This window comes from Canis lupus, chromosome 1, assembly GCF_048164855.1.
Source record: "Canis lupus baileyi chromosome 1, mCanLup2.hap1, whole genome shotgun sequence".
NCBI classification, from domain to species: domain Eukaryota; kingdom Metazoa; phylum Chordata; class Mammalia; order Carnivora; family Canidae; genus Canis; species Canis lupus.
Window position 1 is genome coordinate 96,900,682 of NC_132838.1, and position 143,528 is coordinate 97,044,209.

The 143,528-nt window shown below is 49.3% G+C and overlaps 1 protein-coding gene and 1 long non-coding RNA gene across 5 annotated transcripts; one reads left to right on the plus strand and one right to left on the minus strand.

Annotated features, from left to right (window-relative positions):
* Positions 1-24,022: 24,022 nt before the first annotated feature.
* Positions 24,023-105,819, minus strand: SYK (spleen associated tyrosine kinase). 4 transcript variants are annotated; one of them, XM_072841150.1, is made up of 14 exons: positions 105,686-105,819; positions 73,915-74,374; positions 71,799-71,959; positions 58,892-59,030; positions 55,245-55,326; positions 54,868-54,917; positions 53,079-53,147; positions 47,207-47,288; positions 45,693-45,870; positions 42,851-43,060; positions 41,680-41,869; positions 30,891-31,031; positions 30,115-30,227; positions 24,023-24,582 (listed from the first exon to the last, which is right to left on the minus strand). In XM_072841150.1, the coding sequence occupies exons 2-14, from the start codon at positions 74,326-74,328 to the stop codon at positions 24,510-24,512; spliced, it is 1,902 nt and encodes a 633-aa protein (XP_072697251.1). In that variant the 5' UTR covers positions 74,329-74,374; positions 105,686-105,819; the 3' UTR covers positions 24,023-24,509. The 4 variants fall into 4 exon arrangements, with proteins under 4 accessions (XP_072697251.1, XP_072697268.1, XP_072697261.1 ...); XM_072841167.1 differs by lacking the exon at positions 105,686-105,819 and adding an exon at positions 105,486-105,650 and having other exon boundaries at positions 73,915-74,370; XM_072841160.1 differs by lacking the exon at positions 105,686-105,819 and adding an exon at positions 105,486-105,650.
* LOC140641404 (uncharacterized) lies at positions 72,518-73,247 on the plus strand. The gene is made up of 2 exons (XR_012037915.1): positions 72,518-72,733; positions 72,823-73,247. It is a non-coding gene; the product is annotated as an uncharacterized lncRNA (long non-coding RNA).
* Positions 105,820-143,528: the final 37,709 nt, after the last annotated feature.

The following is a 143,528-nucleotide window of genomic DNA, read 5'->3' on the forward strand; positions in this document are numbered from 1 at the left end:
AATGGATGAAAGAAGCCTGATGGATGGTCTTTCTCATCACAAGCTTGGAACTGCCAAGCCCCTCAGGGTCCGGTGCTTTGATAACGAGCTGGTGGGCATGTTATTTGCTCACCATTTAATTTTACTGGTGGTATCTCGCCAATGCCTGACATCACTGTATTGCTTATCTGGAAATAAAGAGGCTTAGATGTGTATTAATGATGTATTGCTGTGCCAATGTTACCCCAAAACTTAGTGGAATAAAATGTAAATGGTATAAATAGTTGGTGGCTCGGTTGGGCTCCCTGCTCAGTGGAGAGTCTGCTTCTCTCTCCCTCTGCTCCTCCCCCTGCTCGTGCTCTCTCTCACTCTTATTCTCTCCCTCAAATAAATAAATAAAATCTTTATAAATAAATGAATAAAATGCAAATGTCATTTATGATCTCATACAGTGTCTGCAGGTCAGGAATTTGGGAGCAGTGTGGCTGGTTCTAATTTCCCTCTTGTCATTGTGGTCAGGTGTTGGCTGGGACTGCAGTCATCTGAAGGATCAAGCAGGGCCAGAGGCTGCCCTCCTGAAGTGGCGGGATCCCCGGTTCCTCCCCCATGGACCTCTCCACATGGCTGCTTGAGGGTCTTCTTGACACGGTGGCCAGCAGCCCAGAGCAGGAGGTTTGAGAGACCGGGGAGGAAGCTGGTACATCCTTCCTGAGTGGCCTTGCATGTCACACACCATATACACACCAGCCATGATTCATCACAGGACTAGTGGATGACAGGAGGACAGGGTCTTGGGGATTGGCTACCAGAGTAAAGTCTCATTTCTCTAAAAAAGCAAATGACATCGGTTACTGCTGGGGGCAGGTGGATGTAAGTCAGATCACTCATGTCTCATGCAGTTCCTCTCGTCAGAGGAGGTGTGCAACCTAAGTGTCTGGCTCCTTGTCTGTATATGGGTGACATGAGAATCAGGTCCACAGCTTGATAAGGGCCCCTTTCTCTCCCTCCTCTTAGCTGTCTCCTAGCTGCTTGGTGGCATGCACTGGGGCAGTTGTTAAAGAGGGTACTTGGATTATCAGAGACTTTGCCTGCTACCCTTTGAGTAAGTACACGCTGGAGACAACTCTGCTCAGGATGACACCACGTCCAGTGCAGAGGCAAGCAGACCTGCTGACCTGGCGTCCACCTGTGCCCCACTCCTGGTGTTTGCTGTTTAAAAGTTAATGCCCACTGCAAAGTGGGTGCTTCTTGCGGTTCATCTTTGGCGAACCCCCTCACCCCACAATCCTCTGTGTGTGGCCCAAACCATGTACTGATAAGCCTCCAGACAGGTGTATAGAAGATGCACATCCTCGTGGGCAGCCCCCTGAAAATGCACTTGGGACTCTAATCCACATGGGGCAGCTAGCTCTGATTTTTGGCAAGTTTCAGATATGTTTACAAGTTAGATGTCAGCAACATAATTTGGTTTAAATTATTTTCATTTTTTTCTGAAAATCAGCTTTATGTTTCAGAAGTAGGGAGCCACTGAGGCTGCTGGTCTTCTGTGTTCTGCAAACAGGAAACAGTTCAGGGTAATGTGATGAGTTGATGCATCCTTGGATGGGGTGCTCACTGGATATGCTTCTCTATAGCAGTTTGTCAGTCAAGCTCCCCATACCAGAGGCTGGATTTCAAATACCTGGCCTTGGCCCATGTAAACGAGGTGGAAAAATGCATCCTTTTCTCCAAGTCAGCAATACCAGAATGGGCCAATTTCAGTGGAATGGGACTCTGGGGTGGATAACTAAACTTTAGGGGTGTCAGCTGCCCTCTGGCAAGCTCCCCCACCCCTCAGCCCCAACAGCTTTCCTCCCCATGGCCTCATGAAGCTACAGCAGGGGACCTACAAGGTCTCGCTGGCACTTTGGGTTTCCTAATGAATTGGTTGTGGTGACATGGCTTCCAACAAAAGTTCGGATTATGCATCCCTATCACATTTTAATGTTCTCAGCAAATATATTCATGAATCTAAGGATAAGCTATCTGATCTGGGGGCCATGCCTTCTTAATTTATTTAATTATACAGTTGAACTCATTGTCCAAAGTGGGCGCAATTATGCCTAAGTTGTCCCTCAGCTCACGGGTTGGGTAACAGGTGCTTCTATGCCATAGGTGTGGGACCTGTAGGCTCATTACAGCGGGCAGGAATCCTCATCATATGTGGTGGTCAGGGACACTCTGCTCCCTCTTTTCTTCAGATATTATTTAACTTGGAAGCTCCCTCTTGTGGAGTATTTTGCACATGGGAGTTCCCTGTTACAAGGCCAGTGGGTGTTTGCTGTGTGGCATGTTGCCAGGGCTCCTGTGACAAAGGACTGTAGAAGGGCAGCTAAAACAAGAGGAACTCATTTTCGGGCCCTTCTGGAGGCTGCAAGTCTGAGATTGAGGGGTTGGCAGGGTCAGTATCTTCTAAGGGTTGGAGAGAAGCATCTGAGCCAGGCTCTCTCACTGGCTTGCAGAAGGCTGTCTTCTCCTGGTGTCTTCACATGCCTGTTTCTCTGTGTCCACATCTCTTCTTCTTAAAGGACACCAGTCATAATGGATTAGAGCCTATTTTATTGAGCCTCATTTAATTTTAATTATCCCATTAAATGTCCTGTGTCCAAATACAGTTACAGTCTGAAATTCTGGGGGTGAGGACTTCAACATGTATATTTCTGGAGGACACAATTCAGCCCATAACACGCTGCACATTGTGGTCCAGCACTGTTTTGGGAACCATAGAGGGTGTCTTCCAGGATGCAGATAGTAGGACCATTGCACCTGTGTGATGTGGCTTCTGATGGGGTCTGTAGCTAGGTTATTGTAGCACGAGGAAGAGAGGGACTTGTGTAGATCTCGGGAATATGAACAGAGGATGCTGTGGAGGTGAAACCTTTGCAGCCATGAGAATTGCCCCAACACTTGTTAAAGCCCAGACTTCTAGGCTCACCCCCAAAGTTTCTGCCTCAGGAGGTTTGGGAGAGGCCCGAGAATTTTAATTTCTTTCTAGTTCTCGACATTGCTGCTAATCGTACTGGTGATACTGGTGCCTTGGCTTGAGAAGCCTGGGACCATCCTTCCCAGGGACCCTGGGAGGCCCCAGTAGAGTAGTCATGGCAAGAGGGGGGGTCTTACACAGGGGAAAGCAGTGGATTTTCTTCCCCTTGGGGTATTTACTTCACAGTTAAAAATCTTGTTAGCATTGTTGGGCAGGAAAGATGCAATGAGATAGGTCCAGGAGGTGGGTGTCCCTGAGCTGAGCATGTTTCAGGCACAGCCCATTGAGACCTACAGTGGCATCTGTGGCTCAGTCCTAGTGGGTTGTAAGCTTCACTTTCATTGTTAAGGGCCCTTGGCCTGAGCTGGGAGATTTATGGGTTCCAGATCCCTGGTGGAAGGAGTACAAGGTGAACCCCACTTGGTACTTCCCCTCAGGTTCCACCTAGCTCCACAACTGCTGGATGCAAAGATTTTGGGAAAATATCATCCCCACTGAACTTAGGGTTTCTCTCCAAGTGTAGCTAATAATACTGACAGAATTATTCATAATTTCTTTCTACTGTCTGCTAGCCCTTGAGGGGGTCAGTCCAGAGAAGTGGCTAATGAACTTTCTGCCTGATTTTGCCAGAATGTTGTCAAGCAGGTGCACTGTTCCTATCAGTGCCAGACCTAGCAGTGCCCATGCAAAGTGTCACCACCATTGAGCTTCACTTGTGGGGTGCAGGTCCTGGTCTGAGGCAAGAGAAGACAGTGTCCACCCAGGACCCTCAGGCACTAAGCACTGGCCCTTCCTCTGCTTTTTTGTTGTTGTTATTTTCCAGGCATTCAACTGATTAGATGTGGCCCACCCACACTGGGGAGGACGATCTGCTCTACAGAGCCCACTAATTCAAATGCTAATCTCTTCCTGAAACACCCTGGCAGATGCACCTGGAATCACATTTCATCCTGGCATCCTGTACGAGGTCAAGGTGACACATAAAATGAATATCACCAGGACTTTTCTTTCCTTCCATAGCTCAATCTCGGGGCCCCACCCATGTTCTGGGGGCTCGGAAACATTTCAGACTGCACGGGATTATTGAAAAATGCGGACCATGTTTTGGGCACCCCCGAGAGCATCTCCCATGGGGTAAGCAGTGTGAGGGCAGCTTAAGTGTCTTCATGAACCCTTGAATGTCAGGCTCTTTCAAGTGATTATTATTATTTAAAAAATATTTTATTTATTTCTTCATGAGAGACATGCAGAGAGAGGCAAAGACACAGGCAGAGGGAAAAGCAAGCTCCTGCAGGGAGCCAGATGTGGGACTTGATCCCAGGACCCCAGGATCATGGCCTGAGCCGAAGGCAGACGTTCAACCACTGAGCCACCCAGGCGTCCCTCAGGTGTTTATTTCTTCAGGTTAACATGCTCTTGTCTTGCAGAGGAAAGCTTTGGCTGTGGATGCTGTTGTCTGAAAGTGGGCTTCCCAGTGGGAAGTCAGAGTCTGCCTGTGGCTCTTCCTTCTTTGGTAAGTTCCTTCTGCAGTCACCATCGTCCTGGAGAACCTGTCTGGCAGGCGGAGGCAGGGACAGGAGATGCGGGGAAGGAAAGGCCACCTAGTAATACAAGCACGTGCTCTCCCTGCAGGAGGCTGGGGCTGGGGACGCTTCTGCCACCTGGAAGGGGAGCACCTTCGAATGTACAGCCAGCACTCTGCCCCCCTCATTCCCCTTATGTATTTCGTGTTTTTATGAAGCTCCAATCCTGTGCACTATCTAATTGATAAAGTGCAACCTGGCTGGTTTTCTCCTCTCTGATGGGTCTACACGTCACAATGCATGTCACTCTAGAAAGGATTTCTGCACTGCCCCCCCCCAATCCTTGTGTTTCCGCTTTCACCCCATTTACTTCCTCTTCTGATAATGCTTTTAATGATGGGAGCTTGAATGGTTTCTCCAGATTCTTCCGTTCTTACGTGGTGGGTGGTCTGACGCTGCTTCAGTTGCTAGACTAAAGCCGGTATCCTTCTGCTGCTTTTCCTCGGAGGCCTTCCATCCGCTAGGTTTAGAAGGAAAGAGGCTTTCCAATCCTCCTGCAGCACCACCACCCTGCCCCTTAGCTCTCACTGTTGGCTTGGAAGTCAGAAACATACTCCAAACATGTTATTTTTCAGTCTGAAAACATAGCTCTCTAGAGTTGATCATTTTGTACTCTGGCTTGGGGTCAGCGGAGAAAAACAGTGGTGTCGCAGAGACAGGAGCCACGGTGGTTGTGAGTGACGGGAGGAGGCTTGGACAAGACGGGCACTGACCCGAGGACAGCAAGCCCACGCCCGCAAGAGGACAGCGGGACTCCTGCGTGAGAATGGGGCACATCCTGGGAATAGATCAGACCTGGCCGTGCCCCTGAGACTGCATGGCCCTTGGAGTCGGGAGTGAATCACGTCCTGAAATTCAACCAGATTTCCAGCTGGAGGCCAGGTGAACCCGCGAACATGAACTCCCTCCCTCGTTAAACACATCCATTGACTTTTGGGTTTGCTGGGTGAATTGACAAAATGGTGCTCTCTCGGGCTGGGGTGGGGGGGGAATAACCTGCCCTGGAGCCTGCGAATACCACATAATAGCATGTGGCTAATGTGCGTTCGACAGCAGTAGTAATAGAGGGTTCTGTTAGCACCAGACCAAGAATACACCGGCTCGGAATGGGAGTTCTCCCCCGTGAAAGCCTCCTGGGACTGCCTGCCTCTGAGCGCGCCGCCCGGGCTTTATCCTCCTCCTGCACTGACAACCGGTCACTTGTGGGACTGGATTGGCTGGTTCCTTCCGTTCTGGAGACAATATTAGCCATTTCAATGTGAAAGTACCCTTGAAACTGCCAGCCGTCGCCCGGCGGAGGAGTCCACACACGAGCGCCACCATCAGAGGAATGCACCGCCCACCGGAGCGAGCCCCAGGGACAGCGAGGACACGGTGCCCTACAAGTGCCTGGCAACAACAGATGGGGATCCTGCGGGCGCCATCCGAACCCGAGGAGCTGGGAGACGAGAGTGAGGTGCAAGCTGCATGATTCCACTCACAGAAAGTCAGGGGAGACCGTGTCCCGCTGTTAGAAGTCAGGGTGAGGGTGACCCGGGCGCGGTCATGTGGCCAGGCAGTGGCCTTCTGCGGGGCTGCAGCGTGGGATAAGCAGCACCGAGCGAGCCCCAACCACCTGAGCGCTTGGGAAATGTGTCTTAGATTTAAAAATAGGAAAAAGCGAGGGCTGGCTCTGTCGGGGTGGGGGGGGGGTGGTAAGCAAAGCAGAGCCGGAGAGGCCTTGGCCAGACACCACCTTCCTCCGCGCAGCCCTGCTTCTCTCCGGCCTGGGCTCTGGGCGGTGCCTCCTTCCCGTGGCTGCACGCGATGCGCTTGTGATACAGGAGAGCTCGGTTCTCGTCCCACGGAGGCGAAGACTGAGTCTCACGGGCGACAGCGAGCGATCAGAGCCGTAGAGGTTTACGGAGCAGAGATACGGAGAAAGCTCTCAGAAGTGAGAGGGGCCGGACAGGGCTGCCACTGGGGGCTTTTAGGGTCTGTCTTTTATAGGAAACTGACCAGGGAACTTGGTGAATTTCTTGTCCATATCAGGGTGGATTGTAAATATCATGTCTACATTTAGAACAAACATGGTGACCTTGGAACCATCATAATAACAAACAGGATGTTCTGGTAAATATCAAGGGCCAGGACCAGGTGTTCCCTTCACTCTGGTTAGTCTCTCCCCATATGCTATTTCGCTATAGCCAGGGTTTCCCTGAGCCTAGTCAGGGAGCCCATGGCCTTGAGATTCTTGGGCCATCTGGGTGTGAGCCGGGACTGCTGATAACCCCTTAATGACATATTTCTGTGATTACTTAGTAACCATTAAAGGGGGAGACTCCCTCACATTTTGGAGCTAGGGAGCCAGGTTTGTTTTTTTCTGTTTTTACTGACTTATCTTTGTCTTCTTGGGATGGGTAGCCCTTCTCTTTCCCTGCCTAGCCCTGTCTGCCCCTAACTCATTCCTATATCACTTGGGGACAGGCAGGGATGGCCGGCGTACACTGAGGTGGTGTCTCTGATTGCCCCCAAGGTGGGGTCATGGCTTTGAGGTCCCCAACACAAGGGGTATTTCCAACAGGATGACCCCAGATTGTCCAGAGCAATGAGCACCCCCAAGAGCATCTTGGCACTTAAAGCGGAAGATCCAGGGTTCTTCTAGAATGTATGTTACCGTACAAAGAGAGCAGCATGTGAGAGGAAACAGAGGCATGAGGGGCAGCCCTGATCCCACGGCTCAGGGAGGAGAGACCTGGGGGTGGGAAATAAAGCTGGAAGCCAACCAGAGCCCAGGAAACAGGTTTCCTGCTGCAAACTCTTTGAGGTTTATATTCCAGTATTTGCTATTATTAGTAGTGGTGGTAGTAATAGTAAGTAGTAGTAGTTTGGTTCATGCAAAACTGATCCTCTTAAGAGGAAGCAATTCAATTTCCCTCTCAGAAACCCTTAAAAAAAGAACCATGCTCCCCCGATAAAAGAAGACAAACCAATTCAAAACTCTCACTTCCTCATCCCTCTGCCGAATCTCAAGTAGCTTAAAGGAAAGGAAAAGAAAAAAAAAACCCACCAAGACACACAGACCTATTTTAAGAATAGCAGGTATTTGCACATTGGTGCTTTGACTTATTTCTAGATCAGAAACGGGACGGCAGGTCCATGATCCCACCCCACCTGGTGCTCGCTCTGCACGGTGGCTGAGAAAAAACAGCTGTGGGTCCAGCAGAAAGGGCTGTTTCATCCTTCTCATGAATAAAATGCCAAGAATTGACTAATTTATAACATCTACGTTGATGCTATATCCAGAGGCCAAGACTGGAGCTTAGCCCAGTCTTTTCTGGAAACGATCCCTTTGCAATCAGGAGGTCCACTTAAGGAAAATAAATGTGTGACTCGGCCCCCGGTGACATGCATCACCACTGCTATGTGTGACCTCCTTTGCTGAGACTTTATCTGGGAACCATGGACGGGAGTTCTGTTCCCATCCAGAGTGCGAGGGTGTATGAGTCCCTTTCTAGAATCAGAATGCCAGAATGAGTGTGTAGGATGGGATTTCATGGACGCTCAAGTCTGGGGATTCCCCACAAGGAATCGAACAGTATTGGATCTGTTGATCTGTTAGCTGCACAGGGACAGGGTCACGGGCCCAGCAACCGTGCCACCAGGGTTGGCACCGGCCCTGCCCTCCTACACATTGACTTACAGTGCTTCCACAGATATGCTTCCCCTCGACAACATTTACCAAAGCTAAAAAGAGTGGAGAACCGCTGACCTCCCCGAGGTCTGTATTTCACAAACGAGAAAACCAGGGGACATGCCAATCACGGATTCCCAAACCAACAGGTGAGTGGAGCACCAAGGGCCGCCAAGCATTGGAGCAAAAACGGTTGCCGTGAGAAAGCAGCAGCCAGATTCAACCCATGGAAAAGGCAGTATGGCAGGTTGAAGTCTAACAGGTAGTTATACTTAGTATCTCAAAGGGATTGGCGACTGCGCACTATGCACAAACCAAGAAGAGGTTGGTATGAAAAGGAACCAAAGAACTTTGCACTTGAGGGAATAAACCATTAACGGAACCTCAGTTCTTAGGCTCGCCAGCTGGATAATGCGTTCCAGAGCTGGCTGAGGACTTCTCGCTGCATGAACAAGGAACGACATAGGACATAGACATAAAGACATAGGATGTAGACATGGGACAAGGACACAGGACGTAGACATAAGGACATAGGATGTAGACATAGAACAAGACCGAGGACATAGAAATAGGGACCTAAGGACAAAGAAACAAACATCAGAGAGAAGAGCTGCCATGGGAGGAGAGCTGGAAGTCTCATCGTGTATTTGCCAGGATTCGAGAAGAAGAAGAGTCTGGATGGAAAGGATCGAGTAAGGAAGAAAGGAGCGCTCGTGAGAACGTCGTCTGTCCTCGGCAGGGCCGGCCTCCCGCTGTGTGGCCTGCGGGCACGTGGGCCCTACGCTCTCAGGCGGGACCCGCTTGGTTAGATACGCTGAGGTCAGCATCTCGGGATCCTTAGTAATGTGATCGTTGAGTGTGTGTTCACGAGTGAGGTTCCTGGGATACTGGAGCACGCGCAAGAACAGAAGAATGTGCAGAACTGGTGTCCCCGGGTGTCACATGGCCTTGCAAACACAGCGCTCTGTGGACCCAGCGTGTGGGGCGCTCCGAGGGACTCAAGGCAGGTACAGGGGCGCGTGGCACCCGGACAGTTGCGCAGGTGGACTGCTGGCAGCTCTTAGGAGCCACACTCTGTCCTTGAACCGGACATAGACAACGAGACACACACCATCCTGTCCTTCCTCACCCTGGAGGTCCCTGCGTCAGTGACTGCTTCCTCTGAAGTCATCAGAGCAGGAAGGGCGAAGAGACCCATCGCACTTTCTTCTTTAGTCCTTCTTCCCTCTCGGCAAGCTGAAGGCCGCACGCTGGTGGGATGTGCCCGGCTTGGGGCGCTCATGAATGGGGTGGGGGGGGAGCGTCTCTGCTGCCTTGGGAAGGGTGCACGGACCAGCTGCGAAATGCAGACCACGCCTTCAGTGGCTCTTTGTACGTGCCGTGGAGGCTGGCCCTGCACACTATAAGGGTGAGAGCTGAGATTCACGCTAGGCCTTTAAAATGTTCGTCTTTCTGCGTCGGGGCTGGCATTCCATGACAAATGCACTGTGACAGGTCGGGGAAGCCTGGTGGGGAAAGGCAAGTTTTCTACTTTGGAAGCTTTAAATACACAGTTGTCCTGCTTTTTTGAACGAGGGTCTCACGTCGAATTTTGCACGGAGTCCTGCAAATGAGGTGCGTGGCCCTGTTGTGAAGGCCTGGCAAATTCACACACAGCAGAACCAATCTTACAAATACCTGTTTTGGAATTCCAGAGGTAAAGAGGAGCTTTTGAGGTTTCCAGAGACAGAAGAGTCCGTTTACAAGAAATGGAAGGGACTGCGGCGAGGGTGGGCCGAGCGAGGGCGTCCTGTCACTGACAGCACCGAGCCACGTTGGGTGTGGGAGCTGGGGGGCCCCTCCCCAGGGCTCCCCAGGGGAAGCAGAGATGGTGGAGGAGTCAGCAGCCTGAGGGGGGAGTGGGCAGGCTGGTTGTGTCCCCCCTTCTGCCCCCCCAGGGGCATCGCCTAGGAGAACCGGCAGGGCAGGCTCTGGAGGGAGGCCAGGCTCTGGGACAGGTGGAGACGAAGCTCCTCTGCTGGGCTGTCCCGCTGGTGGGCCCAGCCTGATGACTTGTTGGGACACAGCACCCCAGTCTTCGGGCGCCTGGGCCCCACGGCTCAGGCCAGAGTGGAAGGGGCATGGGGAGGCCGTGACAGGCCTGGCCAGGACTGAGGGACACGCAGGCCGCCTGGGGGCACCAGGTTTCCCGTGTCTGAGGCAAGGCCAGGACTGTGTCTGTGTGCCCCGGATTCAAGAGCAGGTGGGCACCACATGCAGATTCACACGCATTCACACTTACGTCTGTAGATATGAGGACAGACACACGCACACGTGCAGACACCCATAGGAATGGAAATGTCTCCTCTGGCTCTTCAAATGCCGACATGCATGATTTGCATGCAACCAACCAGCCAACCAACATCAGGGGTTGGCAAAGGACGCAGGGAGCCTGGGTCCTGCCACTCATCCCTCCCTCGGGTCCCCTGGCAGGGGTACTGATGAGCAAAGCCACCCTCGCCATCCAGAAGGAGGAACACCCGGCAACCGAGTGGGGGGTGCCTGAGCCTGGCCCTCACTCAGCGCCCGCTCACTGCCTGCGTCCAGCGACTCTACCCTCACAAGATGTGCAGCCCGATGTCCACCAAACATGCAGATGGGAGGGGACACTGCAGTCTAGGACCTGCGGAGCCAAGGGAGTGTCAGGGAGTGGACGGCAGCCGTGGAAGGAGGGGAGGGCGCAGGGCCACACAGGAGAGAGCAGCCAGGGCGGGCACATGGGGCACCCTCATGGGCAGGCTTGCAGGACAACTCCCGGCCAGACACCCCGGGACACTCAGGGTAACAGGACCTTGCATGGGTTTCCACGCTGCAGGAACGTTGGCTGCTTTCTGGATCTTCTGGGGGCGGGGCAGGGGGGCGGGGACCACGACCTACAGAGGTTTCCGAGTATTGAGCTGCAGGACGTTCGCTTGTCCGCTCAGCAGAACATGGTCCGGAAATGCTGATGCGAGCATGTGACACAGGCTGTGAAGTTAGGGCGCAGGTGTGTCTGGACCACCCCCTCCGTGGGGGAGCAGGTGAATCGGGTCTGCCCCCGGCCTCAGCCCGGTGCACGAGCCCTAACCGCAGACTCTCGTGCCACGCCGAACACGAGCGGAGGTTCCGAACCGCGTTTCCCTGCCTGTGGCCGGGAATGTTGCTGGGAAGTGAAATGGTTGGAACTCAGTTCTCGTTGGGGGTCGCTTGGAATGCGGCACAGAGGGGCGCCGGAGGGTAGGCGGGGCTGGAGACAAGGCACATTTGGGGGCTCTGTCCCTGCTGTGTGTCTCAGTGGTGCACCCCTGACTGCCGCTACTTAGCTGCAAGGAGGCGAGCAGATATGCAGAAATACATAGCTTTTCAACAGCCACTCTTCTCGACCTTTCTCAAATCTTTTCCTGGGGGTTCAGGGTGGATCGGCCGTGGCCTTGCTTTCTGTCTGGGAATCCAGAGAAGGCAGGAGCTGGCCTGGCACTGGGATTCGGGGCAGGTGCAGAGGGCCCGGGCAGCCGCTGCTCGTGAGGCCCACTGTGACCATCCATCCATCCATCCATTCCCCTGTTGTAGGGTGCCTCAGGTTTGGGGAACATAGTTGCCTCCCCTGGAAAGCAGGGTGTATCGGACCTGGAGCCCCTCATGCTCCTGCTTGAGGCCCCACGTTCAGAAAGGGCTGGTCCTCCATATGGTGTTGACCGCGGGGTCACAGTCTGTGCTTCCAGATGTGCCCTTCGTCAGGGCCTGGACTGCTCAAGTCCCATTAGGTGCCCCAGTATTTCTGAGGTCCTGGTGGCTTTCTCCAGGCACATGGAATGTGTCTTTCGGTTTCTTTGGGGCTCCAGGCAGGAAACAACCAGGCCTGGACGAGGGGCTCTTCCGGCTCAAACATGCAGCATCCGCACTCACAGTGAGCACATGGCCAGGACCGGCTGGCAGGAGTGAACATGTGCCGGGCCGCTCTTTAACAAGAGGGGATAAAGAAACCTTTCAAATCCCCTTTACTGGCCAACATCTAATGGCAAAGATTAGCAATTGCTTCCCCGAATCCAGTAGCCAGCTGCCAGCTGCTTACTTTGAAAATAAATCACTGACTACGGTCTCTTCACCCCTGTCGCCATGTGATTTCCAGGAGGGGATCCAGTTGGCGGCTTTCACACGTGTGTGCAAGTAAGGCCTAGTCTGGATGCATGGCCAGGACTGGAGGGCTGCTGCCCGGGTGTCGGCTGCCCCCCAGTGGGCGCTCGGGGAGGGACACCACAAGCCATGGTCAGACAAGCCAGCCTTCCCCTTCCCCTTGTCTCCCTCGCCTTCCGCCTCCTGGAAGAGGCTCAGCCCCTGAAATGAAGCCCTGCAGAGGCAGCTCCCATTGCAGGGACCAAGGTTTCTCATTGCAGGGGGGCTGCTGCCCACTCTCGGGCACCACCCTGGGGAATGGCCTGGCACAGGGGGACTCAGCTCCAGGACTCAGGGTCACTCTGCTCCATCCCAGAAGGCAAGCCCCCTCCCCGCCAGGATCTCGGGAATAAGGCTCACCTGGAGGCTGTGACTTTTCCCTGCTCCTTCCTCCAGCCCATTAGGTCCCAATAGCAAGGCCCCAGCCCTTGGCCTAACCAAGTTGTCCCCTGGTGGCTTCAGAGGGACCCACCTGCCAGGCGGGTGCCATCGCTGAGCGTGGTCACTGTGCAGAGCCGCCACCTGAACCTGGATGGACAGGCTGGCTGGGGGGGGGGGGGCAGGGATGGGCGGGCTCTGGGTGGAGGGACTGAGGGTCCCACTCGGGCTCCCTTCCTGCCTTGTGCCCCCATCGGTCTTTGCAGACAGCATCCCATCCCGCCGCCCCCCCACCGGGTGCCCACAGGCGCAGGTGCAGGGATTCCAATTGGTTTACCTGCCAGGGCAGGGAGAGCATGGTGTCCTACAATGAGGTGGGAACGCCATTCTACAAGCCACAGATGGGACCCTGAGATCATGACCTGAGCTGAAGGCAGATGCTTCACTGACTGAGCCACCCGGACACCCCGTCTTCTGTAGTTCTCTGTCTCTGTCTCACACACGCAGAGGGTCTTTGACCTCCAGTGCCTTCAGGTCGTATCACGTAGGAGGGGCTGGCTGCAGGGCGGGGGCTGCACCCCAGGGCCTGCAGGTGGGGTGAGAATGAACAATCTCCGGTTTCTGGGGCCCTGCGGGTCAGAGGGCAAAGGTGGAGCACACTGACCAGGCCGGGCACAATTGCTCCACGGACCTGGCTGGACACACCCACGCAGAGACCATGACGACACCAGGGGACATGGCCGTGGGAGGAGTTGGCTGTCCATCTGGTCATTACTCTTTTGTCCAGGCCTCCACCTGGATAATTAGTCCTGTCTTTAAATGGGCCCTTGTGTGTGGGCCAGACCCAAGGAAGCAGGAGGAAGCATCCTGGATTCCAGCAGACCCCCCTCCTCATCCAGGTCACTGTGGCACCTGCCTCCACTCTGTTGGCTGCACCTGCACCGCTGTCCCCTGCTGGCTGAAGGTGGATTGTGCCCGCCGGGGTCCAGTCAGGGCCATCTGGCTGTGAAAGGGTGTCTGTAGCTTGTGAAACACAAGTGTTGAAAGATCAAAGCCTTCAAGGGCCTCCAGTTCTCTGGCCATGAGCACCCGGGACCCACCCGGGGTGTCCTGGAGGGCAGGGCCAACCAGTCCTGCCAGAACTTTCTAGCTGACAGTCATAAGCAACAACCCCTGGTGAAAATGCATTTATTCACACAAGTGGAATCATGTCAGAGGTGGGCTGGATCACAGACTTTCTGAGCAGAGATCAGCCCCCGTGGAGGGGGAACAGAACATGCAGGATATGGTGACTGTACTGGGACCACCCGGGACCCCCATAGGGAGCACTTACAGTGGCCAGCAGCCCTGGTCTGCAGAGGTGGGGATGCCTCTGCCAGTTCTGAGGGCAAGTGAGGAGACAGGAGTGGGACGGGGTGGCAGGGTAGGGACAGGCGTCCTGGCCTGCCTGGCCCCCGACACACGCCCCAGCACGCAGCACGGTGCCTTGAGGCTGCCTGGCACTGGGCATTGGGATGCAGAGGTGGGCAGGATCCTTGCAGCTTGGTGCTCCACCCCCACCCCCCTGACCCAGACCCTGACCCAGACCCTGACCCTGACCCCAACCCTGACGCCCTCCAGGCTCGGGGGCTCTATAGGAACAAGGTCATTTCTTCAGTTTGCTCAGGCTGCTGGAAGCCCCCACGTGTGGGAGACAGTCAGGGGGACAGACCAGACCCCCTCAGTGTCCAACTGTTGGGCAACAGCTCTCAGTATCTAAATGCATGTGCCTCTGAGCGCCCGGCACTGTGCATATTCGCCGCCACGCGGGGCGCATGTGAGTGAAGTGCCGTGGGTACTGGGGTCTTCAGAAGGAACCTCCAGGCAGGTGGTTCTCTGGGAGGCTGACCCTGAGAGGGAGGGTAGGAGCGGGCGCTGACGGCGAGGGCCGTGGGCCCACTTGCATGGGGAGCACGCACAAGAAGGTGTGCAGCAGAGCTGTCCCCGGTGGGCCGACGCAGTCAGGCCCGCACAGCCCCATCTCCGTGAGGGGCCCTCACGCACCAGACGAGTCCAGGGCCCTGGGAACCTGCGATCCAGCCTCTAGGCCCTGGGATAACCACAGGGGGTGGTGGTGGGGGAGCTGGAGAGGCGGTGTGTGGGTGGAGGGGCCTTCTGAGACCCTGATGAGGACTACGGACCAGGGCTCAGCCTTGGGGAATGGACAGGACGGGGTAGGGACACAGACAGAACTCACACTAGCGCGTGGGCATGGCCCTGCAGGTGACTTCTGTTCCTTGTTTTGGGCATTTCCCATCTGCCTCCGTGCCCGCCACCGACACTCAATTCCACCCTTGCCCTGCCCCCCTGTCCTGTCTTCCTCCCTCCTCACCACCTCTCTTTCTCCCTGTCCGTCTGTCTGTCTCTCTAATAATACTCAGGTTCTCACTCTTCTGTTGGCCGTTGGCAGAGACGATTCACCAGGAAGCTAATACAAAGATCTCAGTGCTCAGGGTTGGAAAGGGCTGCTCCGAGGTCCTGGGAGAGGACCTAATAATGCAGGCGTGTTGTGTAAATAAGATTTCCTGGAGGACGTTGCTGCTATAAACAAACCGCGGAAGGAGCCATGACGTCTTCCGACAATGGATGGATAAAGAAGACGTGGCCTGTATGTACGACGGAATATGACTCAGGCAGCAGAAAGGATGAATACCCCGCATTTACATCTACGCGGATGGAACTGGAGGGTGTGATGCTGAGTGAAATAAGTCAATTGGAGAAGGACAATTATCATATGGTTTCACTCATAAGCTGAATATAAGAAATAGTGAAAGGGATTATAGGGGAAAGGAGAGAAAATGAGTGGGAAAAATTAGAGAGGGAGACAAAGCATGAGAGACTCCTAACTCTGGGAAATGAGCAAGGGGTAGTGGAAGTGGAGGGGGGTGGGGAGTTGGGGTGACTGGGTGACGGGCACTGAGAGGGGCACTTGACGGCCTGAGCACTGGGTGTTATACTATGTGTTGGCAAATTTAACGCCAATAAAAAAAAATATAAAAAAGAAAAAAAAAAAGATTTCCCAGAGGAAGATACTATATCTTCCACCTCTCAAGATGGCTGTCTCCTTCCCCTCCATGGTTCCCGGGGCAGCACTGCTAAGATTCTGAAAAGGAAAGATGTGCTGGGGGTGTGGACCCCTAGGCCCTGGGGTACAGACTGCCCGGCCCTGGATGCAGAGCACCTGATCCCTGAGGTGCAGAGCACCTGAGCTCTAAGGTGTAGACCACCCGGCCCTGGGGTGCAGAGTGCCTGAGCCCTGAGGTGCAGAGTGCCTGGCCCTGGGGTGCGGATCACCTGGCCATGGGGTGCAGACCGCCCGGCCCTGGGGTGCAGACTGCCCAGCCCTGGGGTGCTGAGTGCCTGAGTCCTGGGGTGCAGAGCACCTGGCCCTGGGGTGCAGAGTGCCTGGTCCTGGGGTGCAGACCACTGGGCCTTGGGGAGGAGACTGCCTGAGCCCTGGGGCCGCGTCTACCTGGCCTCCTGCATCTCCAGCTTCTGCCAGCTGCTGGGTGCAGCCAGACCACCGCCCACTTTCCTGAGCACCTGGCTCAGGATGGGCAGGTGGCACGCGTCCTTGTGGACGTGCGGGAGGAATGCGGTGGCCACGTGCAGAGCCGCCCTCGTGACTGTGGACGTTCCCTCAGGGTGTGAGCAGGGACGTTCTCACCTGGCATCGAGAGCCCCCTGGCGGCCACACACCTGGCCCGACACAAGTTACACAATCATAGGTGCACCGTGTTCCTGCTTTTCTTTTCCCGTGGAAATTGCAAAGAATGGAATCTACCAGAATTCCCATTCTCATGAGCCAAACCTGCAGCCGTGCCGCACTCAGGGCCGTCTGTCGGGGAGGCGCACACTGTCTGTCTCCGCAGGGGCCGGGCCCTGCCTTAGCTCCGCGCGTACCTGCAGCCGGCTCTGGTGGCTCCTGTGGAAGGGGCTTTCTCAGAGCTGGCTCTGCCATCCTGTGCGCGCTTCAGACTCCGCGGCCTGCCCCTGCCCCGGCCTCTGGGGAAGCCGTCGGAGATCCTCAGTCCCTGCTCAGGGGAGTCTTTCACATGAGGCTCCCAGGACTGGTGGAGGGCTCCGGGAGATGTTTGTGAGAGCATGGCTTCAGGTACAAATTACCGTGGCCTTTGTTCCCTGCCGGGCATCCCCACACCATCCAGGGGCACGGGTGCTGGTTGTGGCATTCGAGGCTGGTGTCTCCTGGATTCTTCTCCCGAGCAAGGCCCAGGTCCCAGAGGTTCCTTGATGTCATCTTGGGCTGACGGTAGTTCCGATGCCTTCTCCCCTGAGGGTTTACCTCTCTTTGTCAGACTTTGAGCTTTCCATGCTATACCTTTCCCTGTTCTTCCACAAAATGTTGGAACCTAAGTCACCGACAGTGATGAGGTTTAACAGTGAAAACTAGCGATTTCTAGTCCAATTTCTATCAGTCAAGAGAACCCAAGACCCTTATTCATTGCTGACCTGTGGTGGAACTGCTGCGGGCCTCACTCGAGGACCCAGCATAAAAATGCTGGGTCAGCACCACTTGGCTTCCAACAGAGAAGCCAACCTGCTGGAACTCAGGTCTGGCTGTGACCCTCACCATCCTGCCCCATATCCCTGGTGGCTCTGTGTGCCCCAGGTCAGAGCCCCAAGAAGCAGGGTGGGGAGTCACCTACCTCTTGGTGCCTCTGTGTAGACCGTCAAGGCCTATGGCCTGGGCCCCACCTGGACCAGCAAGGCCATGCTCTAGGAATAGAGCCTGGGTGCCTGCACTCTTAAGATTCCATTTAAGATTCTACGGGGCGGTCAGGCCTAAGAGCCAGGGCTGTGAGATAAAAGATCTGGGTCAGCCTCTTTTCTGAATCATGGCCTCTTATTTGTAAAATGAGGAATTAATAATGACAGCTGTCTCAAAACTTGGTTGTTTTCAGACCTCAAATAAACCTGAAAACACTCTGCCAGCTGTGGAATGCACAAAGGAAAGATCTGTGACAGAGTCCACCACACGGCATCCATGGGTCCAGGGTCTCAAACCAGCTCACGGTTGGCATGTGTGGGCAACGCTCGGGCCTTCACACCCTGTGTGCTGTTTTGAGCACAAAGCCCCCTGCTTGCAGGTGTGCCGGTGGTCAGAACCTGGCCCACCTGCTGAAGGGCATCAGGTAGGCATCCCTGCTTCTGACCCCCGAGCGCTCCGCTGGGTGCTTTCCGGAAGCTGAGAGTGGAGAGAGTGTAGACTGTGGCATCCACAGATTCTAAGGCCACTCTCAAGTGCCGTGGACGAGGAGGGGGTGGCTGCTTTCTCTCCCGGTGAAGCTTCCAGGATCCACTGGAGGCCTAGGGCTCAGGTCCAGCCCTGGGAGGCATCCCTGCCTGTCAGCCAGCAGTGCAGGGAGTGCCTCTGGGACCCGGTGGCCTCAGGGGAGCATGTGGGGGATGCAGTATTTGTCGTAAAGCCTGCTCTTCCAGTTAAGCTGGTTTCTCTGGGCCAGGAGGGCTGGTCCTTGTAGGGAAAGTCCAATTCCTGCAGGTGTGCAGAGAACGGCCCCCTGTCTGGGCCTCTGCGTCCCACACCCACACCGTCCCTGGAGCCAGAGCGGGCGGTCAGTGTCTGAGCGGCACAGGGGAGGCAGCCCTTTCATAGGAAGACCTGCCTGGGGGAGGGTTACCTCTGCAGGGTGGGGTGCATGCCCCGTTCTGCATGTGCTGGACTGACCTGGGGGCACAGGGACAAAGGGGGTTCACAGCAGAAAGTGATGGTCACGTTGAAAGGGGTCCTAATATGGACCACCATAGGCTTAGGAAGAGAAAGACAGTGCTTAACACAGTCTCATACACGCACGCACACACACACTCGTTTGTGTGCATGTACTCGCCCACACACATGAGCACACACATGCTCGTACACACACGTCCACATACACACAGTCCTGAGGGAGCAGTGCAGAAGGACGGGGGCCCCACTGGCCAACTGGGGTTTGCAGACAGCGACCAGCAGAAGCAGGGAGTCTGAAGGGAAGGAGGCGGGAGGCAGGTGCCCATCACAACAGCCACCTCCAGGGAGGACCTCACTGCAGAATGTGAAGGGATGGGTTGTGTTACCCCTTTTAATGGGAGACCGTCCCCGAGTGGACAAATGTGTAAATGCTTAGGAGGCAGACATAAGTCCATCGAAATGGCTACATGTTCACTGCTGCTGTTACCAGCAAGGCTTCCCTTTGGGGGAATCTTCCTAGTCTGAGTCGGTGTGGATGCTGTGTGTGTGTGTGTGTGTGTGTGTGAGTGTGTGTGTGAGTGTGTGTGCGTGTGTGGCTTTCTGCCTGGACTCTCCTGCCCTGTGTGTGCTCCACATGGTACCAACTTGAAGAGCGAGCATCTGGCTTCTTCTTTCTGCAGGGAGAAAGGTGGGGAGCCTGCTTATGGGGCGGTGCGGGTCCCGTGGCTGTGACGGCGGCCCGGATGACAGCGTGCAGCTTGGAGGCCTGCGCAGGTGGCAGCTGTGGGAGCACGGCCAGCATCCAGAAGTCTGCCCCACCAGACCCTCCCGTACGTGGACGCTGTCTGTGGATTTCCAGGGGTGCCATGTGATGGGAAATCAGGGCCTGGGTGCAGGTGGCTCGCCTCCTCTATGAAAATCACTGTCTTTCTGGCACAGCCACGTGGTAAAGGCCCCAACTTAGCAAAACGGTCCCCCACCCTGTCCCCTGTGTGCGAGGCTGCGGCCTCCTCCCCTCTGCCCTGTGTCCGGGAGGGAAGGTCCCCCTCCCCTGCAGCCAGGCCCGAGCGGGGAAGGTTTGCAGCCCTGGGTCGCCGGGTCCCAGCGTGCTCAGCGGCATCCTCAGCGGCTTACAGAAATATGTGATGTTGCCTGGAACCAGTACCACACACTAGCTCTTTATTTTTATGAACGAGGAAGAGCTGCTTATGAACAATATGCATTTTCCATTCATTGTTCCACAGTTTAATGACATGGAAAACTGAGTCATCTCGAGACCTCAAAGACTGCCAGGCATAGCATCTTGTGACTCATGGCTTTGGTCAAATAACGCCTAGCTAAACAAATAGCTCCTGGAACCGTCCCCGGCTGAGCGGCATGTGGGCAGAGAGCGTCACCTAGTCATCCGACGCCCTGCAAGGGGGCAGGGACCAGCAGCCTTCCCCACCCCCACCTGCCAGAGAGACAGACGGTCGTCAGACAAGCACAGACCTGTGGAATCCGCTCGGGGTGTGCAGGGCATCCGGGCGGATGTTACTGGATTGGGAGGCGGCTGTTCCAGAAAAGTGGTTTTTATTTTTTCCTCCTTTAGGCTAATTCTGCAAAACTCTAAAATCATAAGTGGCCCACGAAAGAGCTCTTAAGCAGTGAAACACCAAGTTATGTGCCCTGGGCAGCCCAGGTGTCTCGACATGCTACCATTTCTTCTTCTTCTTTTTTTTATTTGAAGACATGATTGATTGTTATGTGTCCTGGGGGGTGTGCATGTGTGTAGATGTGAGAGAGAGAGAGAGAGAGAGAGAGTGAATACGGTGTGTAAACAACCAACATTTGAGATCAGGACGGGGCTGGTTCTTCAGCTCCTAGGACAGCTAACTGCCTCCCCCACTGACACCCGGGACAGAATTACCTCCGTACCCACGGCCTGTGTCCCCCGATCTGTGCGGGGCTGTGGTCAGAGAAGCCGGGGAAACATTGAGCTGGCGAGAATGCATGAGGTGGTGTCTGTTAGGTTACTCCTCCAGTCCGAGTGGGCTACGGGCTCCCGGGGCCCTTCCCGGGGCAGGAGTGACCCTGGCTGCCCAAACTGCTCCGTTGGGGCAAGTGCCGGCTGCACCACACAGACTCACGGGTGCGGGTCGGCCCCTCGGGGGCCACGCTAGGGGGAAGGGGCTGAAGTAGGGCTGGGGCGCCGCCTCTGTCTGGCTCACATCACCCGGGAAAATGCAGAGACTCCGGAGGGCCCGCTGTCCCTGGCCGCCCACGGCCACAAGCAGTGCCCAGGAGAAGCACAACGCAGGAGCCGCCAGCACCGTCCATCCCTACTAGGACAGCACACGCACAGCAGGACCCATTCCTACTTTTGAAAAGGCGTCTGCCTTCCCTGAACCGAGGGCGCGTTTACGGACCTGGGCATGACAGGTGCGAGCCCCAAGGCCCCCCTGGCCCGAGCTCACTCAGCCACACAGCTGCCTCGCATCCCGGCTGTGGCTCCTGCCCCTTCCCTGGTGTCGAAGGCTCAAGGTCAAGGTCCCTGGCTTCCTGAGCTCCCACCCCGCTGGCCCGCGGGTCCCCATGAGGTGAGGCCTCCCCCGACATTTTCAGAGCTGGGCCCCTGGTCTCTGCGTCTGCACTCACGAGTGTCGGCACAAGGTGGTGGGTGAGCCTCCCCCGCGTGCAGGGGACCCACCCCTGGCTGGTGCTGGGGACCAGCCGACTGTATTGCTCTGCACCCCTACGGCTTCCAGAGCAACAGGTGCGTTCTGTGTTGACCCCATCTCTTGCTGTCCTGGTGTCAGGGTTGCTGAGGGAGTATGAGGTCAGCCCACTCCAAACCTCTGCCTGTGTTGGCAGGAGGCCCATCAGTGGGACCCCAAGGGAGGCTGGGGGCCTAGAGAGGCACCGACCCTTGACCTGTGGTCCCAGGCCCAGCCCCAAGGCGACCCGCACCTGTACTCCCTGTGAACTGGCCCGCTTAGAAATCCTGCTGGTCCAGCCTGAATTTTTTTTTTTCTTTTTCTTTTTTAAAACCTCAAAGCACTTTCATCGCCAGGAAAGCTGTCGTGGCAGGACTCCATCTTCAGACCTGCTGGAGCCACGTTCTGGAGGCAGCCGAGCCCCCATCTGCTCCCCTCCTGTCCACTGCAGGCGGCATGGGCGCCCGGGACACCTCCAGGCAGCGGGACTTCGGGAGAAGTGAGAACAGCCAGCAGCGCATCCCCTGTCCCCCCCCCAGCAGGACTCCTGCCTCACGCTGGCACTTAGGAGGTCCCTGGGGGTGAGGCCCAGCACGTGTGGTGTGTGGGCTCCTGTGCTATGCGTGTCGGTGGCATGTGCGAGTGCACCTGTGACATGCAGGAACGTGTGTCGTGTGTATATTTCCATGCTGTGTGTCCGTGGTATGTGAGTGAGCCTGGGTGACCCCCTTAAAACAGCTGGAGAGGGGGGTGTGATCTAGAACTCCTCCACTCCCCACAGAGCCCTGTAAGCTGTCCTCACACAGAACGGGAAAGCCCACAACCCCCAGCCGGGCTTTGGCACTTGCCAGGATCTGTGGGATCATCATGCCCCCCCTTCCCTGGGGGTATGAGGCAGGTTGTGAGGCCCTCCTCGGGCAGACCCTCCCACCCCGCCCAGGAACAGGGGTGACGGCCAGCCAGGGCCCTCCTCGGCACGACTTTGCACAACAGAAGCTCACGGACCTGCTCCCAGGGATCTGTGTGCATCCAGCTTTTTAGGACTCACCTGGGCACCCAACACTAAAAATAAACAAAAAAAAAAAACCACACCTCGCATTTAATGATGCTGTTTAACACTGTTTATTTGACGGTGAGACCTACAGCATTCTAGTAACACCCATGAAAATCATCACAAAGCTACTTTAAAAACTTTTATTTAAAAAAAATCATAGTTAAAAAAAATGTGGTTCTTCGAAACGGTGGTGCGTGCTCTGTGGGAGGGAGTGGGGGAGCCCCAAGGACGCAGCGGTCACCCCCGTGCACGGACACCGAGGCAGAGCCGCGGTCGCTGGGCTGGGGTCAGTGGGAAGCCGCCGTCCAACAGGAAAGCCAAGGCCCGTGACAGCCCCTGAAACAGTCCCTGTGACTGTCACCACAGCAGGGATCACCGCTGTGTTCCGGGAGCCTCCAGGCCCACGGTGGGGACATGGTGTCTGTGGCATCGGCACTGATTGGTTCTGGCCTGAGTGGCGCATCCGTTGGCTGAACGAGGAGTGGGCAGTGGCCCGGGCGCCGGGGGGCGTGGGGGGCAGAGAACCGTCGGGTGGGCGGTGAGCGTGGGAGGTCCAGCCCTGGCCAGCGCCCCGTGAGGATCCTGACCTCGCAGACGTCGCCCGTTCACACCGCGGAGCCTCCCGTGGGCGGCCTCGGCCAGAGACATGGCCCGGCGGCAGCAGGAAGCCATTCAGAACACGGCCTCTTGCTCGGCTGTCACCGGTGCTTTGTCCCAACCCTTCCGCGGGGCACGACTCCAGCAAATCTACATACAGCCTGGCCGCAGAGATCCGGTCACTCACCTTTTTAGCTTCAGGGACTCCGAGTGTATGTTGCCACTGTTTTGAGTACGTGCTCGGCAGCCAGGGCTTCCTATTCAGCAAAACGATTAAACTGCCAGGGAGCATGACCCCGAAAGGTCTGGGTGGGTTCTAAACGCTTCTTCCCACCAGTTTGATGAGTGGCTCAGGTCCCCTTCTGGCTCAGCAAGGGTGCCAGCTTCTGCCTCTCCCCCCCCCGGTCCCCGGGGTGCGAGGAGGGACCAGGTGTCTCCCCACAGCATGGACGTGCACATTACGATGTCCAAGGACCGCCCAAGTTTGTGGGGTCAGGGACCTCAGGACGACGGCTGATTCTTTCAAACTGGCGTTCGTGGGCCAAGGGCACGTATGAGCTCACTCGTTACTCGAGGGCTCACGCCCCCTAGAAGACCAGCACAGGACTCCCAGGCATGTGGCTTTGCCCCAAAGTCCACTCGGGCATGCTCGTGGTGAGGCGCCGGGTCTGTGGCTCTATGATGGATAGAAACAAGCTTAGGAAACTCATCCATGGTGGCCGTGGCCACTGGGCTGTCCCCTTCACCCCCACACCATGAACACAGAGAGAGTCGGGGGGTTGGCGGCACTGTCTCTCCAGGACACGGAGCCGGGGCCTCCCCAAGGAGAGGACAGCCCGCTGCACGGTGCCATCTGTCCTTGCTCAGGCCTGAGGGGACAGACGGCCCCTCTCCACCACCTCCATGCGAGCCCCGACCGGGGAGGGTGGGCTGGGCAGAGGCCCTCAGCGGGGAGGCACACCAGGTCAGCTCACGCCGACGGCCCCATCTTCCACGTGGAGGGGCGTCTTGAGTCTCTGGAGGCACAGAGCGAAGGCGCGACCCGCACCTGTACTCCCCGTGAACTGGCCCCACGCTTAGAAATCCTGCTGGTCCAGCCTGAATTTTCTTTTTCTTTTTCTTTTTCTTTTTTAAAACCTCAAAGCACTTTCATCGCCAGGAAAGCTGTCCTGTGGCAGGACTCCATCTTCAGACCTGCTGGAGCCACGTTCTGGAGGCAGCCGAGCCCCCGTCTGCTCCCGTCCCGTCCACTGCAGGCGGCGTGGGTGCCCGGGACACCTCCAGGCAGCGGGACGTCAGGAGGCAGACACACAGCCCGAAGGGAACCAACCTGCCAGGGCAACCACACACACAGGGGACACAGAGCCGTCCACGGGTCCCTGGGGCCTGGGGTCTGTCTGTCTGCCCAGGCTGTCGGGGGAGGGCGAGTTCCAGGACAGGCTCTGGGGGCAACAGTCAAGGGGCATGCTGTGCACAAGGCTGGCTCTCCTGTCGGCACAGAGAGGGGGCCGCTCTCAAAATCTGTATGCTGGGCGGGCTGTGCTGTGACGGCTCCCCTCACCCCTGGCAGCCACGGAGGGTGTGGGGCCGTTAGTTCACCACGTCGTAGTAATAATTGCGCAGCCGCAGCTCCACGGCTTCGAACCCCGGCCTGCGATCCACCCTGCAAAGGGAAGAGGTGCATTAGCGCTGGTGTTTGCGCTGCTCTGGGATCCAGCCCCCCAGCCCCTAAGAGGGCAGCAGGTGCCAACGGCCATGCTCCCTGCAGGCACCTGCTGGCCCTGCTCCCCACACCGGGCGACCAGAAGCCCCCGCAGAACAGAGTCAGGCCCACCCGATCTGCAGGGCCCAACCTGCACACAACGGGATCGCCACGTGATGCACTTCGGTCTTCACCTTGGGAGATGTTTTGCTCTCAAAGCTAGGAGCTCTGATCCGCCCAGTTTGGAGACTTTCTCCTGCTGATCCAGCAAAATAGAAAGCACCTAAACATACCTACTGGGTCAGTGGGCCCCAGGCCCGTATTTCAAGTTGGACTCCGACTCTTGTTAAAAATGGATGGGCACAATTTGAACTCCCCCCTCACCTTGACAGGATAGCTCCGTATCTTCTGAAAACGTGCTGTTGATATGGGATTGTATTAAACTCAAAACCTGGGATGCCTGGGGGCTCAGTGGGTGAGCATCTGCCTTTGGCTCAGGTCATCATCCCGGGGTCCTGGGATTGAGTCCCACTTCGAGCTCCCCACAGGGAGCCTGCTTCTCCCTCTGCCTGTGTCTCTGCCTCTCTTTGTGAGTCTCTCATGAATAAATAAATAAAATCTTAAAAAAAAAACCCACAAATCTCAAAACTTGCCACGGCAGATGCAGAGGTGGGCCCCCTATTACAACACTCAGCACTGCAAGGCGGTACTTTATGTCACTGTTGGGGGCAGGTCACGACCTAAGCAATGATGTGCAAACATTTCTAACAATTCGTAACTTCTGAATGAGCTTGTATGGACTTCTCCGCTTGCTCCCCCATGACGGGACCGGCTGGAAGCAAGTATGTCTTAAAATTGTGAGAACCTACTCAGGCATGGAAGCTATTTTGCTGACATTATGGGATTTGGGGCTTTCCTGCTAGTGGGTAGAGTTGCCCAGTAAGTGAAACAGAACTTGGGGTTCCACGAGGTGCCGCATGCACATTCAGACTGTGATTTCCAGAGGTGGAAGGCCCAGCACGGGTCTGGTAGGGCAGCCCAGGGGGCCAGGCTCACGGGGACCCAGAATCACTTACCACTGGGAGGAAGCTCTGTTTCTACAGAACCAAACTGGGTTTTGTCAAATGGCATCAAAATAAATGGTTTCACCTACAGCTTTCAGGAGCTCCCGAAATCCAGGATGAACTGCAGGACTTTGTCAGGGGTCTGTGGTCATGGCGGGGGACGCGGGCCACCCCAGGCTTCAGGGTGGGGGCTGTGACTCTGGCCACCAAGCTGTGATCAGGGAGGGTGGGGTGGTGGCCATGCCCTGTGCAGGAGCCTGGGTGGGACCCATGTCGACCCAGACGGACAGCCTCCCTCCTTTTACACAGAACACACCCCATCATCTTTGCAAAACCCAGGGTCCCTCTCCCACTCTGGGGACCAGATGTACAGAGCTCCCAAGTCTCTGGCCACTCAGCAACCAGGCACTGAGCACACAAACCAGTATAGGGATACAGGCCAGCCCTCAGCAGAGACACCCTGTGAGGCTTCCTGAGGGTGGGGAGGACCCTCCTCGATGCCCCTGGGATGATACTGAGCATCAGTCAGTGTGGCCAAGTGCCCTGTATGTGTGCCCGCTTCCTGCCCGTCCCCACTTGTCTGTGTCACCTCCGCAGGCCTTGGGGGGCTTTCTTTGCTCGGGCCCTCGTGCCAGTGGCCCCTCTTTCCTCATTGCCTGCACCCCCGCCCCCAATCCTGGGGTCCTCAGGTGGAACACTGCTCCCTAACACAGGCCCATGTGGACCTCTAACGACAGTCCCCGTGATTCCTGACAGTGGCTCTATGGCCATCAAATATGTAATCATGGGCTTAAGTGGGGCTGAAGTGGGGTAATGTGTGGTATGTTTGCCCCACACACCCAATCCTCCAGCACAGCCAGCCTAGGGCTGTAACCTTCACCCAGAAAGTGTCAACGGGTGGGCTGGGTGGGTACGTGGAGGGTGGTCAATGGGACGTGTCAGTGATAAATCTCAAAGTGTGCACGTATATGTCTGTCTAAACAGCTCCCAATCTGCCCATCCATCATCTGTCTATGCAGCTATCATATGTTAACCAACTCATCTATCTAGTTGAATGTTTAGAACAAAAAAAAGCCTCAAAAAGCATGAAGAATACATAGGGTTTGTTTGTATTCATGTTGGTGACCCACCAGGTTCTGGAAGCTCACTGTGCTTCTGTGAGCCAGGCGGGTGCTGCATCTCTTTGTGTGAGAAAGTGCTTCCCCGCAGGAGGTGTCCTGGGACACCCCCACCCCCAGCCCATGTGAACCACACCCTCCAGGGCCCTGTCCTCACCGCTGATATGCCATTGGACCCATCACCTTCTTAGAGCGCATGGATTCTTTAGCTCACTTATTGCCTGGCCGCCCCCCCCCCCAACTGCAGGCTCTAGCGGGGCAGTTCCGTGAGGCTTGCTGACCCCCGCCCCAGGTGCAGGGATGGTGGCTTGCATGCATGAATGCTGGGCGCTCAGGGGAGGGGCTCTCAGGGATAGTGAATTCAAGACTGGGGCTCTTAGGGGAGGGGGCACTCGGGATGGGGCATTCAGGGATGGGGTGCTCAGAGGACAGGGTGCTCAGAGGACAGGATGCTCAGGGATGGGGTGCTCAGGGATGGGGATGCTCAGAGGATGGGGATGCTCAGGGATGGGGTGCTCAGGGATGAGGTACTCCGAGGATGAGGTGCTCAGAGGGAATGGACTTGGCACTGAGCAGAGCAGGGACGCAGGAGCAGGCCTCATGATGGTCCAGGCAATGTCACCCCGTTGCTCATGTTTACTGATCTTGAAGCAGCATGTTGGGCCCCATCTAGATCATTCCTGACCTCAGAGACACTCAGTGTCCATGCTTTTCTCCATTGGGCAGAAGTCCATTTTTCAGGGTAAAGAGACCCAACTTCTCCTGATTCACAGGGGCTTTCCCCCCCTGGCATCCCTAATTACAGGGCAGGCGCTGACTCTGTAGAACATGACTGAAGCCCCCAGCCCTGCCACTCCCTGTTTTCGTGGGGGCCCCTCTTCCCTGCCTGGCTCTGTCCGTGCACCTTGCCCTCCGTGTGACCTCTGCAGGTGCTGCCTCGAGTGCCTTATTCTCCTCTGGAAGGGAGATGCCCAGAGGTGGGTTCTGTCCCCCACCCCGTCGCTCCAGGACACACCATAGAACCAAAGGGCAGGCTGGCTGGAACAGAGCTGCAGGCTGCCCGGGACGGGACGGGCATCCCCCCGAGATCCCCAGGGAGGGCCCTGCTGCCAGGCCATCTCCTGGGGTCTGAGGCTCCCTGGGGGCCGTGCCCAAGGAAGTGGAGCTTTGTCATCCAGGAGCACATCTAACTACGTACACTTAGACCCAGGCTCTGAGCACCCCATCCCCCCGCCATGTCGGGTCACGACCAGAAGAACCCGAACCTTCACAAGTACAGAGGTGCTGGAAACCAATCAAACCCTGCCAAGGAGCCGTGGTGTCTAGTCCTGGGCACGGGCTGTCCTCTTGCCCTCCACCTGCCCACACTCGAATCCCACGGCTGGTTCAGTGAGCAGGCCTGGGTGGAAGCCACCGGAAAGGCACCCCGGCCTGCAGCCTCGCTGATGTGACTGAGACCTCTTGGTGGGCACCTACCCCGGGAAAGAAAGACTTCTGAGGGCTCAGAGGCCTGCTGAGGACCCAGGAGACCTGTGTCGCTGGTGTGTCCACTCTCTGTGGACCATGCTGGGGTGACAGCGCAAGGGGCCGCATGTGTCCAGCAGGGATGGGCGGGCAGAGCGGGGCCTGGTCCCGATGCCCCAAGTCATAGCAGAGCGTGCAGAGCACTGAGGGTCTGGGGCAGGTCAGGGCCCCCCACCCCGGAGCCGAGCAGAGGTGCCCCCACTCCTGGCCGCCCCACCCCGTGGGGCCCGTCCCCTCCTCACTGGCAGACACAAAGGACGCCAGACAAACCGTGTCGGTATTAGCATTAAATGCCGAAGTGCTGATTTTAACCATCTCCCTGACAGTCCACTTTAATTTCGGGTTTTAAAAAATGTGTTTCAGGATGATTTCAAGCATCTTCTTCCCCAGGAAGTGAAACTTTCCATGGGAAGGCCCCAGGCAGGCAGGAGAACACATCCGTGAACGCTCACTTCTAGCAAGCGCCCTCCCTGGCTTACACCTGCCCCGCGGCCTTGCGCTGCTGTCGGGGGTCACTTGACCCCATGTCCTTGGGAAAGAGGGGTCGCTGAGGTCAGAGGCCGGCCTGCGCCCATGGAGGGAAGGCTCGTGAGCGTGTTCCCGACCTGGGGCTCGGCCCCCAGGGAATCTTCACAGCCCTGGGAGCATGTAGGGGGGTCTTTCCAAAGCCAAGCAGGGCACAGGGTGCCTGCTGGAGGCCTGGGTGAGCCTGCGCTGTCTCCGGTGGCTCTGACGGGGCCCCCTTTCCCTGGACAGTGTCTGCAGCAGATGGAGGGACATGTGCCCTCTCCCTCTGGGGCTGACCTGGGGTCATCTCTAGATCATGATGGCATTCATGACCTCCACTCCCAACTGCGGAGGAGGGTGCTCCTTGGGGAGTCACAGAATCAATCCCAGGCCGCATCTGAAAGCACTTGGAACATTCTGGAACCTTCAGATGCTCCTGCTGCACCGGCCTGTGTATCTGACAGCACAGCTGACCCCGCGGCACTGAAGCCAGGACACAGCATGCACACAGGCTCCTCTAGATCACACTCCTGCCACATTTCAGAGTTATGGGTGGGTGGGGGGGTGCTCACTGGCATACACCGGGGTCAGACACACAAGGACCGGGGCCCAGGATTCCCTACGGTCTACTCGCAGGCTGCCCGTTAGGCAAGGTCAAGGCCACTTCCCTGATTGGCAGCCGGGACGAATCCCCGACTCTTGTGTGTGACGTGTTTCTCTGGCCTGCTGAGGTGCCCTGCACAACACCTGCCCACCCCAGGCCATGGGCGCCCCCCCCCACCCCCCTGGCAGGATGTGTGACGGCACCCGGCAGACTGTGAGGACCACTTCCAAGGGCTGAGTCACCGCTGGGGCAGCGCTCCCTGGGCCGATCCCCCGTGACTTGGAAGACACCCAGGGTCTCTCCTCGACAGCTGGTCAGGAATAGGGCAAGTATGACATCCCCTTGCTGAGGACCCCTGCCGTTCACGACCACCACAAGTGGGTCATGGACTGGCCCAGACTCCCATGGACACCTTTTGAGCTGACCACCCTCACCCCCCGGTGATAAAAATCCACATTTAAATGTTGATACACTGGATTAGAGTTAATTGTCTAAACATATTTTTTGGACCAAAGAATACGAGTGCATGGTCCAGGGAGCAGGCCCCCCCACCCCTCTTTGGTTAGAAGAGAGCACATCCCTGGTTCATGAAAAGGCAGAGGCGGAGCTGCTTTTCCATGCCTTCCCATCTGCCCCAGGGCCTTGGCGTGAACTGCAGGGCATGCTGGGTACTCACTCATATGTCCAGCACAGCTTCATCAGCTCGTACATCTCCCTTGGACACCCCGCGGGGCACCCCATCCTCTCTCCTTTCTCCAGCATAGCTGAAACTTCACTTCCTTTCATGCCCTAAAATGCAGAACACACCCGAGCTTGTTAAAGGCAGCGTTCAGCAACACAACATAACAACCACAACACAACACAACAGAGCAAAAGAACAGAGGGCATGATTTCACGTATAAAAAATACAAAAGCGGGAGCACCTAACCCATGACCTAGAGGTCAGATGGGGTTACCCTTGGGGGACAGGCCATAGGTGCCTGGGGTGCTGTTGTGTTTCATCACCTGGGGGCAGGTTTCATGGGGACACCTCGTTTGTGAAAATTCATCAAGCTGTATTCTAGCACATGTGCACTTTTTGGCATGCATGTTTTGATTTTTAAAAATCTAAAATATTTAACTAAACTATAAATTTAATCCTGGAACTAGCCAGGATGAAATATCTCTATTTCTACCCTAATGAATGTTGAGTTAGATCTATTTTATGCATATTTACAGGTGTAATGGACAATGAAAAGAAATACACTGTGCAATTAATATCAAATATATACATTTTTCCAGTCTATATTAAACTGAGGTCATATTAACCGCTCAGGGTCACCAGACAGAGAAAGGCTCCGACAGGGAGCCCAGATTTGACAATTTTATGATTTTTCAGCACCTCGTAACAACAATCGGGTGCTTCTCTGTCCCGATGGCCACACGGCTGGAAGTGAAAGAGCAGGGGCTCACCCGATAGGGCTTCTGCCCATAGGAGAACGCCTCCCACATCAACACCCCGAAGCTCCAGACGTCACTCTTGCTGGAGAACTTGTAGTAGTTGATGCACTCCGGGGCGTACCACTTCACGGGCCACTTCCCGTGGGTCTGGGCCTGAAAGCAAAGCAGACAGAGGCTCTCCATGACACCAGAATTGCGGACACCCATGCTCAAAGCAGCAACAGGTGTGTGCCACCGAGTGTCCATCGCCCGAGGAACCGATGAACAAAGTGTCAATATCCATGCGATAGGGTATCATTGGGCCTTAAACAGGAAGGGGATGCTGTGCCTGACCCTGGAGGTCGCTCTGGGAGGACAGACACCAAGGCAGGTCTCTAAACGACACACACATTGTGCCGTGGATGGAGCTTGAGGACATCACGCTCAGTGAAACAAGCTGGTCAAGTCCCTACAGCACAAATAGTGCATGAAAGCAGGCACCTGAGGCCCCGACATGGGTCTGGTTCACAGAGACGACTGCCAAGGACCGGGATGAGGGGGCTCACAGGGGGAACGGGGAGTAGCTGTCTAATGAGGACACAGTGTCAGAGAATTCTGGAGACTGGTCGTACACACAGGGAATAACACTTAATCCAACTTAACTTACCACGAAGTTAACATTAGCCAACTGCACCCTTAAAAATAGTTAAGACGGTGTAATTGAGGTTAGCAAATGAAATTAATGTATATTAACCACAATTAAAAAAAAAACAGGAATAAAATGACTCACAGAATGCCCTGTGCACGTGTGCATGTATGTATTTGTTCTGAAGCTTAAAAATATGTATTTAAATCTTAAAAAAATTAAATTTTAAGTTTCAATTGTATTTTTAAAGATTCAGACTGTATTTCTTGTACTTTTTTGTCTTTTTCTCTTACCTCTTCTTTTGGCTACTCATAGCTTCGTGGAGCCTGTTGTAACTACTGAAGAGTCAAGCCCGAATATTACCTTCATGGTTGTGCTCCGAGAAATACTAGACTATTCCTAAGTATATTTAACTATTACTATGTATTTGTCTATGATTTTAAGCTAATGTTAATTATTTTGTCACAGGCTGTTAGTATCGCTGGAAAAAATGTTTTAAACTTTTCTTTTTCTAAAAAGATTTTTAGAGATTTTATTTTTAAGTCATCTCTACACCCAATGTGGGGCTCAAACTCACCACCCTGAGATCAAGAGTGACACGCTCCACCAATTGAGATAGCCAAGCACTCCAAGAATGTTTTAAACTTTCTACTTTAAAAAAGTAAGTGGTAGTAAAGACATTGAGGCTATGCCCAGCAAAAACCCTTTCCTCCGGGGTTTGGAGTTCGGTGCACGAAAGTCCTGCTCCGTCCTATGGACGACATTCTAACCAGCACCCTTTGGGCTGAGGAGAGATGGCCTGCCCTATGGTAAGTAAGTCAGTGGGGTGCAGCCCTGGGACGTTGCTCTGGGAGGACAGGCACCAAGGCAAGTCTCTAAATGACACACTGATTACACTTCTATCTCAATGATGTAATGCATCATTTTTAGATTCTGATTTTTCAAAAGTTATGAACAATATAGTCATGCGTGCTATTTCCATTTTAATTTGAATTTTGAGGTGATACACATCTTCAGCCATTGGGATGGCCGCATTTGATCATCTTTTCTGAATCCCTCCAGAAAAATCTATATCCAAGTATGGGGGGTAATATGTACCTTTTGGGATGTAGAAAAGCTAGGGATATACGTTGCCAACTTTTAGAAGCATTGATTGCATGCTTCCTATAAATCTACTACAACTTAACCAGCCTCCTACTGAGAGCACATTACGTAGTTTCCTGATTTTTGCTGGGATGAGTGTGACTGACAGTGTGTGTCTGTGCCGCATGCAGGGCAAAGACCTGTGGGATCAGAGGGCCTTTGTGTTTACGGTCATGGTGTGGTGCAAGGTCATGGGGCCACATACAGATCTGCTTCGATCAGTATCAGTATCCTTTCTCTTTAACACTCTTTACTCTGGATTCTGTGCCACTTCATGTTGTTTTCTTCAAGAAATCCCCCAAGTCCCCATCTTTTCAGTGATGTGCATTCTCTCTGCTCCTAACATATACGGTATGATGACTGAGACACATACCTATAGCAAAATGTTAGGATTACACACAATAAGGTTAGGTAGCACATCCTTCATCTGACAAAATGACCGTTGTTTGTCGTCATTCTGGTGAGAACATTTAAGATGTATTCTCTTAGCAGCTTCCACGTATATAACACAGTCCGTAGACTATGGTCACCATAGGACACAGAGACCTCCAGAATTTATTCCTCTGATAACTAGACGTTTATGTTCTGAGACCAACATCTTCTCATGTCTGTACCCCTTGGACCCCGACAACATAAATCTACTGTTTATAAGAGTTTGGCTTTTTAGTTTGCACATATAAGTGAGGTCATGCAGAAGTGATCCTTCTGTCTGACTTTTCACGGAGCCTAATGCCCTTGAGGTCCATCCATGTTGTCGCAAATGGCAGCATCTCCTTCCTTTTTTATGATTGGTATCCCATATATTTGCCTACATTTAAAAAAATTCTTTATTTAAATTCTATTCAGTTAACATATAATGTATTATTAGTTTCAGAGGTAGACTTAGTGATTCATCAGTTGCGTATAACACCCCATGCTCATCACATCACATGTACTCCTTAATGCCCATCACCCATTACCCCATCCCCCCCAACCATCTCCCTGCCAGCAACCCTCAGTTTGTTTCCTAGAGCTCAGTCTCTTATGGTTTGTCTCCCTCTGTTTTCATCTGACTTTATTTTTCCCCTCCCTCCCCCTATGATCCTCTGTTTTGTTTCTTAAATTCCACATATGAGTGAGATAATATGGTATTTGTCTTTCTCTGACTTATTTCACTTAACATAATACCCTCTAGTTCCATCCATGTTGTTGTAAAAGAAAAGATTTCATCCTTTTTGATGGCTGTATATGTGTACACACACATCTTCCTTATCCATTCATCTCTCGATGAAACATCTGGGCTCTTTCCATATGTGCACTATTGTGGACATTGCAGCTATAAACATTGGGGTGCAGGTGCCCCTTCAGATCACTGTGTATGTATCCTTTGGGTAAATACCTACAAGTGCCATTGCTGGGTCACAGGGTAGCCGTATTTTTAACTTCTTGAGGACCCTCCATACTGTTTTCCAGAGAGGCTGCACCAGCTTGCATTCCCCTCAACATGTAAAAGGCTCCCCTTTCTCTACATCCTCACCAACACCTGTTGTTTCCTGAGTTGTTTATTTTAGCCATTCTGACCAGTGTGAGGTGGTATCTAATTGTGGTTTTTGATTTGTATTTCCCTGGTGTCGGTGATATTGAGCATTTTTCCATGCCTACATTTTAAGCCAATATACATACACATACACTACCCCCCCATCCCATCTTTATCCATTCATCTGTTGCTTGGTATTTAGGTTGTTTCTATATCTTGGCTACTGTGCATAATGTTGCAATAAACATGAGAATGCAGATAGCTCTACCAGATAGCGATTTCATTTCCTTCAGATAAATATGCAGAAGTGACACTGCTGGATCATATGGTAGTTCTATTCTTAATTTTTTGAGGAACCTCCATACTGTTTTCCACAGTGGCTGCACCAGTTTACATTCCCACCAACAGTTCATGAGGATTCTCTTTCCTCCACATCCTCATCAACACTTGTTATTTCTGGTCTTTTTGATACTAGCCATTCTGACAGGTGTGGTTCTGATTTGCATTTCCTGATGATTGGTGATGATTGCATTTCCTTTATATTGGCCTTTGGATATCCTGTTTGGTTACAGAAATATAGAAAGAGAATAGAAAATGTCTAGTCAAGTCCTTTATGACTTTTAAAATATGATGTTTTCTTTTTTGCCATTGTTTTACAAAATATATTTTGGATATTTATCCCTTATTTGCTGGTTTGCAATTTTTTTTCTCATTTCATAGGTTGCCTTTCCACTTCTGTTTCTTTTGCTGTACAAAAGCTCTTTAGTGTGACATAATCCCACTTACTGATTTTTGTTTTTGCTGCTTTTGCTTTTGGTGTCAAATTAAAAAAAAATCATTGCCAAGATCAATGTCGAGGAGGCTTTTTTGTATGTTTTCTTCTCAGAGTTTCACGGCTTCAGGTCCTATGTTTAAGTCCTTAATCCATTTTGAGTTGATTTTTATGAGTGGAACAATATAGAGGTCCAATTTCATTCTTTTGCATGTGGACATCCAGTTTTACCAGCACCGTTTATTACTGAAGTGAGTGTCTTTTCTTCACTGAATATTCTTGGCTCTCCTATCAAATATTAGTTGGCCATGTATGCATAGGGTTATTTCTGGGCTCTTGGTTCTGTTCCATCAGCCCACATTTCTTTCTTTCTTTTTTTCTTATTTTTAATTTTTTATTATTATTTTTCATTTCTTTCTTTACATTGGTACCATATTGCTTCGATCCCTATAGCTTTGTGGTGTAGTTTGAAGTTAGAAGGCATGATGCCTCCAGTTTTGTTCTTTCTCAAGAATGCTTTGGTTACTTGGGGGTCTTTTATGGTTTCATATGCATTTCAGAATTTTTTTTCTATTTATGAGAAAAATGCCATTGGAATTCTGATAGGAATTTGCATTGAATGTACAGGTGGCTTTGAGTAGTATGGACACTTTAACAATATTAACTCTTTTGCTCTATGAACACAGGATATCTTTCCATTTTATTTGTCTTCTTCAATTTCTTTCACCAATGTCTTAAAGTTTTTGGTGCGTAGATCTTTCACTTCCTCATTTAAATTTATTCCTGAGTATTTTGTTGCTTTGATGCAATCATAAATGAGTTTTTCTTTATTTCTTTTCAGACAGTTCATTGTGGATACAAAGAAATGTGGCAAATTTTTGCAAGTTGGTTTTGTATCTTGCTACTATACCGAATTTCTTGATGAGTTGTAATATTTTTTGGGTAGCGTCTTTAGTATTTTCTATACGTAAGATTATATCAACTGCAAATAGAGACAATGTTATTTTATTTAAGCCATGGATGCCTTTTATTTATTTTTCTTGCCTAAATGCTCTGGCTAGAACTTCCAGTGAATACCATGTTGAATAGGAGTAGTAGGAGTGGACATCCTTGTCTTGCTCCTGATCTTAGAGCATGTTCCTTCTATACCCACTTTATTGAAAGTATTCATCATGAAAAGATACTGAATTTTGTCTAACGCTTTCCCTGCGTCTATTGAGATGATCATATGATTTTCATCTTTCATTCTTTTAATGCAGAGTACCATATTTGTTGTTTTGCAGATGTTGAACCATCCTCCTTTTTCCATTTTTTGGAAGAGTTTGTGAAGGACTGGCATTGATTCTCCTTTAAATGTTAGATAGAATTCACCTGTGAATTTTGTTAAGGTCCATTTGACCTAAAGTATAGTTCAAGTCTAATGTTTCCTTATTGATTTTCTGTCTGGATGACTTTTTTATAGTTAAAAAGTGGGGTCCTGAAAATCCCTACTATTCTTACATTATTGTCTATTTCTCTCTCATATATGTTAGTATTTGTTTATTCAGGTTATACTAAGAAAGTTCTCCAACGTTGGGCGCATATATATTTAAAATTGTTATATCCTCTTAATGAATTGACTCCATCATTATTATATAGTGAGTTTCTTTGTTTCTTGTTACAGTTTTTTACTTAAGTCTGTTTTGTCTATAAATACATCTACTTCTGTTACTTTTTGGTTTTCATTTTCATGGACTATCTTTCTTTATCCCTTTACCTAGAGTTTATGTGTGTCCTTAAAACTGAAGTGAGTCTCTTACAGGCAGCATGTAGTTTAGGTCTTTTTTTTTTTTTTAATTTATTCTGACACTCACTATTTTTGGTTGGAGAATTTAATCCATGTACAATTAAAGTAACTATTAATAGATAAAAACTTATAAATGTGTTTTCCAGCTGTTTTGTAGCTCCTTAGCTCTTCTATTCCTCTCTTGCGGTCTTCCTTTGTGGTCTGATGGTTTTCCATAGCAGTGTGCTTAGATTCTCTTCTATCTTGTGTGTATCTACTGCAGGTTTTTTGCTTTGTGATTACCCTGAGGCTTACATAAAACATCTTACGTATGTAACAGTCTGTTTTCAGGTGATAACAACTTCACTTTGATTGTATAAAAAACTCTACCTTTTCATTCCTTCCCACCATATTTTATATTTTTGATGTCACAATTTTTATCTTTTTATACTATGTATCAGTTACAAATTATTGTAGCTATAGTGATTTTTAATACTTCTGTCCTTTAATCTTTACACTAGTTAAGTGATTAACACAAAACTATATTACAGTATTGGGGTATTTTGAATTTGATTATATACTTACTTTTACCAGTGTGTTGTATATTTTCATATGTTTTCATGTTACTAATTAGCATTCTTTTATTTCAGCTTGAAATACTTCCAGCATTTCTTCTAAGGCAGGTCTAGTGGTGATGAACTCCTTCTGCTTTTGTCTAGGAAAGTCTTTATTTGGGTATCTCTGGGTGGCTCAGTGGTTTAGCGCCTGCCTTTGGCCCAGGGTGTGATCCTGGAGTCCCGGGATCGAGTCCCGCATCAGGCTCCTTGCATGGAGCCTGCTTTTCCCTCTGCCACCGCCCCCCATCTCTCCCTCCGTGTCTCTCATGAATAAATAAATAAAATCCTAAAAAAAAATATATATCCTTTAAAAAAGAAGTCTTTATTTTACTCATTGCTAAAGGAGAGCTTTGGTGCATAAAAGTATTCTTGGTTGGCAATTCTTTCTTTTCAGCACTTGGAATACATCATCCCAATCCCTCCTGGCCTGTAAGGTTTCTGCATAATATTTGGAGAAGATCTATTTGAACTGAGTTTATTTGAGGACCAATGAACTTCATGAACTTGGATGTCCAAATTTCTCTCCAGATTTGGGAATTCTCAGCCACAGTTTTTTTCAAAATAAGCTTTTGGCCCCCTTCTCCCTCTCCTCTCCTCCAAGGACTCTAATAATATGTGACTTTTTTCTCTTAATGGTGTCCTGTAAGTCCTGTAGACTTTCTTTCTCCCTTTCATTTTTTCTTGCTTTGTGTTCCTCTGACTGGATGATTTCAAATGACCTGTCTGTGAATTCACTGATGCTTTCTTTTGTTTGGTCCAGTCTGAAGTTGAAACTCTGCATTGAATTCTTCAGTTCAATCACTGTATTTTCTAGCTCCAAATTTTCATTTGGTTCTTTTTTATGCTATCTCTTTATTGAACTTCTCATTTTGTTCTTGTATCATTTTCCCAATTTTTGCTTTAAATTTTTAAACCTATGTTCTTTGCAGCACTCTGAATATTTTTAGGACTATTATGAATAATTTTTCAGACAATTTAGGCATCTCAATTTCTTTGGAGTCAGTTGGGGGTCAGTTACTGGAAGTTTACTGTGTTGCTTTCATGGTGTTGTGTTTCCCTGATTCTTCATGATTCTTGTAGTCTTGAGTAGGTATCTGCACATTTGAAGAAGCAGTCACCTCTTCCAGACTTTATGGGCTGACTTTAATAAAGACTTTCACCTAAAGGTGGGAACATACTAAAGTATGCTCTGACTCTGGGTCTCGTGGCGCAGGGGTGGCAAGTGCAGGTTGAGTGATAGGTCCAGTTGTGGTCCGTGTGAGATCTTATTGACTTAGGTCTCTGAGGTCCACAAAAATAATAATTGCATGATCCTTAATGATAGCTGTGGTTCTGCAGTGCCTGTTGTTGGGGTCCCCAGCACCACCTTGAGACCGAGCAGGTAGGGACCAGGCTAGGTGGTGATGGTGGCCAGAGTCAGTTCTATGCACAAACTCACCTGTGGAGGCCACCTGCAGGTGCCCATGAAGTGATGGCAGCCAGCTGTGGACACATATGTAGTGGGGCTGGGCCAGCAGTATGGGCTGGGGCCAAATGTAGATGTACTAGCAGCTATGGGGTCTCTGGCTATTGGAAAGCTCTTACACAGCTGCAGGGGCTTGCCATTAGTACATGCATGGCTGTAGAGGTTGGTGATGGGAGCTGGGCTGCAGCATGCAGGTGCTAACTGCAGGTGAGCCCAGCACTGCAGCCCAGTGACAGGGAACAAGGCCAGATCTGAGCCCACAAAAGCCTTAAGGGTGTTGGCTGTCCATGTGCACTCCTGCAGCTGCACGGGTTCATTCCAAACACAAGCACAGCAGGGAGGCCAGTGAGTGGACGTGGGCTTGCAGCATGCATGTGCACAGATGCAGGTGATAGCAATGAATGTGTGCATGGAGGTGGAGGTCAGCTGTGGGGGTCTGGGTTGGTGTTTTGCACCCATGCAGCTGCAGCAGACAGAGCTGGCTGCTGATGTGGATTCCTTGATGGGCTGGGGAGCAGGGAGGGGATCAGGCATCTGCTCTCTGTGAATGTGAAAATATGTGGGGTAAAACTCTAAAAAAAGAAAAAGAAAAAAGAAATCTGCCAGGAGTCTGCAAAGGCTGTGCTTGCTGTTAGTTTCTTTAGCACGGAAAGCATCTGGGGTCCTCTGTGGAACAGTCTGTTGGGGCCCATAATGGGATCCCATTATGGGATACAAAAGCTGGGGACATCCATGACAGCCACAAGTCCTCAGCAGTGAAGGCTGCCGGGGGCCCCTGCAGAGTAGGTTGCCAGGAATCATGGTTGTTCCCACTGTGTGGCCGACAGGGGTAGCCCGGGCATTCCTCTTGGCTCCCAGCTGTCTCCAAAAGGCCTCAGCCTTGTTGGTGTCTGGGTGGGATGACAGGAAGCAAGTCCTTCAGGCCATGCCCCCAAAGGCTGGGGAGGCTGGTAGCTCACCCCACTCTCCCTTTCCCCATGGGAGGAACTCCTTCTAGCTGGCTGTTCTCACATGATACTGAGCGATGCCAGCCTGGAGATGGTGTCGTGCAGGTAAAATGACACTCTTCTCCTTTCTCTTTGTGCAGCTATTCTGAGGTCTGTTGTTGCCCCGTGTTGCTGAAGCTTCTGAAGTGGATTCCCACACTCTCCTAGAGCTGTCTCCTTCAAGAATGGCTGTCTAATTGTTGATCTTTCGGTGGGATGGAGGCCAAGGTCTCCTACCTCACTATCTTGATCCAGATCTTTTGGCTTGTTATTTTTTAGTGTCTTCAATATTCTCTTTCTCTTCTTCATTAGTTTTCAGAGATTTACTGGTTTAGTTTTCAACAGTGTGCTGCTGAATATCTATGGCAGTTTGAAATACTGGCCCTCATGTTAACCTTTGTCCTTACCAGGGGTGGGCCTGTCCTTTCCCCTCCCTTGCATCTTGGCTGGGCTGTGGATGCTCTGACCTGTGTAGCATGAGGTGGGTGTGACTCTGAACCAATTCATGGGTCCAGCCTTAGGAGCCTGGTGGCCTCACTTCCTGTCTCTTGAGTAACTGACTCTCAGGACCACCCACGGTCGCTGCCATGCTGGGAGGAAGCCAAGGCAGCATGGACAGGCCATGTGCTGGTGAGCTAGTAATGGATGGGTCCACCCCAGCGGAGGTCCCAGGCCTCAGCCCAGGTGAGATCAGGCTCTAGCTGTGTGAGTGAGCAGAGCGGGTATGAATCTTTCCACCCTCCTGGGACGGCCCCTGAGACACTGTGTGCAGCAGAGATGCGCCCTCCCACCAAGCCACACCCAAACTGCAGAACTATGGATAAATTAACACTTGGTATTGTGTTCAGGCACTAAGTTTGGGGATGATTTGTTATCTCCACTTCTCTATGTCCTCTGTGAGTCTTTGTTTCAGTGCCTAGATTTTCTTCTCTCTTTAATTATCATGATGAAAGTTTCCAAAGTGCCCCCTGATGGAAAACCTACTTCTCTCTGGCATGTGCTTGTGGCTGTCACTGTGCTGGTTCCTTTGTTCCAGTTCCCAGCCGTCTCTGCAAATGGCTCACTCGGTGCTTTTTCTAACCCTGGCTCATCACTGAAGGGGCTGTGCTCTGGGACCAGCTTCTTTATGGACAATGGAGTACTTCCAGACAGCTCTGCTCCTGTCTGACCTTCATGCTGACCCCAAGCTGAGGTCTGCTGTCCTCATCTGCCGTATGCATGGTGGCCCTCTCAGAGAGAAGCCAGTAGTTGGGGAGTGGGGGTACCAGGAACTCCACAATGTGGAGCTCAGGTCAATCCCACCCCCCATCCTGCCATTCACAAGTGAGACTTCAAGGTGTGCCATCAATTCCTGAGGATGCTGGACATTCCCAGGGACCTAGAGAGCTGGAAATCTGTCCTTGGCTCCCTCTTCCACTTTCTAGGTTCCATTCCCATTACATTTTCCAGTTGATCCACATAGACTCACATACACTGTAACTGAGTTCATATGGGGCTTTCTTAAGTTTTTGCCTTCCTTTAGTTACTATCAGTTCATTTATGGGGTCAGGCAGGAGCTCTGAGATATCCTACAAGAATCAACTTGTTCAACCCATTTTTCCAAAGTAATTTAAGGAAGGAATTCTATTTTTGTTTTTTTTTTTAATGAATTATCAATTAATACCTTGATTTTTTTTGTTCCCAGAAATATAGTTTGAAAGCTAATATTCTGAGTGAACTCAGTTCATGATATTTTAGAGTATTACCATTTTTAAAAACAATATAATCAAAGCTTAACAAGAATATTTTTTACATATTTTTCATAGATAAATTGCTTCTTGAGACCCTTTCCATAATCAAATAAAGAACACAAACACTTGCATTTCAGATTCTCACCACCTGCTGCTTGGCATACTGGCTAAGTTATTCCTACCTTGTAGTAGTTTTCATCAGCACGGAGTGCTTTGGAAAGTCCGAAATCACTAATCTTGGCATAATGTTGAGTAACCAGCAATACATTTCTTGCAGCCAGATCTCTGTGCACAAAATTGCTCTCCTCCAGATATTTCATTCCCATAGAAACCTGATGAACCAGCTCTATAATGTTCTTATCCTTGACGTGCCTGAAAGTTACAGATGTGTCATTAGTGGTGGTGAACAGTACTCCATTTGGGACCAACCAATCATGCTCCTTGTGTAGGCAGAGGGATCCACTCATTTCCTATTCTTCTTAAGAGTAACAAGTGGTGACAAACAACCTTGTTGACTTACAGCTGCTCAAAACCAAGCACCATTAACCTGGTATTCAACTGGTACGATTTTCGAGGTGTGCTTTGAGTTACATGAAAAGTAGTGTAATGGAACGGACAGACCTGACTCACAGACAGCTAGGCTTTGGCTGGAATCCTCGTTTCAATATCGGACTGATAACAAAACCAGCTCTGAGTCTCAGTTTCTTATGTGTGAAGTGGGACTAATGGCACCTCTCTTCTGTGCAGATTAGACACACAATCTAAGTAGAGTACACACGTGATGTATCAAATTGGACAAAGTAACCAGTGGTTATTATTGTGACTTATTCCATGTGAGTTCCTTCATCTCAACAGTGGCCATAGATGAGCACAGCGTGAATATCCTACCAATGGTTGTAATCCATTAATAGTATCAGATTATTTTTGGAATTACTCATGGGAATGTAGAGGTAGAGGTCAGCCAGATGAGTAAGACGTCACTAGTTACCCCTTTCAAAATGTTTATTTTAATATTTCTCTCACTAAGGTGGGCATGATCTGCCTAGTGAGGGGAGACTGATTACCGAGATATTCTAAGGCTGATTCTATCACCAGGCAATACAGAGTGAGCAAGGGAGAATGAAGACTAAATTGTGGGATTAGAGTCTTCCTTAGCACAATAAGGGTTAAAAGAGTATCTGATCCAAAGACTACGACTCTCTTCCATCCACCCTTAAGGTCACTGAGTTTGGGCCAACACAAGGAAGGCATGGGGGGAGAGAGAGCCTCCCACAGAAATTAAAGCTATTACGTACACTGGGCAGGAGGGCTCTGCCCTATCACAGTATCAGATTCTGGGGGACTTAAAGATACCTGTTCTGCTGTAAATATTTATTGAGTGGACCCAGTTCTGCCATTTCCATGACCAGCATCCAGGACTCGGCTTCACAGATCCCAATCATGCGCACGATGTAAGGGTTGTCAAGCTGCTGCATGACGTTCGCTTCTGCTAACAACTCATCTTTAAGAGCAGGGTCATTAGCCTCATTCTTCAGAATCTTCACAGCTACTGTTTTCACGACTCTGCATAAGAAATCATAACCCTCATAAGAAACTTTTCAAAGCAGCTAAGTTCCAGGTAATTACGAAGCATAAATGCTGTGGTAGAAATGATGTAATGGAGATACCTGCAACTGTGTTCTCTCTTCTTATAGACAAAGAGAGAATCCTGCATTGATTTACAAATAATGAGGGGGTGCTGAAGAATGTCCCAACCAAGCAGAGCCTCAATATTGCAAGATATGTAAATGACTTTCAAATAAACCTCACAAACTGTGACATGCATGGATTCCTGCAGCATCTTCAGATGTACCATCTCAGATTAACTGTAATGCAAGTGAATATAACATTCCTTTGATATATGTTAAAAATTAATTTCCAGATGCAGAGTTTAAAAAGCATATGTTGTTAGAGCTCAAAATTTACAAAACACTTTTTAAAACTGAGCATTGATAGATTTAAGGAAGCTTCAACAAGCGTGCAAAAAATTATCACTTTCTCATAAAAACATCACATAGGTCATGATGACCTCCTAAAAATATTCTGATATAGTGGGACTTAAATAAATGAATGGAACTTAACTGTGTGTCATTTGAAAAAAAAATGCATTTCTCTATGATAGAATTCCCACACATGCAGGAAGTACATCTCATTTGTTGAACTCTGAAATGGGAGAATAAAAACAGAACTGTCAAAAAAAGAAAAACAGGTAAAATAAGAGAACAATGGAGAAGTCTAACATACATTCACAAAAACACAGACCACTTTAGTGTAGAGTTTAACCAGTGTTTCCACACTGAGTGCAAGCTGTAACTCCTACATGAGCACCTCCGTCACCCTCCTTCAGTCATGGAACCACCTCCCTATGCTCCCTCTAGGCAGTGTTTCATTTTACCTTTCCATATTTCTGTCTATCATTCCACCTGGAACTGGTTCTGTATACCATGTGAGGTAGGAGTCAAAATGAATGAGAGAAACCTTTCAATTCTTCCCAATAGTAAAGGAAGAAGAAAACACCCATAATCTCTTCCAGAAAAGGAAAGAGGAAGGAAACCTCCCAAATCATTTTGAGGCCAGCATTATTACCCTGACACCAAGACCAAACAAAGAAACTTCCAAGAGAATAATTTACTGATGTCTCTTGTGAATATAAATGGAAATATTTAAAGAGAAATATTAGTAAATTCAATTCAGTAATTTATGAAAAAGAAAGAGTGTCTAATTCACAAACTAGATGAGTTTATTCCAGGAATGCAAGGTGGCTTGAACATCTAAAAATCATTGACTTCACATAAACACAATAAAGGAGAAAAACCATAAGGTCATCTCAGCAGAGGAAAACGAGTACTCAATAAACTATAATACATATTCATGATTAAAAACATCTCCTTGGGGCACCTGGGTGGCTCAGTTGGTGAAACATCTGCCTTTGGCTCAGGTCATGATCCCAGGGTCCTGGGATCAAGCCCCGCATTGGGCTCCCTGCTCAATGGAGGGTCCGCTTCTCTCTCTGTCCTTTCCCACAGCCCATTCTCTCTCTCTCAAATAAATAAATAAAATCTTTTTAAAAATAAAATTAAAAACATCTCCTCTCCTTTCCCCAAACACATAGTTGAAATTACATATCCATAGTTCTGTCTGTGTTAATATATGTATTTAATTAAGCAAGGAATTTAAGTGTCACAAGCTAATTGAAGAAATTTATGCCTTAATACAGAGTAATTTATATTCATTTCACAAATGACTGTGGGATGCATGCATAGATTTTCAAATGAGCATATCAGTCAATTACACGCACCCAGAAAAAATGGGATTGAAAGCAAGAGTTTCTGTGCATATTTTGCCTACATTCTTGACACTTGAGTAATGTATATTTACCTAATCAAGAAAAAAAAAAACTGTATGTCTTAAATTCAAAATAGTATCAAACAACTAAACCCAATTGTATTCATATCAATAACATATTAACTCAAACATACATATTCAGGGTTAGTGTCTGTTTCAGAGGACTGTATAGACCAGCACTTTTACTGAACGCTCTGTGCAGGACATCTTCTAAAGAGCAAATGAGGCACAGAGATTTCAGTGACACAGCAATTTTAATTATTGTGTGCTGTGTGTTATTTTCTGAAACCATAAGGAAAATCAAATAAATAATTACACTAATGATATCTGTGATCAGCAACTTTCTGGGTAAGAGAAATGAGACACAATTTAAAAAATAAAATAAAATAACCAAAAATGCCGTGTGGTCGTCACCGAGTAATTGCATTTTACTTAAATAATACATGTGTGTCTGTGTGTTGGTGAAAAGACCTAAATAATATATATACGCTACTCGTAGTTAATGGTAGCAATATCTGGGTGGGATGAATACGATGTTCTCATTTTATTTTGCTTGTTTACACTTTCTAATGCTCAAAAAGGTACACTTATTAGACACAAACTAATATATATCATTGATTTACACAAAGTTGATTCACACAATGGATGCTTTCATGGCAGTTGTACTGGACACGTCGACACAGAAGGACTCAGGCGTATTGGGTTGATCCTGTATCTCGGACTAAATGCATGGGAGGGGCACGTCATGTGCTGGTTTCTAGAACTGCAGCTGCAGGAGAATGTGCGGTGTGACAGCGCAGCCATGACTTACTTTTTCATCTGGTAGTAGCCCTTCTTCACGGTCCCGAAGTTCCCAGAGCCCAGTTCGTTGTCCTCCAGGGTCAGCAGTTTGCGGTCCAGGTAGACCTCCTTGGGCCTGATCTCCTCAGGGTCGGCATACGGGCTTTCATACACTTCTGTGTCCATGGGCAAGGCCTCTCTCTGGGCGTCTGCAGTGCGGTCAAGAAACACACGACCCTAGGGCTGGGTCCCTACTGAAAATCCCACCGTCTCCTGCTCCTGCCTCCTGCAGGCTACACCTCACCTTTGCAGACCTTGGTCGGCCCGGACGGTTCTGTGGTCAGTGAGCACTCAGGCACGGTCCCTCCCAGTTGTTAGGGGGGCAGCAAGAATCCCCGTCCCCACTGGATAGGACCCTGTTCTTGCACGAATGTGCATAGAGAAAGGGTCTTTCATGCCAGGGGCCAAGAGGGAGGAAGCCTCCCTAATGGACGGCTTTCAACGGTCTGAACATTCCGACATTCTTTCTATTGGGGATGAAGCCTACGTCTCCATCCCCACCCACACCCAGGGGCTTTTGTAACTGCATCAACCAATAGAATACATCGGAAGTGACACTCTTGACATACTCAGGCCAGGTTATAAAGGATCACGCCCCTCCCCACTGTCAGCTGGAAAGCTGGCTCTTGAGCTTCAGACACCATGCAAGGTGTCCAGCTGCCCCAACACTTCCTGTGCTGTGAGAAAGCCCACACCAGCCCTCCAGGGGAGACTGATGGAGACACCCCATCGAAGTGGAGTCGGGAATGTGGCTGGCCCTGTGCTCCGGCCTCACCATAGCCTCCTCTACCGCCCAGCCTGGCCCAAAGTCCTGACCTACAGAGACCACTGAATGGCTGCTGTCATTTTAAGCTACTGCATTTGGAGGTCATTTTTGTATCAATAGACAGACCAAGATCACCAAAAAAATGTAACCCGGAGTCACCCAGAGTCACTCAGAGAACCCAAGGAGGTCCTGCAGAGGCAAGTCGGCCTCTTCTAATGGCAAGCTCTATAGAGGGCGACAGGGTTCATGGAGGGTGGCTCTCCCTGAAATGCACCATCCCTGGCCCTAGAGTTGCTGAAATTCCCCCAGCCACCCAGACACTGCTCCAGTTCTGACCAGCCATGCACACCTGCCCATTTTGCTGGCATGTAGTGAACACACTCCCCCTCTGCAAGGACACAATCTTAGCGCTGTGCCTCCGGACACCATCGGCGGGATGAGATGAGCTACTGTGAAGCAGCAGCATGAAGCTCCCTTCCAGGGAGGCCGGTTCTCCAAGAGTGAGGCTCTGGAGAGCATGTTGGGCACCAGCAGGCCGCTGTGCACAGACGGGGGGCCTCCACTCCCTGCTGCCACACAGCAGCATCACCTTGGGGCTGCATCACCCCAGTGCAGCACCAATAAGTCATGGGGCCAGGGTGAGGTGGCCACCCACGTTGTGGCTCCTGGGACCGCTGGGGAGCTAGTGGCCAGGGACTCACTGACCGTGCATTTCTCACCTCTGTCCGTGGCCCAGGGCCCCCGGTCCGGCTCGTAAGGATTGAAGGAGCTCTCCGGCCGGCTCCCTGTAGACGAGGCAGCCTGCAGCACACAACGACACATCACAGTAATTCATCTGCACGATTACTCTCATTTTCAAATAACCACATTTCAACTTAGGTGCAGAAGACAAAGGAAAGAATCAGGAAAAAAGACAGAAAATAATGACCATGGCTTATCTCATTCTTCAGGCCACTGCCTGGACTCCATGGGGGTTATACGAGCCCCTGTTGTTCGAGGGGCTACAAGGTCTCAGAGTGTCCGTGCTCAGAGGTCCCTACCTACGAATGATTCCCTGGGATTCGTTTTCTTCCATCAACTCTTTGTGTTCAATTTTACGTCCTATGAAGTTACGTAAGGAGAAAACACTGAATATCTACCGGCTGCTTCCCCCGTCCACTCGCTGCCTCCAAAGCATCTATACAGTCCTGGTTTCAGCCTGAACTTTACGTCCCACAGAGACCTAGCTATGTGGGGAGGATGCCAGAGGGTGGCACCTGCTGTGAGCTAGGAGACCCCCACGGAAGTGGCTGCCACCAGCCCAAGCCCAGCGCTGCTCCTGCTGCTGCTGCTCATGATCCTAATCACAGACCCCGTGAAGGGGGAGAAAGTCTGTTTTGCTTCCCTGTGCCTTTATCTTCCCATTATGCTCACCCTGCCTCTGTTAGTCTACTCCTTACATCCCTATAAACGTTGCCCTTTGAAAGTCTCTATCTTGAGTCTTCTTGGGTGACCTTTTACCACCTCAACATAAAACAAGGGTAGTGCTGCTAAATTTGATTTGTGGAAAAAAAAATCATAACTCAAAAAAAAAGGTGGGTTTTTTTTTTTTTTTTTGGTATAATTGAGTAGAAGTTCCACAAACCCGATTACCTTATCTGGGCCCAAACACTGGCCATGAAGAAATGAGATACCACCAGGTTTTGGAGAAATTTAAAGAAACATAGACATCAAGCTTGATCTCACACTTCCACTCATCTTGAGGCACACTTGGAGTCCTCGTCTGCCTTCCTGACATCACAGGCCCAGGAACCAGAAGTACAGTGACGGAGTCATGGGGCGCCACTGCCACAACCTGTCTCCGAAACCCTGGCCCCCCTTCTTCAGGCCATCGGCCGAGCGCCGCAGAGCCGCTGTGTATGGAACTAAGGCCCAGGGGCCCGGCCTACAGGCATCTGCTCTCCTGAGTTAAGGGACGTTGGCGCTTCCCCATTTTCTGCCTCTCTCGGTGTTCCCACCTTGCTCCTTCCACCCTCTTAGGAGCGAAAACAGTGTAAATCCCAGGGGCACGGTCACGCACTTGAGCTTTGCCTTGTCTGCCGTTGGAGCTCCATAAAAGTGTTCCAAACACCCACCTCCATTCAATGAATGAATGAATGTGAATGAATGAATGGGTATAATGTCTTAAAACTGGGAGATGTGGATTATACGTCAGCATGATTTTAAAAAATGAGTCATCCCTCCAGGCTCCATCCTCCCGGAGGGAAACAGGCGTGAATGATCCCAAATGATGATCCGCCTCTTTTAAAAAACTGGCCTGTGATTATAGGGCAACTGTATGTCCTGTGAGTCTACTTTACATTTATAAGATCATTACCCCGTCTCGACAGGACCGTCCTCAGGGAGAATGGAGATCCCAAGGCTTCCCATCAACCCTCTGCTCAGCTGCAATCAAACTCCAAGAAGGTGGAAACAGTATTCATTTTTTTTTTTTAAATAGCCTCTGTTAGGTTCACATATACAATCATTTCAAGGTCTCTGATCTCTGTAGGGAGGAAACTCTGAGATCCAAAGACGAGACTTCAGGACCCCAGGACCGGCTGTCATAGACAAGGAGAGGCCACCAGCACCCCTCCTCCTGGCCTTGAGGTCCGCCCCCTGCCCACCCAGGACAGGGTATCTGGGGGCTGCTGCTGCCCTGCCCTGCGTGAGTGTTCTCCAGAGCAGCAGGACTGCACAGATCAAGCCAGAATGCAATGACCTGACATGGGAAACCTGTGGGGAAGGACCTCAGCACAGAGGTGGGAGTGTGCAAAAGAGTGACAAGGATACCAGGGCATTAAGAGTGTGTGAGAACTGGTAGCAGTAGACACACTGAACCTGGAGCCCTAGACAGGGTCAAGCACACGCCAATGGGCAGCGTGGCGCTCACCCCTCTTCACCCTTGGCTCTGGATCAGGAAACTGGGTGAGGTCTCCCTTGGAAGGTCAGGCAAGCCCGTTGCCAGCCAAGGTGCCCACGCAGACCCTGTGCCATTACGAGCCCCCGCAGCCTGGCTGAGTCCTACAAGTCCCTCACTAACCACATCCACTCTCTGCCTCGGGCCCCCTGGATCCCCTCCCTGGGCAGCACTCTCAGGAGAATGTTCTTTGCAAGACATGGAAGATTTTCTGTTGTGCCTAATTACAGGGTGGCGGTGACGTTAAGATGAAGGTAAAGGTGCAAAACACAAGTTCCGTCTGCCATAACGTGTTGGATGGATGTGCCGCATGGTCGGACGACACCAAACAGCCTCTGGGATCGAGTGCCCCGTTGAAAAGAATTCAAAGACTTGCAAAGAATGATGCTGAATTATAAGCGTACTGATGAGCGTTAACATTTAATGAAATTCTCGTTTAATGAAAAACACGTTGCTGGTCTATTATATCCTTTGTCGTTATTCTTTCTGCTTTATAGTTGATGATTTATTATGCCCCGGTCGATACCATGACCTTTTCCGTGGAGAGAATAAGGTGTGAATGTGATGGGAGCAGGTGCATTTTCCCATGTTCGCTGATGGTCAAACCCACAGGCCACCACTAGATGGCACTGGCTACCTTCGTGTTCTCCCTCCCAAAGAACAATTTATGATTTTTCTCAAGTTTTATAAATTGGGGTAAAATAAGTTATTACAGAGTAATAATAATAATAAAAGGACCAAGTTAGGTCCACAATTATGATCTCTGACCTCTTCCTGGCCAGGCTTAACTGCAAATGGAAATGTGTTCAACAAATATCCTTTGGGTGGCTATGTTTTGTTTTGTTTTTTTCTCCACCCTTCCCAGGTGCCTATGTTTTAAGTCGGGCTTCAGAAGTGAACCAGATGTTCCCCTGGAGCCAACAGGTAACTCAGCTTCCCGATCTTGGAGCATCGTGGTGTGTCCTAATATCCATCTCTAGACCTTCGCTCTTGGGCTTTTTGACAGACCTTTTGCAATCAGAGTAGCAGCAAAGATGACACATCCGACTCATAGCTGTAGCGACGGAGAGCCCGTGGGCTCAGAACACCGGTTGTCGTGCCATACACCACTCTGGTCTCTGCTGGAGTGGCCGTGGTCCCAAGGCAGGGGATGGGGGATGGGGACGAGGCCCCACAGTCCAGTGCAGACCCTCCTCGGCCAAGGGCACGGAATGATACCGAGTTTGCTTCAGGACCACAAAAACCACCACCCGACCTCCACCATCAATCTCCTAACCGGAGGAGCAGAGGGCAGCAGGTTATATATTCGCAAATTAATTAAGCGAATGATAATGACCTGGCGACACATTTTTCTCCAGGGTCTTCCCTACTGCTTGGGTGTTGACTTCACAACTCGGTTTTCCTCCTTTTGCTCTTCCAACTCGAACCCAGTGAACTGTGCATTTAAATACAAGCCTTAAAACAACCCAATCATCCATGTAGGTGTTGGACTAGAGCATGAAAATGGGCTTTAATTTGAAATTCTGGAACACATTTCCACCACTGAGCTATAGGTGAGTGCTGTGTTGCATCACAGGGAGCTCGCCTTCGAAATAGGAGGTTGATGTGTGGTCCATAAAGATGCTGTTATTCACACTCGGCCAATTTCCTTCACGAAGCAAGAAAGGACGCTCCCATCCTAGTATAGTATCGGGAAGGCCTTCACGCAGCTAAGGACGTCCAGTCTTTGGTGAGTGTTTGCAGGGAAGGGGAGCGGGTGAATCATACTTACATTCCTTAGTTAACTGCATTTATATTTTTTTAAGGACCAAAGTGTTCCTAATATCTAAGGAAAACTTTAAAATAGACCTGCCCTTAAGTTTTTATCATGAAGTCTCTAATATCTAATTAACAATCCTCTTCAAGTCAAAACATACTTTTCAGTAGCTATCCACACACTAGAATTAATTCAAGTCCTGGTGGGTCCTTTTTGGGCCTGAATTATTAAAAACAACTATGTATAGTGATCAAATTAACACACTCAAGAGAGTCATTTGCACCTTATCTGAACAGATGGGCTCTCGGACACAATTCCTGCAAGTCCTTTCTCGCGACTGCTTAATTAATTTGCGAAAACATAAACACCAGCTCCCCTAAAATATTTCTGATTGACAATTAAAATACATTAAATCCATCATGCAATCCTTCTTCGACCGATATTCTCAGCATCTATGAAAATTCAATGTATATTTCAAAGTTGTTATAAATTTAAAAATAGGCAACAACCTTTTTTTTTGGCCAGAAAAGTATTTTTGTGGTATTAACCAGATTATTACTCTCTAATATTTCATTCTTTTTTTAAAAAAAATTGATTAAATTCTAGAGGTACAAATTTAGAAAGGCACAGTGGGGTTTACAGGAATGTGAGTCTCCCTGACACCCCCGTTTTGTGCTCTCACAGCAACTACCGTTACCATGTGTTTCTGTATTTCTTGCAGAATATTTCATGTTATATCAGCACATATCTGTTGTAATTAGCACTGGATTTTGGAAATAATTCCCCCAAAGCCCTGCCACATCCTAGCTGACGCTCCCTGAAAGCTGTCCACATCACCTGGCCACGTGATGTTCAACTAGACAACTGTTCCGCTCTGGCTTATCAGAGACCTTGCCCTCCACTGTCAGGGTAAACCCTCTTGTCTGCTCTGTGGTCAAACTGGGAGGACCTTGAGTTTCGCCACGTGGAAAACTCTTCCTAAATAAAATCTCAGGGATGTTATTCTCAGCAAGTACTTTAGGCAACTGAGTTGATGCCAATTGTGCAATGGATATGTTTGGAAAAAATGCCAATTGGTATGAACATGCAAAGAATTATTAATAAGAGAATCGACTTTCTACCACCAATGATAAAAGCACAACAGGAAAGAAAGGCAATCCATGCATATTATCTATATATACACTCATATATGTGGAGATAATTCATTATAAATAAAAATAATCGAAAAAAAAAGCCTTCATTTTCCCCTTACTGTTCAATCACCTGGCCAAACACAAAAATGCATCACAGATTAACCTAACTGCCTCGTTAAGAAACGAGGTGCTTCCAATCCTCGAATTCCACATTTGTCTTTATACATGTTCTACAGAAAGCTCCATGTTCTAAATCTACAGGCACAACACAGGTGTCGTGGCCCCTGGTACCCACAAAATAAAATAAACAGCCTGCAGTGCCCCCCTGTGCAGCATCCACAAAACCCCAGCACCCCTCCCATTGTATGTAGTTTATGTAACCAGCTATATTGTGCACCGCAACTTGCGATGCTGGCAGCGAAAGTCACTTGGCCTGCTCTGGGGAGGATCTCCCACATGAAGCTCCCACCTCCCATGCAAACCCAAGTGACTTGCACGTGCACAGTTAGCAGAGAGAGCACACAGGCGGCGGCGGCGGATGGGCGGCAGGGACAAGGACCCACATGGAAAGCACAGCGAGTGCCTGGGCCAGGCTGCCTGGAGGGGCCACACATGGCAGATGCGGGAGCGTAGCAGCAGGACACACGGTCAGCGCAGCGCACATGGAGGGCAGCCGGGAGGGCAGCCAGGTTGGGGCGCAGGCGCCGTGCATGGGTCAGTCCTACCACTCAATCAGGGACAGCAAACAGGGGATGCTTTAGCACCTTTCTGTGGCCAGGCTTTGGGAAGGTGTAGGATTTGATCCTTGAGATTATTCCACCCGCCGACCATGTCTAGAAACCATAACGGCAAAGAGGAAGAGTAAGTGTTTCAGAAAAGCAAACAGGTGATACGCTACTTCATCTCGCTTTATGATCACATGGCCAACCCCCCTCTACACTCTGTTGGGGAGATTCACTGCCGGCCACACTTGATCCTTAGGGAAGCTTCAGGCAGGAGAAGCCTACCACCTGAGGAGAAGGATCTGGACACATAATTTGGTTTATGTTTTCCATAGAAAGCTATAAAATTAGGGCTGTCACATTGGACAGCCTGTTTCGTATAGATTACTAAGTCACAAACTCAAGCCTGAACATCATTTTGTGTCTGATGTTGTGACTCCTTATGGGTCCTGGTTCAATGGCATCTGGGGAAATTCATTGATTTGGACACACAGCGCATGCGCCTTTTTTTCCATATGTATTGATATACAGTCAATAACAAGATTTTCCAAAACATCTAACTTCTTGAAGCTACTGGGTGATGCATGGCTGCATATTGGGCTTGATACTCTGGTAAGAGTTCTCGACCCTGAGACGCCTGGGTGGCTCAGTGATTGAGCGTCTGCCTTTGGCTTAAGGCGTGATTCTGGAGTTCCAGGATCGAGTCTCACATAGGGCTCCTTGTATGGAGCCTGCTTCTCCTCCCTATGCCTCTCTCTCTGCCTTTCTCTGTATCTCTCATGAATAAATAAATAAAATCTTAAAAAAAAAAAAAGAGGTCCCGGCCCTAGGCCTTCAACCACCTTGGAGGAAAATAAATCTGTCTCATGGAGCTTATATGTGCCAGTAGACTTGCCCAGCCCAGAAGCCCCATAAAGGGTAAAATAAAATGATGACTCCACACAGGTGCTATAGTTTAGATGCTGGTGCCAAAGTTCACTGGTATTTTAGCAAATTCCAATTCCCCCCATCTGGGCATGGGTGCTGTCCCCCGGAGATCCTCTCTGCTTCCATGTGGGTGCAGCTTGTGCGCTGTCAATCGTCCTTCCTGAGGGCAGAATATATATCCCGCTTCTGCAGATTTTGTTTTTTAAGGGTTAGTTGGCAATTAGGGAGATGTGGAGCACACAGCTCACGGCAGGGATTTTCATGCTTTATAGATGGCATTCAGGGACACCAACCGTCTACACTGAGGTCCCCAGGAAGGAGCAGGACCCAATTCCTCCTCCGAGTATAAATCTGTGTGTCAGCTTGTGGAAGCAGAATTCTCTCCCTGGGGGCCTGTGTTGGGATAGGTCACATTCTGGCCTCCTACTGACACGGAGGGAGAGGTGAGTTTCAGCCTTCTCCAGAGGCTTCTCTCATCTGATGCTGCTCAGCATCCCAACCCCACCCCACACTTCTTACCCTAAACTACCATCAAACCCGTGCCACCCAAAAGATCAAGTCTCCTGCTGACAATGATTTAGCCAAGAGAGCCGGGCGGACAAGCTCAGTGGGACATCTGGCACAGCAGACTCACTCCAGCAACCAGGCGCACGGTCTCTTGGATCGTGCACATCATTTCCCAGACCCGCCAGGAGGCATAATACTGGGTAGTTGGGTCTAACCTACGAAGAAATGAACTTGGCTAGACTGGAATTGAGAGTAAGTTGATTCTAGCTGACGCTCCTCAGTCCCAGTTTATCAAGTGTGGCAGAAATAACGGTCACAGCTACCCTGTGCCCTAAACCGTGCTTTTCCTTGAGCTAGCATACAGCTGCACTGCGGGGCCAGCTCTAGTGACACTCACCGCAGGATGGGCACCAGGGAGGGGCGCACGGGCTCCGAAGTTGATGTTTCCTGGGTGGAAAGAACGTGGACAGTTATGGCTGAAGCCCCAAAACCCAGCAGCTCCCTCCCCGGCTGCAGATCACCTAGCCTGACCATCAGCTAGCCTCGCCCAAGAAGCCATTGCTCCTCATCCTCCTTCACTCCACGTCCTCACCTGCACCATGGAACTAAGTGCGATCAGCTCCAGCTTGATTAACTGGAGTGATCCAACATCATCTTTTATCAACCAATAAAAACCAGGTCTCATCCCACCTGGATCTGGGACAGGCTGAATGTAAAGCTAGGCTGGTTACTGTCAAGACCCCAGCGATTGAGGCACCAAGGTCAGGGACTCACCTGGCTGCCCGCCAATTTTCTGGCATGGAACTGTGAGAACTCTTAGAAGCCCATCTGGTTTATAAGAGTAATGCTCCACTAGCTGAAACAGAAGAGAGAAGAGCCATGTGCAGCAGAGGCAGAAGTGGGGAAATCCTACTTGGAGTAGCCAACTCTCCTTGAAGATCTTAAATGTGACTCAAGGACACCCTGAACAATACAACATGCTTCCTTGGGAGGTGGTCCTGGTCCCTCCTCATGCTTCTCCCTCCCTGGACTCACATCCTGGACCGGAGTCCTCATACCACCTCCCCTTTGGACTTTGCCCCACTCTCCCTACATCCCTCTTTCATCCACTCATCTCTCCATCCATCCCTCCATCCATCCATTCATCTCTCCATCCATCCCTCCATCCATCCATTCATCTCTCCATCTATGTCTCCATCCATCCCTCAATCCATGTCTCCATCCATCCTTCCATTCATTCCTCCATTCATCCATCCATCCATCTCTCTATCCATCCCTCCACCCATCCCTCCACCCATGTCTCCATCCATCTCTCCATCTATCTCTCCATCCCTCCATCCATGTCTTCATCCCTCCCTCTTTTCTTTTTTGGTAGCAAGTTCCATTTATTTGTTTATTTCTCTTATATCTGTGCGATGTTATCAAAACAAATTCTGCATGCTAACACTTACTCCTTTACATAGACATTCAACAAACATTCTAAGCCTCCAGACAGGACCGAAGGCAAAGGAAGGTGAATGAGACACATTGCCCACTCCTGAGGCACTCTGAGGGAGAAGACAGCAGAGCTGGGACCCAGGGGCAGAACGTGGCTGTTCTTGGCTGAAGGCTCCCAGAAAATTGACACATGATGTCCAACTGGTTCATTAAAAAATGAATGACTGGCAAGTAGGTATTTATACCTCTTCAAACTTACACAATAAAAACACAGTCTGGGTATTTCCCATTTTCTTAGACATTTCCTCTTCAGACAACCTGGAAGCTTCATATCTGGTATCTCTTCCTTATCTGCTTATTGGTTCCTTTTTCAGTTAAGGATCCTGCCCCTGAATCTTTTCTCCTCTTAAAACTTATGTGCTTGGGTGAATCTTTGTTGAATGAAAAGAAAAGTATGTATCTTTTTTTTTAAGGAGGTCCCATGCCCAAGGTGGGCTTGAACTCATGACCCCAAGACCAAGAGTCAGATGCTCTGTCGACTGAGCCAGCCAGGTTCCCCTGAGTGAATCTATCTCATCCTTCCAGGAAGCATTGTCTTTTTTTAAAGTTGTCTTTTAATGTGGTAGGATCTACTGTCTAAACAGCCACTGCAGTGTGACTGGCCCTAACACGCTTCTGAAGAAGACATGGAAGCCTTGCCTGCTCTGATGAGTGTAATCGCGTGTTCTCAGGCTGGAGGTATCAAGGTCCCTAGAGCCGTGAGGTGCCCCACCTGGCTCTCCAGTGTCATTCTAATATCTTCTGTTTTTGGGCACCTGGGTGGCTCCACGGTTGAGCGTTTGCCTGTGGCTCAGGTCATGATCCTGGGGTCCTGGGATTAAGTCCCACATCGGACTCCCCACAGGGAGCCTGCTTCTCCCTCTGCCTGTGTCTCTGCCTCTCTGTGTGTCTCTCAGGAATAAAGAAATAAAATATTTAAAAAGTATCTTCTGTTTTCTGACAATGTGCTGAATGGGGGTGCCTGGGAGGTGGGCATACATGTGAGGATTCCCTGCTCGGGCAGACATCAGTGGAAGGGGCCGAATGCCGCTATTTTGGGTTTCTCCAGGCCTCATACCTGGTCGCACAGTCCTTTACTTATTTATTTTTAAAAAACCCATGGTTTGAAATTAAAAAAAAAAAAAAAAAAAAAACCACTTCTTCAGGAATTACACCAAAACAGGCCAGGCAGCCAGACTGAGTTCCTGGTTTGCTGACTCCTTCTCCAAAGTAAGGAATTCCACCAAGGGCAGCCAGGAGCCACTCGCAGGGGAATAGCCCCGGGCCCCTGGGGCAGGGCCGGGGACAAGCTGCCTCATGGTGCTCTCTAGAAAAAACAAAACAAGGAAGTCACGCTTATAAAAACAGAAGGTAGTGCTGGCATCTGGAAGCTCTTCCTTAAACCCTGGGGCTGTAACATGTACAACAGGAAGGATTTAGTTTTATGGCTGGACAATCATGACAGGCCAGAGGAATCAGTAAGTCTGGGAGAGGCTTGGGCAGGAAGTTTCCAACAATGAGAGACAGGTAACGCCGCAGGGAGCGTGCAGACGTTGGCACCGCGTGTGAATTCACACCAAGACAGGGTCATTCAGGAGACGCCCAGTGGCTGTCCTGGTTGCTGCGCCGGAGCTTGTAAGCACACGTGTGGCAGGTGGACCAGGGCCCGTGCGCGCACACCATCCATGACTCTTGAACCTGACAGACTTCGGGAGGACATTCATACCATGCAACGTCCCCTCCTCGTCTCTGACCTGCACGGAGCACTCGTACCGACAGGTCGCATACTCGCTCAAATTGATGCCACTAAGGTAAAGCATGGCCTGCGGTCAGTAACGAGCCACACGCTAACGGGCCACACAGCACAAGTCAATGCCAGGGTTATGACTAACATGAACAAGTGTTATAATACCCAGTGTGCAGAAAAGAGGTATTTTTTTTTTTCTGACTATAGCATCAAGAACCAAAATGCAGCAGGTGGTGGTCACTGTGTTTCAAGCGAATGAGAATCCCTGCTCTCGATGCTTAAACAGATGGATTTTGAGTGGGGCCCTTTTCTACCATGAGCACATGTGAGGTGCTGGGTGTGAACCTATATACACAAGCCCGATCACGTTCCTCACCTGCAGAAGCTCTGTGTAGCTGTCGCTCAGGCCAGCTATTTATAGGGAGTGTGGCTGAGATGGTGCACACAGCACAGCCACGGCCAGCCACCACCATGGCCGTGGCCACGGCCACCGTCAATAATGGCTGTGATGTAAGTGAAGATGAGCTGCATGTGCTTGCCTTGGCCCACGGGAAAGTGGGACAGTGTCAGTCTTCCACTCCTCTGTCCCTCTGTGCCTCCCCCTATTAGGAGCTGTTTTGGAGTTTGTTAATAGTTGGTTCAAGAACAAACCCTTTTCAGACCGGAGCTGAAAAATCTCTCAACAAGAGCAGAAAGTGGGGACGCCTGGGCAGCTTAACAGTTAAGCATCTGCCTGCAGCCCAGGGGTGATCCTGGAGACCCGGGATTGAGTCCCACATCGGGCTCCCTCCATGGAGCCTGCTTCTCCCTCTGCCGGTGTCTCTGCCTCTCTCTCTGTGTTTCTCATGAATAAATAAAATTAAAAAAAAAAAAAAGAGCAGAAAGTGCTGAGCCACTTTCTAAGTTGCATTAATTTCGCAGAGGTTCCCTCTGCAGGTGGGTGAGGCTCCTGGACAGAGAGAGATGCTCCCAGCCCCCGAGCCAGGACCCCTGGCTCACCTGGGAGCATGGCCCTCCATGGGCTCCTCCAGGGCTCAGTGGCCCTGGACCTCCCATAGCCTCGTCCCCCTGACACCCCCGTCCCCTGGCCCGAGGCCTCTAGGCACCTGCGGGTTGAGAGGAGCTCAGCCTGGCTGGGTCCCTGCCTGGGACCCCCACCTCCCCGGTGGGCTTTCTCCTTTGTGAGGGTGGCTCCTACCTGCCAGAGTGTGTCGAACTTCTTCCCATCAGGGATGGACAGCTTCCCCGTTTTGTCCTTATCGATGCGGTAGTGCAACACCTTTCCCTCGTGCAGCAGGCACAGGGCATAAGACCCATTGTCATTTCTGTCCCTGATCCTGGAAGACAGGAGACCGTGCATCACAGCTGGACCTGCCCCGCCAGCCGCAGCCCCCCTTCCCACCTGTGCTCAGGGGCTCTCCCGACGGGTGGGTCATCGCTTGTCTGGGCGGCTCTCAACCAAGAGGTGCTGTGGAGGTGGATGGCCTTCACCCATGGGTGGGCAGCAGGGGAACCTGGGCTTGGCAGGTGAATCTCAGTTCCCCTGGAGCCACCAGCACAGGAGACCCACAGGACACCGACTGTCTGTGCATTCACCTCCCTTCCCTGACGGCCACGTTCCCAGAAGCCGCAGCTCCCCACTGCTGGCCCAGGGGTGGCGTGTGGGTGCTTGGTCAGCCCTGCACCGTGAAGCTTCCAGACCATGGATGGAGGGGGTGTGGGCCCCCCACCCCAAGGCCCTTCATTCCCTCCCATTGTCCCACTGCACGCAGGGTGGGGTGGGGTTGGAATTAGAACATTGTCCCACAGGATGCTGCCACATGATGTCACAGGGAGAAGGTGCCATACACCGTGGGTGGGGACGAGCGAGCCGAGTCAGGGCTTTGGTGACCCCGAGGCTCTGCTCTCAGGTCCCCGCAGGCTCTCTGGGGTGCCACCCCCTTCCCTGGGAACAGACCCGCCAGCCCGACCAGGAGCCCATGCTCGCCCGCTGCGGTGCATGGAGGGGACCTCCACGCCCACAGGGAGGAGATGGCCCAGGAGGAGGCCTGAGAGTTTGGGGGGCCAGATCCAGGTGGGGGCTACAAAGGCAGGACTTGGCCATCAGCCCCTCCCCGAGTTCAGCTTCTTGGTCTCCTCTCCCCCCACTCCCTGCAGCATCTCGAGCCCCCCAAGAATCATCAGCTCTGAGAGAGTGTGAGTCAGGACGCTTCCAGAAAGCCTTTCTGGCCCTGAGAACATGGAGACCCCAAAATGTGTAGCAGATGCTCCAATGCACTGCATTTTTAGGAAGGGTTCAACTCATCTGGGCTGCAAGAGGTCACAGCCCCGAGGCGGGCTTTGGAAACAGACGTGTTTGGACCGTCCTCGCCCATGGATTCATCTCCAAAGGTCACCTGAGCCAGAGGGCTGAGCCAGGCACTGTGGGGCTGGAGCTGTTTTAAGAATAACGGTCTCATAGAGTCATGCGTGGCTGTGCACCAGGGGACAGTTCTGTCCCCAGCTCACTGCTCGGGCAGCTGGAGCAGGTGGAGGGATGCTGCCCAGACTCTCCGTGTCCTCCGTGAGGCCACCTCTGAAACCTTCCGCACCTTGAGAAATGCTCCTTTCCTCCCAACCCAACCAGGCCACCAGCACCCCAGGTGTGAACCTGTCTTCACGAGTCCCACAGCTGGTGAGGCTGCTTGCTGTCAAAATAAAAAGCCACCACATAGAAAACGTAAGACCTGTTTTCATATGGGAGGAGAGCTAAGGCTATTCTGTAGGAAGCTATTTTATACTGGGAAGGGGGGATGACGGTTCATAGTTTGTGCATTTCATAAGCGTTAGTGCCCAATGCAGAGGACAGTTTGGAGGAACTACACAAAACAAACACTAAGCATTAAGAATTTCAGCCAACGTGTACGTCAGGTGACGGCGGGAAGATGATGCTCACGAAGATAACATTCTCCTTGATTTACAGACTTTCCCATCTTTGACCTCAGGGTCCTGGAAACAAGAAAAGGAAAGGAATCCAAACTCTGGTTTTCTGAATTCGTGCCCAATTTCCACCATTACACCTTGCCTTATGCCTTGATTGATCTTTTCAATCAAGAACTGAGACAGAGGATGGCAGGTTGTCAGGTGAGATCGTGCAATGACCTCATCAGAAATCTGGAAAAAAAAAAAAGGCCAAGGAAGACCACAATGGAAAATACCTGGGCACACCCTTCACCCTGGCAATAATTAAAAAGGATGCTAATACTGAGTGTTGCCGGAGAGCAGGGCAATGAGTGCCCTCTGTGCTGCCGTGGGAGTGTGAATCTGACCATTTCGGGAGACAGTTTGGGATTCTCCATGAACATCATGCCTGTCGATCCTCGTGAGGCAGAAATCCCCTCTATATCTACACCCTTTTCCATATCTGTTAAATATATAAAAATTTATGCCCCCCATGCCCAGAAAGTAGGCTGGTGTGTTTACCAGCAGCTCTAACTGTGATTGCCAAAAACAAAACAAAAAACTGCACACATCCTAAATGTCCACCGACTGCAGAATGAGTGTGTCAATCCTGGGGTGTTCATGTGATGGAATGTCACAGAACAGTAAGAACAAATAGCTGTGACACAAAACCCAGGTGACTCCCATGCACACAAAACACAGGCCACGATTCTATATGCACAAGTTCCCAAACAGGCAAGAGCAAATGGTCTGTCTAGAGATGTACACCTAAGTCCTAGGTGATAAAACCAAAAAAGAAGCATTGAAAAAGGAAGGGTACGCCGGACACGAGAATCCAGGAAGTGGTGGTGCCCTGGAGGTGTGAGTGGGGAGGGTGTCCTGTGATATTTGGTGCTTTATATCTCTTCTCTGCGGGTATTTGCTTTGTAAGTATTCATGAGCCTGCACCAAGGACTGATGCACTCCTTCGTGGTTTTTTTTTTTTTATTTTTTAGAAGATTTTATTTATTTATTTGGGAGAGAAATAGAACAAGCAGAGGGAGCGGCAGAGGGAGAAGGAGAAGCAGGCTCCCCACTGAGCAGAGAGCCAATGCGGGACTCAATCCTAGGACCCTGGGATCAGGGACCTGAGCCGAAAGCAGACTCCCAACCAACTGAGCTTCCCAAGTGCTCCCTTCGTGTGTTTTAGATTTCACGATAAAAACGGTATAAAAACAGATCTGCAGCAAGGCAGAAAGACAGCGTGTCCTGCTTCTGGACAAGTGGTGTTGGCAAAGGCCTCTTTCACGGCCCCCCAGGGCAGAGGTCCTGGAGGGGAGTCCGTCTCTCCGGGAGCTCCAGCCAGGCAGCCGTGTCAGCTCCCGTGTTGCCAGCAGTGACAGCTACCCGGTGAGCGCACTCCAGGGACAGCAGACCTGCTGCCTGGCAGCCCCGAGGCAGCTGACAGGAAACAGTCGCAGAGAAGGGAAACCCATAGGCCCTACCTCTGTAGGCGGCAAGGACCAGAGTCCTGGTGACAGTAACTGCCAGGAACTGTAAAGAGGCTGCTGGCTTCGGGCAGCTCCTGGGCTGGGCTATTTTCATCTAACACACTTGGAATACTCTGCTTTGGAAGCTGAAGTGGCCCCTCCTGCTGGCCGCCTCCTGCTCCTTGGAAAGCTCCCTCTGGCCCAGCATGCCCACCAGGTTTGTCACACAGACCCCCACAGAGGGAAGGGCAAAGGCTAATAATTTTCCAGCTCCTCTCTTCTTCCTCCTGCCCTTGGGGTCAGCTAACTTCAGGAAGGTTCACGGAGGCCCTAGTGTGTTTCCTCCCAGGGAGTTTCTTGGAAGAAGCAAGATCACAATGCATTTATGTTTTGCTATCACAGAATGTGGGGTTTCAGTGCTTTGAACCATAGCTATGCTTCGAAGTTGTCCTAACTGGTCTTAAGGCTGTCTCGATGTTGCATGGCTTGGTGACTGTCCTCAGTCAGGTGGGGCGGACACCCTGCTTTCTAGGGTGGATGTCTTAGGCTCTGTGATGAACCACCGTGCACCTCACAGATGGCAAAGCACAGGTGTGGTGTGGGGAGCAGCGTTAGTCGTGCTATCCACAGCCTGGAGGAGCAGAACCCCTTGTCCACCCTCCTATGGTCTCCTAGTTCAGAGAACGTGTACTGGTGATGCCCAGGCCCTGGCAGGGAGGTGAGGACTCTCAAGTCCCTCCCCCACTTCCAGGTCCTGGGTGCTGTGTCTGCTGCGGAGAGAACCCAACAGCAGGGCACAGCCCAGCCAACCCATCAGTCTCAATCTCCTGTGTGTTGTTAGCATGTGGCACAGAGCATGGCTGGCTGGAGGGGAAGGAGGGCTGGGATGACTCATGACAACCACTGTGGCTGGTGTGGGCTGTATGGATAGACCAGGAGGGTTCCCACAAGGCCTGTGCTCCTGTCCAGGGTGGACGCTGTCCTGGGTGGGGCCTCGGGCCAGTTCTCAGCCAACCATCCAGGGAACAGTGGCTTCTAGAGAACAGAGCAGGAGAGCAGGGAGGGAGTTCTATGAGTGGCCTTCTGAGCCCAACACAGGAGCCCTACTGATGCACAAAAGACCAAAGAATACACACCTTCTGGGCACCGCAGCCTTGCACCATAGCAAGAGGAGGCACGTGTATGTTCCATGCAAAGCAGGATTGGCACAGAACATGGGTCCCCACCTGAGGCCCTTGTCTCTCTTTCTACTCTAGTTCATGAGGCACAACTAGGTCACACTCCCCTCGTTCAGCTACACGGGGACCTCGGTCAGATCAACGAGCTGCTACTGCCGTCAATGCACAACCCCCCTGAACTTTTACTGCAGACAGGCATTGTCTCGACGCTGACCTAGACCCACGGAACCACACATGCCAAACAGCCCGCTGCCTTCTGACCAGTGATGGGGGCACTGGAGAGTGTAGACAGTCCTGGGTGTTCATTGTGGCACGTGGGGCTTGGGCCAGCCACACACAGCCTCACTCATCAACGAATGAAGGTTAGGGCTTTTCTCAACCCACACTTTGCTTTTGGAATTTAAGTATATCACAAAAAGGAAGGTGAGACTTGAGCAGGAGAAAGTGAGTGGTAAATAAGAACAACAATAAAAATGTGAGTTTGGCATAAGGGCAAACAGCAGCATCTGTGCTGTGGTGGGTGGGGCCAGCAGGTGGGCCCTAGAACTTCAGTCCCTGAGGAGAAGGAGAAGGAGAAGGGGGAGGAGGAGGAGGAGGAGGAGGAGGAGGAGGAGGAGGAGGAGGAGAGGGAGGGGAAGGGGAAGGAAAAGGGGAAGAAGAAGAAGAGGAAGAAGAAGAAGAAAAGGAGAAGGAGAAGGAGAAGGAGAAGAAGAAGAAGAAGAAGAAGAAGAAGAAGAAGAAGAAGAAGAAGAAAAAGAAAGAAGAAGAAGAAGAAAAAGAAAGAAGAAGAAGAAGAAGGAGGAGGAGGAGGAGGAGGGGAGGAGGAGGGGAGGAGGAGGAAGGGGAGGAAGAAGGGGAGGAAGAAGGGGAGAGGGGGGGAGAGAAGAACAGGAAGAAGAAGAGGAAGAAGAAGAAGGAGGAGGAGGAGGAGGAGAAGCAGCCACTGCTGCCACTGCTGCAGCCCTCTTCGACTCTGGAAGACTCCTTCCCAACACAGGACACTCAGGATTCCCACAGGTGCATATCAATCAAACATGAGCTCACAAAGATCATGAAGACCTAAGGAAGCATGAGTTATGAAAACGAGGGGAGGGAGGGAAGAGCGGAGGAGACAGGTTTATGCCCCCAAGGACTTTTTGTAGGGTAATCATCAATCGCTGGAATATCAGCTGATGATGTAGGAAATGTTCAAGGAAACAGAAGATGGCATCAAGCAGGCATGAAGATACTCTAATGTGCCCAGGAATATCTGAGAAACCACCACCACCACAGACTGAATGGCTAGAAATTAAAAAGAAAATGCCATTGGTGGGGGAAAAATGGTGGTTGAGTTGAAAAGCAGATGAGATACAGATGGAGTGACATTTAGTGAACTAGAAGACAAATCCAAGCTATCACACAGTCCAGCACGCGGAGAAAAGACGGCAGAGAATAAGGGACTATATATGGGTTGAATATATATAGGATGAATTAAGGTCTACTACGTGTTTAATAGGAGCCTCTAAAGGAATGAATGGAAGAAAGAGATTAATGTTTGAGGAAAAATGGCTGAATATTTTCCAGAACTGACAAAAGAAAATAATCACAGTCGAAGGGAGCACAGACACGAGTGCCACTGGCTTAGCTTGACGCATGTTATCTGCTCTGTCTCCATAACAACTCAGGTAAAACGTCAACTTCCTTCTCCATCCTATTATTGAGTGATCTCAGCTCAGGGAGGTAAATTGAATAGTCTGAGTCACATTTGTTCCTTGTTCTCAGGACACACGAACGTGTACCCTTACACGCTATCCCGGTGTCTGACAAATGTACCATACTGTGAATACGTGTTTCTCAAGTGGCAAAAGGTTGTCCTTGCGTTGAAAAACATTATTAATACCTACTTGCAAGGTGAGGTCTCCACCACCTGCCATGCAGGGTGGAGGCAGGGGAGGTGGGAGGGGGGCAGAGCACTGGTGAAAGGTACTAATATTCAAGGGTGACAGGTGCGCCGTCTGGTATCCCCAAGCTGGGTCTGGACGAGACAAAGGCCACAGGGCTCTGATCTGCACACCCTGCGTTCTGGCTGGATGCAGCTCTTTGCTCTAGACAGCCGCAGTCACTGAAACTTCTAGTCCCCAGAATGCTGTGCACCTTCACAGGGCCCTCCATGCATGTTGTTCACTGCTTCACTTGCAGCACCTCCCATGGAGCCATGAATGGGAGAGACATGAATGTGCATGTGTGCACATATGTGTAAGGGAGAGGGAGGCTGGGAAGGGTGTAGTATGATGGAGAAGGGCATGGGAGGGGAGGGAAGGGATAAGAGAAAGGGAGACATAATGGAAGCATCACGCTCTACCTGGAAACGGCTAAAGAGGTGGGGATGATTCTGATTAAAGTGTTTCTCCTTGGAAGGGACAGGGGAGGAACATCAGGGGGCACCTGGAATTCAGATGCAAGGCACGTAAAAGCATGCCACGTGGGGGGAAGCTGCTGTTCCAGGAGGGCTGGAAACGAGGTCCGGAGAGCAAGCTGCACTCCTACTTGGCACTTGCTCAGAGGCCGCCCTTCAGATGAGGAGGGGCTTCCTGTCCCGTGTGGCTGCCACACTCGGGTCATGCTGTTGGGCCCTGACTCTGCACGGACACCTCCTGCTGCCCCCCTCTGCACTTTTTTCCCTCCTGCACCAGCTCTCTTCTCCTCACTGCTCAGGGCACACGTAAATGTCCCTTTCCTCAGAACGAGGGCTTCCGGGGAGGCCCTGCAGTGAGCACTCGGGTTCCACCCGTGGAAATAGCAGCCACCATCCCTGCACTAGTGGCATTCAGAGGAAGTGGGGGCTGAAGAACAATGGACACGTGCACAGAAACACAAGAACGTACTGAGTGTCAACAGTGTGCGTAGGTTACACGGGGTGACCGTGGTGGATGGAGCACCACACACTCAGCAGTCTGTGTATCTTTCCGAGTCGGACATCAGCCCCCCGCCTGCAAGCATGGTGAGCTGGGGGCCGGCGTCCGTCCTGTCTCTCGCGGTCTCCACTGCCCCTCTACAGAGCCTGGCACCTATCTGGCGGAATGCACGATCATTTTGTTGAATGAATGAATGACAACCTTCACAGCTTCTCTCTTTCAATAGCGCACATCTAAAATCAGGAAAGAGATGCCATGGTGAACGTGGTGTTGGAGACTGACTGGTGTGACAAGTCCTTTGACAAATCTGAAATACTATCTTTTCTTTGTAACATTAATTCAGGGAGCCACCTTCTGCGTACCGTAAAGGTCATCTGAAGTGGCTCTTGACTCTGTTAAGAACCGCAAGGACTCTAAGCCACAAACAATCAAATACTTACCTGGGGACCAAACCTGAGGAAGTGACGGTTCTACCTTTTTTTCTTTTCCAGAATATGGAACTTTGGGATTGTTTGCATCCTCAGACACTTTACATGATGAAGGAAGGGCACATGCACGTGGGCTGACACTGCCCAGCCTGCACCACGTGCTGAGAAGCACCTCTGCACGCCCGTCCCACCCAGGAGGGGCTCAGCACTGTGACCACGCAGCCTTGGGTTCCTTATGATTTGTAAAAGACACTTAATCACAACCAGAGAAGACCACTCTTTCCTCCATTTCGACTTCCTACCCTGAGGTTGACAATGATCTTGCAGATGTGCCTGCATTGCTACTAATGAGTTGTCCACTCAGAGGAAGGACTATGTTTTCTGCATATGTAGGAAATAACATTATTGCATTTTTGTCCATGGAAGAGGCAGTCAAATGTTACGCTGTCGAAAAATGTAGAAAATAAAAGGTACTACGGAGACGTGTTGGGTGGTTAGATCAAAAATTACATTAGTGTTTTCTAAATTCTGTATGTTTGCTATATTTCCCAGCTTAAAAAGATTGTCATTTATTGCATTTTTTCTAATTCTAAAAAATATACTTTGTACCTAATTTTCTTTCTTATTTTTTTTTTAAAGCAGGTCTCCAAACTGTGTATGCTTTGGACCCCACCAATCCTGGGTCCTTCCTTTGGGAGTGGGGGATACGTCATTTTTGGAAAGTAAGTTGTTTACATTTTTTCACAAATTCATTTTTCAGTCATACTCTAGCTGTGACTAATTTCTCAAAGCGGCAAACCATGTTGTTGTGGGGGGTTTCAGAGAGCCGAGGGCCTGCAGCCTCCTGGTCCCTGGTGTCACCAGGAAGGCAGAGCCCTGACCCCTATCTGCAGGCCCATGATGGGGAATGTGGGGCATCTCTGTCCGCACGTCTGGCCAGGCAGACCCCAGACACGCACAGGTGTCTTAGTCAGAACACCAGCTTAAGCACTGGCATCTCACAGCTCTGGAGGCCAGAAGTCTAAGGTCAAGGTGTGGTCGATTCAGTGTCTGGTGAGAGCGTGCTCCCTGGCTGGTTGGTGCTACTGTCTGGCTGTGCACTCATAGGGCCATGCCCTGGCATGTGTACACATCAGGCCCTCTATCTTCCTCTTCCTAAGAGGACACTAACCCTTCATGAGCCACCTCATGACCTCCTCTAACCCCACCCACCTTCAAAAGCCCACCTCCAAGCGCTGCTACACTGGCTCAGGTTTACCATTTGAATTTGGGGAGAATGTTCAGCCTATAGCAGCAGGTGATGCATAATCATCTCTAGAAACACCACAGATGACTTCACGAGAGGGTCAGTAGACCCACATGGCCCATCTCTACAGTAAAGAGCCTTCAAGCCTACACCTTTTATTCTTCGAGTATGGTGCAAAGACCCCAACACCTATTTTCCCAAAGTAACCCCTGAGTGGTCCCAGCAGGCTGTGTGGACAGGAGACAGGACACAGGAAAGTTGACATTTCCTGTAGACATGCCCTGGTGCCATGCTTTTCATGGGGACTGGGGGTGGGGAGGGAGCTGCTGGTAGTTTGGGCATTTGTCTCAGTCCAGACCCATCTGTCAGAGCCCTTGGTTGGGCTCTCATCTCCTACTTCCCTGACAACCCTAGGCAAACTCCCTTGTGTCTAAGCTCCTCTTCAGAAAATCAAGGACTTATACCCATGAGCAGTAAGGTACCTTCCGACTCAAGTCTTCTGCCATTGCACCAATTCATGAGGAGAAAAGACTGGTCCTGAGGTGGCCAGCATCCCCCAGATATGCCCCAGCCTGGAGGTGAGGAGTTTCTGGGATTTATATCCTGTGTCTTGAGCTGTTCCCATGAAGATTCACTGCCTCATGCAGGCCTCACACTTTTTTAAAACATGCTAACTTTTCATCCGTGTCTTCTATGGGTCACAGGTATGTGTGTTTTCCCAAGAGAGGGGTCTTGTCACATTGAACCATAATGTAAAATAGAAGTTCTAGGACGAACTCTTGCACTCCCTCATTTGACTGTCCATGTTGTTATCTAAGTGGAAACTGCAAACATTCAGTGTTGCCCAAGGGTGTCCTTTGGCCTCAACAGTCTGTGTTCGTTCAAGACCCCAAACCAGCCTGTAAACACAGTCCCCAAATCAAGACGGTTCGATTTGTGATTCTTCAGCTTTATGGCGATGGAGAGAAAGTGATAGGAATTCAGGAGAAACCATACTTCGGATTTTGAACGTGGATCTTTTCCTGGGCTGGTGGTATGCGGTACGGTCCTCTGTGTGACCTTGGGGTGGATAGCCATAGCTGCCAGGCAACAACCAACACACTGATAACCATTCTGTGCATCATTTTCCACACAGCATTTCATAAATTGCATGAGACAGTCCACACTTGACTATCAGATTTGCTTTGTATGATGATTTAGCCCAACTCCATGCTCCTGTGAAGGGTTCTGAGCACATTTACGGCAGGCTCGGCTCAGCTGTGGTGTTTGTTCAGTAGGGTAGGAGTATTAAATGCATTTTGGACTTATGATATTTTCCACCTACAAAGGGTTTATCGGGACATAACCCCAACATATGTTGAGGAAGATCTGCATTTATTAGCATTCTGCAAAGAGCTAGACATGATACACCACATGCTGACATGCATTAAATCAAGTTTGTGGATGTCCAGTATTAAGAGTCACAAAAATTAGATTTTGTTTCTGGATCTGAGAGCCTCCTTGGTTCTTCTCATTTTGCCAGGTGCTCTGGGAGGCCCCAGGGAGGGCAGGCTGGCTGTGGCAAGTCTCAGACAGGGTCATGCTGGAAACAAGTGCCCTGAGCGAGGCAGTGGGGAGCATGCAGCAAGCCTCCAACTGCAGCCAGACTATGCCCTAGAAGGGCTGGGAATAGACCAGTGTAGGAAACCAACAATGCAGAGTGAGGTCAGCCTCATGTGGGGAAAATCAAGCCACAAGACGAGGTCAAAAAAGGAACCGTAAACATGGGGAAACAGGGTAGACGCGAGGCCCGTTCATCAAGTACAGCATCCCACATGGCCATCCCCACCTGAAATCTTGCCTTCCTTCTCACTGAAACTCATGCCAGGAACACCAGAGGACACAGGGGAGCCGTGCTCACACCAAGGGCACGTCTACAGGGAAGAGCTCTGGCCCTGACCACAGCCAGGTGCACAGAGCACAGTGCAGAGCCATGAAGCAGGGCCTCGCAGCCACAGCACCACTGTCTTCCAACAAGCCCTACACACAGTGCCTGTGCTCAGATATGAGGAGGCAGAGAGGCCCTGAAATCTGCAGAAAAACTCACATCGCACTTGGGTTCAAGCATGAACATGCACCATGTGGCCTCTAGGCGTGCTTACTCCTGCACGTCTGCACTGGCCAGCCAGACAGGTCCCACTGACTGGGTTCAGCTGACTGCCCTAACTCTTTCCCAAAGATGCACCGACTGATGCTTCTAGTGCCCACCGGCCCTCTGAGGCCCGGCCCCGCCCAGGGCACATGCTGCTTCCTTGACGGCAGCTCCCCACTGCCTTCAGGTCTCTGCTCGAAGCAAGGCCCCTTGTCTCAGCATAAAACAGAACCCTATATGCCCATCCCAGAGTGCTCTATCCCTCTACTTCTGTGCTCTAACCTACTATACGGTTTCTGTTCAATTGTTCAGTGTCCATTTCTCCCAAGATGCTGGGCTCAGGAGGTGGACGGTTGTGTGGCTCCATCTCTAACATGCAGAACGGTGCTGGCAGTCACCGCAATGTGGATTCTAGAGGATGCTGGATCACAGACGGGGAAGCCAGCTCCAATGACTGGAAAGTAGGCAGGAAAGACCTTCTGCAGGGAAGCATGGATGAGGCATGAGAACACTGCCGGGGAAGGAACCAGCAGCTGGCTGAGCCCTCGGCTGTCCTAGGGCCCCCCGTGTGAGTGGGGAGCGGGCAGGCATCTCTGAGCACAGCAGTTCCCCAGCAAGCCTGGGAGCAGGTGTCTGAACCAGCTCACTTTTTGGATTACACCGCTTGGGGCTGACGTCACACATCGGGATGCTAAGTGGACAGTTTCATGACATTTGTGCTGGAAATTATTCCTTAGAAGATGATAAAAGTCCGAACCTCAGGGGAAAATAAGCGAACAGGTGCCACACAAGGAAAAAAGCCTCCCCTGCAGGATTTCTGCTGGAGCCTGCCACTGCACCCACTAAATCGCCATCCCCGCTCCCACTGTGTGCCAACCCAGGCCACTCTGTTCTTGTTTTACTCTTAAAAGAAGAGTATTGTGTTTAAGATAATTTTTTTCGAATAAAAGATATTACAGTAGAGTCTGATAGACATTCTTTTCGTGGATGGTACTCAGCAAAAAACACTCCTGTTTTTAGAAGAGTTTACAGTCTACTTGGTGTGACTCCACATGCCTGACCATGGAGCTAAGTGTTGTTTATAAGTGTCCAAGACAAGAATGTGATGACCATCCCCTGGGGCACCCAGCTAGCACCTGTGGAATTCACCAGGTGAATGTGCCCCTGCCAGCCGTACCCCCGTGCTGGCTTACCACCGCACCTGCCTAAGACAGTCGCAAACCATCCTCCACTGCTGGCCCCGCCCCGAGGTGGCCTGTGTCCCCAGGACCTCGAGCACCGAGGTCCATCAGTCACTAGGGTAATAACGAACACAGCTAGGGATGCACACCTCATTTCTGAATTTGTAAGGCCGAAGTCCACAAACCTGCCTGTGATCAAAGCCATCACAGGAAACCACTCAAACCCTCAGCAAATTTTCTTTGGTATCCACCTGACTGGCATTTAGTTCCAAGTGACACCAGAGAAGTCAGGTCTGAGATCTCGGGGTGGGGGTCTGTGAGTGAATGAGCCACCGCAGTGCTTTTACTTCAGAGGGACAGCCACAGATATCATTACACATCCTCTATTTGCCACGAAAAGCAAAATATGTGGCGGAGTAACATTTCTTTCCATGTTATGTCCCTCAGGACCCAAGAAGAGTGTTTCCTTTGGGGTAGGATTGGGCAAAACGGATGCCAAGTTATAAGGGATGGCTTTGGGAATGTCTTTTCAGTGGGCCCGCGTCTTCCCCAGGCTCCAGCAATGGGGAAGCTGAGATGCCCCAGCTGTCCAAGCGGGCCCGGCCACAGGAGCTGAATGGAAAACACACCATACTTACAAAAATTTTCCATTTGTCTTGGAGCCTATCATGACAATTTGCTCAGATTCAACTCGTGAGATCTTCCCGTGGAACCAGGGCATTTTTTCGTGGGCCGTGGTGGCGATCAGCTTCTCCAGCTGAGGTTTCTGGCTGATAATGGCCTGCTCCAGAGCCTGACCCTGCCACGAGAAGGAAGCAGAGTGGTACTAGGTAAAAATGAAAAAAAGAAAGACACAGAAATCATTTCAAATCTGTCCCAAGTCCTGACAGTGGTAATTCATTCATTTTCTGAATAAAACCAGTAAGATTCTTAGATGTGATTTAAGTACCTTCGAGTGTATAAGTCACAATGTAGATTTTGGGAGGTTGGCCTTGTTTTTTTTTTTTTTTTTTTTAAGATTTTATTATTCATTCATGAGAGACACACACACACACACACACACACAGAGGCAGAGACACAAGCAGAGGGACAAGCAGGCTCCATGCAGGGAGCCTGACACGGGACTCAATCCCGGGACTCCAGGATCACGCCCTGGGCCAAAGGCAGGCGCTAAACTGCTGAGCCACCCAGGCATCCCTGGAGGTTGGCCTTTTTAAGCCAAACAGGGCTTTAGAAACCATCTGGCACCATCCCCGAGGTCCAGAGGGATGGCAGTCCTGCATGAATTGATGGCTTTGCATCAGAGTCCCACCCCTCTGACCACTCAGAAGCCCCGGGACATGTGCCACAAAGGACACATGGCTTTCCTGGCTGCCCGCCAAGGCCTCCTCCAACCCCTCACACTGCAGGAGATGTCGCCACAGGACACGGATGACGTGAAAAACACATGGGGAGGGGGCTGACAGCTGGCTGACAACCGTGCTTAGGGAGTGGAGAGAGTGAGGTACTCCCAGCAGCTGTGAATGAAGACCTCACGTTGGATCATTGGAAGTTACGATGAGGATAAGAGGAGGTAAACATTATAATGAACGCAATCTAGGGGTGGGAAGGGAGGAGGGAGGACAGGGAGGAGCTGGAGATGGAAAATCTGTCCTGCTACAGGTGGCTCGAGACACAGAAATCGTGACAGGTGCAACCGAGAGCGGCAGCCAGAACAAAGCCAGTCAAAGGGAAAGGAGCGGGATGCTACTTGGCTCTGAGTCGCAAATGCATCATCGTTCGGAGGGGAAGAAGGCAGCCCAAAATGCTACAGGCCTGTGAGTCCCTTCCTATAGAACGATCTGGAAAAGACAATCACTGTGGGATCAAAGGGAGGCTGCTGGGAGCTGGGCTGGGAGCAGCTCATCTTGATTGCGGTGGGACCTACATGGGGCCCTGTGTTGGTCAAAAATCATAGAACTGTACCCCTAAAAGCTTAACATCACTGTGTATAGATTACAACTCCATAAATCAGATCTGTCTGACTTCGAAAAACATAAAAAAGATGGTCTCAGGCATATCTAATAAATGCTAATGACAACTCCTGACCAGAGTCCTGCTAACCTGCCTGCAAGCATGAATTCGTGTCGACCCCACTCACGGAGGGAAAGCAGTCACTGTGTAGAACCCTCCAACCTATCCCATCTCACACCCGCGTGCATTAGCACCACCAACACAGGGAGGCGCAAGAGAAATATGTGCACACACAGGTCCAAGCGGTGAGCCGAGCTGCCTCACCATCCGGGGCCCATCCAGGGGACGACTTGTCAGTCTGTGCTAATTCAATACCTGTGCCTTCCCTGGGGCTGGCCGCCGTGCTGGGGGTCATCGTGCCCGGGGGCTGCAAATGACGGGCTGAGGGAAGTTCCTGGAGGCACTAAGTGCTAGTCACTGGGTGCCAGGGAGGTGCGCTCCAGGGCGTGGGAGGGAACACCAGGCGGTCAGCCAGCCACAGGCTGCTGCAGCCACGTGCACGCTCACCCAGAATGTTCTAACGGAGATGTGGTAGGAAGAAGCTACAGAATCAGGAGCCCATCAGCACGTACTGTGCGCCCCCCTTCAGGTACATAAAAGCAGCCGACACCTGGGATGCCTGTCAGGAGGTCCCCCCGTGTGAGCTGGGTGACTGGGTGACCCGCATCACCACGGGCCAGGCTGCCCTCTCTGAAGTGACCCCCCCGGAGGGGGGACCGTCTCTCGCAGCCCCAGGCGCACCTGCAGGTTCCAGGTCTGCTTCACGTACTCCCTGATGAGGCTCTCCTTCAGATCCTCGAACGGGCCGGTCTTGGGCTGCACCCCGGGCGGCCGGTGGAAGGGCTGCTTGAGGAGGCAGACGAGGCCGTCGGACTCCTGGGAGTGGTAGTGGCACAGCTCGGCCGGGCTGCCGTGCGTCCTGCCGCCCGCGATGGCGTAGGTGCCGTTCATCTCGCGCTCGATGGTGTAGTGGTGCGCCTTCCTCCCGTGCGCCACCGACAGCGCGAAGCCGCCCAGGTAGTTGCGGCTCTGGCGCAGCAGGTACAGACCATCGCTCATGCCGCCCTGGACCAGGTAGTCCTCCGCTTCCTCCCGGGTGATGTTGCCGAAGAAGAACGGCAGGTGGTTGGCGCTGTCGGCCGTGCTTCCCGCCATGCCTTCACCTCCCCGTCAGGGGCCGAGGGCACACGTGGAGGTCTTCCTGGCAAAAAAAAAAAAAAAAAAAAAAAAGAGAGAAAAGAAAAGAAAAGAAAAGAAAAGAAAAGAAAAGAAAAGAAAAGAAAAGAAAAGAAAAGAAAAGAAAAGAAAGGAAGAGGAAGAGGAAGAGGAAGAGAAGAGAAGAGAAGATGGGACATTGGTCAGGACCTGAGCAGCAAGGTCAGGTTGCTCAACTGCTGACCCGGGCCAGGTCCTCCCGACAGGAAGCTCTTCTCTCTTGGGACCTGGCGGTGGAACCAGGTCCTTCCCATCCTTCCATCTTTTGCACAGAATCAATTTCCAAACACGCCCTCTTAGTATCAAGCCCCAATACAGAGCAGTAGACAAATGTGACCAGGTTAACCTCTTTTTTTTTCTTGGTAGGGACAGAGAATTCTAAGAGACACATCACAAAGGGAAGTCCCATGGGAAGACGGCCTACTCACTGGCCCGCTGGCCGGCAGGTGCGTAGCGCAGACCCCAGGAGAGCCTGGCCCAGCGGCCTTGGGAGATGGAGACAGCCGTCACAGACACGCATGGCTGGTCATGGGCAGCGAAGATGTTCCCCAACTGTTGTACCTGGACGCTGGCCTTCGAGTGGGTCTCGTCTGGTAGGCCCTCGCCAGACAGCCCAGGCACTAGCCGTGTTCACATACTGTGTAAGACTGGGATGGCTGGCAGCGCAGCCCATGCATGTCCGTCTGGGCGGGTTGGGGGGTGGGGGGTTTCAGGGGCAGGACTGCAAGGCCCACACCCCGAGGATGAAGAGGCACAGCCTCTCCGCAGGTGCCTCTGGCCTTGGGCGACCGGCTGTCCCTTCCCTGTCCTTCTGCAGACCACTTCCTGGCACCCACCATGCACCATGTGTGTAGCTGATATTATAGAACCAGCGCGGGTTCTGCATCTCATGAGGACACCTGTCCCAGAGAAGCTACTCCTCGCACGACAAGGACGTGTGCTCTTCAGAAGAGTGGCATGGAGGAAGCGGCTGCATCTGTAACCGGGAGGGCATGTTCCCTCAGTTGTGCTTGTAGATGAGAACGGAATATGCCATTATCCAAAAAATATCCAAAGAAGCCTACATTTTAACCGAAAGGGGCTGGTCACCAATGGAATATTACCTGGGTAACCCCGTCTGTACACCTAGGGAGGAAAGCGCACACCCCTCTGTGTTACACTCGGACGTGCACAGAACACACACCACAGACATGCACACAGCCATGTGAAAACAGCGTCTCCACAACACGGATTTCCCGACAAGCAGTGATCAAACACGAGAATACCTGCCAGACACAGGTAATGACTTTCTCCAGCCAATACTGCAAATCCGTTCTCCTGAGTGAGCCCCACCCAAAAAAAATCAGGTTTATTATAATGTAATGATATAAACAATTTTCTGGTTTCCTTCCTTCCTTTCTTTCTTTCTTTCTTTCTTTCTTTCTTTCTTTCTTTCTTTCTTTCTTTCTTTCTTTCCATTTGACTAAAATCATAAGTTTTTTCTCGTCAGGGTTCTAGTAGTTCCTGTCTCAGCCAGGTTTGCTTTGCTATATCCTGTCTACACAGTCTACACTCGCATGTACGTCCGAGGGTGCCATTAACAACAAGACCTCTCTGGGAAGGAGCAGTATTTCTCTTCCAGTGTTTTTTCGCTCGAGGCACCCCCATCTATGGCACTGGTCTCCCCTCTTGGGCCACTGCCCCCTGTCAGAGAGGCCCCTGGGCACACCATCCCTGCACTTGGCTCCGCCCATGCCGTGGAGCTCTCAGGGCCCCACTCCCCGCATGCACATCCAGCTTATCTGCCTGCAGACCCGACCCGTGCTGCACGTCATGTGGGCTCGGTCAAAACGCAGAATGCATTGTGCTATCAGAATGTGGCCCCCAACAAGGGATCAACAAAGTGGCTGCCATGCCCCTTGCTGGACCTGCATCCAAGACCCCCCGCGCTGCCTGTTGACTCGCCTCACCTGGCTCGACCTCCGGAAGCTCTGGAAGGAGCCCAGCCCCTGCGCTTCCCTGGTACCGTCTCTCTCCTTTGCAGACCCCCCCTTCCGTGGCTCCTTCCTTCACTTACTCTGCACCCATTGGGTGCTGGGGCTGGGTCTCCGGCCTCATCTTCCCCCTGCACATGCCCCCCACCACCACCCCTGCTACTGGCAGGCCCAGCACTTGCACACTCACCTGCGCCCACTGAGCTCCTGACCTGAACACCACGCCCCTGATATTTCCACCTGCACGTCCAACACACAACTCAGCTTTCAAGGGCCCCTGAGGGGGCTTTGGTTGCTCAGGCCCATCTGTCCCTCGGCCGGCCCTAACCGGGGAAATGACAACCGACCTTAAATAGTAGCTGAGAACAAGACCCTGGAGTCTCCAGAGCCCTCCCTGTAACAGCGCACAGCTCCACGGAGGCGGGGGCCAGCCTGCTCACTCCCCGGGGTGTCCATTTCTTTAGGAAGCAGTGAGCTCTGTGCTGGAGGCTGGACCAGGGACCTCCGGGGATCTCTCCTCAGTTCTCCTCTAAATACGTCCCACAGCCACGGCTTCTCAGCATCTCCCATCATCACCCTGGTAGCACATGTTGCAGGGTCTTACCAGTTCCTCCTGCCACCTGCCCTCCAAATGGTCTGCTCCCTACACAGCAGGTGGGGGAATGTGGGCAGGTCACCTCCCTGTGCCATCCCAAACCCTATTTGGTTCGGCCCGAGCTGCTTCTCACCTTGCCCGTGTTGGCCATCCACCCTTCCTTCCTGTCCTCACGGGGAGAGACCTTCCCTGTTGCCGGCCACTGCTCATCCCTCCTCAGGCCTGTGGTCTCCGCTCAGGCCACCTCCCAGAGAGGTGTAAGCTGACGACATGCCCCCATTCATCTTTATCTCATAAAACAGTTTATTTCCATCATCGCCCTCCCCAGGAGCCAGCTCTTCCCACTCTAAGACGGGAGCTCCCCAGGTCCCCCAGCACTCCGGGGCTTCCTAGGTGCTCTCAGAATGCCTGTTAGAGGGAAGCATGCCCATCTCTCTTTCTTTTAGAGTTTCTGCAGTGAACGCATGACCCCCACCATGCAGCCACTTAACCAGGCAGACAGCACCGAGCCAGGGCCAGAGAACCCAGAGGACAGGCCAGCCTCCTCCTGGATCACTGCTCCCGCGTGGGGGGGACCTGTGTGCCCGACCTCCGGCCTCTCTTCCTCCTGCCCAGCCCCCCATCTGCTGACAGGACATGCAGGTCCTTCTGCCTCCCCAGATGATCTTCCCTCTGCTGGCACTCCAGTGTCCTCCCCCTGCCCCCCGATGTTGCTTCCAGAGCGTTCACCATTCTGGGCACTTCGCCCACACAGTTCCATGTCACTCTTCTGAGACCCTCTTCAAAGTGCAGCCAGAGTTGATGCCACCACCGCGGAGACCTCAACAAGCAGGGGCGCAGGCCACCCCTGGGTCTGCTCCTGGCGTCCACAGTCGTGACCGTGGGTGGCCTCGGCACCCCAGAATTCCCGCTGGGCTTCTAGCTAATGCATGATGCCCTTGCACAGCAGCCAAAGCATGTCCCCACACTCCTTCTGTTGGTTCCTTGCATCCGTCACCCGACATGACCTTGGCCCAGGGTTTCCCGATGTTCCGTCTAGGTCATTCTGATGTGGGAGCTGTCTTGTCCTGACAGCCTGGCCTCCACTGATTAATGCCAGTAGCACTCCCCCGAGTCCCCCACAGTGACAACCTCAAACTGTCTCCAGATGTCTCCAAATGTTCCCTGGGGCAATGCCCTCCTCCACCATGTGCCCTGATTGGAAACCACTGTGCTCTCGGTTTTGGCCTGACACATCCCTTCCACTGCATTAGCATCCTCAGCGGTGAATTGGAAGTTCCAATGTCCCCTGGTGTAATTCACTGCCATCATCACTGTGAACGAAGGACAGGGAAGGACCGGGAAGAGCAGAGTCCCATGGCGGTCAAGGTGCCAGAAGAGAAATCTGGAGTAATCCTTCAGTAATCCTCTTCCTCCTCCTCCTCCTCACAGTAGTAACATTTTTGAGAATTTATTATGTAGCAGGTCCTGGTCCCCATCTGAAACCTGAAGATGCAGGTGGTATCATGTCCATTTAATTAACAGAAAACAAAGCACTGGTTTCTTAACTGCATCATGTCTCCAGGCCAGGTGGCAAAAGCAGGGTTTGAATTTTGAATCCAGACACTCTGGTTCCATTATCTTTACTCTTGACCACTTGACTGCTCAATGTCATGGCTTACTTGACTCACCCAGAATGAAACTGACCCTTGGGTCACTTAGGAACACGGCATGGCGCACGGCACGAAGCCTGGGGCCATCCTCAACAAAATCACCAACCAAAAGCGCCAAGAAGTGCAAAAAAAAAAAAAAAAAAGAAAGAAAGAAAAATCAATCCATCAATCAATCAACCAATCATGGTAGTAAATCGACCACGAGGAGGACACTTGTGTACAGCCTGAGCCCGAACAAGGAGGCAGGGGCTTGCCTCGCCGGACCTCAGCTGGGAGCCGGTGTGTCAGGAGGCTTGCATTCCGCTGCTCGGCTCGTGTCCACAAACCACGCAGACGAGGGGAGTACTGGCTGGAAGTTGTGAAAACAGCTCAGCGAGAAGGCGAAGTCCTAACTGTGGAATCTGTGAATAATGAAGGGTAGTGGAAGGGGAGGTGGGCGGGGGGGTTGGGGTGACTGGGTGACGGGCACTGAGGGGGGCACTTGACGGGATGAGCACTGGGTGTTACACTATATGTTGGCAAATCAAACTCCAATTAAAAAATAATTAAAAAGAAAATAATGAGGCCTGACTGCCCGAGTTTGCTCGCTTGCCCCTGCAAGGACCCATCGCTGCGGAGGGAGATGCGCTCGCTGCTGGGCTGAGACCACGGTCCTACACCCGTTCCCCGAATCCGTGTTTGTTTCAGGGCCGTGAACCTTCGCACGGGTCTCCGTGCTTTCATTCCTCTTCAGCCCTATCCATCCGGGTTTTCAGGGGGCCCAGACCAGGGCTTCTTAAGACCCACTGAAGCGTGGCTCCTGCCCAAGCTGTGCTCTCTACCACACAGGCGCGGCTCCTTTTACTTCCTGCAGAGAACGTTTCCCACGGCGCTCAGCATGCTAACGTGGCCGATCCACATCCCCCAGCCCCACAGCCTCCTATAATGCGCAGAGGTGACCGTGGCAGAAGCGAATGGCAGTCTGGGGAAATATCTGGAGACAATTTCTGCCAGAGTCCTGCCGGGCAGGCGGGGGAACAGAATCAGGAAGGGGCGACGAGGTACCTCGGCTTAGGACACTCAGAGCCACACAGCCTGCCCTCCTCAATGCAAAGCAACCCCGATAAAAATTTGCCTGGGAATTCCCTCCACTGCTTGCAGCTGAGAAAATTAAGTGTGGGACGCATATAAAAATACCCTCATCTGAGGGTTTGATTCATTTACATAAAAAAGAGGAAAGAGCCCAGCCTGCAGGGGCAATAGGGCTGCCGAGCGGGCGGGGCAGGGGCTGGCTGATTACTGGACGCGTGAGCAGGCCCGAGCAGGCCCGGCAGGTGCAGTGTGGAACCCCGCCCCCCCCCCCCCCCCCCCGCCCCAGGAGGCCCCAGAGGAGGACCACCCTGGGCCGGTCCGCAGAGGGCGGGCGGTGGGCGCTGCCTCCTGCAGCAGGATCTCCGGGGGGCAGGGGGCGGGGGAGATAACACGTGGACACAGACGCTGTGGCCACACATGGAGAAACAGAACCCACGGCGCCCCGCCTGAGTCAGTCCCGTGTCCACCGGCTTCCTGAGCGATAGGGGCTCGCCCTCCCTCCGGGGGGCCGCGCCCCAGCGTCCCGAGGCCTGCCCGCTGGCCGCTGCTGCAGACGCCGCCTCCCAGGCCGAGCCCTGCAATGCCGTCTCCGCCCCGCGCCCCACTTCTGCATTGGTGGGAAAGCACGGCTTCCCAGAGTACAAAGACACACATTTCAGAAACAAAAGGTAAATCTAAGGCTGGAGAAAGTGCTTTTTTTGTTTTTGTTTGTGTGTGTGTGTGTATGTGTGTTTTACTAAATTTAAAAAGAGAGGGAGAAGTTTCAACACCTGAAAATACCGCCCAAACCTTCCAACCTGCGTTCTTTTTTGATGCTTCCAAACTTCAGTTCCTAATGACGCATGGAGGAAAGATTGACGCATCTTAGCCAACACCTAGATTTTCAGGCTCCACAGAGAACCTTGCTTCCAAGCCGAAGCGATGCTTCCTCCTCGACCCAGTAGCACAAATCACAGATACTATGTGCTGACGTCAACATAAATGTTAACTCTCAACATGTTTGGTTGCATGCAAGAGACCAGCCCACCCTAAGTGAATTTAACGTTAAAATATAAATCATTTATTCACTCTTTATGTTTGTTGAGCATCTACTATGTGCAAGTGATTTTTTTTCTGGGTGCCATGTGGGAAAGAGAGACTCTTTGCACCCCAGAAGTGGCTCCGGGGAGCAGGAGTCTGCTCCAGGGGCCCAGCGTTAACCCCAAGACTGTGAGAACCTCTATACCTCTCTTGCCTTCTGGTGTTACTGGAAGTCGCTGCAGGTTCAGCTTCTCAGTGGGAGCTCCTACTCACCTACACCCTGAACTGGCCATATGTGGTCCTGAGGCCTGGCCCAGACTCAACCCTGGAAGTGGGGGTCTCGCCCCAGCTCAGGCCCAGCAGGCTTAGCACGGAGAGGGTGGGGTTGCAGCCAGCAGGTCTCCGGACACCCAGCCACTGTGTCCCGAAAGCAGGAAAAATAAAAACAATGAAATAATAGGCAGGAGAGCACACTGATCACGACTGACAGCTGTCAGCGGCCTCTTCACGTGGCAAACCACACAGGGAAGCCAGACAGACAGTGAAACAGCCACACTCTCCTTGGTTCTGCTCCATGTGACCCTCCTGGTGACCCTCTGGGGAAGCCCCGGTCATCCCACAGAGACTTAGCTTCTCCTGTCCCATCCAGAGGTCCCTGGCTGAGGTTTTCAGCTTCTGGACACTACTTTTGGGGTTCCCATCCCTGCACCTCGTTCACATAAACACAGGGACCCTGAGGCAGCGGGAGAAACCCAATCACCCGATGTAAACACGCAAGGATGCACTAAACTGGGTTAACACCTCCACAGAAAGAGTCACTTGATATATATTAGAAGTCACTATCACCTTTTTCTAGTCTGTGGAAGGATATTTGTGGGGGACTCATGCTTGCCCCACATCACAGCAGCCTTGGCCGGTGCTCTTGGATGTCATAAACCCGTGACACCTTAAGTATACCCTGTGCTTGAGTAGGTGGCAAAGGTTATGTGATGGGAAGAAGCATGGTTTGGCCACCTGACAACTGCGGGAAAGGACTGGAATGGCACAGGCATGCACTCGGTGGGAGAGCTCAGGCTGCCTCGGGGAGCAACTCAGGTGCAGCTGTGGACCTGCTGAAACCTGCGAGTGGCCCCCTTCCTGCAGACACCCCAGGAGGGTGGGAGGCTGGGGCTCTGGGTGTGCTTGACTCCCACATGTGCCACCTACATTCCTTTGCTGGATTCAAACGCAGGTCTGGAATCAGATGTCCAGGCCAGTGGGGAGTGTATGTGTGTGGGAGGGTGTGTGGCAGGGGGAACCCACAAAAATGGAGAGGAGCATTCAAAGGGAAAAGAGCGGAAACGAGACAGAGCAGAAGACACGGCCTCTTACAAGCCAGAGGCCTTCACACCACTGCTGCACAGTGTCTGTAATTAGGGAAGTGGGCCTCCACCTCCAGCCTCGACACAAAACCAACCGGAAAACAGAAGTGCAGATCCCCCATGCCACAGGCTTCCTTTAACAGTGCATTCAGATGCAGCCAACCCCCAGGACCCGGGTCCCACTGGAACAGACTCACCTCTGAGGGTGCCAGTGGACACTGCTGGGCCTGTTGCACTGCGTGCCTGGGGACAAGCAGCGCCCCGGGAGTTCTTACTCAACGACCCCTGTGTTACTATAGGAACCTAAGTGCCAAGCAGGGTACACCAAAATTTTCGTGGGTACTTTAAATGTTTTTGAAAAAGCCCAAAGACATTATAAGTATCCAATTCCCCTGTAAGGCGGGATCAAATAGGAGAAGAATCCTAGAGAAATCTCATCAGGATGCCCATTCCTGGCAGGGGGCCGGCGAGGCTGAGCAGATGTGGTCTTCGAGTCAGGAGAGCCCATGTGTGGAGTCAGAGCTCTCTCAGGCCCCGTCGCAGATCCCCTGGGGGCAGCCGCTCACAGTACCAGTGGGAGACACAACTTTACAAGGGTCGCCGTTTGAGATGGGAGGTACTTTCCAAACATCTGTACACACATGCTCCGTGCAAAGAGCATGGCTTTAAATGTCACACTCCAGGCTGTGCCATCTCCCACACTTGGAACGAGAGCTGGGGGAGGCCGGACTCCACTCCGAAGCATCACCAGAGGTGCAACACTGAGAGACCCCCCCTGGTGGGGGTTTACTTTGGTGCGGCCAAGAGACGCACAAGGATGTGCTTGGAAAAGTAACAGAAGCCAACCTGCACCCCAGGCCTACGGAAGCCACAGCTCTACACAAGAAGCATTGCCATCTTACAGACGACAAACTCGAGCCACCGAAAGGCCAGGTATGCACCTTTAGTGCTGGCTTGGCCGGTGAGAGCCGTGAGAGTGACAGTGGATGATGACCCAGATGGCAGGATGGCAACAGGAAGCTCACCAGCACTGGGTCACAGGGCACCAGCTGGCTTGGCTGCATCCCTAAAGGCGGTGGTGCCCGGGTTCATCGGGCCTGGCATCAGGCTCAGGAGGCCTGTTACCTCACAGGTAACAGGACCATAGGAGTCGTGGTGGAGCCAGCGCTTGAGGCCAGCCCTTCCTTAGCCTCAGCCTTCCGAGGCCCTCAGGGGAGTGCGAGCAGGACCTCCGCGAGGCCTTCTGGCCAAACATGGAGTCCCTTTTCTGTCACCTCACAGCAGAGGTTCTCCACATGCAGGGAAGGTATGTTCCACCTTCTTGAGTATCTACATAAATTGTTCAGGATTCTTCTGCAGAGTAGATGTATCTATTCTTCCCTTCCTGTTTTATTTATTCAATCATTTATTTATGTAGGTGTGGACTCAAGGGTATTTATTTTATACTTTAGGTTTTAAGCCAATACTACTTTATTCTGTTGCGCTGACTGTCCCAGTACGCCCACTAGGAACCCTCCTAGCTGGTTCCTGGGCCCTTTTTTAAAATGGCTCTATCACTGTGGTTTTTGTTTTGGTTTGGTTTTGGGGGGCACTTCATTATTTCTGGCACTAAAGATACAGCAAGTGTCTCAAGTATGTTTCTTACTCCACTTCTACACTCTCTCATTTCTCTGTCCCTTGTGATTGACAGTGGTATCAGAGACCAAGATCTGGGCACAAGGTGTGCTCACTGCTCTGGGATGTCATTGCCTCCAGACGTTCTCAGATGACAGAGAAAGAAAGTCAACATACAAATACACTTAAGCCGTCCATGTGCACTATCTGAAGAATTTCTCTCTCTCTTTCTCCATCTGGATCTGTATCAACCTAAACATCAAGTCATATCGAGGTCTCTGTCCCTCTGCTTCTATTTTCTGGAAGAGAAAATTGTTGAAAATTGGTATAATTTCCTCCTTCAATGTATGGTATAATTCATCAAGGAAATCATATGAACACAGTTTTTTTTTTTTTTTCAGGCAGGGAGGAGGTAATTAAATTATTGACTTAAACTGAAAAGTCAGGACTCTTCAGGCTATTTTCCCTTCTATGAGTCCTGGTAGTTTCTGTCATTCAGGAATTAGTCACGTGTGTCATTACATTGATGAGGACAGACTCTTCCACACTAGTGGGTCATTATTTCTTTTTGATGTCCATGTAATCAATCTGTAGTGATATCTCCTATTTCTGATACTAGTGAATCTGTCTCTTCTCTTTTGTTTACCATCTTTAATTTTAAGGATTTCTGCTCTCATTTTAATTATTGCTTTTTTTTCCTTACTTTTAGTCTTTATTTGCACTTCTGTTTCACAGTTTTCTAAGATAGAAGTATAGGTTGTGGGTTATATATATTCCTCTTTATCTAATTTTTGCACTTCGTAAATTTCCTTCTAAGCACTATTTTTGCTAAATTTCACAAATTTTAGGTTGAATTTTTATTTTTATTCTGTTCAAAAATGCTTCCACATTTCTCATCACACTTCTTCTTTGACCCACAAAGTAATTAAAAGTCTGTTGTATAATTTAAAAATATTTGGAGATTTTACAGCTATCTTTCTATTACTGATTTCTAGGCTAATTCCACCATATTCTGAGAACATAATTTATATTATTTTTTATTCATTTAAGAATGTTTACATATGTTTTCCAAGCACATGCTCTGTGTTGATAAATGTTCCATGTCAGTTTGAGAAGAATGTGTATTTTTCTGCTGTTGGATTGAATACTTTATGAGTGTCAAGTCAATGTCAATGGGATTAAAGGTGCTACTCAGGTCATCTGTACCCTGTTGATTATCTACTTAGTCTATCAATTATTGATAGAAGGGGATGGAGATCTTCAATTACAATAGTAGATTGGCCCATTTTCCTTTGAGTTTTTTCAGTGTTTGCCTTCTGCATTTTGATATTCTTTGTTATGTGCATACATGTTGAAGATTGCTACATCTTCTTGGATAACTGATCCCTTTATGGTTATGTAACACTCCTCTTTATCCCTGATAGCCCTCCATTTTCTTAAGTCTGTTTTAGCTAAAATTAATACAGCTATTCTATCTTTATTTTGACTGGTGTTAGCAGGGACTATCTTTCTTTAGCACTAATCCATATGTGTCTTCACATTTAAGATAGGTTTTTTTTTTGCAGACAACATATGGTTGGGTCATGTTTTTTTTTTTTAAGTTTTTATTTATTAATTCATGAGAGACAGAGGGAGAGAGCGAGAGAGAGAGAGAGAGAGGCAGAGACACAGGCAGAAGGAGAAGCAGCCTCCATGCAGGGAGCCCAACGTGGGACTTGATCCTGGGACCCCAGGATCACAGTGAGCTGAAGATGGTGCTAAACCACTGAGCCACCCAGGCTGCCCTGGGTCATGTTTTTGGTTCGCTCCTATAAACTCTGTACTTTAAACTGGCGTAGTTAGACCATCTGTGTTGAAAGTGATTGTTGATTTAGTTGGATTGATATCTAACACATTTGTAACTTTTTTATCCATTGCATTTGTTGTCTCTTTGTTCTCCTCTTTTTCTCTTTTCTCTTATGTTAATCATTTTAGGAGATTCCACTGCAGATCTTCCCAGCATAAATTTTAAAAATTTTTAGTGGTTGCCCTGGAGTTAAAAGTTTACATTTAAAATCTGACTTTTAAACCTAACTTTCAAATAACACTATCCACTTCATATATGGTACAGTTACCTCCCATTCAGGATGCCTGGGTGGCTCAGTGGTTGAACATGTGCCTTCAGCTCAGGTCGTGATCCCGTGGTCCTGGGATTGAGTCCCATATTGGGCTCCCCACAGGGAGCCTGCTTCTCCCTCTGCCTGTGTCTCTGCCTGTCTCTCATGAATAAATAGATAAAAACTTTAAAAAAATGAAAATAAAAGCATTCCCATTCTTCCCTCCCAACAACTGTGACAATGCTTCCACTCCTTCCACTTATTCACCTGTGTGAATCACTAGTATACTGTTGGTTTTATTGCTTTAAATGAATGGTCTGACTTTTAGGTCAGTTTCAAATAAGAAAAGTAAAATATTTTAATTGACTTTTTCCTCCTTTGATGCTCCTCCTGTCTTCAGGCAGACCTAAATTTTGGATCTATATCCTCTCCCTTCTATCTGAAAAACTTCTTGTAATATTTTTCGTAGGACCAGTCAACTAGTGGGGAATCTTCTAAGTGTGTGTTTGTTCAAGAAAGTCTTGATTTCTCTTTCACATTTGAAGGATACTTGAGCTAGATATAAGATTCTAGGTTGGTGCTTGTGTTTTCTTCTCCCTCAACACTTAAAATATTTCACAGCACCAGTTCTGGTTTCCACAGTTTAAAATGAGAAGTCTTCCATAAATAACTCTGATCCTTGTTCCACTGTGCATAGGGTCTCCATCCCTCTCTGGATTTTTTCAAGATTTTCTCTTCTTTCTGTGAGTTTTCTGGATCCTTGTGATGACTGTATTTTCACTTCCCTTTTAGCATGCCTTGTAATGTTTTTTGAAACCTGGACGTGTTTGGCTTTTTGTTGTTGTTGTTGCTGTTGAAGCCCTGGCAGTGTTGAATCAGATAATAGGAAGTGGTGAACAGGCCCTTCATGTGAGGATTTACCTTACGATCCACTAGGATTTCATGTTTTCTCACGTTGCATTTGTGAGACTTCACATTCTTCGGTCTTATTTTTGTGTCTTCACTTGTCTTTGGGTTTCCCCAACTACTCCTTCTCAGAGGAGTGTATGCTCCATCCAGTGTTATGCCATGCCCTACTGGTGGGGAGGTGAGGCCTGCAGGACCCTGCCATTAACTCTCAGGCTCTCAGTGAGCCAGGCCAGGAGGCTGTGACCTGTCCAAGTGTTTCTCCGGTGGTGTAGCTGCTCCTCCTCCAAACCCCCTACTCCCTTTCCTGCCCGCTATGTTCCAATCAAATTACCTAAAGCCTTACCCTCATTAATTATAGGTGTGTGGGGTTTTGTCCTTCAGGTGACACAAGGTGGAGTACAAGGAATCCCTTTGCTTCAGCTGAACACAGTGGTGACAAGATCTTCTCCTTGGAGAGGAGCCTCTTGTGGAGAAGGCTCTGGGTGCATTTCACAATGATTCTTCTCCTCCCCCTACCAGTCACGAGGGGTGCTTTCTCCGTTGTCACCATGACAACCTCATGACCTCATGAGGCGTGTATATATCATTTTCTTCTCGTTTTCTTATTCTTTTTGTTATTTTCTGTATTTCTGATGTTTTGATGCCTGGGTCTTGCTGATCTCAGAGAGAGACTGCCCTTGCATGGTTGGACAATTTCTGCACACAGTAGTGGCCTCTCCTACAAATGAGGAGCCAACCCATCCCCCATCCCCTGCTTGACTGGGCCCTCACACCCTAGGGCCAGGTGCCAGGCCACAGTGGACAGCCCTCACACTTGAGAACCCAATGAAATTGTTCAGAGGAGCCTGTTTCAAGCCTGCTTGCCTCACCTCACCTTTCCTGCAGAAACCACAACAAGGGCTCTTGCCCACCTTCTCCCTTTCCCTCTGCCTCCCTACAACCCTGATATTTCCCCATGTGGCCATGCACACGGTACCTCCTGTTTCTACGGATCTGTGAGCATAAAAACGTCCTCCTCCAATCGTGTCGGTGTGTCTTACCATACCCGTGTAAAACATTTTCCAGGTATCTTTAAAATGAGACTTTTAGAGATAAAAACCAAGCAAGCGGAGGCCTTCCTAAGGCTGCAACCCGGAGGAGTTTCTCTCTCTCAAATTAGTCCACGTTCAGCCTCCAGAAAGTCACCAAAATGGCCATTTACGAGCTCCTGTCCTATCCCCTAGTTTATAAATTGCGCGTGCACTGGAGGAACTCAAAAGGAGCTCTGGGTCGTGGGTGGTGGGGACCTGGGCACGCTCTAGGTATGGACGTGTTTCCTCGCACCTGAGCTGTATGAGGCAGGACAGAGGCACTGAAGGAAAAAGCCCACTGCTGTCCTTATGTGCCCCCAAGATTTCTGCCTCGCACCTGAGTTAGCCTGTGACAAACATAACCTCCGATGACCTGCAGGTCTGAACAATATGAGCCACAGCCCCTCCCCACCCCCAGCCCCACCACAGGTGCAATTTACTATATCATCGCCAGTTGCCAGCTTGTGGAGTTGGAAGTAAACCAGCCATAAAATCACTCCCCGGTTATTAGAAAAATATTTACTTGGAAATACTGGCTATGAGGGCGCCTGGGTGGCTCAGTCTGTTAAGCATTTGCCTTCTGCTCAGGCCATGATCTCAGGGTCCTTGAATCGTCAGGGGCTCCTCTGCTCAGTGGGGAGCCTGCTTCTCGTTCTCCCTTCACTCCTCCCTATCCTGTTTGTACTCTGTCTCTCAAATAAATAAGTAAAATCCTTTTAAAAAATCCTGGCTATGAAAAACTATTCTTTCATAAGAAAAACATTTGTGTGAGAATTTGAATATTCTTGTTTGGGGAACTCATTGGGCTTGTTACAAATTTAAACAGAAATACCAAGTTGTCTACACTGCTTTTAATCCTGATGTTTGTGATCTGACCTCTGCACCTGTTCACTGATATCCTAGGTACGAGCCTGGTGCCAGGCATGTTGTGGGAGCTCAGGAGAAATCTGTCAATTAATGAACAAGAAATGCATGACTAAGGGATTTTCACTGTATTTGTAAAACAGTTCATTTGTTTCAAAATCATGTCTCTTATAAAACCCATCTAATCCAGCTTGGTTTTGAAAATTATTTCCCGGGGCACCTGGGTAGCTCAGTGGTTGAATATCTGCCTTTGGCTCAGGGCGTGATCCCAGGGTCCAGGGGTCTAGTCCCACATTGGGGACGCTGCAGGGAGCCTACTTCTCCCTCTGCCTGTGTCTCTGCCTCTCCCTGTGTGTCTCATGAATAAATTAATAAAATCTTTAAAAAATATATAAAAATTAAAATCATTTCCCTGCTGTATATAAAAAATAAAATAAAATACAGTCAATTCTCATTACGTGTGCTAATTATGTCCTAAAACGTTTCCCTGAACACTGAGTTAGTGAATAAGGAACCACTGCTTCTAGGGGAAACACAGGCTTGTTCCTGGGAGTCTGTGGTCACATATTGCCATCAGCCAATCAATGCACGGGTTTGTTCTAAGTGTGTTTCTGTTCAAAGACACGTGATTTAACATCTATCGTTGCTTAACTAACACTGAACCCATGACCAGCAACACCGCAACGCCTGCCCAGAGGAAGCCCATCTCACATGTATTTTCTCCAGAAGGCATATCGAAGCCCTATGCACCACACAGCACATTAGCACTATGGTTACGGGTGGTTTTAAACTGCAAAGTCACCAGCAAAAAGCAGAAAAGTTTTAAAAACGTGGGACGCGATGGACACAAAAATGACACATAGGCAGAGTGCGCCTCATCTACCTCAGGGGCGAATCAACGCTCTGACGCTCTGTGCGTTTCCACAAAGGGCCGCGGAAGTGCCCAGAGCTCTGGCTACGCAGTCGCAAGACCATTTCAGCAAGTAGGTGAATTTGCAAACGGTACCTGCGGATAATGAGGATCGAGTGTACACTACCTTATATCAGATGCTAAATGTGTTAGACTCATCCTTCACCCATTTTGAGTGATTTCTAGAATGTTCACAAGAGCATCCATGGTCACTTGTACACAAAAGAGATGTGAAAGTATAGTTATTGTAAAATTCATATGATGGTAAATAGATGCTATTATGTGCGAAACTTCTATCTTATTAGTGTTAGCTCTTGACAACCCCATCCCACTGTATTTGTTGGCTCTACACAATTTCCTGGCATCCTCAAAAACAGAGCTTTTATATGCATATACCAAAAAATAGTCATGAAGCACGTCTGTCTGGTCCTCTGTTACAGGTGTTGATATTTGCTGCAGGCGAGCCACACAGTGAACAGGGCATCACCAATGTGTATTTAAAAGGACACCTGTTAAAGTAAACAAGAGAATGCACAGCCTTTGTCCCCGGGGAGGACCTGAGCTTGAAACATCAGTCCTGCTGCTCACCAGCTCTCTGGCCTCGGGCAAATTACTCACCATAAAAAGGAAGTAGCCTTCACTTTATTTGTAATGTCCTTTTAGGAGAAATAAGGGCAAAAAAAAGGGGGAGGGGGGAAATGTCAATATTTGTTTACTGTGAGTGTGGTTGCACTTTTCTGTACTTTTAAAATTTCCCCCAAAAGATGGTTGCCATGAGGAACAAATGAGGTCATGTCTGCTCAAGGCCTGGGGCTGGGCTCCTGCTCTTTCTTTCAGTCTGACCAGAAACAGGATGAGAGCACAGGGAAGGATCTTGGCTACTGCCATGGTCCCAGCACCTAGCACTATTCCTGGCTGGCAGGAGGTGACCAATAAATCAACGTGCTGAATGGATCACACAGCCAGGCAAGGAAACAGCCCTGGCTGGCCACTCAGAGCAGAGAGGCTGACAGAGGCAGAGGGTGCCACATGAACGTCTGTGGTCATTCTGATCATGTCTTCTATTCATTCTTCCCTGTTCCTGCAGAAACTTAGTTGTTCAATGAAAATGACAAATGCTTTAAGGTGCTCTGTAACACAAAGACCAAAACATCAGATAACTTTGCCGTTGCAGAGTAGAGAGGCCATGGCTGCCTCCTCTCTGAAACAAACTCACAACAAGAACAGGAGAGAGAAATGCCAGAAAATTAGTGGACTCCTCTAACCCCAAACAACAGTGTGCAGGGAGCAGGACCCACTGCAGCCGAGGCTCACCCTGGGAGCATGAAGACCCTCAGGGAAGATGAGTACGGCTCAGGGCAGACCTCAGGCAAAGCCCACGGAGCGGTGGGGTACCAACCAGTTTTTGAGGGTGGAGAGGAGATTCTGAATGGCTGGCAGCCTCCTTGGGAAGAAGTAAATGTGAAGCCAATTGTCTCCCTCCTCCTCCTCCTCCCCCTTCCCCCCTTCCTCCTCCTCCTCTCTCTCTTTCTCTCCCTCCCTTTCTCTCTCTCAGCATTACTGAGAATGAGGAAAACACTCTGTGGGCCTGGCACACATCCTGGGCCACTTCCAAACATGACTCATTTTTCCAAGAGGAGGAACCTACCCCTGGTCGACATAGTGACACGGACAGAATCAAAGGAGAGAAGCCATAGGAGAGACACGTGGGAGGCCCATAAAGTCATGGCCGCACATACAGCCATGGAAGCCAAGGGCCTACTGGGATCATCGCTTGGTTAAAACAGTAGCTCAAACCAGAGACACAAAAGTGAGTGGTGGTGGTGGGGCGGGGAGGAGGCAAGAGTCAGAGAAGTCAGAGGTCGGGGCAGGCGGGAAAGGCGACAATTTCAAACAGTGGAGGGGGGACAGGTGCGCAGTCACAGAGAGCAAGGGGAATAGGGTGGCGTAGGCTGCGAAGGATGGAAAGGAAATCCACACGGAGCTCCGCACAGAAGTACTAGAGGGACAGAGGAGACGCCAAATATGCAAGATCAACATTCCTGAGGCAGAGAAGTTCCATGAAGGAGTGGAACAGATGTCTAGAGCTTTAATTAAAGCCACTTCAGGGACACCTGGGTGGCTCAGTGGTTGAGCGTCTGCCTTCAGCTCAGGGCATGACCCCGGGGCCCTGGAATCGAGTCCCACATGGGGCTCCCCACAGGGAGCCTGCTTCTCTCTCTCTCTCTCTGCCTGTGTCTCTGCCTCTTTCTCTGTGTCTCTCATGAATAAATACATAAAATCTTTAAAAGGAATAAAGTTACTTTTCAGAAACCAGAGGACTTTCCCCCTGGACTCTGTAGTTGGGGAGGAGCCTGTTAGGGAGCCTGTTAGTTGAGCAAACTCAACTTCTCCCTGGCCACCCCCGAGGCCGGAGGAGGATGGGAGCCTGTTCCAGATGGTCCAGGGGCCTCGGGGCTGGGGGGCTGGGGGTGATTCCAGCATCAGGATGACAGTGCTGTGGAAGGTGGGGAGGCTCCGATGGCCTACCGAGGGTCGGAAGGCTGGAGCAGGGCTGTCCCCCCCACCGAAGACACGGGCTTCAGACCCATTCCAGATGCATGTCAGCGGTGTAGACGTCCCAGGATTCCTCATCCAGAAATCCAAAGAGGTCTACTTTCCTGAGCTCCTAACAAAACCAAGAAAGTTCTAGATGGCAACACTGCTTCTCCACCCTGACTACAGCTCAGGATAGCGGGGTGAGTCACTGTGTAAGGTGCCTGGTGATGGAGCTTCAGCCCCAAATTGCTCAGAGCTTGGGGGGGGGTGCGGAAGGGAGAAGGGGGTTCTGGAAGCTCTCCAGGTGACCTACCTGGCCAGGTGGGGGCACTGCTGCTCTAGGTGGAAGGTTCTGGGGCTCCCGGCCAACCCAGACAGAACTGCCCTGGGGGGTGAGCAGTAACCAGGCTGGGGAAGCAGTGGCGATGATGTGCAGGCAGCTTTAAGGGACCCTCTGCCCACGCAATCGATCCTCGCCCACGTCCTCAGCCACAGTAGCCCAGCGAGTGCAGGCCCTCAGGTGAGGGCACCTGGCCCTGCAGGCCTCAGAGGCGGTGGCCCGGGCAGGTGCACAGGAGGCGGGGTGCGTGTGCTCCGCATCCTGACAACAGGCTGACGCATGAAAGAAAGTTCTAGAATTCCCAAGCTCTTCAGAGCTGCTGTTCCTCTGCTGCTTTATCTCCCTTCCCAATGAGCAGCACAGGAAATCCAGAAACAGGCAAGCTGCCCGGAGGGAGGCGGGGGCACAGGGGACAGGGACAAACTGGCCCAGAGGGTCGGGAGCACCTGGCGGAGGGTCATGCACCTGGTGGACGGTCACCTGTGCCCTCATGGGCTCCTGCAGGCCCCGTCCCCCAGGACGCCCGCCTCTCAGCTCACACGTGAGCACACTGTCCACACTCCCGGAGACAAAGACCCAGCTTTCTTGCATGGCAGGGTACAACGTGTCATGAGATCTACACGCATTTCCTTCATCCTGCCTCAGTACATGTTCCCTCTCCAGACAAGCATCCCTTGGATCCCAAATATTTTGAGAAAATTAAGTTGGATTTTTTTTTTTTAGAGAAATGAACAAGTACTAAGGTTTTCTCCATTACCTCAAAATCCTCTTGAATAAGAAACTAGGTTATTTTTCCAGAAACTACACTGAACCAAGTGTGTTTAACCCAAGGACGTGTTGGCTAGAACTGTCCTCCAAGGCTGTGTTCCCACTGGATGGCTCCAGGGCAACCACTGGAAACCAGTCTCTGTGTGACTCATTACTGACGCGTCGCTAAGCTAGACTAAATGGGTGTATGTGTCTGAGTGTGCGCCTGCATGTGTGACAGATGTGCTGTGTGTATGTAGACGTGTGTGTATGCACACGTGCATGTGTTCTGCTTGTGTGATGTGTGTATGTGTGTATGCCCCTGTGTGATGTGTGCATGCATGGTAATGTGCACACATACGGTGTGTGCACTATACATGTGTGTGATGTGTGTGTGCATGTGTGTGTCGGGTAATATTGAGTAGGAAATGTCACTACGGCAGATGAAAGGGCCAGGCCAGATCCTGTGGACGAGACTCGGGGTCTCATGTGAAGGATGTGGGCGCCTTGTGGTCAGAGCCCTTTAAGGAAATGGGAGGCGTCCAGGTCCAAATGTGAACAAGTGGCAAGAGTTACAATCCACTCTCCGCAGGCAGCCCTGGGGGGGGCTGGAGGTCGAACATGTGTCCCTGACCTGGGGAAGGAACAGTGTGGGGCTTGACCGTGCTGTCATGATGGAAAGACTGTTCTACTCTGTTCTGCATGGAGTGATGAGTCACGTGTGGCTACTGCCCTTGAATGTATGGCCTGAAGTGTGGCAAAGACTGATTTTAAAATTTTATTTCCAGGCACCTGGCTGGCTCAGTGGTTGAGAGTCTGCCTTCAGCTCAGGGCATGACCCCGGGGTCCTGGGATCCAGTCCCACATCGGGCTCCCCAACAGGGAGCCTGCTTCTCCCTCTGCCTGTGTCTCTGCCCCTCTCTCTAGGTCTCTCATGAATAAATAAAATATTTAAAAACATATAAATAAAAATAAAAATTTATTTCCCTTTAAGTACTTGAAATGTAAACGACCGCACGTGGCTGGTGACGATGTACAGAATTACAGGATTCTAGATCCTTGGTGGGGACACTGGAGAAAGGCCTCTGTCCCCACCGGGTCAGGTGTCAGCAGCGGAACAGTGCGCACACCCCTGGGACCAGTGTGATGGGACTGTTGGGATCATCTTACAATTTCATACCTGGAGGAATGGGCTGTGTGGCCCAGACACCTCTCCCCTCCAGACATCTCTTCTCCTTCTGAAGCCAAACGTGGGCTCTAGGTTTCTTTTTATGAAGGAGAGACACATTTTAGATCAAATACCTACTCCAAATATCAAATATTCACTGGATCAAAATCATACGTGATACACTGAAATATAAGGGGGGCAGTGAGAGCGCCAGGTGCCGGCCATGCTGGGAGCACAGAACACACAAAAATGTCTGTCTACAGTCTCCAAATGGACGCTTTAAAAGTGCATGACAAGGACCAAAATAATGTCACAAAGTGCTTTAGTGCTTCAGGGGAGGAGGGAGGCCATGAGCTGGTGAAGAGGGGGGGGTCCCTGTCCACTGACATTCCCTACATGCCGCCTGGTAAAACCCAGCAGGCTTTCCAAATGCATCCCCAGAGAACAGCTGGATTGCTTCAGAGTCAAAGTGAAACTGTTGGGTAAAGGCCACCCTGTTTCTGTGACCCTCCCACTGTCTTCAAAAATCATTTTGCCCCTAAAAGACCCCCCTTTTCTTTTACTCCCCAGGTGAACAGAGGCTATGTAGCTCCTGCATTTCCCGTTACACCGAGCCACCACCATTCTGCAGGCAGCTTCTTTGCAAGCCAGACCGCAGGTGCTCTGCACGGTGCATCTGCAAGTCCCAGAATTCTGCAGCCAGAGCAGGCGTTTCCAGCTTTGCTGTGGAGATGAGCTGCCAAGAGCTGAAGAAGAAGTTTCAGTGGATGATGGCATCCAGCCCCATGTGCCTGGTCTGCCTCTACCAAGTGTGCCGCCCCCAGAGAGGGGCTTTAGGACCACTTGTGGGAACTGGGCATTTATGGGTGAAAGTTGTATTACAAAGCATAAACTTGGACATGTGGGATGAGGCCTGGGGGCTCCCGGCGGGAGTCTAGTGCTGTGCCTCACAGGGGTACGTGGATGGGCAGAGTCAGGACCAGGTAGGCCACGGTCACAGACTGTCCCCAGATGGCCCACTGCGATAGCAGTCCCCTTGTCATCATCCGCTGCAGACGGTGAGGCCCTAAAGCCAAGCCACAGACACCAAGAAACCATGGCCCCAGCTCCCCCGGAGTGAAACTGCTTCTGTCCTCGTGAGAACAAAGCATCTCAAGTAAGTAAGGGGACCTGGAGTCGTGCTAAGGAGTCATCTTGGAGATGGAAATCATTCCATGCCCTGGTGTAGAAAATGCTACAGGCCAGTTTCTCTGTCAGCCCAGGGCGCACATTCTTTCTCAGGGAATCGTTCTGTCCGCTTGTACCTCCTACAAGTCTGATGGCTTATGCAGAGATCGCACTGACGGGGCTCACATCCCTTCTTCCCCAGGTCCCGACATCCAGGCCTTGTGATACAAGTGCAAAGGAAGGAAGTGTCCACGGGGTGAAGATGGGTGAGCTCTTTCTCTTCTTCACGCACACGCACACGCACACGCACACGCAGGGGTGGACCAGGGTCTTTGCTGTCCTAGGCGCACACGGCTACTGTTATACCCAGCACACCCCTAAATTCAAACTCGACGGCAATTCTGTTAGGCTTTAAGAGGTGCCTGTGTGCTCTAAAGTCCTGCTAACCTGGTCTCGACCTAGGCTGCTGCACCTGGCAGGGGAAGGGGCAGGAGCCCTCATGAATGTCCGAAGGCAGGCCACCTGCCTGACCATGTTCGAATGTGCAGGGTGGGCAGCCTGAGCAGCCGCGGGCAGGCCGAGCCTGGGCAGCACCTCCCGAAGCCGGCCAACCCCTGGAGGCTCACTTACATTGTGGGGAGACCCATGTCCAGTCACAGCTGATGCTCTGTTTTGCTCTAGCTCTCCTCCAGCCTCATCCCACTCAGACCTTCTTTTATCATGATCACCCTAAATAGCAAAGAGTAAAGAGTCTGCAGAGTAAAGAGGTGACTTGGACATCTTTATGTGTCGGTCTATGAAGATTGCACATTTTCAAGAAGACCACCACACAGGATCACAAAGCACGGACAGACCAGTTTATTCAGACAGTCCCCTTCTGATACGTATTGCTTTTTGCCTTTCCTTTCCTTTCCTGTTCTTTTTTTTTTTTTTTTTTTTTTTGCTATTACAAAATGAACTGTTGCAACGAATTACTGTACGCATATATATTGCTTCATTTTCGTGAATTTATATGTGTAAGAAGTTCCAAAAAGTAAACTGCATAGTCAAAGGACATGTGGGTTTTAAATTTCAGAAGACGATGCCTGACGGCCCTGCCAGTGCCTATGTGAGTGTCTCTCTTCCCCACACCTTGTCGCAGAGCAGACCCTTAAATCAACGCTCATTTTGGAGGGGAAGGGCACATCCACGCACTTTGGGCTCATTTGTCCTTTTTAACGGCTTGTGTGTATCCTTGGCGGAGGTTTCTATTGGGCTGTGCTCATTTTTCTCATTGATTTGAAAGAACTCACTACATGTCAAAGCTACTGGTCTTTCAGCACTGGCACTGAAAACAAATACCTTTCATATGGTTTTTGCCACTTGTGTACAAATTTTTTTTTCCATCTGTATAGAGATTTGCTAAAAATTTTAGGAAATAATACTCATCAATCCTTTTCTTGGTTTCACATTTTCTATCATATTTAGAAAGGCCTTCCTCACACCATAATTGTTTAAAAACCTGCCCCAGTTTTTCTTATAGCCCTTTTAGGCTCTTGTTGTTATATTTTAATTTTTATTTTTTGCTCAGCCTGAAACGTATTCTGGTATAAGAAGTAAAGCTTTTCCAAGACCCCTAATTAACGCCCCATACTCCCTTTCCTGACTAATGGCAGGTGCCCTGCCTGCCCTGCCTGCCTTGCACTAACATTCCACACTTGATTCTCCACAATCCACTACACCTATGTCTTAAGACCCTGGGGATCCTGTTTCCCCTTACCCACCCTTTGTTTCATTGTGTCCCTTGGTCTTCTCATGGTGAGGCCTGGAGAGTTCCCTTGTGCTCCTAATGGCAGCAGAGCAAGGCCACCGTGAGGAGGGGCCAGGCTTCATGTCACCACCTGTGATGGCCGACCCATCACGTCCCACAGATTCGTGTGCTGAAGTCCTAAGCCGCCAGGACCTCAGAATGCAATTATGTTTGAAAGCAGAGTTTTTACAGAGGTGATTAAGTTCACATGAGGCCATTACCGTAGGCCCTAATCTAATAGGACTGCTGTCTGCATAAAATGGGGGGAGTTAACACACAGAGGCAAGGTGTGAGGACACAGGGAGGAGACGTCATCCACAAGCCAAAGAGAAAGGCCTCGAGAAAACCAACCCCACTGACACCTGATCTCAGACCTTCTGCCTCCAAAACTGTTATTTAAACCCCCTGGTCTTGGTCCTTTGTCCAGCAACCCTAGCAAACTAATACCATTCCTCTATCAACAGGTACCCACACGGTTTCCAGAGTTCTCTCAGTAGAGACAAGCTGGAAGGATGCGCTGGCTTTTCAGCTAATGCGTCTTTGCAGACACCGGTGGTTCCTTGGCCATAGCTTTCTGTCTTCCTTCTAGAGCGCATCCTTTCCTGCCAGCTCTCAACCTGCCTTCCTCTGGCTGAATCCCAGAGTCCCGCCTGCATCACAAATGTTTCCACAATGGGACACAACACGACTGAGTTGGAATATTTTCCTTCTCCCCTGCTCTATTCCACGAGCAGCCCCTCCCAGCCCCAGCGACACTAACACGTGTGGGGAACAGGACTTACCCCTGACGGGGCAGCCTGCCCTGTGGACATGCAGACGGCAGCTCGGTGCATCCTTCCGAGCCTGCTTCCCCGGAGCTCCAGTTCACTCTGATGGAGACCTGGGAAGTAGGCTTAACGTGTGTGGAAAGGACATAAAATGTATAAAAGCATCTGATGTTCTCCTACTAGCCTCTCACCGATTCAAGACTTTTTGCCCAGTTCCTATTGAATGAACTTAATGTCCCAACACAAAGCTATGACAATAGTAAGGACACGGCACAAAGAGCTCCTGTCCTCGCTCTGCCTTCTTGGGCTTCCTTGTGTCCCCTTGCAGGACGCGCCACCTTCCACACGGCACGACGGCAGATCCATCTACACTCCTTATCAGGGCAGTAGGTAGGAATCACTGCTCTGGAGGAGCGGCACACAAGTCTGAGGCTCTGAAACCCAGCAACACCCCTTAGCATTTGGAAAAGTCACTTCACCTTCTCAACAGGTGAATTAGATGCTCTGCAAGGTCCCTTCCACCCTAACACCCTGGGCATCCTGAGAGGTGCCTCTGAGCAAGTCCTGCTTCGGGTCCGCCCCGCCCTAACCATCTGCGTGGACAGGATCCCGCGGCCCTCTCTGTGGACACACTTGCTGCTCAAGTGCCAGGGTGGCTGGCACAGTGCCCAGGGCAACAGGGGACGCCAAAGCCACCCCCAGCCTGCCACCCAGCCAGTTCTCGCGAGCTCCACCCACCCCCTCCCACCGTCCGCTGTCACATCCTCACGCAGCTATGACCATCAGCTGATTGGGGTTACTCAGAGAAGGAAGTGGTGGAGTTCCTCTCCCAGCCTGGGCAGCAGCCATAAACACAGAGGAAGGAAAGAGCGTGAAAACAGGAATGCAGGCTAAGAGTCCATGAGCATGATGGGAAGTGAAGAAGGCAGGGTGCCAGGGGACTGCACACTACTGCCCACGCCAGGGGATGAAGCAAGGTGGGCTCAGCGTGAAGAGGGAAATCACGGTCCATGTGCAGGCAGGTGGCAGGGGTGGGCTGCGAGGTGGAAGCGGGCCCTTAGGTGCGGTGCCCTGGGGGTGCCAGCGCCCTGGGAAGGGTAGCAGAGCAGCTGGGCAGCCCACAGCTCCCCAGCTCCTCGGCAGGCCCTGTGCAGGAAGGACATGTGTCTGGAGAGGCAGGGCATGGCCACATCTGCAAAGGGCAGACAGCCTCTGTGCCAGCCACCTGATTCCTGGATCCTGGCTCCCCCTGCCCGTGCACACCCCACCCCTCCAAGCTCATGGGGGACAGCTTAGGAGAGAGCCACAGAACAAATGCAGACTCAGGAAATGAACTCCTAGGGCTGCTTGAAAATAAAAAGACCAGGATTCACCCTAGAAACACCAAGCATAGCATGAAAGCTCACCCCATAAAGGAAAGGCAACCAGATGAGCTGATGCCAAGGGAAGACAGAGGCCATGGAGCAAGTGGGGGTCATGGTCCCCCCACTGGGACCAGTAAGAAAAACCACAAAAGCCCAAGGTATCACTAAAAAAAATAAAGGATTAACTACATTCCCTGTAAATGAAGCCCCTGCTTGCTGGAATATAACAGCCCTTGTAGATGGACTTGGTAACAGGATGGACAGGGCTAAGATCTTTCTGGAGATGAGGAGTAACATGCTGGTCTTGTGAAACGATGTAAAGGGCAAAAAGAGGGAAAAAAGTGAAAGAAAAAGTGCATTCACTGCAACTTTCTTTATAAAAATTAGGTAGCCAGTCAGCTTGCTTGGTTAGAGGCGTGGTATTAATATCAAAAATTTGGTGAGGGCGACCCTAAATGTCTGTCGGTAAATGATTGTATTTTCTAGTCTGTGGAATAAAACACAACGATCAGTGATAGGAAGACCTCCTCAGCCCCAGAGATGTGGTTGATTAGAAAAAGAAAGTTGCAAAACAATATTGGTGTTAAGAACATGCAAACACACACACACACACACATGCTCACGCACAGCAGCAAAGGCTAGAATAAAAGACACCTCCCCTCCCCCTACCCAGAGGGTGGGCTGGGGCAGAGAGAGCGGTCAAGGAGAGTGTTAGTGGTGTTCATCACATCTGAATTCTTCCCCAGTGGGGACGCCTGGGTGGCTCAGTGGTTGAGCACCTGCCTTCAGCTCAGGTTGTGACCCCGGGGTCCTGGGATCCAGCCCTGCATTGGACTCCCTGCATGGAGCCTGCTTCTCCCTCTGCCTGTGTCTTTGCCTCTCCCTCTGTGTCTCTCATGAATAAATAAATAAAATCTTTTAAAATGAATGAATGAATGAATGAATTCTTACCTGTACTGGTGCATTCACAGAGACCAAAGCTTAAAACAGAACAGGACTTGAACCCAAAGGAACTTCAGGCCCTTACTCTCAAACACCATTGATAAAGATACTCAGTAAGACATATTGCAATCAACCGATTCAAATATTCTTAGCATCAAGATGAAAATAACCACAGCATTGTGCCTCCACCCAGGCTTCACCCGAGGCTCTTGTACAGAGGCAGCAGGAGGCTGCCAACCACTTCACTAGAGTGGACTCCAGAAGCCCCGGTCCCCCAGATGCCCCAAGGACAATGCAACCCATGGCCATGGAGGTGTGAGTGTGCTGACAGGTGCTCTCCCCTGCAAGTCACCTGCAAGGGACTCCCTGCACCTCCACACCCACAGCCACTATCTGCTCATGAAACCTCATCTGGTCCAGCATTTTGTGACTGGGGCAAGGAAAGCTTCTCTGGGGATAGCATTTAAAATCAAACAGCACCTGCTCCAGGACCAAGGGATCCAGGCCAGAGCATCTGAAAAAAAAAGCACTGCGGGCTCCCTCCCCGTGCCCGGGGAAATTATACATTCCCATCGATTGGATAAGAAAACACCCATGTCAGAGCAAATACAGAAGCGGGGCTGAGATTGATTTAAAATTCCCACGCTGGAATTCCTATGTATGATCTAGAACATACAGATCATCCGTACATACACATCCTAGAAATATAAAGTTTTGAGGAAATATTTTCGACAATTATTACTGCGGATTTCTAATGGCTCAACTGCACGTGAATGCGGTTGGTGAGCGGTATGTGAAGACGCCACAGGGTGGAGCAGAGGTCTGACAGGCACTTTGCAAACAATGTGGACAGTCAGCCGTCTCCCCGGGACAGGACAGGTTTCCCTCATGAACGTGTGTGTAGTGAAGACCAGAGCAGTGATCAGACTCCAGTGGGGAGGTTAGTTTTGTGTCGCAGAGCTGGGGAGACCATTGTCGCAGGCAGAGAGTCACCAAGAAGACACAAAAGTAAGAGTTTACCCGGGAAAAGTGACAGAGGGCTCCAGGAAACGCACTGAAACTATATTGCACACGTTGCCTTCGCAGTGACTACGATCACCATAAACACCAAATGGGCTTCTCATCCCCGGGGGTTACAGCAGGACTGTGGTGGGTGGAGGCGGTGGCCTGGCACTGCCACCGGCTCCCTTCTCACAGCAGGAAGTTGACAGACACTGTCTAAAACCGATACATCAAAAACAAGAACAAATGAGCCTATCATCAGGAAATAAGGTGGAGAATTCTAGAAGAAATAGCTATAAGGGTCAAAAGATCACTTTGGGGAACAGCTGTAGAGGGTGGGAAGGTATTGGCATAAATTAGAATTTCGCAAAAGTAAAATTTAACTCTGGCCACAGCAAAACATCCCCATGACAAGTCAGCAGAAACAGTCTTTTTCTTTTTAAGATTTTATTTCTTTATTCATGAGACATACACAGAGAGAGAGGTGGAGACACAGGCAGAGGGAGAAGCAGGCTCCATGCGGGGAGCCCGATGTGGGACTCGATCCCAGGACCCTGGGATCATGACCTGAGCTGAAGGTGGGTGCTCAACCACTGAGCCACCCAGGCATCCCAGAAACAGCCCACCCTAAGAAATTATCAGACTGACCAAATTGGAATGATGATTTATCAATTAAGGCAAACAACTGTAGTGGGAAAGCAGATGGTCACATGCTGGAAATTCCAAAGCTTTCTGTAGCCACACAGAGCATAGATAAACAGGCCATATCTAAGTTGTGGCTTTTCCCAAAACTGGGCCCTCAGCCATCCTTCCTCACTCCCCCCGACTCATCGTCCTCACCGTCCCTGGGCCTGCGCCTCCATTACCCTGCCGCTGGCCTTGTGACCCTCCTGCCAGCTCAGCCTGCACTGGGATCAACGCCTCCCATACCGTGGGCCAATCGGGGAGAAGCCCAGAACCCTCTGGCCCTGGGCCCCCTACAGTGCTCCAGCACAGCCTTGGGAGGTGGTGACCCTTCCAGGGCCCCTCAGCTCCAGGGTCCAAGCACCCCCTGTGTCAGAGGGAGGCACCCCGGGACAGGGGATACTACTCACCAGATACCAGCCATCATAAAAGCTGTCAGGGCCCCCTCTCCTGAGTAATCAGGGTGTTAACTGATACTCCCTCAATACTCACTTCCTCCTCCTACCATCAGCCTCTGGCAGCCTCCAAAAAACATTTCTGGTGGTTTCCAGAAATGGACAGATGCAGAGCGAGCCACTTCTGATTCGTTAGCCCTAATACTCTTCCCTGGACTGGTCTCGTTGGCCTCAACTAGATGTGACTGCACTTACGATGCCAATTCAACTTTTCAAGATCCAAAGGGCAAAACTTAACATAATTCATTTATAAAGACAAACAGGTTTCAAAGAATGCAAGCTAATTTGTTTTTTGTCAGATGAAACTATAAGCTCATAGGAAACGTGCCTGCTAATGGAACACCAGAATGAATGAATGAACTTCTCCTTTCAAATCCGCTCTGTCTCCTTGTGTACTCATCTTTGCCTAGTCAAAAGCAAAACAAAAACCTGTTTTTTTTCCAAGTGAAAAAGAACCAACTTATTGAAACGCAAGGTGGAAGAGCAAGAGATGAGACACAGTTAATTCAGACAATTTAATTCCAGGCTCTTCTAAGGACTTTGCCTTTTGATTTCAGTTGCTTTAAAAGAAAAAAAAAAAAAAAGTTCAGTGCATGAACATTAAAAAAAAGTCCTCTCCCAAGGGCTAATTGTTTCTCTACTCATTTGCACCCAAAATGATCCAGCAATAGAAGATGTTAAAACTTTGCAAATGGGGAGCAAGGGGGCAGGGTGAGGATAAAGGAAGAATTAGCTCGGATTGTAAAAAAGTGCTCTTCCATTCCTTAGGAACAGATAACATAGAGACGGCGAGCCTGCCGTGGGGGGAACAGGAAATACTACTTCTTCCAAAAACATACTGTGGGCACAAAGGATGGCAGTAACCTCCCTGCATTCTTGCTCTAAAATCATCCATCTTGGGGCCCCTGGTGGCTCAGGGGTGGAGCGTCTGCCTTTGGCCCAGGGCATGACCCTGGGGTCCTGGGATGGAGTCCCACATGCCCCTCTCTCTGTCTCTGGTGAATAAATAAATAAAATCTTAAAAAATAACATCATTTATTCTCACTTGGATCTGTATTGTGATGGTTATCATTGAAATTTCAATGAGGTCTTGCTCCCTGAAAAGGGGCAATTTGCCCATTTAATCACAGAAGGTATAGTTACTGGACAGGAGAAATGCGATTTATTTCCAAAAGTAAACAAAAGGCCCTAGGAGTCTCATATGGTTCCAAACGTCCTGATGCGTAAAACCCCTGAGAAATAAGGTTTTGAGGTAAGTTTTAGGGAACTCACTCAGTGACATCTGCCCTAAACGGACACACAGCTATTTATAGTGTGTTTATTCCACTAAATGCGACAAGTCACAGTGTCCGTGCAGACATATGAACGGGTGGGAGTATGGGAGGCCGCCCAGCGTGTACCAGAGTCTCTAATACACGGCGACAGTGTGGACACGTACCTCTCTAAATTCTGAGAAATGTTTTTCTCAATGCTGAAATTTAGCTTCCCAATTTGAACTGTAAATTGTGAAAAATCCAGGATTCCAAAACATATCTTAGCACATGGGTTTTGGAAAATAATTGTGGATGTGCTATGTGCTGCATAAAGTAGATACTGTACTAGGGAGTCTTTGGTTTAAAAGCAGAGAAATTTTTTTAAAAAGGAAAATAAATAAAACTGAGAGGTCAGACTTGCGCTTAGGATATTAAATTAAATATGAGCCTAAAGAAGGTGAAAGTGAGTTATTTCTTAAATACAGATCTAACAATAAGATTATTTGTCAAGTTCTTCCCTTAGCAGAGGTTAAGACCTAAAGTATACGCCTCATTTTTTTATCCTAGCTTAAAACATTAAAAACATTCTAGTTACTAAGCCTATTTATAAAATCCTACCTATGAAAGCGCTCCACATACAGAGACTAGAAATCCATTTCTATTTTACTACAAAATCTCCTCTAAACGTAACAAAACAAAAGTATAATGGAGATGGAACAAAATGACTTGATAAAAAATTTTAATGGAGAAGATTTCTCGTTTAAAACCCCTAGTACTCTACACCTTTCTAAAGGTGTTAGCTCAAGGATAAATATATTCATGCACAATAGGGACTTTTTTTTGGGGGGGCGGGGGGGGGGGGAAGAGCAGATCAATGAATTTAGTTCCGTGAAATTAAAATGCTGCCTTCCTAGTGGCAATGAATTTCTTCTTACTGAAAAAAAAAAAAAAAAAAAAAAGGCTTCAGATGCTAGAATCATTTCCATTCCTTCCAAGAATTCCAAGTCATCACAAGATGAACTCTTTTTCAACTAGAAAATTCCGATGTGGCGCATCTCCAACCTTTAAACTACCCACTGACAGCGCTTCCAGGGCTTAAGGAAAGAACACCTGCTGCTCAAGGGTTGCTAGGGATCAACGGAATCTTTGGTCATTCAGTCAAACGGATAAAAATAACCTGCAACACTGTCTCCAACATCAAAAGCCTCAAACCGTGACTTCTCCAGACTAGGTCTTCCTAGTTCTGGAACATTCGAATAAACCCAAAGCTGAATCGCCTCTGTACAGCTAGGTAGGCGGGCTGATGCTTTGGGAGCTATGCTGCCCAACTCCAACTGACCCGGCATCGGCATCGCACCACACTGGGCTCTCGGCGGCACTTACTAAGTCACTGTACCGTGAAAACGTGTCTCAAGGAGCGATCCTGCTCCATTTTAGGGGTGGCCCGGGAAGTTTCTTGTTTCTACACAACTGCTCTTTCTGTAGGAAAAGGCGTGCACGCGCTGAACCCTCCGCAGGCCCAGGAGCACTGGCACCTGGAGTCACCCACATCAACAAGGTGGAATTTCCCAGGGCAGCGACAAAATGGCCAAAGGACAAGGTGAGCCTCCTGCGCCCCGGATCCGCGCCCGCCGCCGGCACCTGCGGCTTCCGCACCCCCCCCCCGCCCGCCCCACTGGCGCCCCGCCCCGCGTGCCCGGCAGGCCCGACCCCACCGACCCCGGGAGTGCTCGGTGGAGGACCTACCCGTCCTGATTCCAGAGACTCGATCAGCCTGTCCCTCCCGAGGCCCTGAGCGCACCTGCCCCGCCGAGGGCCCCGCACAGACCCGGACTCGGGGCGGGCAGGGGGGCGACAGGCGCGTCGCCCCGCCCGCCTTCCCCTGCTCCCGGCTGCCCGGGGCTCCGCGTCCCGGCTGCCCGGCCCAGGGCGCGCGCCACACCTACCTGTGCCAGGTGAGCCGAGGGCGGGGCGCGGGGCGCGGGGCGCGGGCCCGGACGGCTCGGGGCGCAGCACGGGACCGCCCGCTGCTCCTCGCTCCTCCCGCCGCTGGAGTCTTCTCAGCCGGCCAGCGCGAGGCGCTTCCTCATTTTGGGCAACTTCCTTAACGCGCCCGGGCAGGCCCCGCACTTCCTCCCGGCCGCCGCGCCCCAGCGCCGGGGGCCCGCCCCCCCCCGCCTCCCCCCGCCCGCCCGTGCGCCCCAGCGACCCCGCGCCCGACCCAGTGCCCCCAGCGCCCCCGCGCCCCGGACCCGCCTACCCCACCCGCCGGTGCGCCCCAGTGACCCCGCGCCCGCCCGAGTGCCCCCAGCGCCCCCGCGCCCGGGGCCTACCCACCCGCCCGCCAGCCTGCGGTGCGCCCCCGTGCCCCTGTGCTCCCAGCGCCCCGGGCCCACCCGGAGTGCCTGCAGGGACCCCACGCCGTGCCTGCTGCCCGTGCGCCCAGGACAGGCTCCGAGCGCCCCTAGCCCCCTGCGCCCTGCCTCCCAGGCCCAGAAGGCCCACCCCAGGGGTCTTCATCCACACACAAGGGGCCCTGACAGCAACAGGAACCTCTGGCCGCCTTGCCAACCTGCCACCTGGTCCTTTGAACCACTGGCAGCGCTAAAAGGGCGCGCCCATCGCGCAGGGCCCTGGCCTGGGAAGAGACTCTTGCTCACTGGGGGGAGGACTCCCTCCTGGTCACCAACCCAAGCCGCTCCTGCTGACCTGTGACCCCAAGGCCCTCTGCACCCTGCCTTTAGAGTTAGGCTCTAGGTGCACATCGGACTTCACTGCGCTCTGCTGGAAGGGCCCGGCTTGTCCCACGCCGTGTTTTCTGAGGGCTCTGGTGATTTCAAGGTTCTTGACAGTGAGCTCAACTTGCTCCCTTCAGCCCACAACCGGTTCTTATGCCTGGACCTAAATAAATTAAGTTTAGTATTTACCGTAGTATTGGGGCACCTGGGTGGCTCAGTATGGAATGTCTGCCTTTGGCTCAGGTCCTGATCCCGTATTCCTGGGATCATGTCCCCCGGGGAACCTGCTTCTCCCTCTCTTTGCCTGTGTCTCTGCCTCTCTCATGAATAAATAAATAACATCTTTAAAAAATATATTTACTGTAGTTTTTTTTTAAATTTATTGTAGTTTTAAAAAATATTTCTAAAATGCCCTATCCCCTCTCCTCGTTTTTCTATCAGGGAGCCCTCTTTAAAATTTTCCCATAAAACAGTGCCCAGATCCTCAGATTCTTGGTAACAGGTAGCAGTAAGTGTTTTAAAAGGCTGTGCCCTGAGCCCCAAAAATCAAAGTGAAATATATAGCGTGTTAGATTATAATTGCCATGGAGAAATACGAGGTGATAGGGAGTATGGACACTCATCGCGGCCCCTCAGTCTTTCCCACCTGGACATTCTCTTCTATTCATTTTTAAGTCAAGTGAGGGATTTTTATTATGGCTCTATTTGATAAGCATTGGACTTAAATTTTGCTTCAAACAGCCAATGAAATAGCCAGCATTCTCTAAACAGAAGCTGCAAAACATGTACACAGGATGTTTCCAGAGTGGGTAATATCATTGGAAATGAACAAATGGGATTTGTTTTGAATCTGCATGAGAAGAACAAACCTGGTGTTAATGAAGATGATGAAGATGACGTGTTTCCCTAGGGGCGGCCAATGGCGATGAGGTTCTAGATCAGTCCCTACACAATGCCTTCCTGCACTGCTGTGTGGTCCCTCTCACCTTTGGGGCATTTAAGTGACTGAACATGCTTATGATGATTTTGGAAAAAAAACATAATGTTAAAGTCATTACACAAATACCTAGAAAAAAAAAACTTTCAAAAAGACAACTTCAAAATAAAAATTAAAAAAAAAAAAAGTCAATACATTTCTGCCAGCGTTTCTTCCTTCTCCCAATGGTCTTCTCCCTCCAATGGCTTTGCTGTTCACCCTTCACTCAGTAAATCTTAGCTGTCATTATCGTCTGAGTCCTGGAGCCACCCCCCCCCCCCCCCCCCCCCGCCATGAAACCCTGTACTCTGATGGTCTCTGGGACTCCCCACACTGCTACTTTTTAAAGTCTCCTGTTCCTTGCAGATTCTTTTATTTTTTTTTTCTTTAAGAATAGTAACTCTAGGGGTGCCTGGGTGCCTCAGTGGTGAAGCGTCTGCCTTCGGCCCAGGGTGTGATCTTGGAGTCCCAGGATCAAGTCCCACATCGGGCTCCCCACAGGGAGCCTGCTTATCCCCCTGCCTGTGTCTCTGCCTCTCTCCCTGTGTCTCTCATGAATAATTAAAGAAAATCTTAAAAAAAAAAAAAAAAAGAACAGTAACTCTATTTCCTGGGGTTGCTGTGTTCATTGACATCTGAAACCTCCTGTCTGTTGGCCTTGTTTATTTCCACTGGTTCTGGCTCATGGTGTCAGACTTCCTTGTAAACTTGGCTGCACTCACTGTGAGCCTCTCGCCACTTCGGAAAAACCATTCATGGACCTTCATTGAGGTCTAGGAAGAGACGTTTTCTTTCGGAGACAATTTGCCTTTGCTTTGGTCAGAAGCCTAGGGTAAAACTAATGTTTGGACAATTAAAGGTAAATTCTCAGCTTATGGTTTCTTTGGACCACCTAGGTGATAGGAATTTGGGCTGGAAATTTGGGCACAATTTTGGTCAACTTGTGGTTGCATGGTTGCAGTCTTTCAAGGATTCATCTCTTCCATTCCCTCTCTGTGCTTCCTCTCATTTTCCTTGTATCTTGGAGTCTGTGTTTCTTGTGTTCCGTGTCTTCCTCTTCCTTGGGAGTTCACTGCAACACTTTGGAGGAACACGCTCTCCCTTTTCCTGAAACTTTGAAAAGTTTCATATCTATCCAGAAGGTTCTACCCTCAAGTTCAATGGTTTGGATGGTAAAGAATTCTAGCTCAGAAACCATTTCTCTTTACAACTTTTAAGTCAAGATTCTCTGGGTTTCTTGCTTTAAGTGTTGATGTCAAGAAATCCAAACCATTCTGATTCTTTGTCTTTTCATTCTGATTCTTCATCCTTGTGAGCATAGCGACTGCTTTGCTCCTTTCACCTGCCCTGGCTTGGCAGTTTTTCCAGAACTTCTTTTTGTTCTCCTCCTCTGAGGATGGTTCCTTGATCCTCATGGCAGATCCTTTCTCTTTCAGGACCACAGTTTGAAGGTTTCATATTCCTTTCATGCCTAATTTTCTGTAACTTTTGAGCATAGGGGGATGGGCTTAGCTGAAGGTGAGGTGCATCAGTGAGAGGTCCCCCTACCTCCCTACCCCCACCCACAGGACACTGGGTTGGATGCAGAAAGTCTGCTTCTCGCTGGCAGAAGGAAAGGGAAGAAGAGCCTAGTCCTTTGGAGGCACCATTGGGCATCAGGTCAGTTCCCCAATTCTGTGGGCCGTGGCATCTTCACACTTGTGACAAAGCTGGGCTGGAGCGCTAACACTTCTCTATCTCACCTCATCCGCACCACGGCCATTTTCGCTACCCTGTAGTCAACAACTCCAAAAACTAAGAATATGTAATGACTCCTTTCAATCCTATCAAGATTTGAGTGAGAGCTGTCAGGATTTTGTAGACTGATGAGATGTGGTTTCAGAGAGGTGGGAGTGTGACCTCACCATGATACTCTCCAACTTCCGTTTTTCATATGAGCCTAGTTCGTCTCACAGAGTGGTTCTCCTTTTCTTGTTTGGTGACTCTTGGTAACTTTTACACTTTTGTGTTCTACCCCTCCCTTTTTTCTTGGGGAGCCATGGGAGGGGGAGGGAGGGTTCTTTTTTCTTTTTTCTAGGTAGTTGGGCAGTGAAGATTTCAGTGCCTTTATCCAGAATTTAATGACACACACATAGTTTTTAAAGATTGTATTTCTTTATTTGACAGAGAAGGAGTATAAGCAGGGGGAGCTTGAGAGGGAGAAGTAGACTCCCTGTTGAGCAGGGATCCCAATGTGGGACTCAATCCCAGGACCCTGAGATCATGACCTGAGCCGAAGGCAGACATGTAACCGACTGAGCCCCCCAGGTGCCCTGACCCACATTTTTAAACCATAGATGTATAGAATGTGCAGGGTATACATCATACATTTTCATATTTAGAATGCAAGGTCCACATTTTTTCATCTCTTTCAAATTCAGAAACGCAAGTTGCGTGTGATCTGTTAAGATGGTTTAGGTTGCAAATAAAAGACTCTTCAGCTCTAGCTCTTGAAATCATAAAATTTTATTGGCTCACAAAAGAGTAAACTCCAGAGTTAGGATAGTATTAGGTGGATGGGTGAACTTTAATACAGATTATTTTAAATTAAAAGAAAAATACACAACACAGCATTTCACCATTTTAACTGTTTCAAGGAGGAAGGATACCTTTTTAAAATGAAATAATTCACTATCTTGTCTTATGAAGTAAGTTAATTTTGAGAAGTCAACGCTGCTGAATCTCAGCAATTTCCCACCAAGGGTCATATCTACCCATCAGCAGAACCGCTTTTACAGAACATGGCAGGAGAAACATCATTCCTCTGGATCTCCTTCACCAATTCAATTGGGATTTAAAAGTGACCTTTGAGCTGCAAATGGTGGGCTTCCTTCATTTTCTGCTGTCAGTGAGGTTTTGAGAAAAAAAAAGAAAAAGATAAAAAGTCACTTAATGACTAAGGATAGCACTTGAACACAGATCACATGGGTTTAAACCTAGTGCTGATGACACTGGCCAGGGCAAGAAAGCAGGGGCTCCTGTCCTGATATTTCCCTAGATGTGTGTGGCTCCTCTGTGTGCCTCTAATTTCTTGTTTTCAGTGAAATTCAAATCAGCAAACAGTTGCTGTGTGTCTATTCTTGCTAGGCATGATCTAAGCACTGGAGATCAACAAGGATCAACTATCCCGACAGGTGACCATGTATTTGCCTAAAAGATTACTCTTCAAAAATATAATTACTTAATTGGAATTCAACTGCAATTAAGTGTACTTAAATATAAAGCAATGAACTTGATATATTGATAAAGCAATGAACTTGATATGCTGATTCCTCAATATATCGCTGTTTTAGGGTAGTCTCCCAATGTAAAACATTAAGTGAATTGGTGTGTAGTCCTATTAAATAGTGCTACCCTGTGAGTCATAATCTGTTTTAAGTGTACCCAGAAAAAATATGCTTAGAGACAAAGAACAGAAATGATGTTTTCTGATTCACAATATGTTTCATTTCCACGAATGGACATTTCCCACTTGTCCATGCAACTACTCTATCGATAATGCTTGCAACTTGGTTGATTTTAATGTTCAGGTTTGATCCAAGGTTGAGGTTGCCACCTTGAAACTCAGTTAAGAATGAAAAATCTTCATTGTTTTCATTCGTACAGTTGGTTGACATGTACGTGAAAAGATGCCCCACATCATCATCGTGAGGGAATTGCAAACCAAAACCACAATGAGATGTCACTTCATTCCTGTTAGAATGGCCATCATCAAACGGACGAGGAACAACAAGTGTTGGTGAGGATATGGAGAAAAAGGAACCCTCATGCACTGCTGGTGGGAATGTACCCTGTGGGAAACAGTATGGAGGTTCCTCAAAAAGTTAAAAATAGAGCTGCCCTGGGAGTTTGCAATTGCCCTTTTGGGTATTTATCCAAAGAACATGGAAACGCTAACCTGAAAAGATTTATGGACCACTGTGTTTTTTGCAGCATTATTTACTGTACACAAGATAGAGATACAACCTATGTGTGCTTCGATGAATGATTGGATGAAGAACACGTGAGATCTATATACAATGGAGCATTATTAAGCCATAAAAAAGTCACAAAATCTTGCCATTTGTGACAACATGGATGCACCTCAGATGGAGAAAGACAAATACCATATTTATCAAATTCCAAATTGCATAAACACTTGGGTCTATTTCTAGCCTTTCTGTTCTGTTTCCATCATCTGTCTAATATGCTAGGACAGTACTGCTTTAATTGATTAGCTCTGTAATTTTGCTTCATGATACATAATGCGTCCTCAGGATTTGAAAAACTCTTCTTCAGTAGCCGCAGGCCTCCCTCAAGATGATGGGATTTTCACTCCTATTAGCAGTAGATTCTGAGCAAACACACATGTGTGTGGATTCTCCAAGCACAGATTCTCCAATTCTGTTGGAATCTGAGGAGATAGAGGAGGGAGATGAAGGGGCATTGTTGTCCAGTTCGTGGCTTTCAGGTAGTCTGGAGACACATCACAATTCTCTACTGGTGATCTACTTTGAGCATTAAATCTTCCCAATGTTTCTGTTTAGGATGAGCAGCTAAAAAAACAAGCAGAGACCACTCTATCCCTGTTGTCTTTGTACAGATCCAGCTGGACACGTGTATATTTATTATAAGTTTGTTACACTATAATTTGTGATAGAGAATGTGTTTATGTTAGTTGACTTTGTTATCCAGAGGCCAATGGTTGTCTTTTTGACTAACTTATTTTTTTTTAAGATTTTGTATTATTTATTTATTCATGAGAGACACACAGAGAGAGGCAGAGACACAGGCAGAGGGAGAAGCAGGCTCCCTGTGGGGAGCCAGATGCAGGACTCAATCCCAGGACCCCAGGATCACACCCTGAGCTGAAGGCAGAAGCTCAACCACTGAGTCACCCAGGCGTCCCTTCAAGTAACTTATTTAACTAACTTTCCCCCTCTCAGTGTTTGACATGATAGAGACTCCTTGATAGGAAGTGAGACCAAAGCAACCTTTCTGTTAAATAAAACAAACGTACCTGCCACATAGAACCCAAGCACTGAAAGTTCACTGCTGTGGATCTTCTTCAGTCAAGAGGACCACAGCCTGCAAGGTGACATGTAAACACGAGATCTACTCTTAGCTTCTGGGTTAGAGAAAGTGCATTTTGGAGTGAAGTTAGACCCTTGAGGACTTAGAAGGGATAGTGCCTGAAGTCACAGTCAGAAGACGGGCAGCTTGGAGCAGCAGGAGGCAGGGGGTGCGTCCCTGTCCTGCATCTTTGCCCCATTCCTGGGGAGGGCATCAGCTTTGGTGCCCTGTAAGGTGTGGGTTGGGACATCCCAAACACAGCCCTCACCCTGCCCTCTTCCTACTCATCCCAAGCACCCTGAGCTTTGGAATAACTCACCATCAGTGATCAGGGACAAGGGATGATGGTTCTGTTGGGAGGGGATGGTCCCCTGCTGTCAACCTGGTCTCAGCATCCCCCATGTTCAGGAGCTTCTCTGTGGAGAAGCAACAACAAGAGCTCTGAAGGTCTTTCCTAGTGTGCTGCTGCCCGAACAGGTCAGAGAGGGCATGGGGAGGACAGGGGAGAGCAGGGGAGGGCAGGCAGGGAGGCGGCTGGCTACTAGGCTCAGGTGAGTGCCAGCAGGTGAATACCTTCAGAATCATAGCACCACGTGTGATGGGAGATGGCAGGCCCTCCAACCTCAAAGCCTGGCGAGCCCCCGGGTCCCTCTAGGCCTGGATGAAGGTCTTTGACCAGTGGTGGTGTGAGCCTCTTGCTGTCTGCACAAACCCCACAAGCTCACAGCCTTCCTGCCCTGAAACTCAGAGGCCCAGGGTCAGAAGAAGCCTTGCCCCAAGAAAGGAGATTCCTGTAGATCTAGGGATCTTTTGTCAGCTCACTGAAAGGTGTTTTTTTTTTTTTTTTTTTTTTTTTAACAAGGTCTTGTCATTTTGTTTTTTCTTTGAGATATTTTTATAAATTGTAAAAATGAAAGATGTTGTCGGTAGCCATCAGGGAATTGGCAATCCACAGCTACAGGCCGAGTCTGGCCAGTGGCCTCCTGTGGCAAGAACAGCTCTCCCCATGGCAAGAATGGTTTTTACATTTTTAAATTGTTGTTAAAAATACACACAAAGCCTGAATGAAGGAGACCGTGGACCAGAGATTCTAAGCGGCCCTCAAAACCTCATATTTTTATTGTCTGGTTGCCTGCAGAGCTGGGGTGCTGACCTCTGAGGTATATTAAGATTTTTAAATGTTTCGAACCTTTTTTTTTTTTTTTCTCACGGACAACAATGAGAAAGACATTTGTTTGTTTAACCTTTGGAAATCTTGACTGAGGATACGGATTTACATATACACTCAAGGATGAAAAATGTGTTATTACTCAGTACAGACAACAAATTTGACTCAGAAATCTATAAATACATGGCAATCTGTCCTTTATTTTTTTTAAGGTTTTCTTTTTAAGTCATCTCTACCCCAATGTGGGGCTTGAACCCACAACCCCAAGATCAAGAGTCACATGTTCTACGGATTGAGCCAGCCAGATAGGCGACCCATCTGTCCTTTGTTTTTAGTAAATGTTTAGTTTGGGAATAATTTCTTTTTTCTTTTAAAGATTTTATTTATTTATTCATGAGAGACACACAGAGAGAGAGAGGCAGAGACACAGGCAGAGGGAGAAGCAGGCTCCCTGCGGGGGGGGCCCGATGCAGGACTCGATTCCAGGACCCCAGGATCTTGCCCTGAGCTGAAGGCAGAGCTGAAGGCTGAGCCACCCAGGCGTCCCAACTTTTGGAATAATTTCATTCATAGAGAAGTCGCACAGATGTGGCTCAGACCATGGTCAGGCCTCCCTCCGCAGGTTCCTTGACCTTCGCCAGCATCTCACGATCCTTCATCAACATTCACCCACCTTCATGGTCCTTGAAGGCCGTCACCAGCCCGGCGCCGGGACCTGCCCCGCGAGCTTGGCTGGATGTCACTGGCTTTTCCACACACCTTCTCCTGTCTCGTCGCCCGCGCAGGGGCCCATGCCCACTCGGCGTCCCTCCGTGTTCACCACCGACACTATCGCCTTCGTACTCGGGTTTTGAAGCAGGAAGGCTGACCTCCTGTGTTGGAAGCTCTCTTCCGGATCTGATTTTCTTTGATTCTAATACAGAAAAACCACATGAGAGAAAGAGATGAAACGTTGCCCTGCTTACGTTTAAGCGCGATTAAGCAACCCGGGATCCTTGCACAGGCGTCCTGCTCATTACGATAGAAGGAAACCCTTCCTTGTCTTTCTTTTTTTTTTAATTATTTATTTACGATAGTCACAGAGAGAGAGAGAGAGAGCGCGCGCGCGCGAGAGAGAGAGCGAGGCAGAGACACAGGCAGAGGGAGAAGCAGGCTCCATGCACCGGGAGCCCGACGTGGGACTCGATCCCAGGTCTCCAGGATCGCGCCCTGAGCCAAAGACAGGCGCCAAACAGCTGCGCCACCCAGGGATCCCTTTCCTTGTCTTTCTTAGAGACGCCAAAGCCCTGTAACTCGAGAGTTCTTCTGAATTCCAAATGAAATCCCTTCTGTGGGCATCTAATGGAGCAGCAACAGCACAGAGTTTATCTTTACAATACTTAAAAGTGTGTCGTGGGAGGATGAACCCTGGCTGATACCCAAGATGTTGGAAAATCAAATTTAAATAAAGTATTTTAAAAGATGGATCACAGGTTTTGTATGACCCTTCCTGAGGATCGGGGACCTGGTGGCGCGCTTGGTGGCCATCGGAGGGGAGAGCGAGGACCACAAGCAGGTGGTCCCCAGGCTGTGGCAGGAGGCAGACAGGCGCGGGCTCGCGGGGTTCTTCTCGCCCTGAGAGTAGGGGCGAGGCCCTGCAGCTGGTGGTGTCCCTGCCTCAGGTCAGCCTCAGGCAGTGACAGAAGCAGCCCAGCTTGTTTGGTTGCAGATGCCTGGAAATGGAAGCCAGACGTCTGCAACCTAAACACATGCTGAAAATCCCCCCCAAAAAGACTTCTTAGAAACGGCGGCCGTTACACCACACACCAGCTTCCTTGTGCCCGCTGAGCCTTCAGGGCGAGCACGTGCTCTTATATTTGAAATTGTTTCCCGTTTTTCTATCAGTGCAGGAAACTGGGCTTGAAGAAAGCAGATTCCGGGCAGCTGCCACTCTGTCCGTGACCTTGGGGACAGCCAGCAGGGATGCATTCACAGCCCATCACCGAATCGCCAGTGTGCCAGGCCTGGAGGGGGCGCCTGGAGCCCTGTCTCTGCCTTCAGAATGCTCCCCCTACCCCGGGGGAGGGGGGCGGGCCTGGGCTTAGCTGGGGACACCCCTTCCTGACTCTGCCCCAGGGGTTTGCTCCCTGCAGGGGGCACAGGTGCATCTAACACTTTCCTTCCAAGGGGCTGTGCCTAGAACCCAAGAAGCCCTAGGGTTTCTGTGCCACTTTTGGGGGGAACTCCAATTTTTGCAGAGTTCCTTCCTGTGCTGATTGACACTTCCACTTCCTGAGACTTCTGTCCGTAGTGTCCTCCTGGGGCTCAGACTTAACCCTCCACTGTCACGATGCCACAGTGTGGAGACTGCTGTCACCCTCTTCCAACCTTTTCATTCCTTTGACATCAGTTGTCACATCTCCTCTTTCAAATGAAAGACCTTATTTACTTGTTTTCTGTCTTTTGTTCTTAGTCCAGCTAGAGGTTGATCACTGGCTCTGATTTCCCCCACTTTCCATGCTGTCTGCCCTGCTGTTCCGTGTATCTGTTCTCTGCTAACTTTGGGCTTTGCTTGTTCTTTGTCCAGGGCTCATCAGGACCTCCACTGGGACGGGCACATGGAGGCCTGTAGCTCAGGTCCCGCCCAGATGCCTCCTCCACAGCGAGGGCCTCTCCTCTCCTCCTGTGGGGCTGTGCCCTCAAGGATGCAGCCACCCCCCCCCTCACCCCCTCATCCTGGCTCACAGAGATAGTGTGCCTGAAGTAGGGGGGAAGGGGGCTGGCAGATGGGAGGGAGGGAGAACACAGCTGGGAGAACCGGCGAGGAAGGGGTATCTAAGGGGTATCTCTCAGGGTATCTAACCTGGGGGGCTGACAGCTGTGTCAGAGCCTACCTACCTGCTGTTCCAGCTGTGGAAGCCACGGTCCTTCTTCCGCCCTCCCTCCCCCTCCCCCTTCCCTCTCCCTCTCCCCCTCTATCTCACCTTCCCTCCCCCCTGCTCCCTCCCTCACTTTCTGCGTACCCTGCTCTTCTTCTTCTTTTCATCTTAAGCCATTTTGAGTTACGGTCATTATCTATCAAAATTGAAAGTGTCCTGAACAATATACTGCTACATTTTACTGTTGTGGAAGCTGAATGAGACAACGTGGGTAAGGCTCCCTGACATCAATGAACACTGAGTTTGTTTCATTCACACCCCTCTAGACTTCAGTTTCTTATTCTCTGACAGATGTACCGACTTCTGCAGCTTCTTTGACTTGAGACAGGGCATTTCTCCCTTTTCATTCAACTTAGAGCACCTACCACAGCCCTCAGCTTTTAAGAGACACTAAACTGACATTTATAAAAGGTCTGGGTGCTTTGCTGGAGTCTTTACAGGTACTACGCACTGTTTCCTTCAGCCTGGCCTGTGAAGTGAGCATATCTGCTTCATAGATGAGGACACTGAGGAGGAAGAGGAGTCATGCCCAAGGTCATGCAGGCAGGAGGTCGCAGAACCAGGATTCAAACTCAGGTCTCTCTGCTCCTAGAGCCCTGCTCTCACTTTTGTTATTCGATGTCCTGGGGACCAGAAAGTGTGTCCATGGCAACCCAGAGAACAGTTTTCAGAAATAAGCAGACGATGCTTTCAGAACATCTGTAATATATTTTTACAGCTCAAAACAAAGCCTCATCACTATGAATTAATTCACCAAGTAATAGGGACAGCATGGGGCAAGCGTGTGCTGAGTGGAGGGGGGTGATGTGCAGGGACATTGAGCCAGGGTGTCTGGGATAGCGTGGGCATGAGGGTGAGTGGCTGGGGATGAGTGTGCACAGGCCAGATGCCAGATCAGGCCCATCGTGTAAATCACAGCAAATGCTTTGGTTTTGTCTTAAAGTCAAGGACAAACCATAGGAAGGTTTTGACAAGGAGGGGGGGCTTCATCTGATTATTTTTTAAACTATTGGACCCGGGAAACTGAGGCCTTATAAAATTCTAATCTCACTGGGTTGGCCTTGACCTGTTTATAAAATCAGTGTCTTAGAAGGAGAGGCAAGAGGACAGGGCAGGAGGACTGTGAGCTCACCTGTCCCACGGACACACAGTCTGAAGTCTGGCAGATCTGAGCTTCCGTAGCTAGGGCTAGAGAGGACGCCTCACCCGAAGGGTGGGAGGGCAGAGACCTGGCCAGGAACCAAAACCCCAGCCCAAGATGAATCCCAAGCAGGGAACATCATGAACACGGAATAACAGAAGGGTCCTGCCCCCTACCAGGCACCCCCAGCCCTGGGGACCTGCACTGGGAAGAACAATCCTCAGAATGTCTGGATTTGAAAACCCATGAAGTTTAACTCTGGGAGCTGTAAAAACCAGCTGGGCTTAGCTTTGAGGAGAGCCAGAGAGTGATGGGAAACTGAGTCCCTGCCCTTGGAAAGTGGGCATGCTACATACCTGGGCCTGAGACACAGCACAAGAGCAACAGTCTGAAAAGCACCCGGGGAACATGTGAAGCAGGTTCTTTGACCGATCTCCTCATGTGTGCTGGAGGGGCAAGGGTCTGCAGATTTCTCCAGGACAAAAGCGCTGGTGGGCGGCATGTTTCCTGCCCTCCCCCAGCCTGGAGAGCTGGACACTTGCAGGAGCCAGCACTGACACTCTCCATCTACCTCACCAGTATGATGTGCCCACCCCGGGTTCCCCTGCAGTCCCCCATGATCTCCCATCCAACCTGCCTGGTTCTCAGACTTCCTCCAAAGCATCTCCTGCCCCACCACACCCATCAGGCAGCTCCAGCCTGGACCACTGCGTTTCCAAAGGGAGTCTTGCCCTGGGGAGTGAGGGTGTGCCCCACACACCAGTACCTGTGCCTCTGTAGCCAGGCCTTTTAGATGGATGCACAAGGAGCAAGCCCTGCCCTTCAGTGTGCCTGCAGGGGTCACACAGGCTAGCTGATGCAGGCAGCTAGGTTGAGCTCACCCATCAGTGAGCCCATGATGGCTGCAACCAGGCCTTTCAACAGTGGAGGTGGCAAATCCTGCCCAGTGCACCCAAGCAAGTGAATCAGTTCATTGAAACCAGGCCAGCTGAAGGCCAGCCTTACCCAGCAGCATGCTCACATCAACGATAGCCTGAGGGTGCATGCATTTCCCATGGGGTAAGTTCTGGTGACCATGTGTGTGCGCACTACTGGGAACCACAGGATCCCTGCTCCACAAGACCATTACTTTTAGGATCGGGAGATGTAACTGACATATATCTAATACATAGAAACAAACACAGAGAGTGAGACAAAATGAAGAGACAGAAAAATATGTCCTCAATGAGAGAAAAAGACAAAAATCACAGAAAAAAAAGAGCTATTTTGAGGAATCAGCAAAGGCAGTTCTAAGACAAAAGTTCATAGTGATACAGGCCTGCCTCAAGGACGAAGAAAAATGTCCAATACATAACCTAACCTTATACCTAAAGGAGTCAGGAAAATATGAAAAAAGCCCAAAACTAGAAGGAGAAAGGAAATCATAAAGATTAGAACAGAAATAAATGAAATAGAGACTAAAAAAGCCAATGGAACACATCAATGAAGCCAAGAGTTCGTTCTTTAAAAAAAAATTGATGAGCCTTCATCTAGACTCACCAAGAAAGAAAGAGAATCCAAATAAATAAAATTTAAAAAATGAAAGGGAACAAATAACAATGAGCACCATGGAAATATGAAGGATTATATGAGAATACTAGGAAAAACTATATGCCAACAAGTTGGACAACATAGAAGAAATGGATAAATTCCTAGAAACATACAGTCTTCTAAAACTGAGTGAGAAAAAAATAAAAAATAAAATGGAATGAGGCAAAAGTAAAAATCTGAACAGATGGATTATTAGTAACAAAATTAAATTGGTAATCAACAAATTCCCAACACACAAAAGTCCAGGACCAGATGGCTTCACAAGTAAATTCTGCCAAATAGTTAAAGAAGAATTAATATTTATCCTTCTCAAACTATTCCAAAAAATAGTGGTAGAAGGAAAACCTCTGCTTCATTCTGCAAAGGCAGCATTACCCTGATACTAAAAACAGGCATAGAACTGCAAAGAAAACAAAAACCAAACTAAACAAACAAAAAAGTACAGGCCACTCTCCATGATGACTATTGATGCAAAAATCCTCAACAAAATATTAGCAAACTGAATTGAAAATTAAAAAGATTTTTCATCACAATCAAGTCAGATTTATTAGAGAGATGTTAAGGATGGTTCAGTATTCACAAATCAATCAATGTGATATATCAACATTAACAAGAGAAAGGATAAAATCATATGATCATCTCAATAGATGCAGAAAAAGCATTGAGAAATATGACATCTATTCATGTAAAAAACTCAGCAAATTTGAGTTAGAGGGAACATATCTTAAGATGATAAAGGCCGTATATGAAAAGCCAAACAGCTAACATCATATTCAAAGTTGAAAAACTAAGAGCTTTTTTAAGATGAGGAACAAAAGGATGTCCACTCTCTCCATTCTTATTCAACATAGTACTAGAAGTCCTAGTCATAGCAATTAGACAAGAAAAAGAAAAGACATACAAATTGGTAAGGAAGAAGTAAAATTGTCATTATCTGCAGATGATGTGATGCTCTATATAGAAAACCCTAAAGACTCCACCAAAAAGTATTAGAACTAAAGATGAATTTAATAAAGCTGTACGATGCAAAATTAATATACAGAAATCTTTTGCATTTCTATACACTAAGTAGCAGAATGAGATGTTAAGAAAAAGAAAATCCCATTCACAACTGCACCAAGAAAGAATAAAATACCTAGGAAAAAGTTTAACCAAGGAGGTGAAGATCTATACTTTGAAAAGCATAAGACATTGATGAAAAAAAATTGAAGATTACACAAACAAATTGAAAGATATCCCATTGTCATGGATTGGAAGAATTAGCTTTATTAAAAACGGACATACTACCTAAACAAATCTACAGATTCCATGCAATCCCTACCAAACTACCAATAGCATTTTTTACAGTAGTAGAAAAAAAATCATACTAAAATTTGTATGGAATCATGAAAGACCCCAAGTAGGTGAAGGTAATGAAGAGGTATAAACTCTGTTATAAAATAAATAAGTCACAGAGATAAGTACAGCATAGAGACTATAATCAATATCATAATAATGTATGGTGATAAATGATGACTACACTTACTGTGGTGAGCCTTGAGTAATGTGTAGAATTATCAAATCCCTATACTGTGCACCTGAGATGAATATAACATTCTATGTCAATTTTTATTTATTTTAGTAATATTTATTTCAATAATAAAAATTTTTAAAAATCAAGGGATCATTCACATATAATAAATACACAAACCACATGTGCCTGTTTTGATTCGTTTTGACAAACACATATAAATGTACATAGACAACCACCACCACAGTGAGGATATAGAGAATTTCCGTCACCAAGAAATTGCCACATTGCAGCAAGTCTTTCCTCGCCCAGAGTCAATTATAATTCTGATTTCTGTCACCTCAAATAGTTATCCTTGTTCTTGAGCTTTATTTAAATAAAATCATACATTTATATACTCATGTATATCTGGCCTCATTTCTCCAATGTCAAGTTCTAAAATTCACCCATGTTGGCTTTCCATTTTTTAAAATTAAATATATATTTATTTGTCCAATTTTTTATTGATGGATATTTGAGTTGTGTGTCCAATTTTTGGCTATTCTGAATAAAGGTGCTACAAACATTCTTGTATCAGTCTTTTTTGTGGACTTCCATTTATATTTATTTTGAGTAAATTTTCTAGGATCTAGAGGAAACTGCCAAATCATAGCGTCTGTTGAACTTTAAAGGAAACTTCCAATGAAGTTTCAAAGTTGTTTCATTTCATGTATAAGATTTATGCAGAGTTCCAATTGCTTCCCATCCTTGCCAACAGTTGATATTACCTGACTTTCTTTAAACCATTCCTGTGGGGGTGTAATGGAATCTTGCTGTGATTTTAGTCACTTTGATTACCAATGATTATTGAACATACTTTTAGGTGCTTTATAACCTTTCTTTTATTTTTTTATAAGGTGCTTGTCCAATGTTTAGCCCATTAAAAATATTAACACACTCATCTTTAGATGATTGATTTGTGAGACTTTTTAAAATATATTCTGGATTGAAGTCCTTTGTCAGACATACATGTGACAAATTTTTTTTCTTTTTCTTTTCTTATTGTTGTCTTTTAAAAGAGCAGACTTTGTTAATGTTAAGTCAAATTAATCAGTTTTTTATTCTAAGATTGGTGCTGGCTTTGGTCTAAGAAATCTGTAACCTCATGAGATATTCTCCTAGATTTTTTTGAAACTTTATAGCTTTAGGTTTAATCAAATTCTGATCCATCTGGAAATACTTCTTGTGTATGCTGTAAGATAGAAGTTCAGGTGGTTTTTTTTTTTTTTTTTTTTTCCTATACAAAGATCCAGTTGTTTCAGCATCAGTTCTTGAAAGGGCTTTCTTTTTCCCCTTTCAATTGCTTTGATATCTTTGCCAAAAATCCCTTAACCATATATATCTAGACTTTTTATTTGATTTTAATGATCTATTTATCCTTAAATACTATACTACATGTTTACTGTACAATAGTAAGAGAAAGCATAGACTGCAACTTCTTCATTTTGATTTTCTTCTTTTTCTGAGATTGTCTGAGTTATTCTAGGTCATTTTCATTTCCATATAAATGTAAACATTTGGGGCACCTGGGTGGCTCAGTTGGTTAAACATCTGCCTTTGGCTCAGATCATGATGCCAGGGTCCTGAGATCAAGTCCCACATTGGGCTCCCTTCTCATCTGGGATCCGGCTTCTCTCTCTTCCTCTGCCTGCTGCTCTGCCTGCTTGTGCTCTCTCTCTCTCTCATTCTCTGGCAAATATATAAATGCATAAATACACAAATAAATAAAATCTTTAAAACAAATGAATATAAACATTTAGCTTACTTTTTCCTCTATGGATTTTGATTGGTAATGAATTGACTCTATGGATCAATGTGGGAAGAAATGACAATTTAACAATATTGAATCTCCCAATTCATGAACATAGTATATATCTCTCTATTAGTTGAGGCCTCTTTAATTTCAGCAGTGTTTTATAGTTTTCAGTGAATGGGTCCTGAACAGCTTTATGTATTTCAAAACATTTAGTAGTAGTATAAAAATATATAGGTTCTTGTGAGTTTTATTGCCCAATTTTTGTTAATGGTATATAGGTATACAATTGCAAGTTGTACATTTACTCTGTGTCCTGAAACCTTAGTAAATTCACCTGTGTGTTATGGTAATTGCTTTGTAGATTCCTTAAGATTTTTGGCGTAAACAATTACATCACATGCAAGCAGAGGCAGTTATATTTTTTCCTTTCCTATCTTTATGCTTTTTAGAAATATGTTTTATTCCCTTTTTTTCTTTCTCATTGCAATACTTACAACCTCTAATACAACAGTGTGTAGAATTGGTGAGTATGAACATTCTTATCTCCTTCCCAGAGTTAGGGGAAAGCATTCCTTATGTCAGCATTAAGCATGATGTCAGCTACATGTTTTCTGTGTTCTTGATTGAGAGAGTTATTGTATTGTCAAGAATAACTTCTCCACGAGGCATTGGCATCTACTTTGAGTTGAAGGGGCTTTAAAATATCAGTAAAATCAAGAGCATTATTTCAAAAACCATGGCAATGATGTGCTAGGTCTTAACTGATTTAATCTTGAAATAAGGTTGGGGTGTTATCATCTCCATTTTACAGTAGAGGAAACTGAGGCACCATCATCTGAGGTTGATGGGGGAACTTGCCCAAGGTCAGACAGCTGAGAAGTGCTAGAACCATACAGTCTGGCCCCTGAAATCATAGGCTGGCTGCCCCTGTGACCTCATGCATGAGGTTGCAGTCATCATAACTCCCTTCTGCCTTCACTTGTCCATCCGAAAGTAGCAGGTGCTTCTGCACAACACCTTCTTTTGGGGGTGGTGAGGCAATGACTTCTAAGTGTGTCAGGAGCAATGGATTTCTACAGCGCGCTTATAAGGTCCTACGCTGCAAACAATGTAAGTCAGCCAACCTAAAATATATCCCCATAGATGAGATCTCTCTTTTATTTCCTCAGGATACCAAAGAAGACAAATGAGGGGAAACATTGATTTTATTCCTTAAAACAAGTTTAAATCTCATTTTTACATAGTGGTTATCCCTACACCTTTCCATAAAATATATTTCCCTTGCCTCAAGAGATGAGAAAGCCACTGTCTTCATGCCCCAACAGCAGTGTCTTTTCAATTTTTCATTTGGTTAAGTAAACATATTTACCCTTTAAAATCTCAAGAGTGCATATTCTCTCCTCTTCTCCAGTGTCAGTAAAACTTTTATTAAAAAAAAATTAGAAATTCTCATGGATGTTTTTATCTGCACCAGTGTATATGTGTATGAGCTTATGCTACACAGTCCATGTGTCTATTTTGTGTGGGTGAGAAATGATAGCAGGTGGCTACCACTTATTTAGTGCCCATTCTAGGTGGGCAACCAGGGGCTTGACACTCATGGTCTCTATTTCTTACCACTATTTTGCAAGGTAAAAATTATCATTCTCATGGCCTGATGAGAAGTTGGAGACAAGAAAAATTAAACTTGGCTGAAGGTGGCCCACCTGGGATTATTTCTGGAATTCCAAACCAAACCACGAGTAGTGATGATTTAGATCCATCCTTGTGCAATGCCCAGGTGCCGGGGGGGGGGGGGGAGCTGAGGTGCTGGGCTCACTGTGCCTATGGGATCTATTGAAAGCACAACCCTGCCTGGATGGTCCATGCTAGCACGTATGTGGCTTGGGTGGCATATGGTTTAAGTCAACACGAACTCTCAGCTGCTTCACTTGTTTACAGAGGGACCGTTCACTTTACAGATCTTCTGGTCAGGCCTTGGGGGGTTTCAGACAGTCCTGAGGCTGTGACAAACCACATGAAAGGGGAACCAGTCCACCCAGCAGGTGTGCGAGGGCGTAGCAGAAGCCATCTGGAGCCCCATCAACATGAGCGCCAAGAAGATTTGCTTGGCAAGTGCTGTTAATAAATATTGTGAATAAATGAATATAAAGTAAACGAGTGAACATTTGTATGGTTCAGTAAGTTCCATCAGCTGATGGGCCCTGCTCTTGGACCCCTCTGCTCCAAACCAACTGTGCAGGGTGCATGGGAATGTCTCCCCACCCTAAGAATTGGGCTAGCTTCACATGGGTTGCTGTAGAACAGAGCCTGTGGCACCCACTGGCCCACTGCCCTGCCCAGGAGAGGTAACATCTCCTTGCTGGGGCGACACGGCTGCTCAGGCAGACGGTCAAGGCCAAGTGTCTGTGGAGGCAGCAATAGAGAGCCCAGGGAGCTCACTGGAGCCCAAGACGGGAGATTGGGGGAGGGTGGAAGGTTCTGGCCTGGACTTTCCCCTTCTCTGTCCCTAAGCAGATAGATGATCTTGGGACCCTTGGCCAAGTGCTCCAAGTTTCTGCCTTTTTAAGGAGGTTGGAGTAATGATAACCAACGCTTATTAAACACTCTAATAAACCACTTTGCACACATTTTCCTCTGTAATCCTGGGATGTTCTTATGGATTATCCCATTTCTAAGATTAGGAGGCTGAAGCTTAGAGCAGTCGACCAACATGCCCAAGATGGCACCACTAGGACAGGCCCAGCTGAAACCGAGCTGTCCTTGAAAGTCTTATGGTCCCTCCAGCTCCAAATGCACCGCTGAGCTCCTCTGTTTGCCTCTCAAGGTGAGAGACTGTGCAACTGTAACAGCCTCCCTCTACTCTCCACCCAAAGTTCCTGAATGATTTTCATCAACAGGGACAATGACTTTCCCTGCCTGACCTTGGCCCGAGCGTCCAGCAGAGGGCAGGGCAGGCTCATACCTGCACTCTGCCTTCCCTGGGTGGAACTGCCAAAATCTAGCCGCTTCCAGCAAAAACCAGTCTCCACTGAAAAAGGCTGAATCTGGAGAGGATTTGCAAGAGGGCTCAGCTAGCAGACTCGGATGAGATCTTGTCTTATTAGGAGACACAGTTTGAACATCGTTCCTTGGAAGGCCTTAGAAAAATACTTAAAAAAAAAGAGAGAGACCTCTTGTTCTATTTCATGCATGAAAAGAAGTGATGAAGGTTTTGTGCTTTCCCTCACTGCTATTTATAGATCTTATTAACATGCCTGTGATTGAAGCAGTGTCGCCTTCACTGGAGTGGACGGTAGTCGGATGACAGAGCACACTGGCACCCTATTGCCAAGCATTAGATATGGCTAATGTCTCGAAATCCAATTTAAAGAATTTATGCACATCATAGGCTGTTGTGTAAAACCTTTTTTTTTTTTAAGATTTTATTTATTTATTAATGAGAGACACAGAGGGAGAGGCAGAGACATAGGCAGAGGGAGAACAGACCCCCCGCAAGGAGCCCGATGCAGGACTCGATCCCACGACCCGGGGATCATGCAGAAGCTTTTGGTGACTCACCAACACAGAGTCTGGCCTGTGAGCTTCGTCCCAATTCTACCTGCATTTCCTCTTTGCCCAGCATCCCCTCCTGAGCCTCAGAAGGCCTCTGTCCACATCCATGTGGTCTGGTACTAAATTCACAGCCTGGCAGTGCCTCCCAGCTGACCCGCTGCCAGTTGGTGAACAAATGCCCGTGTCCCCGGCCGGGCTGAGGTGGGGGCTCCATATGTGGGTCGGGCGGAGCTCCAGGGACCTACATGATGCCAACCTGGTCATGCCCTTCACCTGCTGCCTTCCGGTCTCTTCCCTTCCCTGTTACACCCCTGCTGGGTGCCCTGTACCTGCCCAGAAACCACCTGCCCTGGGAAGGAGGGTGGCAAGCAGTGGGTCTCCACATCCAACAGGTGTCTGGGACCTTTCTGAAGATGTTAGAAGATTTATGGGCACTGACTTACAGTCTGGGAGGAGAGCTACAGTCAGTTAAAGAAACACTAATAAAAATCACAATCCAAGGAAGAGAAACAAGATCTCTGGATCTCCCTGCTGGAAGCCAGTGTTTTCCCCCTGCTGAGTGGTTAGGGTGTGGGGTCCAAGTCACTTCACTCAGGACCCCTCCCTCCCCATCCCGCCCCAAGGACCCTGTGGTTAGTGCCAGACGGTGGATCCAGGAAGCACTTTTGTGTGCTTGTAGCGCAGGGCCTGGCTGCTGCGGGCCCGGGTGCCGCACCTGCTCCCCATTCTCGGCTGGGCGGCCCACCTTCCGGGCGGGGCACACATCACAGGTGTATCTGGAGGGAAGAGTCTCTCCTGCTTGGATTCAGAGCTGACAAGCCTGTTCCCTCTTATGCCCACTCTTCGGCCCTGGGCTGGGCATGTGGTTGATGGTGATGGTAGTTAACAGGTCGGTTCTGAACTGTGGTCCCCCTGATAATAAGGGTCGGGGTCTGCGATGTGCATCACTGAGGTTGGTGAGCGGGGCCGCCCGGCTGCGCACACGGGCTGCTGTGCCAGGGCCCCCGCGGCACCTGCCCCCCCCACCATGTGAACACCCTGGAAGGCGGAAGAGCTTCCTGAGCTCCCCTTGTTCACGCTCCACCCTTTCCAGGAGCACCCCGGGCAGCGTTCCCCTATATGTCCTTCTCTGGGAAGACACCTGCACCTCACCGGTTTTAAAAGAGCAAATCAATGCAGACGATGCTAAAGAGAATGTTTTTGAAGGACGGCCTCCGGGGCTGCTTCCCAGAGCCGGTGCTCCGGGCCACCCCAGAGCAGGAGGCGCGCAGGTGCCAGCACCAGCTGCCCCCCGGGGCTCGCGCCTCCGATTTCAGGAAAGCGCACCGGACACCCCCCATCTCCGGGTCCCGGACGATGGTCGGAGCATGTGCACCTTCCCGGCCAGGTAGCCCCCACCTGGACCACCTGTCGTGCAGGGACCACACCCCCCACCCCCAAGGGCGTCCTGGGCCCGCCCACTAGGGCTCCTGGATTTCCAAGAGATGCAGCCTTGCTTCCTGCTGGCCAAAGAAGGGGGATTTGCAAGGAACAGGGTGGGGTGGGGGGTGGATGGAGGGGTGGCCCAAAAGGTGCTTCTCGAAAGGAAAGCGCAAACCAGCAGACAGACAGACACCACCAGGGCAAGGGAGGCGGGGAGGGGATTTCATGAGAAGAGAGAGAATCATTAATTCCGCCCCGGGGTGGGGGGTGGGTGGGGGGGCGGTTATTTCCGCAGGTCTGCCCTGTGTCCTGGGCTCTCCATCCTGTTCCTTCCCACTTCATACATCCACTCAACCCCAGTCCTGAGCTGTCTTAGCTCCTCTTTCTTTTCTTTTCTTTTCTTTTTTTCTTTCTTTTCTTTTCTTTTCTTTTCTTTTCTTTTCTTTTCTTTTCTTTTCTTTTCTTTTCTTCTTTTCTTTTCTTTTCTTTTCTTTCTTTTCTTTTCTTTCTTTTCTTCCTTTCCTTTCCTTTCCTTTCCTTTCCTTTCCTTTCCTTTCCTTTTCTTTTTTCTTTTCTTTTCTTTTCTTTTCTTTTCTTTTCTTTTCTTTTCTTTTCTTTTTTCTTCTCTTTTCTTCTTTTCTTTCTTTCTTTCTTTCTTTCTTTCTTTCTTTCTTTCTTTCTTTCTTTCTTTCTCTTTCATCTGCTACTTGCTTGCTTCATTTCCTTCCACATTTGGCAGAAATTCTTGTTTCTCTACTGGTTTTCCAGTCACTGTTTCAGACCATATTTCTTGTTTGGTCCATTTTGATGTCACCCCAGATGCCCCCATGGGCCCCCCACTGCCCCCATGTAGGACCAGAGGCTTGCCCCTTCCACCCCATGTCAGTTCTTCCCACCCAGGCCTGTGCTTCTGCTGTCTCAAGCCTCAGGATGCTTGCACTTTGTTTGCATACCCGTTGAAGACAGAATAATGGCCCCAACAATGTCCCCATGAATTCTTGGAAGCAGTGTGGGATTATGACAGGCCCAGAATCAGCCCAGAGGCTGAGGAAGGTCCTCTTAAGGGAAGGAAGAGGCAGGAGAAGAGGTCCCTGATGTGGGACCAGGAGCCAGGACGCAGGCAGCCTGCAGAATCCAGAAAGGCTTGGAAACAGGTTCTCCCTTCGGGCCTCAGAAGGGCACAGCCCTGCCAATACCTTGATTTTGACTAGGGAGACCCATGTCTGACTTCTAACCTCCAGAACTATAAGATGAGACATTTCATGTGGTTTTAAGTCACTAGATATGTGACAGTCTGTTGCAGCAACTATAGGAAACTCATTATGGTGCCATAGCTAAGCCTCTTGGAACTTGGTCTACAGGTCACACATTATTATGTCCTGGAGGGGGGGTTAAGTGTGTCCCTCATTTAGACCACCTCTAAATCACCATGACTCCCATTCTATAGGGGAAAACCATAAAAGCAAGCTTTTACTTCCTCGGTAAACGTCCCACAAATGATAAGTGGGTCCAGAGCTCACCCATGGCCGATTGGGGGCCAAGTCCCAATGCTGTTTGTCCACTGCTCCCAATGGGAGATGCTGTCGGGTTTACAGAATAATGGCCCCCATAAGAAGGGAATTTGGGAGAGCAGAAAAAAAATTCCCAAGTCTCCAAGGGAAGGATGCTGTTTGTGGGTGCTCTGTGACCACCCTGTCCCTTGAGGTGACCCCAGGCTTGTCCCTCTGATGCACACAAGTGCTGAGGAGACAGGGATCAGCTGGCGTCACCCTGGCTTCTCCACACACGGGTGAGCTGAGCACTGGGCATGCAGGCCACGCTCTCAGAGGCTGCAGGAGTGCCGGTGTAAGGTCTCCTCTCTCTGCTGCTTTACTGGTTCTGGGCAACCAGGACCTCCCAGACCCTGGCTGTGCCCTAACCCCACATGTGAGGCCCCTCCTAGTGCCATCAGACTGCCCTTCTCTGGTCCGTCCTGCTGGGAGAGGGCCAGCACTCGACGTGGGGGACAGTTTCTTGTTTTCTTCCTCCTTCTGCATCTCATCCCCTCTCCCTTTGTCTTTCTTCTTGTTTTGCTCTGATTCAATATTTGCCTTCATCTCCTGACTATGTATCTGGACTCCCAGCCCTCCAAACATTTCTCTCTGACTGAGATACCCTTTCCTCCTGACTTTTCCTCCCTCTGGGTCATCCCCTGAAATGGCTGGGCTCTACCTGTACCGATGGAGCAGCACTCCTACACCCCTCATGGATCACCCTCTGCTCAGCCTAAATATCCCAATAAAACAATGACAATCCCCACCGAGAACATCTAGGGATGCCCCCCCGCCACCAATTTTTCCCTTATATTCCCCCACATTTTGCTCTAAACTCAGGTAGGGGCTCATTGCTGTCCATTGTGCTTCTATATTCAAAACATTGGAAAAAAGCCCCTTAATTTCTCAGGTAAACTGATGTAGGATGTAAGTTAGGGTTTGAAGCTGACAGCCAAGAAAGAATCCTTGAGGGGTTTTTGGTGTGAAAAGGTGGTTTTATTAAAGCAGGGGGACAGGACCTGTGAGCAGAGAGGGCTGCCCTGGGGTCACGAGAAGTGGTCAAGTTGGGAGGGGGGTTAAGGGAGAGTGTGAGTCTCTAAGGAATTTGGAAGCAAGGTCTCCAGGACCCTGAGGGGACCAGCTATTGTTGGGAAAAGTCATTTGTTCCATCTAATAAAACCCGAGTCAGGAGACCCTTCAGGTGTACATCGGTGGGTCCTGTGCTTGGGGGATGATCGCCAACATGTATCTTGGGGGGGGTTAGAGATAAAGGGAATTTCTAAAGGAATTTTTGTGTTAGAGCAGACTCACAGGGTCCTGGGGGTCAGGCTAAGGTTCCCTTCGCCCTCAGCAGAGTGTCCACATTGAGGCAGCTGAGTCCCTGGAGGAGGGTCCCCCTGCCTGTGTCCAGGGCAGTCAGTGGCGGTAGGGAGGAAGGGATTCTAATAATCCCTCTCCTGCCTTTGCTTCCCATATCAAACTATGCTTCTTGTAAGAGGCTGCATCTTGATTTCCTGCCTCCCCAAAGTCTGAGGAGTTTCCACATTAAGTGAGTGTAGAAAGCAGCCCTTTCAGACTGAGGGCACCGCTTACTCCACCACCCCACTGGTATTTGTAGAACCATCCACATTGTCATGGCAATAGCAAGGCTGCCTGCCACCCCCTAGGATGCAGCACTTCCCCATTTCAGCTGAGCAAACGCTTCTTCTGTGTCCACTGGAATATGTGAATAACAAAGACGAGGGCGGAGGAAGGGAGCAGATTGGCTGAAGACTTCTCCCCGAGATATTCTCAGAACAAGGTGGTAGCCCTCCCTGGGGGCTCAGCTGTCATGATGGGTGGTGGGGCCAGATCCAGCAGGAGCGCAGGAGCCCTTGAAGCAAATACCAGTTCTGGCTTTTGATAAGAAGTTGAAACCTGTGATCTTGGGACCTCACCTCTAAACCCATTCTATTGTTTTCAAGACTTAGTTAAAAAAAAAAAAAAAAAGAAAAGATACTGCAAACACCTCAATGTAAGCATGGGTGCGCGTGTTGGAAACCAGAAGCCGTGGGCGCTGATGACGATGGTCACTTGACTTCAGAGCATCCTCCACTCTGCAAACAGCCCCTCCGTGGCCTCTTGATCATGTGAAGATGAGAGCTATTCATCTCCTCCAGCTGCTGCAGCAAATTCCCACAAACCTAGTGGCTCACAGGAGCACAGTTCTGAGGTTTAAGGGATCCCACATAGGTCTCACTAAGCTAAAACCAAAGTGTGGGCAAGAGGCATTACTTTCCGGAGTGTCCAGGGGAGAATCTGTTTCATTCTAGAAGTTGCCTGTGGGCTTGTGACCACTGCCCTCCTCCCTAAGAGCCGCAGTGGCTGGTCGCACCCTCCTCACGTGGCTTCATGGACCTGGTGACGCGCTCAGGGCCGTGAGTGGAGAGAGCACCCCGAGTGGACCTCTGGAGACAGACGCATGTGCAGTGATTGTCGGGGTCCCAGGCACCGGACCCCGAGGGGCGTGCACCTGCCCGCACTGTGTGGATGACTAACACTGGCCACGAATGCCCTGTCGTGCGTTAGTGGGACGCCCACCACACAGACGTGGCCCAGGAGAGTTATAACCGCTGACACACAGAATTCATCCAAGTAAACCTGAGCATCCAAGTGGCTTGAATGATTCGGGCAGCACCCGTCTCGGCAGGGAGGGGAGCTCCAGCAGGCTGCGCAGGAATGAAGTTTGTAAAGGCAGAGAGGGGGCAGGAAGAAGGAAATAATTAGTACAGAACAGATTGTTTTGGGCAAGGTTCCCCCCGAACTGGTCCTGCCAAGGGGACTAGAAGGGATCTATCAGTGGGTCACCTCCCAGTGCTGTCCAGGTAATTCCAGATTGGCTGGCTAAAGGTCACATTGCTGGGGGGGGAGGTTAAACTGACCCTGGCATGAGCGACTATATATATATATATATATATATAAATTTTATTTATTTATTTGAGAGAGAGAGAATGAGCAGAGGGGAACAGCAGAGGGAGAAGCAGCCTCCCCGCTGAGCAGGGAGCCCGATGCAGGACTCCATCCCAGGACTGTGAGATCATGACCTGAGCAGAAGGCGGATGTTTCACCCACTGAGTCCCCCAGGTGCCCCCATGAGTGACTCTATTCTGGTCTCAGGGTTGGCTTTTTACGAATCCCCCCTTTGAATCAGACTGTCAGCTAACCCGAGATGTGACCAATGTGAAGGCATCAGCGCCACTGTCCGCTTTGCTCCGCAGTCCTTGCCACTTCTGCTGCTCCTGGCATGCGGGGTGTTCACAGGATGCAATGTTTTGTTCCTTCTCTGTGATAATCCCAGCTCTGGACTTCAGGTTCACTACTGTTGGGTCGGTTGTCCTCTCTGTTCTTTTCCCGATGTTGCCGTCTCGGGGGGTAGGGGGGATCATGTGCTTGGTGGCTAGAAGTCCTGAACATGCACTTAAAGCTTTTGAGAGACTATAAGGCACCAGGGAGATTATTGTGATTATTACAAGTAGGAACATTCTCAACGTCTGGGGTTGCTTTGGAGCCCTGGTCCCCAAGACCCAGACTGATCACAATCACATCAAAGAAAGACCTTGCTGAAGGAGCTACTTTCTAAAGTCCAGTGGCTTGCTCGGTGGCTTGCTCAGTGATCTTACATAACCGAGATTCAGCTTTCCCAGGAGTGTTAATCCAGGCACAGCAGGCAGTGTTGGCTACAGCACAGATACCTCCTTGCTGGTGGAAAGATAACCAGGAGCTGTTTTATTATCGAGGACAGTTCTGGCCAGGGTCAGAGGGTCTTTATTGGGCATGTAGTCCTGCCAATCTGGACTATGCATCTTACAATCTGTTTGAGAGGTTTCTGGTCACAGTCTTATTTCTAACCAGGGGAGTAGGGCCAAAGGAAGTGAATCCTGAGTCATGCATGCCTTCTGGTAGGTTTTTTTCTAACTCGGTGCTGCAAACCCAGGGGAATGGACCAGTGAGATGTCACGCTGCACTTGTGCAGTTGGGGGCACCGCTTGACAGTGCAAGAGGCATTGCCTGGCCATGTGCCAGCCGTATAGACAGTGGAATGTGCAAGAGAGGATGGCCACCTGCAGACAGACAGACCCCACAGACCACATCCCCTAGGGACAGAGGGGTTCTAGACACCTCCGGTAGTCTGAAAGGTGAAGTTGGGGGGAGGCAGACAATGGCATCATCTGAGTAAAGGGAGGAAAGAGAAGAGGAAAGCCTGTCATTGTGACCTAGTGTCGTGGGAGGAAGCCATCTACCTCCATGTTGCTACTCCTCTTCCTTGTCAATTTGCCTTGAGGACCTCTGGCATTTATAGAAGCAGGTGGAGCCTTGTCCCAGTGCTGTCAGATTCAAGGCCGAAGTCCCTGAATTCCAGCAGCTGTCTGGTGAGTGGGGTGCAGAGGACCTGGTACAGTCCCTTCAAGGACCCTCAGAGCAGTTTTGGCTCCTCCAAGCTCAGTTATTTGGCTGGACGGTTGTCAGATATCTGTATTCTAGACTATGTGCCAGATTTCCTCCCATGAATTTCTCTGAAGATTAGACACATTTGCAGGGAGCTTCTGAGAAAGCTTCAGAGGACAGCAATGCAAATGACTAAAGATGTCAAGACGGCCATGGTTCAAGATCTGTTGAGGTTCATTGTGAGGCCAATGATGAGGAAATTCGGCTATTTTGGGGGGGACGCACATTTTAAGATACTAACTAGAATTACAAGCTATTATTATATTAGAACATAACAGATTTCCAGAAATTTTGCATGGTTCCTGGAACATTTATACAGGCACAGTATAAAGAAGGCTTAGTATTTCTTCTTATTTGACTCTGCTTTCCATGTAATTTAGCCTATCAAGTAAGCGGATCTCATTGAATAGCTTCCTTTTTCTAAGGAGCCAAAACAAATCTTTGAGATGTTGCAGGAAATCCCTAGAAAAACTCAAAGCTAAAGGTCAAAAAAGACTTTATTCAGAATTTGGGTTTTTGAAAGTTTGTCAAAAATATCAATAAGGTTTTAAAACACTTGGTCACGTAGGGTCATAGGTCACTGTGACACGTTACTTGGTTACCCATCTAACCAAAGGTGACCATTAAAGACTTTTCAGACAAAGGCAGAAAGTTAAATAGCCATAAAAAGGAATCTTTGTTTTTCAAGGTGGATTAAGTTAGGTAAAGAAAAACTTTTGTTTACAATTTCTTACCAAGACCTAACAAGTAATCTAAGAGAACTTTATTCTTTTAACAGAGAAAACCAAATTCTAATTTTGTACCAATATTCTTTTGATATTAAAATTAATTTTTAAATAAATTCATTAAAAATAGATTTATGTTAATCTTAGCTAGCTTGATCACACATTAAGATGTCCTTTCAAAGATTCCTTTTGCACAAACCTTCTACAACTTATTATTATTATTTTTTGCATTCAATTTTCTCCCATATCTTCTCTCTTTAAATAACCAGCAGTGCTTTAGGACAAAATTATTTTCTTTTTTAATAAAAATTCTCATATCTCTTATTACCCAAAACCTATCCTACTTTCCTTATATACAGAGTTGTTTCCTTTATTATTTCTAGTAGCTATAGCCACATAAAGAAATTAGAATTCTTAATCCTCAGAAATGAATTCTAGTGAAAATGAAGTAGTAAGCCATTGTGAAATGTCTGCACCCAGAATTCTTTAGATTGGGAACTGTATAAATACACTTCATAATTTCTAGAAACATATACTTGTTTATAGCACAATCCTTCAATAAAGCATGAAAAATGTTTACTAATAGACCTGAGTTTATTTTTAGGTTCTGTATAATAAGGAACCCCAAAGTAGAGAATCCTAGCTCAAGGAATTGACATTTCATTATTTTATTCTACTTGGAAATGATCTAGTCACTCAATGAATTCCCATCATTTAACTTAGCAAAGCTGTACAGTTTCAGATTACGGAAAAGATCCCAGAGACTATCTTCAAGTACACATGCCACAAAACATAATTACTGCTAAAAAAGTTCACTTAAAAACTCATTACATCCACGTAGATTTTTTTGCTTCCAAAAATTATGTTTGAATTACTCATGAAAATTTCAGAAGACATCAGACAAAATCAGCCATCACTCCAAGGTAATTTTTGGCTGACAAATTTTGCAACACAGATAACATAAGCCCATTTGGCTAATAAACCAGGTAGACCAAAAAGGGGTGTGTCTGCATTAGATCCAAAACTGATGACTCTCGATGCCTATTTTAATGAAACCAGGGACCATAACTTAGCTTTAATACCAAATATTTCTTAGATCATATGAACCTGAAATTCATTGGGATTAAATTCCTATTTTATTTTTGAGGATTTTTATGAAAACCAAACTTGTATAAGCACAGGATTTTCTTTAAGCCTGTGAAATAGAGCTCTTTTACACATTAATTTTGGTAATAACCATCTGGAGGTAGAAAATGTCACACATTACAATAAACACACAAAAAACCATAGACTGATTGTTTTAAAAATGTTAGCATTAAGAAGACTGTGACGATGCAAAACTCTCCAGTTTATAAAAGAACAGTTGGATCCCAGCTATTTTTCTGGCAAGTGGAGTAAGTGAAGGTCACCTGCTGAGGTGGCTAAATTTTTTCTATTAATATTTGCGGAGAAGCCATGGGGTCTTTCGTTTGTCTAAATTTCAAATAACCTTTCCTCCTTTTGTTCTACTTCTGATAAGGATTACCTCCCTGGGGTTCGTACTTTTCATATTTTTATCTCAAAGTCACAGGGAAAGAACGCAAGCTCCTTAGAGAAGGACTTTGGTTTCCTAAGGCCCATAATTTACAAGTGTTCTGAGTTAAATGGGGGAGGTTTCGGGGGTAATGGACTCCCAGGGGCCTTTCTGGCTGCATTTCTAGTCTTATAATGATTCGTAAGACACTAAGTTTTCAGTTCCTCCAAGAATTAGCTTCTGGTCTAAACATTAAAGGACTGATATGACCCACCAACTGTGTTGGAATATATAAATATATTTTAATTTTAGGTTTGTCTTGGCTGTCTAAGGGAATAAATAGAAGTTTACTAGAGAATCTTCCGGAGTCCCATCCACTCCAGGTGGGGTTCATGGGGGCCTCCTTTAAAGGTAGACTGGGGTGGGGGGGTGAGCAAGGTCATTAACTCATTGGACCGTTGTTTATGTTTGTTAAAAGTAGTTTAGACAGAGGTAAGTACATGAGTGTTCAAATGTAGAGGATGGGGGATGCCTGAGTGGCTCAGCGGTTGAGCGTCTGCCTTCAGCTCAGGTCGTGATCCTGGGGTCCTGAGATCGAGTCGTACATCGGGCTCCCCACAGGGAGCCTGCTTCTTCCTCTGCTTGTGTCTCTCCTGATTAAATAAATAAAAGCTTAAAAAAAATGTAGAGGATGGGGAAGCATTGACAATGACATTGGTTTTACTTTCTTCCCTATCAGGGATCTGTTGTGCCTCTTTATTTTTTTTTTTTTTAAACCAGCTTTTGGAAGAGAAACTTTCCATGAAGCTGTTTTTGGAATTTTGAAAATTTTGCTTTCCGGTACACTTCTTAAAGAATCTTAGCTCATCCAGAATGCTCCTTATAATGGCCATCGGAATTCTGCATTGTCATTCCCCTGAGAAGTGGCGATCACAAATGGAATAAACCCATATATCTGTCCAGACATACCTAGTGGCAAATGGGGTGCAGCTCAGACTGTCTGGCCTCAGCTTTGGGGGCCCCAAACCTGACAGTTACCAGGCCAAGTTATTTAGGACAAAACACAAATTTAGTAAGATTGTGCCATTTTTTGCAGATATTCACACATTGCTTCCAGAACCAGAGTTCTGAGATGTAAAATAAGCAGCTGTGCCAGAAGGAGGCATGCCTCACTCTTTGTGTTTTAAGGATCTTACTTATGTATTTCTTTATTCATTCATTAATTCCTCTATCCAATCATTTATTTATTATTTTTCTTTTAGCTAAGCCTTTGAGTTTCTTGAAGCCAGATGAATCCCCTAAGAGGGACGTGCCCCAGGCATGGGATTGGGTGGTGTTTCACAGGGTACCTTGCCACACAGAAGTTTCCTGAAGGTTGGTGGGTAACCTAGTGCCAATTCAAACCATTCCATGGCCAACACAGGAGTCTCTGAGCTGGGTGTGGAGCGCTTTGACAGCTCTTGAAGGCTTGACTCTTGCCCATCAATTTCTACAGACTTTTGGCCTCTGAGATCTCCATTAGCCATCAGGCTCTACCCCTCATGCTCACCAGCAGAAACTCACAGTAACGCAGGAAGTAAACTGTGGATAGCAGCAGCGACCAGGATAGACCTGAACCAGCGGACCCCACAGAGGAGGGACTGTGGACCAATTCCAAATAGATGGAGAGCAAGAGTCCCCCCGTGGGGTTTGACACAGACCCAGGCCTGGGGTTCAGAAGTCAACTTGGGCTGGTGCCTAACAGGCCCTGTGTGTACCAGTGGTGGTCCCAGCAATTCTGTGCACAAAATCAGCAGACCCCATTGCTGGGGTGAGCACAGACTGGGAATAGAAGAGGGATTCCAACATCTGACGGTCCAACTGAGGACCGAACCCAGAGCTCCTGTCAGTCCAGACTGTCCCAGCAACCCTAGATTGGGAGAACAACACCAGCTCTGGAAGTGGTGAGAACCACAGCCGACTCCAAGGGTGCATGGAGCACCACGCCTGCATTTCTCCTGGCCCCGAATGCTCTCAGCAGTTTGCTTCCCATCCTAAATTCAATCAAGCAAATTAGAAGATCTAATTAGGTCTATGACACAATTCATGAATCAGGCAGTATGCCATCCAGCAAGCAGAGGGGAGCTCTGTGGGGCTGCAGAAAAGGAGAGGTTTTGAAAGGCACAGAGGGAGTGGAGGGAGAGAGATTACCAGCAAGGAACACATTGTTTTAGTGGGAGGTGAACCCTTCAAGGGAGAACAGAAGGGATTGCCCTTTGTGCTGACCAGGCCACTCCACTTGGGCTGGTTGAAAGTCACAGTTCTGGAGGCTCCAAACTGCAGGCTGGTCAAACATCAACTCTCGGTTTACTGACCTGGGACTAACACGAATGACTCGATTTTGAGTCTGTGGTTTTCTTTTCTTTTTTTAAAAGTTTTTATTTACTTATTCATGAAAGACACAGAGAGAGAGTCAGAGACACAGGCAGAGGGGGAAGTAGGCTTCCTGCGGGGAGCCCGATGCGGGACTCGATCCCAAGACCCTGGGGATCTTGGGCCAGAGGAAGAGGCTCAACCACCCTGATGTCCCTGTGCTTTTCTTTTTAGCATAACCTTGAGGTCTAAGCATGGGAAGCCACAAGGACCCCACAGCAATGAGCAAGTGTGGCAGGTCTGTACACAGCCAGCCATTTGCAGGGACAGAAGCTGTGGAGACGGTGGGTGGGGTGCACGTTTAGTTCTTCCCCTCAGACTTGGAATTGGAGGTGGACTCCTCTGCCCTTTGGACTGAGAATGTGCAAACCCAATCTCACCTTGGGATTTTGGACAAAGGGAGAAGGTGCAGGGACGGAGGCCCAAAAGGGAACTACTAAATTCCTCGCTAATAGCAAAGTCTGGATGCTACACACGTGATTGAAAACATCACTGAGAAATGTTTCTATTTGTACCCAAGCTTGTGAAGTGGACCATACCAGTTGTGCACGGGTATGATACCCATCTCCAAGAAACCTGTTATCACACCAAAGGCAGCTTAGATCAGATCCCAAGAATTAGATTAGTTCAGCTACTTACCGCTAATACCCTTTGGATATCATTGAGCATTTTCTGCGAAAAGAATTCATTCTTGGTTTCCATGATTCTTGTGGATCATGACCTTTCTCCTATTGCCACTATTATAATGCTAAAGGCGAGGGTGATTCAGAATCCAGACCTCAGTCGATGCTCCCTCTCCTCAGCAGAGCTCGTTCACCCCATGACTTCAACTGGGGCATGTCAGTTTTGACTTCTAAGTGTGGCCTTCAGCCCTAACCTCTCTCCTGAGCACCTCTTCTGTACCCCCAGATCCTGCTTGAAATTTCCCTCAGGAAATCCTATGACCTCTCAAACACAAGAAGTCTGAAAGACCCAACTCCACAAAGACAAGCTGAGCTAGCTGCTGGCCGGCTGCAGTGAAGTCAGAGCTCTGAGGCATAGCTTCTTGGTGACTTTGGGATGGAGATTTGTCCCTGGAGAATGAGAAGATTGTCATGAATTCATGGCTGTCAAGTGCTGTAGAAGCTTAGGTGTTCTGTGAGAGACCACTGGGGCCATCAGGGGAAAGTACCACACAAAATTTGTCTTTCTCTCTCTGACTTATTTCACTTCACACAATACCCTCTGAGGTCCATCCACGTTATCGTAAATGGCAAGATCTCATTCTTGTGGTTGAATAATATTCCATTGTGTATATATATACATATATACCACCTTTTCTTTATCTATTTATGCAGTGTTGAACACTTAAGTTTTTTTTTTTGAACACTTAAGTTTTTTCCACATCTTGGCTGTTGCAAATAATGCTGCAAAAAACATGGAGTACATGTATCTCTTAAGTTAGTATTTTCATTTTCTTTGAGTAAATATCCAGCAGTAAAATTGCTAGATTATACAGTAGTTCTATTTTTACATTTTTGAGGAGGCTCTATATATTTTTCCATAGTGGCTGCCCCAGTTACATTCTCACCAACAGTACACGAGGGTTCCCTTTTCTCCGACATTCTTGCCAACACGTGTTATTTCTTGTCTTTTTGATAATAGCCATTCTGACAGATGTGATTTGCATGTCCCTGACGATGAGTGATGTTGAGCACCTTTTCATGTACCTGTTGGCCACCTGGATGTCTTCTCTGGAATAATGTCTATTCAGATCATCTACCCATATTTTCAATGGATTTTTTTTTTTTTGCTACTGAATTGTAGGAGTTCTTTATATATTTGGATATAAACCCCTCATTAGTTACATGATTGGCAAATATTTTCTCTTTTCATTTTGTTGATTATTTATTTCCTTTGCTGAGCAGACAGCTTCTAGTTTTATGCAGTCCACTTATTTACTTTTGCTCTTGTTGCCCTTACTTTTGGTGTCAAATCACAAATTTGTCACCAAGACCGATGTCAAGGAGCTTACCCCCTATATTTTCTTCCAAGTTTTCTAGTTTGAGGTCTTACATTCAAGTCTTTAATCCATTTCGTGCATGGTGTAAGACAAGGGTACAATTTCATTCTTTTGCATATAGCTGCCCAATTTTCTCTGCACCTTTTATTGATGAGAATTTCGTTTCTCCATTGTATACTCTTGGCTTCTTTTAATAAATTAATTGATCTTATATGCATGTATTATCTGTGGATGGCTCTCGATTCTGTTCCATTGACATGTGTGTCTGTTTTTTATGTCAGTACATATTGGTTTGCTTATTATGGCTTTGTAATACAATTCAATATTAGGGAGCTTGGTGCCTCCAGTTTTGCTCTTCTTTCCAGGTGCTGTGTTTTAAATTTCTAATTCCTATTGTTCATTGATGATATAAAAGAAAGCAATTAACATTTGTACCTTAACCTTATATTCTGTAAACGTTCGATAATTGCTTAAAGTTCTGGGAGTTTTTAAAAGATTTTCTACATAGACGCTCATGTCACCTGTGAACAAAGACAATTTTATTCCTACCTTCCAGATCAATATGCCTTTTATTTCCTTTTCTTGTCATATTGCATTAGCTAGAACTGTTAGCAGAGTGTTGAAAAGGGGTGATGAGAGAGAATATCCTTGCCTGGCACCTGATCTTAGGGGGAAAACTTTTAAGTACTAAGTATGACATTTGCTGTAAGTATTTTGTAAATGTTCTTTACCAGGTTGAGGAAATTCCCTTAACTTTTTAACATTAAGGACTTTTGAAAAAACCAGTTAAGCAGATAAGTAAGTACAGAAGCAAATAAGCAGAGTCAGAAACATAGAGGAGGCTGGGAGTAAGGATCTGATTCTGGTGGCTGGGGAGGGAAGGTACCTAAGAGCTCTCCCTGATGTCATCTGTCCTCCAAGTGGTCAGCACTGCCAAGATTGTATGGCACTGGTGTGACAGCAAAACTGAACATAAGTAGCTACTTATTTAAGGCTATTGGAGACCAAGAGTAGTTTTCCCTACAAAATGGTCTGAATATATTTTTCTTGAATAACCTTTTAGAGATTGTGAAGAGGAATCTCAGACATTGTGACAGGGTTCAAACCTATCATGTAGTAAATTTAGCATCAACTTTAAAAAGAGTTCTAGAATTCAAGTGCTTGAAAACATGGGAATGTCAGCCTGAACTACCAGTTCTATGTTGTGTGACTCCAGTGCCAGTATCAGTTGCTGAAATCAACGTTCAAGGATTTTCTAAATATCTGGAGACCCAAGTTGTATCCATCATCTGACGAGGCTGCCAAAGTATATTCCTAAGTTTGTGATGTGATGCCCCAGTCCAACTCTTCAGTATGCACCTGAACAATAGCCTGAACAGTTTAATGTATTTTACATAATGAGCTAACATAAGAATAACAATGCTTATCAGGCTATTTCTAAGGGTAGTAATATATCCAGAGTTCTAGTGTAGGATGCCACAGGAAGGGTGCTTTGAAAAACCAAACATGATTAAATAAGTTGATTTTTGTGCTATTGTTGGAATCGTCTTCCTCAACTTTGGGAAGAAGGAGCCCTGTGAGAAAAATAGAGGGTCTCCCTTCCATTCGGTCCTCATTTATGGTGAACTTGAGAACACAGTGGGCTGTGCAGGTGCATACTGGGGAGGGTACAGAGGGAGGCTCTGCCTCCACAGGATCAGCCCATTCCCAACCTAAGAATTTCCCCTTTCTGGATTTATCTTCTCCTGCCACTGACAGCTCTGCTCTGCACCACAGAAAACCATGGAAAACAGCACTGGATCTGCTACTATAGGAGAAAAGAAGGAGGAGCAGGGACACAGTGGTGACTGTGATTGGGAGAAGATTGCTTATAACGCTTTGGGGCAACTGTGTGTGTTATTGTGCGTATTCACTTTCTGTTTGTTTTATTTTTCTTGCCAATGAAAGCATGCCCATCAATGTAGGCAGAAAAGTGTTAAGTATGAAGGACAAAGGGACACCAGTGTGTGTGTGTAACAGATGCCGCAGGAGAATTACACGGAAACCAACACCCATTAAAGATGTCATGAAAGCAATCTTCTCTGACACAGAGTCTAAAGCCATACAGTGTGTCCTAGGAAAGCTAGACACAGAATGACTAGGGCAGATCATAATTGTTCATATTAATAGCCTTTTAAATATGAGGAAAGAATGTGATGACCTGATTAGCGCCCAGCCCTCCTTCCTCCTGGGAGAACAGCATTGCCTGGTGTAAAGAGGTTCAGCAGGCCAGAGAGTCACATTCAATAAAGAGATGGAAACGTTGTTGGAATATTTCAGGAAAAGAAAAATTTGACCCAGAATATACCCCAGATTCCCTGTCATTAACACACACACGCGCACAAATGACCCAAACCAACTTTTTATGTAGAGTGCAATTCAAATACTAGCTAGCATGAAATCTTGAGGTGCAGGGTGGGTGGGGAGGCAAGAAGGGGATCTCCAGAAAACGAGGGAATAAACGGGAAAGCTTGGTGTGAAGCCTGGGTCGACAGACTCAACCTACACTGTGCAGAAACTATGGTTACAGAATGAAAAGTCAATGTTACCAAAGAGCCGAGTGTACACATCATCACATAATTAAGGAAAACCAGAAGCGATGAGGAGGGGAAAGGCAGGGTTCTCAGAAACTTTCATCTCTCCCAGAGTCAGGAGACATTTGAGTGTTCCTGTGTGAACACTCAAGAGACCGAGACGTCGATTTTGTGAAAAGAGGTAACCAAGAGAAAGATTGCCAGCAGAGAGACGACTCCCCAGTTCTCAGAAAAATCAGACCCCAGCAAGCGTCTACATAAAAAAACACCAAACACAGATCAAACAGCAAAAACATAAACGTGGAAGCTTTAGGATGAAAATCATATCATGAAATGGTGGCGGTAAGGCAAAGCATACGTGTCATGTCAATAAGTATAAATGAAAAAAAATAAATAAATAAATAAATAAAAATGGATGTAACACAATATAAAGGTAGAAAACGAACCGAGCTCTGTTTAAAACTTGTTCATACTGAATAAAAAAAGCAAACCACCCATGTGTTGTCCACAGCCTGGGAGGCCAGAGCCCCAGGTGAGCCCAGGTGCACGAGCCAGTTGCGCTCCAGGTCGCAGGTGGGCCCCAGAAAGTCAGCAAGGTGGTCACCAAGGCAGGACAGTAAAGAATACAAAGCGGGGGCAGCCT

Bases quoted from the DNA above. Each gene is read 5' to 3' on its own strand.
- SYK (XM_072841150.1), bottom strand. From the start codon at position 74,328: ATGGCGGGAAGCACGGCCGACAGCGCCAACCACCTGCCGTTCTTCTTC. The intron at 54,918-55,244 runs GTGAGTCCCTGA...CTTTCCACCCAG, and splicing joins GAAAATTGGCGGGCAGCCAG to GAAACATCAACTTCGGAGCC. The intron at 45,871-47,206 runs GTGAGAAATGCA...ACCGCACTGCAG, and splicing joins GCCCTGGGCCACGGACAGAG to ACGCCCAGAGAGAGGCCTTG.